The sequence below is a fragment of the Equus przewalskii genome, chromosome 8 (assembly GCF_037783145.1).
Source record: "Equus przewalskii isolate Varuska chromosome 8, EquPr2, whole genome shotgun sequence".
Classification (NCBI taxonomy): domain Eukaryota; kingdom Metazoa; phylum Chordata; class Mammalia; order Perissodactyla; family Equidae; genus Equus; species Equus przewalskii.
In genome coordinates this window covers 41,190,521-41,334,699 of record NC_091838.1, presented here as the reverse complement: position 1 = coordinate 41,334,699, position 144,179 = coordinate 41,190,521, and the positions used below count along the sequence as shown (strand labels likewise).

The following is a 144,179-nucleotide window of genomic DNA, read 5'->3' as shown; positions in this document are numbered from 1 at the left end:
GGATCCATGTTGTATCCACGTTTTGCAACCTACCATGTCAGGGTCCCACCTCTTGTCCTGTTGTTGGAACTTTAGTCTCTCCTCCTGGACTGTCTAGATCTCTTTCCAAATATTCTCTTCTCCCTGTTATAGGGCCCCCAACTCTTCTTCCTATTTGATGAAGAAGACTCCAAATTCTTTTAACTTTATTATGTAGAATGTTTGTTTTCCTTTATTGACATTTTTTCCCCTTCCAATTATGTTCATACCGAAAATGTCCCTCAGTATTCTGGCTAAAGGAAACTGGTGGTTCTCAACTTGCCTTGGCCTCAGGGTCACCTGCAAACCTTCAAAAACTTACTTATGCCTGGGTCCCGGCCCCAGGTCTGGGTAGGTTTTGCATATTGGTATTTTTTAAAAGCTCCCCAGGTGATCCTAAAGGGTAGTTAGGGTTGAAAACCACTGGAATAAACAAAAGCACCATGTGCTGAGCTGAATTGTCTTCTTCTTTAAAATATGGATGTCTTAGAAGCTGTTTGTTTTTAATGAGCAAATTTGCTCTTCATATTACATCTGTCAAGTGTTCAGTGCATTGCAGGTACTCACTAAATATAAGCTATTGTCACTGTTGCTATTGCTGTCATGGGCAAGACAGTGCAGTGGGGAGGAACATGGGCTCTGAAGTCAGACCACTTTACCTCTCTCTGCATCAGTTTCTCCATCTGTAAAATGAGGATAATTAAAATTCTTACTTCATAAATATCAACCTACCTCATAGGATTGTTGTGGGGATTAAATATCTAAACGATTGTACTTAGACACAAAGTAACCGTTCAATAAGTGGGAGATAGTATGTAATTATTGTTTTATTCCTTCAGCACCCCATAGTTTCCTAAGCTCACCTCAGTTTGCTTTCTCTTTGGTCCAGTTTCCAAAGCAAATATGATAACAGTGACTGGAGAGAGGCAGTGGTGCAGTTACCCTGGGGCACGCTGGCGTTGGAAGAATGCAGAAGAACGACATTTCTATTGCTTAGGGGAGCCCTTGGCTCTACTCACTGTACATTATTAAGAAAATTCTCTGGCAAACTTGAGTATCTTCTTTCTTTTCCAAGTTGAGATTTCTTCAGCCCAAACATTCATTTTAATGGAGGCAGCCTCAAACTTGTGCAATTACGTGAGTAGTGAATAATTGGGACATTTAGCCCAGTTCAGATGTCCTGGAGGTAATAGATGTGAGTGAGGATGCAAAAACCTGCTGGCAGGAGTCTGGGCCAGTCCAAGTGCCAGCCTATGCAGCAGTCAGCAGCACACTGAGGGGGCCTGGCAGGTACAGAGGGCGTCTTGGAATCACAGAGAGTCAGAGTCGTCAGCAGGATCCTTTGACATCTGGACCCACAAACAAGGAAACAGAATCCTGGAAGAATGAAGCATATCCAAAGTCACTGATCTGGTGATTGGTAGAGCTCAGACCAGGGGGAATCATGGGGATTTTAACTGCCATTGCATCCTTCCTTGTGCCAGGCTTGTGCGAGGTCTTTATCTTTACTACCTTACTTATATTGCACAACTCCAAGAAGTAGAAATTATTGGCTTCATTTTGCAGTTGAGAGAACTGAGGCTTCAAGAAATTATGACGTCACAGCAACTAAGTGAAGAGTTAGGTGACAGCACAGTCCCTGACACCATGAGACTGTTTAAGGCATTGGAATGACATTAGAAAAAACTTCTATAAAATTTCTCCTCACCTCGAAACAGATTGCTCACCTACCTGCACATGCCAAACGAGATTACCCCCAGGGTATGATTTTAGGAAGGCCTCGAGTAAAAGAAACCAAAAAAACCATAACAAAAAACTTTTCCAAAAAATGAAAATCAGAAAACCCAAATCTCACTCTCACCTTACTCATATTGATATGTGAAAATAAATTAGAGCTTAATTTAAGGTTTTGATTTCTGATAAAATGGAATCATTCTTGAAAGAGGCTGAAAATGTGACTCGACAGAAACAACATAGTACAGGGGAATGAGCACTGAGTAAGAATCTGCTGTGTAGCCTTAGTTTAAATAACCAGTTTGGGTTAAAACTTGGCCAGCCCAGTAAAAGTCAAATATTTAGAAAATTATGGAGGAAGAGCATGGATGAGATCTTATTGGTAGGAAAAAAAATCTAAATTATAAAATATTTAGAAAACAGTTTTATTATGGTCTCTATTATAAACCAATGTATGTGATATTGTTATGCAAAATAAGACAGGCATATAAAAATGGTAAATCTCAACTGCCCTAATAACGTCTCATGAGCATAAAAAAATTACACAATTAGAATGCAATGTAGTAGAGTGGTGGAGGTTTTAGATTTGAGAGTCAAACTTCCTGATTTCAGATCTTGGTAGTACCACTTTAATAGTTGTGCTGCTTTGTACAAGTTTGCTTAAGTTTTCTGGGCCTGTTTCCTTTGGTAGAAAATAGCGATAGAATGTTACGGGCCACATAGCGTCATTTTGAGATCTGAGTGAGTTAATATATTATCTTCTTCCTGGTGCAGGATTCTCTTTACAGGAATCCTCTCCAGGATATTGTCTTATTGCTAGTAATATGTTTTTTGAATTAAGGCAATCACTTTCCTGGTTTCTGGTCATTGTCTTTGCATTGGACTGCCTTGAGAAACCTCTCGTAGACTAAAATGTACTACTTGTACGTGGCTGCCTTAGTTTAGATGGGCTGCTCTTGCATTGTTTTTCACATTAGCCATGATTTTCAGAGCTTTGATAAATGTGCACTGGTTCACTGTTTGCAGCAAGAGGCACTATGGAGGCGAACCCAGGTCCTCCTGTGTCACTCTCACCAGAGGAGAGCCATGGCAGATCCAGCTTGTTCTGGATGTGCCCATTGGGTAACACCCCATGGCCTGGTGTGTGATTTTCATGCCTGCATCCAGCATGCCTGTGGCTCTGCCAAGCACTCCTCTTCTTACTCACTCCCCAGGCCCCTTGTCCTCCTGGAGATCAGGCACTGAACTAAAGCAGGAACAGGGCTCTCTGTGGGCCTGGGGAGGAGAAACAGATAGATTGCTTTTCCAGCCCAAATACCAATACAAATTTTAAAAGCAGACAGCACAAGTGATTCTCTTGCAATCACCTTCTTATGTATCTCCAACTCAGCGTTTCTACCTCCAGAACACCCAGCCATAAACAAGGCTGGTTCTGAGCATGAGCCAAAGACGTGGTTTCCCAAGGGGAGCCCTGGAATGTTCACCAGGGTGATAGAAGAGCCTAGCTAGAGATTAAAGAGCAGCCTTGCCACTGGCTGCCTGCCTCTCAGTGCTCTTTGGAACAGTTGTGCCACAAACTGTGAAACACCGTTAGTCTATGTTTGGGTGTAGCAGAGATAAGAGACCAGGCAGATAGCCCAGGTGAGAGCCTTTCCAAGGCCTCATGAAGAATCTGCGATAAGCGATGGTTGTTAAGGGGGTGAGATAGATTGGGAAACATGGGCATGTCTTACTACCAAAAGCATCCTGAAATATCTTTAGAAGAGGAGGTGCATGAAATCATGGAACAGCACGTAATACTATGCACTTACCATCACAGATTTCTTTGGTTATAGGCGTTTTTCTGAGCTTCTTGTTTCCCTTACCTCTGGGGCAGCATGAAGAGAAATCCCAAGTGATATGGAATTCAAGTACCTGTGTTCAAATTTAGATTCTTCTATCTATTAGCTGATGGATGCTGGGGCAAGTCACTTAACCAAAAAGAATTTCTTCCTCTTTAAAATGGAGGTATAACAATATTTAACTCAGATGTTTCAAAAAATATCATCTTAGATAAATAATGCGTGTTTTCTGAATCAACAGATTATTTTTCTCCTTAAAGAAGAAGAAATAAAATCGTACCTTGGAATTGATGCAGTGATGCTCTCATCAGGCATGTGGCCTCTTTGGAGGGGTCCATGATAGCCCTTGTGCTTGGCATCACCACCTAGGGGATTCCTTCCTCACTTTGTGATGAACTTTGCTCAAGAGTGGATGTATAAGAGAGAGAGATTGTGACGTTTAATTTTATGTGTCAACTTGGCTGGGCCATGGTGCCCAGATATGTGGTCAAACATTATTCTGGATGTTTCTGTGAGAGTGTTTTTGGATGATATTAACATTTAAATTGATGGACTTGAGTAAAGTAGATTGCCCTCCCTAATGTGGATAAGCTGCATTCAGTCATCTGAAGGCCTGAACAGAACAAAAGACTGACTTCTCCAGATCAAGAGTGAATTCTGCCAGCAGTTGGCCTTTGGATTTGAACTACAACATTGCCTCTTCCTGGCTCTCCAGTCTGCAGCCCATCCTGCAGATTTTGAACTTGCCAGCTTCCATAATTGTGTGAGCCAATTCCTTAAAAGAAATCCTTTTCTGTATAGATACATGCCCTATTGGTTCTGATTCTCTGGAGAACCCTGACTAATACAGGGATTGAGAGACAATGAGCCCATCAGAATTCTCTGCTGCCTTGTATCAGCTGAGGGACTTCACTTGACAACTCTGCTCACAGCACTTTATCCACGAAGATTTTGCATTTTAGAAATAGTCTTTTTTTGTTTCATGCTTCTCATTTATTTGCTTATTTGGGATAAATTAAAAGCATAAAAGGGAGTAGGATGGTGCTTATTAGATTGCACTATGTTTAAGTGAATCTTAACTCAACCTAAGATCAAAGAAACTCACCCACTCCTCTTCTGAAGACAAAATCAAAGACAACATAAGCCAATTTCCACCAAAATAGTTCTATTATAAAGGCCTACAAGGCAAGGATCATGAAGTTAATAACTATGACAATAAGAACAACAATAGCTGCCACTTAGGAGCCCCTGCCAAGTATTGGGCACATATAGGCCCTTTACATATATTATTTCCTTAAATAGAACAATAGATTTAAGAGGCCTCCCCAAATGTACCGGGGAATCACCGTACATTGTAGTGCTTAATTTCTTCCTAGAAATATTACATTTTGAAAGAACTGTCTCCATGTCATTTTCTACCATATTCTTTCCAGTTCAGTTATAAGTCTACCTTCTCCAAAATCTTGATGTGATAGAGTAAATATGTGTGACGGAGGTCACGTTTATCTAGATCCAATGGCAGAAAAGCCAGCGTGGCCAGAGAATGTGTTATTCTGGGTAATCAATTGTTCTGATTATGTGGATTTCACATAACCGTAAGTAGCTGAAGAGTTGTTAGGTAAATTTAATTCAATAAGATATACTTAATGCTCTGCCTCTCTGGACTCCAGTTGCATTTTGATGAGTCATAAACCTCTTTAGGGTATCTTGTTGCCTTTGGGTCTTTACAGCCATCAATACTTACCGTATCGTATCTTTGCTTTCTAATCAATATGATGATAAATAAATGAGCTCTTATTGCATTACTTGCCACAGGGGAAAAGGGGCTGCATTTGTTTATAAAAACATCATTCATGATCTATTTAAGCGATATTTAAGGGAAAAAGGAGCTGTGAAATACACTTTATCCTTACACATTGCCACCAACACCTGCCAGGCTTTCTGAATGCTTCTGTCCTAGATTTGCTGCCCTGCCCAGATAAATGACTGAGGCATGAGTTGTCTTCAGAACTCACTTGCTTTTGTAACAAGGTATTTGTCCTTTCTTGGATGGTGCTATTGCCTTTACATCAAGGGTTAGCATTTTCACCCAGGAAATACTCTGTGTACGACGCCTGCAGTGACATCAACCATTGGTGTCCACAAAGTGCTGCCCTGTGGCCTGTCAAACTCAGACAGGGGAGAAAGGGTTTTGTAGGCAGACTGCTCTAGGTTAGAGGACAAACTCATTTATCAGCTGCATGACTCTGAGAAAGTTACTCGATCTCTCTGAACTTCCTTTTTCTTCTCTGTCAAATTGCGACGATACTACCTGTGTCATGCGGGAGGGGGAAGGTTGTGAAGATTCAATGAAGTAATTAATATAAAATGCTTAGTACATTGTCTGGAGTGGTCATTCACAGATGACATTCTTTATATATTATGGAAATTAACCCTTTGTCGGATATATGATTTGCACATATTGTTTTCCCAGTTGGGTTGTCTTTTCATTTCAAACCTGTTTTCCCTTGGCTTGTAGAAGCTCTTTAGTCTGATGAAGTCCCACTTGTTTGTTCTTTCTATTGTTTTCCTTGTCTGAGAAGACACAATGTCTGAAAAGATCCTTTTAAGACCCATGTCAAAGAGTGTACTGCCTAGATTCCTTCTAGAAGGCTTACAGTTGCAGGTCTTACCTTCAAGTCTTTGATCCATTTTGAGTTTATTTTTGTGAATGGCATAAGAGAATGGTCTACTTTCATTCTTTTACGCGTGGCTGTCCAGGTTTCCCAACACCTTTTGTTGAAGAGACTTTCCTTTAGCCATTGTATGTTCTTAGCTCCTTTGTTGAAGATTAGCTGTCCATAGATGTGTGGTTTTATTTCTGGGCTTTCAGTTCTGTTCCATTGATCTGTGTGTCTGTTTTTATACCAGTACCATGCTCTTTTGATTGCTATAGCTTTGTAGTATATTTTGAAGTCAGGGATTATGATGCCTCCAGCTTTGTTCTTTTTTCTCAGGATTGCTTTAGCAATTCGGGGTCTTTGGTTGCCCCATATGAATTTTAGGATTCTTTGTTCTATTTCTATGAGGAATGTCATTGGGATTCTGATTGGGATTACATTGAATCTGTAGACTGCTTTAGGTAATATGGACATTTTAACTATGTTTATTCTTCCAATCCATGTGCATGGAATGTCTTTCCATCTCTTTATGTCATCATCAATTTCTTTCAGGAAAGTCTTGCAGTTTTCATTGTATAGGTCTTTCAATTCCTTGGTTAAATTTATTCCTAGATATTTTATTCTTTTTGTTGCGATTGTGAATGGGATTGTGTTCTTAAGTTCTCTTTCTGTTAGTTCATTATTAGAGTACAGAAATGCAACTGATTTATGTAAGTTGATTTTGTACCCTGCAACTTTGTGTAATTGTTGATTATTTCTAGTAGCTTTCTGGTGGAGTTTTTAGGGTTTGCAAACAGCAAGAGTTTCACTTCTTCACTTCTTCACTGGGTGTTTAGATTCCTCTTATTTCTTTTTCTTTTTCTTGCCCAATTGCTCTGGCCAAAACCTCCAGTACTATGTTGAATAAGAGTGGTGATAGTGGGCCCCCTTGCCTTATTCCTCTTCTCAGAAGGATGGCGTTCAGTTTTTCCCCATTGAGTATGATGTTGCCTGTGGGTTTGTCATATATGGTCTTTATTATGTTGAGACCCTTTCCTTCAATACCCATTTTGTTGAGTGTTTTTATATAAATGGATGTTAGATCTTGTCAAATGCTTTCTCTGTGTCTACTGAGATGATCATGTGGTTTTTGTTCCTCATTTTGTTACTGTGGTGTATCACATTGATTGACTTGAAGATGTTGAACCATCCTTCTGTCCCTGGTATAAACCCCACTTGATCAGGGTGTATGATCTTTGTAATGTATCGCTGTATTCAGTTTGCCAATATTTTGTTGAGGATATTTGCATCTATGTTCCTCGGTGATATTGGCCTGTAATTTTCCTTCTTTGTGTTGTCCTAGTTAGGTTTTGGTGTCAGGGTGACGTTGGCCTCATAGAATGTGTTAGGAAGTGCTCCATTTTCCTCAATTTTCTGGAATAGTTTGAGAAGAGTAGGTATTGAATCTTTGAATGTTTGGTAGAATTCTCCAGAGAAGCCATCTGGTCCTGGACTTTTATTTTTGGGGAGATTTTTGATTACTATTTCAATCTCTTTCCTTGTGATTGGTCTGTTCAGATTCTCTATTTCTTCTTTATTTAGTTTTGGGGGATTGTAAGAGTCTAAGAATTTATCCATTTCTTCCAGGTTGCCCAATTTGTTGGCAGATAGTTTGTCATAGTATTCTCTTATCATTTTTTGTATTTCTGTGGTATCTGTTTTAATTTCTCCTCTTTCATTTCTAATTTTATTTATTTGAGTCTTCTCTCTTTTTTTATTAGTGAGCCTGTCTAAGGGTTTGTCAGTTGTGTTTATTTTCTCAAAGAACCAGCTCTTTGTTTCACTGATTCTTTCTACTGTCTTTTTTGTTTCAATATCATTTATTTGTGCTCTAATTTTTATTATTTCCCTCCTTCTACTGACTTTGGGCTTTGTTTGTTCTTCTTTTTCTAAATTCTGTTAGGTGTAGTTTGGGATTGCTTATTTGAGATTTTTCTTGTTTATTGAGGTGAGCCTGTATTGCAATGAATTTCCCTCTTAGGACTGCTTTTGCTGCATACCAAATGAGTTGGTATGGTGTGTTTTCATTTTCATTTGTCTCCAGATAATATTTGATTTCCTCTTTGATTTCTTCAATAGTCCATTGCTCGTTCAGTAGCATGTTGTTTAATCTCTACATCTTTGCCCCTTTCCCAGTTTTTTTCTTGTAGCTTATTTCTAGTTTCACAGCATTATGGTTGGAAAAGATGTCTGATATTATTTCAATCCTCCTAAATTTATTGAGGCTTGCTTTTTTTCCCGACATATGGTCTGTCCTTGTGAATGTTCCACGCGTACTTGAGAAGAATGTGTAACCTGCTGTTTTTGGATGGAGTGTTCTGTATATATCTGTTAAGTCTGTCTGGTCTAGTTTTTCGTTAAATTCTGCAATTTCCTTGTTGACTTTCTGTCTTGATGATCTATCTGTTGATGTAAGTGGGGTGTTAAGGTCCTCTACTATTATTGTATTGTTGTTGATATCTCCTTTTAGTTTTGTTAATAGTTACTTTATGTACTTTGGTGCTCCTGTGTTGGGTGCATATATATTTATAAGAGTTATGTCTTCTTGGTGGACTGTCCCTTTGATCATTATATACTGCCCCTCCTTGTCTCTCTTTACCTGTTTTGTCTTGAAGTCTACTTTGTCTGATATTAGTATTGGTGACACCTGCTTTCTTATGTTTGCTATTAGCTTGGAGTATTATCTTCCATCCCTTCACTCTGAGTCTGTGTTTGTTTGGGGCTGAGGTGTGTTTCCTGGAGGCAGCATATTGTTGGGTCTTTTTTTTTAATCCATCCTGCCACTCTGTGTCTTTTGACTGGAGAATTCAATTCGTTTACATTTAGAGTGATTATTGAAATGTGGGGGCCTAATGCTGCCATTTTATTGCTCATTTTCTGGTTCTCCTGCATTTCCTTTGTTTCTTGTCCCATGTATTTTGGACTACCAATTCAGTTAGATAGTTTTCTATGCTGGTTTTCTTAGTTTTCTCCTTACTTGTAATTTGTGTCTGTGTCTAATTATTTGTTTAGTGGTTACCATGTGGTTTGTATAAAACATCTCATAGATGAGATAGTCCATTTTCTGATAGCCTTTTATTTCCTTAGACTAAGCCAGTTCCATCCCTTTCCACTTCCCCTTCTAAGTTGTTATTGTTACATCTTTTTTCTTCTTGTGTTGTGAGTTTGTGGTTAAAATGACAAGCTTTTATTTATTTTTGGTGTTTTCCTTCCCTTTATCTTTAATGTTATAATTGAACATTTGCTAACCTGTTCTGATGGAGAGCTGTAATTTTCTGATTTGTCTGTCTACTTATCTCCTTGCTCAGGGTTTTGCAACACTTTTCCTTTTTTTTTTTTTTTTTTTTTTCAGGTATGAGGGCCTTCCCGTGGATTTCTTGTTGGGGGGAGCTTGTTGTGGCGATGAACTCCTAACTTTTGTTTATCTGGGAAAGTTTTTATTTCTCTATCATACTTAAAGGATATTTTCGCTGGATAGAGTATTCTTGGCTGAAAGCTTTTGCCTTTCAGTATTCTGAATGTATCATTTCACTCTCTCCCAGCCTGTAAGCTTTCTGTTGAGAAATCTGCTGACAGATTTATAGGGGCTCCTTTGTAGGTTATTTTCTTCTGCCTTGCTGCCCTTAATATTTTCCGTTTGTCATTTATTTTTGCCAGTGTAGGAGAGGAAGACATTTCCTCTATGTGCTCTGTGTTCTTCTGGCCAGATAATGAGTTAAATTCACATGAGACAGAATAACAGGAGAAAATTAAACAAAGCTTTATAACACATATACGTGGGAGAGGCTCAGGCAACCTGAGCAACTCACCAAAATGGCTGAAGCCACCACCTTAAATATCATCTTCAGCTAAAGGCAAAGGAGGATGTTGGGGGTGGGAAGAGTCAGTTATGGGAGATTACCAGACAAGTACAGTAAACAGGGGTAAGGTTACTATGCAGATTTAAATCCTTGCCTTCCACATTGATAAGAGTTTCTAGAGATAAGGTCATCCTTCCTTCCTGGTGCAGAGAGGGGGACACCTTTACAGGTGGAGATTTCCTTTACAATGTAAATGTCTCTTAACAAAGGGTAAGTAAATTCTACTTTTCAGAGTTTCTTTCCTGTCTTCAGTTTTTTAAAAGTAACCAGCCCGAAATAATCCTCATGCCAAAGAGACATATCTTGGGGTGGCCAATTCCAGTCCCTCACACCAGCTTTACTTCTATATGCCTTGGAGTTGGTCTTTTTACATTGATAAATGTTGGAGATCTATTGGCTTCTGTCACTTATTCTCCCTTCCCAGGTTTGAGAAGTTCTCAGCTATTATTTGTTTGAACAAGCTTTTGTTACATTCTCCTTCTGTTCTCCCTCTAGGATACCTATAATCCTTATGCTGCATTTCCTAATTGAGTCGGATGTTTCCCAGAGAGTTTCTTTATTTCTTTTTAGTCTTAGTTTTCTCTCCACCTCTATCTGAAGCATTTCTATGTTCCTGTCCTCCAGACTGCTAATTCTGTCCTCCATATTATCAGCCCTACTGTTCAGGGAGTCCAGATTTTTCTTAATCTCGCCCATTCCATTTTTCATCTCCAACATTTCTGATTCATTCTTCTTTATAGTTTCAAGCTCTTTTGTGATGTAGCCCCTGAATTCTTTGAGTTGTCTATCTGTATTCTCTTTTTTAATGATAATTATTTTGAATTCCTTGTTATTTAGGTTATGGATTTCTATGTCTTCAGGATTGTTTTCTGGGTACTTGTCATTTTCCTTCAGTTCTGGAGATTTAATATATTTTTCATACTGCTTGATGGCATGGATTTGTGCCTCTGCAGAGAGATAGAGTATGGTTACTGCTTCTACTTGCTGCCACTGGGGAAAGGGTGCAGGAGCTGTGTAATCTGAGCTCACCAGGATCCCCATCAGCTGTTCCTGACCAAGTGTGGGCCACTCCTTGGGAGTGCAGTGGCCGCCTAGACCTGCCTAGACATGCTTCCTTCTTAGGGACTGCAGTGGTGTTATGGGCTTTTCAGGCAGCCAGGAGCTTATTTGCCAAGACTTGCAGCTCTGCCACTGTCTGGTCTCACTGGGTCTCACTTGACCCGTTGGGGCTGAAGCAGAGCTATGGGCGTTTAAGGCAGCTGGTGGTTTGCTTGCCCAGCCATGCTGCATCTCCTCTTAGGTTGCACCAGCCTTTGTGCTAGGCAGGCAGGGCCTCCCTACTGAGTCTGAGCCTGAGTCATACCCTGGGGCCTCAATGGGACTGTGGATTTTCCTCCTGGTCCAACAAGCAATTGGGGGGCTTAGGGCTGTAGTCACCTGTTTCCACAGTCATGTTGATGTGCACGCTGACCCATGGGGCCACAGCAGTGCTATAAGCACGTCAGCTGGGAGAGAGTCGCTCACAGGTACTGGGCTGTCTGAGGGCCAGAGACTTTTCACCTATCTCCACCTCCTCCCTGGGGGTAGTCCATCCACCTTCTGATGTATAGTAGTACAGGTCTCTCAGATGTCCTGAGGTGCTGTGTGAGTATCCTCCATTGACCGATGAATGTCCATCTAGTTGTAGTTCAAAGGGGGAGAGACAAAGAGAACTGCTCACCCCACCATGTTGCTGACGTCACTCCCATATTTTGGTACTTTGACCTTCAAATTTACTCCCTAATTCTCTTCATTTATATTTTCTGAAAGGCCAGATCCAGAATGTGAAATAAGGATTCAGCACATGGTATTATGATTGAGTAGTCTCTTCTCAGGCAGCTTTCCAATTAGAATGTGCTCATGTTTCTGTCTTTAAAGAAGCAAATGTCTTGATTGTTTAAACAACAACAACAAAATCACCACACACCTGTTATTGACCCAGATCCTCTGTTCAGAAACAAAACAAGAAGGTAGGGAAAGTCAGGATGTGTGTGTATATGTGTGTGTGTGACTTGAATGTTCTCCTTTGAACATTTTCTAATAGAAAATTTCAAATGTAAACAAAAGTTGAGAGAATAACATAATGAATTCCCATGTACCATGACCCAGCCCAGTCTTGTGTCATCTACGCTCCTCCCGTGCCACACTACCCACCTCAAAAGCCCAAATGGATTCTTTTGAAGCAAATCCAAGACAGCAAACCACTTCTTCCATAACTCCTTCTGTATGTATCTTTAAATGAGAAGGATTCTTTAAACACTGAAACCATGTAACCGCTATCACACCTAAAATTGGAAAACACTGGAATTTCCCTAGATGTATCATTTTTTCTTTTTCTTTTTTAAAGAATTGGTTTAAATCAGGTCTGAATAAGGTCCAAACAGTCTCATAAATTTGTTTTAATTTTAGTCTCTCTCTTTTTCTCTCCTTTTCAATTTATAGATGGAAGAGACATGTGTCCTCTAATTTCTCATATTTTGTAATTTGAAACTCTGAGACATCACTTCATCCATAGCCTGATCTTCTGACCAGCATTTCCTGTAAACCAGTTGTTAGACGTATGCTCTAGAATTGGAGGTTTGATCTGATTCAGGTACAATTTTTTCATCAAGAATCCTTCATAAATGGTATTGCATACTTCTCTAAGGAGGCACATGGTGATCAGTTGTCTATTTGTTACAGTTCATCATCTTTACCTAGATCCATTATTTCAGTAGGGGTTGCAAAATATATATTTGGTGATAGAGTTGCTTTATTTTTATGTGTCAGGGGTCTCTGATTAGCACAGATGCTTGAAAATATGTGCCTCCTCTGTTTGCTTTTTTTTTTTGGTGAGGAAGATTGGCCCTGAGCTAACATCTGTTGCCAATCTTCCTCTGCTTTGTACGTGGGATGCCTCCACAGCATGGCTTGATAAGCAGTGTATAGGTCCACCCAGGATCCAAATCTGTGACTCAAGGGCTGCCAAAGTGGAGCACCTGAAATTAACCACTTCACCACTGGGCTGGCCCCACAAAATGGTAATATTCTATCAGTCCTCCATTTATTAGCTAGAAGACTTCTATAAAGAGAAACTCTTCCTTAAAAACGATTTGGTGGGGCCATCCTGGTGGCATAGTGTTTAAGTTCTCACACTCCAGCAGCCCAGAGTTCACAGATACTGATCCTTGGTGCCAACCTAGCACCATTCATCAAGCCACACCGTGGTGGAATCCCACATAAAATAGAGGAAGATTGGCACAGATGTTAACTGGGCAAAATCTTCCTCAAGCAAAAGGAGGAAGATTGGCAACAGATATTAGCTCAGGGCCAATCTTCCTCACAAAAAACAAACAAATGATTTCGTTACCCTCAGATACAGTTTGCATAGCAAGGGGAGGTTCTTATCTGGTATTTACATATTCTTGGAATTATAAAGTGGTTCCCTAGCATCCTCCAAAGATTATCAATGAGTTTTTGTTGTTGAGTATAACTATGACCTCATGGATTTTAACATATTTGATGTGCTTCAGTTCATTGCAGTCATAATTCTTATTTGTTCTCAAAATTTTCCGTCTTTGGCTTGTGAGAGCCTCTTCCTGTTGGCTTCTGAATCCTTTGATACAACCCCAGTAGTTTTGACAATTTCATTGCTGTCCTGATTGACAAATATTCTAGGCACATTTTGTACATTTCCTGCTCCAGACCTAGAATCAGCAATTTCTCCAAGGAGAATTAGTTCCTTCAGTGAAAAATGATATTTAAAGATCACAAGCTGGCTTTAGGGCTACCCATTGCTTACAAGTTGATCATTATTTCTAGACTGTTTCGGTGGACAGAAGGATAAAAAATATTCAGGAGAAAATACATCATGTGTTCCTGCTAATATTTTGAACTGGAATTTAGTATTGCAGGGTTTTTTATTTAACTCCCTTGATTTTGTATTTGCAATTTTTCTGTCTTCTGCCTAGAATCTTGGTCCCAAACAATATTAACAATTACTTTTTGCTTTGCTATTTATGTTTCAGAATATTGATATCAATATTATTGCTAAGAGTATGATTTCTGAAAACAGTTTAAGATTTTTTAAAGTTATTTTTGCCCTTAGGATATATCCCACTAGAGACACACAAATTACTGTTTTAAAATTACTTGGATTAATATCTCTCAGTGGTTATGCTGCCAACTCAATACACAGTGATGTTCATTTGTTTCATTTACTTTCAATTTTTAGGAACTGCTGTTTTTTCATTTTGATTTAATGTTGTTTTATAATTATGTAAAGAATTTACATGATTCCAATGTCAAATCTATATAATCAGTTACATTCAGAGAAGTTCTTCTCTCTACTTTGATCCCTCTCTTTCCCTATGGTAACTATTAAACAAACGTAGTTTATCCTTCTATTTTCTAAAGTATAAGCAAATGCATGCATATATGTGTTTACACATGCACATAATTTTATATACATACAAATATGTATATTTGTATCTTCCCCTTCTTAGATATTAGATAAATTGTAGCATACTATATACACTTTTTTCTATCTTGCTTTTTTCACTTAACACTACATCCTAGAGAATGCTCCATAATGGCATATAGAAATCATTTTCATTCCTTTTAACAGCTGCAAACTGTTCTTTGAGTGGATGTACCACATTTTATTCAATCAGAACCTTATTGCTGGATATTTTCGTTACTTCCAATTTTTTTGTTTTTTGTTTTTTGTTTTTTTTTCTGGTAATAACTAGTGCTGCGAGGTTCTCGTCAAGATGGCACTGTGAGCAGATGTTGAACTCACCTCCTCCCATGAACACAACCAGGTGCAACAATTTTGGGAAGAATCACCCTGGATTGAAAACTGAAAACTGGATAAAAAGAATCCCCCCAACAAGGGACAGTCCTGACGAAGGCAGAAGAAGCAGTAACTCCGGCCAGAGAGGAAAAGAGCCACCTTTGGGAGCAGTGGAGCTTCTCAGCTGGCCAGGCAGGAGCCACCCAAAGGTACCAGCCCTCCCTGGAGAAGCGAGGTCCGGAGCAGTGGCAATACTGCTATAAGCATCCTTCAGACTCAGCCCAACTGAGATGGGGGTCTTACTGTCTGGCTTTGCTGGCTATTAACTGCAGGGAGGACACCCCCGGAAAAGCTATTGGCCAAAAGCCTAAAAGACCCAAGTCTTAAAGGGCCCACGCACAAACTCACTCATCGCAGCAACCTAAAATCAGCAGAGAGAAGGCTGGTTGAACTTTGGTGAAACGAGACTTACCTGGTGGGCTCTGGGGGCATCTTGGTGAGAGGAGGGTCCTCTCCAGAGACTGAGACATTGGTGGGGGCCATTGTTCTGAGCTGGTCCAGGTGTGCTGATATGGACACCTGTGGGGGCCATTGAGGTGCATCCCTTAGGCTGTTAGCCCAGGGGTCTGCCACACCCACTAGAGCACAGATTTAATTCAGTTCAGCCAGGGCAGGCAACCTGCCCTAGGGACTGGCCTCACCTAACAGTAAGCCCTCAGGCTACTCTTCAGCCTGCATTGACTGAGTGCCTTGATCCTCTACAGGCAGGCAAGGGTGTCTGCCTCTGTGGGGCAGGGCCTGGGTGAGGACCAGGTGAAATGTGGGGGGCATTGGTGGAGAGATGGGGGCCTCTGCAGTGTGGCATTGGGGTACGCTCCAGGGGTTTGAGAAGTGTGCACGGACCAGGACTGTGTTGACAGTGCATGTGTTCCAGTAGGGAGTGAGGCTTATCAGTGGCAGAAGACTTGTGCTTTACAAATAGCCATAGAAAGGATCAGCCCTACCTTCCAAAGCCTGAAACAATTGAGTGCCCCCATGCCAAGGGCTAGCCCCACTCAGCTGCACTCCTAAGAGATCTGACAACAGCCTTGTTGCCCTCAGGCCTATCACAACTGTATGGCCCTGAGCCTGGCAACCAGCTGCACTGGGTACCAACTCAATTAAGAGGACAATTGCAATAAGAGTGTGCTGATAGACTTTGTAGCCAACAGTGCTGAGGCCCCCCCTAAACCGGATTTACAAACAGCTGGCCAGGGAAGGAAAGATCAGACTCTCTGGGTACCTGCAGTGGGACCAACCCTGCCACAGCAGAAGAACACAAGTAGCCCACAAAGGGGTCACTCCTGGTTCTTACGGGCTGGTGACAAGAGGGAAGCACACTGTTGGGCCTCATAAGCCATCTCATACATAAGGCCACTTCTCCAAGATCAGGAGACATAGCCGACTCACCTAGTACAAAGAAAATAGCACAGAGAAAGAGGCATAATGAGGAGGCAAAGGAATACTTTCCAAGCAAGGGAACAGTACAAAACCCCAGAAAGAGAACTAAGTGAAACAAAAACTAGCGACCTACTTGACAAAGAATTCAAATATAATGAGGATGCTCAAAGATATGCGGAGAAGAATGGATGAACACAGTGAGCACATCAGCAAAGAACTGGAAGATATAAAAAAAAAATCAGAAATGAAGAATACAATACTTGAAATGAGAAATTCACTAGAGGGACTCAATAGCAGAGTAGAGGAAGCAGAAGAACGGATCAGCGAGCTAGATGAAAGACTAGTGGAAATCACCCAAGCAGAACAAAAAAGAGAAAAAAGAATTACACAGAATGAGAACAGTCTAAGGGAACTCTGGGACAATATCAAGTGTGCTAACATTTGGATTATAGGGGTCCCAGAAGGAGAAGAGAGAGACAAAGGGGCAGAAAATTTATTTCTCGAAATAATAGAGGAAAATTTTCCTCACCTGAGGAAGGAAACAGACATCCAAGTTCAGGAAGCACAGAGAGCTCCAAACAACAGAAGCCCAAAGCGGCCCACACCAAGACATATTATAATCAAAATGGCTAAAATTAGAGACAAAGAGAGAATCCTAAAAGCAGCAAGAGAAAGGCCACAAGTGACGTATAAAGGGAAGCCCATCAGGCTATCAGTGGACCTCTCAGTCAAGACCCTACAGGCAAGAAGAGAATGGCACGACATATTTAAAGTGCTGAAAGGAAAAAACCTACAACCAAGAATACTCTATCCATCAAGGTTGTCATTCAGAATGGAAGGAGAGATAAAGAGCTTCCCAGACAAGCAAAAATTAAAGGAGTTTATCACCAAGAAACTAGTTCTGCAAGAAATGCTGAAGGGACTTATTTAAGTGGGAAAGCAATGACCATAAATAGAGAGAAAAAAAAATTAGCAAAAAAATCCAAAACAACAACAACAACGAAAAAACAGGCAATAAAATCACTTGTAAGGTAAAAGTATAGTAAAGGCAGCCAGATCAACTACCTGTGAAGATAATATGAAGGTTAAAAGACAAATGTACTAAAATCACCTATTTCAATGATAAAGGGGTAATGGATAGGCACACAATAAACAAAAGACTACATATGATGTGAAAAACATATAATGTGGGAGGAGGGGAGAGAGAAAAAGTAGAGCTTTTAGAAAGAGGTCAAGCTAAAGAGTCTATCTACTCAATATAGTCTGTTATATGCATAGTATATTAAATAGGAGGCTCATGGTAACCACAAACCAGAAACCTATAACAAGCAGGAAAAAAGTAAGACAAAAGAAATCAAACATATTACTAGAGATAGCTGTCAAACCACAAGGGAAGAGAGCAAGAGAAAAAGAAAGGAACTGAGAAGAACTATTAAAACACCCCCAAAAAAAGAAAAAGTGACAAAATGGCAATAAATACATATTTATCAATAGTTACTTTAAATGTCAATGGACTAAATGCTCCAATCAAATGCCATAGGGTGGCCAACTGGATAAAAAAACAAGATCCATGTGTATGCTGCATATAAGAGACACACTTCAGACCTAAAGATGCTCACAAACTGAAAGTGAAAGGATGGAAAAAGATATTCCATGCAAATGGCAAAGAAAAGAAAGCGGGGGTAGCAATACTTATATCAGACAAAATAGACTTTAAATCAAAAACTGTAATAAGAGACAAGGATGGGCGCTACATAATGATAAAGGGAACAGTCCAACAAGAAAATATAACACTTGTAAATATCTATGCACCCAACATAGGACCACCTAAATATATAAAGCAGTTATTAACAGTCATAAGAGGAGAAATAGACAGTAACACAATAATAGTAGGGGACTTTAACTCTCCACTTACACCAGTGGATAGATATCCAAACAGAAGATCAATAAGGAAACTCTCGCCTTAAAGGACACATTAGACCAGATGGACTTAGTAGATATATACAGAACATTCCATCCAAAAACCACAGAATACACATTCTTTTCAAATGCCGATGGAACATTCTCCAGGATTGATCACATATTAGGCCACAAAACAAGTCTGAATAAATTTAAGAAGATTGAAATAACATCATGCATCTTTTCTGACCACAGAGGTATGAAACTGGAAATCAAACACAGAAAGAAAACCAGAAAAGCCACAAAAATGTGGAGATTGAACAAAATGCTACTGAACAATGATTGGGTCAATGAAGAAATCAATGAAGAAATCAAAAAATTCCTGGAGACAAATGAAAATGAAAACACGACATGCCAAAATTTGTGGGATACAGCAAAAGTGGTTTTACAAGGGAAGTTTATAGCAATTCAGGCCTACCTCAACAAACAAGAAAAATCCCAAATAGACAATCTAAAAGTGCACCTACAGGTACTGGAAAAAGAACAACAAACAAAGCCCAAACTCAGCAGAAGGAAGGAAATAATAAAAATCAGAGCAGAAATAAACGAAATAGAGACTAAAAAAACAATAGAAAAAATTAATGAAACCAAGAGCTGGTTCTTTGAAAAGATAAACAAAATTGACAAACCCTTAGCTAGACTCACCAAGAAAAAGAGAGAGAAGGCTCAAATAAATAAAATCAGAAATGAAAGAAGAGAGATTACAACGGACACCTCAGAAATACAAAAGATAATAAGAGAATACTATGAAAAGCTATACGCCAACAAATTGAATAATCTAGAAGAAATGGATAAATTCTTAGAAACATACAACCTTCCAAAACTGGACCAAGAAGATGTAGAAAATTTGAATAGACCCATCACCAGTAAGGAGATTGAAACAGCGATCAAAAACCTCCCGAAAAATAAAAGTCCAGGACCAGATTGCTTCCCTGGTGAATTCTACCAAACATTCAAAGAAGACAACACCTATCCTTCTCAAACTCTCCAAAAAATTGAAGAGGAGGGGAGGCTTCCTATCTCCTTCTACGAAGCAAACATTATCCTGATACCAAAACCAGACAAGGATAAAAGAAAAAAAAGAAAATTAGAGGTCAATATCACTGGTGAACATTGATGCAAAAATTCTCAACAAAATACTAGCAAATTGAATACAACAATACATTAAAAAGATCATACATCATGATCAAGTGAGTTTCACTCCGGGGATGCAGGGATGGTTCAACATCCACAAATCTATCAACGTGATACAGCACATTAACAAAATGAAGAATGAAAATCACACGATCATCTCAATAGATGCAGAGAAAGCATTTGACAAGATACAGCATCCATTTATGATAAAAACTCTAAATAAAATGGACATAGAAGGAAAATACCTCAACATAATAAAGGCCATATGAGACACACCCACAGCAAATATCATACTCAATGGAGAAAAACTGAAAGCTATCCCCCTTAGAACAGGAACCAGACAAGGATGCTCACCGTCACCACTCTTATTTAACATAGTATTGGAAGTCCTAGCCAGAGCAATCAGGCAAGTTAAAGAAATATAGGGATCCACATTGGAAAAGAAGAAGTGAAACTGTCACTCTTTACAGATGACATGATTTTATATATAGAAAACCCTAAAGAGTCCACTAAAAAACTTTTAGAAATAATAAAGGAATACAGTCAAGTTGCAGGATACAAAATCACTGTAAAAAATCGGTTGCATTTCTATACACTAACAATGAAGTAGCAGAAAGAGAAATTAAGAATACAATCTCATTTACAATTGCAAGAAAAAGAATAAAATACCTAGGAATAAACTTACCCAAAGAGGTGAAAGATCTGTACACCAAAAACTATAAAACATTGTTGAAAGAAATTGAAGAAGACACAAAGAAATGGAACGATATTCTGTGCTCTTGGATTGGAAGAATTAACATTGTTAAAATGTCCATACTTCCTAAAGCAATCTACAGATTCAACGCAATCCCTATCAAAGTTCCAACAACATTTTTTACAGAAATAGAACAAAGAATCCTAAAATTTATATGGAACAACAAAAGACCCCGAATAGCCAAGGGATTCCTGAGACAAAAGAGCAAAGCTGGAGGTATCACACTCCCTGATTTCAAATTATACTATAAAGCCGTAGTAACCAAAACAGCATGGTACTGGCACAAAAACAGACACACAGATCAATGGAACAAAATTGAGAGCCCAGAACTAAACCCACACGTTTATGGACAGCTAATATTCGACAAGGGAGCCAAGAGCATACGATGGAGAAAAGAGAGCCTCTTCAATAAACGGTGTTGGGAAAACTGGACAGCCACATGCAAAAGAATGAAAGTAGACCATTCCCTTACACCATGCACAAAAACAAACTCAAAATGGATTAAAGACTTGAATGTAAGACCCGAAACCATGAGAATTCTAGAAGAAAACATAGGCAGTATGCTCTTTGACATTGGTCTTAGCAGCATATTTTCAAGTACTGTGTCTGACCAGGCAAGGGAAACAAAAGAAAAAATGAACAAATGGGACTACATCAAACTAAAAAGCTTCTGCCCAGCAAAGGAAACCATCAACAAAACGAAAAGACAACCTAACAATTGGGAGAAGATATTTGCAAACCATGTATCAGATAAGGGGTTAATATCCAAAATATACAGAGAACTCATACAGCTCAACAACAGAAAAACCAACAATCCAATCAGAAAATGGGCAAAAGATCTGAACAGAGATTTCTCCAGAGAAGATATACAGATAGCCAACAGGCATATGAAAAGATGGTCAACATCATTAGCTATCAGGGAAATGCAAATCAAAACTACAATGAGGTATCACCTCAGTCCGGTCAGAATGGCTATAATTAACACGACGGGAAACAACAAATGTTGGAGAGGGTGTGGAGAGAAGGGAACCCTTGTTCACTGCTGGTGGCAGTGCAGACTGGTGCAGCCACTATGGAAAGCAGTATGGAGTTTACTCAGAAAATTAAGGATAGATCTACCATATGATCCAGCTATTCCACTGCTGGGTATTTATCCAAAGAACTTGAAAACGCAAAGGCATAAAGATACTTGCACCCCTATGTTCATTGAAACATTATACACAATAGCCAAGACATGGAAGCAACATAGGTGCCCATCAAGGGATGAATGGGTAAAGAAGGTGTGGTATTTATACACGATGGACTACTACTCAGCCATAAGAAATGACAAAATCTGGCCATTTATGACAACATGGATGGAACTTGAGGGTATTATGCTGAGTGAAGTAAGTCGGAGGGAGAAAGTCAAATACCATATGATCTCACTCATAAGTAGAAGATAAAAACGACACACAAAAAAACACACATAGCAAGGGAGATTGGACTGGTGGTTACCATTGGGGAAGAGGGGAGTGGGGAGGGCAAAAGGGGTGATTAGGCTCACATGTGAGGGGATGGACTATAATTAGTGTTCGGGTGGCGAACATGATGTAATGTATACAGAAATCGAAATACGATGTACATCTGAAAAAAAAAAAAAGATACTTATTTACTTCAATCTAAGTTTTACAGTTGAAAACAAAATTCTATAAACCTTAGAAGGAAGAGCTGAAACGTTTGCCAGACCACAACATGGGCATATTTCCCTGGTCTTGACTAACGCAAATTTGGAGTCATAGAACAGTTGTGTCATTGCTGATTTCAGCCTAATTCCTCAGTGACTTACATGGTTACTATTCTTTCTGATGGACAGTATTAGTGACTTTTTAACAGATTTTGAGAGACTAGAAGTACTTTCTTTATGGATTCATGTTTCTAGAGCCTTCTATGTGCCAGGCTCTGTGTTGTGGTCTGGGAATGCAACACTGGACAGAACTGAATCCCAGTCCTGAAGAAACTCACATGCCTGCACCTCAGAGGGCAGAACTGGGGTCTCATTCACATTGATGCTCCCTCCTGGACCCAACACCTGACCATCAGTGTGCAGCAGCATCCCTAACTCACTCTCCCGGAGCCCCTAAGACTATGATGATGACGGCAGGACAGGTGAGGAGGCTGGATAGCAGCCTGCAGAGCAAGTGCTGGCACTAAACTCCACGGCGCCAGAGCCTTGGCTTCCTCCCCTGATCTGGGCACGGCCACACACGGTCACAGTCTAGAAGGCTCTCTATCTGGGTGCCACTGTGTGAATTCTAGAACACCATCAACAGCTCCAACTTAGCTATGCTCTGGGTTAACGAAACTATATCCAGCAGCCTAAACCAGAAGCTAATTTTGTGAAAGATTATTAGCCAGTTCATATGAAAAGCAACTGTAAATGGTCTGATCAAAAATAGGAAAACTGCACATATCGCCCACCCCCCTCTTGTCCTTGGTAAATAGTGTGGCAATTCAGTTATTGAAATTAGCGACTTCTGAGGTCATTCAGGGCATTCCAACCTGGGTGGATTATTCATTATTTGTGAAAAGTGTTTAGAAGCTCTTATACACTAAATATGTCAACCCTTTCACTGTTATACGTTGTATTTATTTTTTCCTAGTTTATCATTTCTTTTTACTTTGCTCTTGGTGTTCGTTTCCAGGCAAAATTAAAAAAAAATTCATATTATTAAGTTTATCAGTCTTTTCACTGTTGCTTCTGGATTTTGAGGTAGGGAAGTTTTTCCACTTCCCGGTTGTAAAGGAATTCACCCATGTTTTCTTCTAATACTATATGTTTCCTTTAAAACACAGACACATACACATTTAGATTTCTGATCTACTTGAAATTTATCCAGGTGTGTGGTGTGAGAAATGGATCCCTCTCTTATTCATTCAGGTTTTGGACCAGAATTGGGTAGCAGCAGCCAGGCAAAGTCTCAGCCATTTGGTTAGAGACTGGAAGGTGGTTATTCTGAGTTGTTGATTGAAGGTGTCAGCAGTCTTCTCAACCCATGAACTTTTGTGGTTCACACTCAAAACTCATGAACCTCTGGATTGAGTCAAAACTCCCCAACTTCTGTGGTTAAGAGAGCAAAAGTGCCTCAATGTTGTCTACCACAAACAGGTGATGTTAAAAGTAACCTGCATGGCGCCTCTTCAGACTTGAGCACAAATAGACTTGGACCTAGCCTCCAAGAACCCAACCTCTTCATAAGTAGAAGAGCTTCTGGACTTTGGATACCAGTCAGGCAGAGAGCAAAGCTGACATGATTTTATGAATGGACAAGCCTGGCCTGCGTTCCAGGGGAGGGAGGACCATTCTATCTCTGGCAGAATTGACCAGAGGGTTGCTTCTGGACAAGACCACCATTTTTTTCCCTAAGAAGCTCTGGGGTGGGAGACAATATTCAAGGGAATGCAGCTCAAGTGAAGCATAGATGAAACAAGATTGGACATGAGTTGATAATTGCTGAAGCTGGGTGATTGTACATTATATTATTCACTCTACTTCTGTTTGTGTTTGAAATTTTCTTTTTTTTCCAGATGTACATCATAATATATTTCGAGTTCTGTGTAGATTACATCATATTCCCCACCCAAAAACTAGTTATAGTCCATCACCTCACATGTGAGCTTAATCACCCCTTTTACCCTCCCCATCCCTTCCACTATGGTAACCACCAATCCAATCTCCCTTGCTATGTGTTTGTTTGTCGTTGTTTTTATCTTCTACTTATGAGTGAGATCACATGGTATTTGACTTTCTCCCTCCGACTTATTTCACCCAGCATAATACCCTCAAGGACCATCCATGTTGTCACAAATGGCCGGATTTCATCATTTCTTATGGCTGAATAGTATTCCATTATGTATATATACCACATCTTCTTTATCCATTTGTCCCTTGATGGGCACCTACGTAGCTTCCAAGTCTTGGCTATTGTGTATAATGCTGCAATGAACATAGGGGTGCAAGTATCTTTATGGCTTTGCGTTTTCAAGTTCTTTGGATAAACACCCAGCAGTGGGACAGCTGGATCATATGGTAGGTCTATCCTGAATTTTCTGAGTAAACTCCATACTGCTTTCCATAATGGCTGCACCAGTTTGCACTCCCACCAGCAGGGTACAAGGGTTCCCTTCCTCCACATCCTCTCCAACTTTTGTTTCCTATCTTGTTGATTATAGCCATTCTGACCGGAGTGAGGTGATACCTCATTGTAGTTTTGATTTGCATTTTCCTGATAGCTAATATGTTGAGCATCTTTTCATATGCCTGTTGGCCATCTGTATATCTTCTTTGGTGAAATCTCTGTTCAGATCTTTTGCCCATTTTTTAATTGGGTTGTTCGTTTTTTTGTTGTTGAGATGTATGAGTTCTTTGTATATTTTGGATATTAACCCTTGTCTGATACATGGTTTGCAAATATCTTCTCCCAATTGTTAGGTTGTCTTTTCGTTTTGTTGATGGTTTCCTTTGCTGGGCAAAAGCTTTTTAGTTTGATGTAGTCCCATTTGTTCATTTTTTCTTTTGTTTCCCTTGCCTGGTCAGACACAGTACTTGAAAATATGCTGCTAAGACCAATGTCAAAGAGCATACTGCCTATGTTTTCTTCTAGAATTCTCATGGTTTCGGGTCTTACATTCAAGTCTTTAATCCATTTTGAGTTGATTTTTGTGAATGGTATAGGGTAATGGTCTACTTTCATTCTTGCATGTGGCTGTCCAGTTTTCCCAACACCATTTACTGAAGAGACTCTCCTTTCTCCATCATGTGCTCTTGGCTCCCTTGTCGAACATTTGCTGTCCATATATTTGTGGGTTTATTTCTGGGCTCTCGATTCTGTTCCATTGATCTGTGTGTCTGTTTTTGTGCCATTACTGCGCTGATTTTACTATGGCTTTGAAGTATATTTTGAAATCAGGGAGTGTGATACCTCCAGCTTTGTTCTTTTGTCTCAGGAATCCTTTGGCTATTCAGGGTCTTTTGTTGTTCCATATAAATTTTAGGATTCTTTGTTCTATTTCTGTGAAAAATGTTCTTGGAACTTTGATAGGGATTGCGTTGAATCTGTAGATTGCTTTAGGAAGTATGGACATTTTAACGATGTTAATTCTTCCAATCCAAGAGCATGGAATATCTTTCCATTTCTTTGTGTCTTCTTCAATTTCTTTCAACAATGTTTTATAATTTTCAGTGTACAGATCTTTTACCTCATTGGCTAAGTTTATTCCTAGGTATTTTATTCTTTTTGTTGCAATTGTAAATGGGATTGTATTCTTAATTTCTCTTTCTGCTACTTCATTGTTAGTGTATAGAAATGCAACTGATTTTTTAATGTTGATTTTGTATCCCGTGACTTGACTGTATTCATTTATTATTTCTCAAAGTTTTCTAGTGGATTCATTAGGGTTTTCTATATATAAAATCATGTCATTGGCAAAGAGTGACAGTTTCACTTCTTCTTTTCCAACGTGGATCCCTTTTATTTCTTTTTCTTGCCTGATTGCTCTGGCTAGGACTTCCAATACTATGTTAAATAAGAGAGGTGATAGTGGGCAACCTTGTCTGGTTCCTGTTCTTAGAGGGATAGCTTTCAGTTTTTCTCCATTGAGTATGATATTTGCTGTGGGTTTGTCATATATGATCTTGATATTATGTTGAGGTATTTTCCTTCTATGCCCATTTTATTTAGAGTTTTTATCATAAATGGATGCTGTATCTTGTCAAATGCTTTCTCTGCATCTATTGAGATGATCGTGTGATTTTCATTCTTCATTTTGTTAATGTGCTGTATCACGTTGATAGATTTGTGGATGTTGAACCATCCCTGCATCCCCGGAGTGGAACTCACTTGATCATGATGTATGATCTTTTCAATGTATTTTTGTATTCCTTTTGCTAGTATTTTGTTGAGGATTTTTGCATCAATGTTCATCAGTGATGTTGGCCTGTAATTTCCTTTTTTTGTGTTGTCCTTGACTGGTTTTGGTATCAGGATAAAGTTGGCTTCGTAGAATGAGTTAGGAAGCCTCCCCTCCTCTTCAATTTTTTGGAAGAGTTTGAGAAGGATAGGTATTAAGTCTTCTTTGAATGTTTGGTAGAATTCACCAGGGAAGCAATCTGGTCCTGGACTTTTATTTTTCGGGAGGTTTTTGATTGCTGTTTCAATCTCCTTATTGGTGATGGGTCTATTTAAATTCTCTACTTCTTCTTGGTCCAGTTTTGGAAGGTTGTATGTTACTAAGAATTTATCCATTTTTTCTAGATTATTCAATTTGTTGGTGTATAGCCTTTCATAGTATTCTCTTATTATCTTTTGTATTTGTGAGGTGTCTGTTGTAATTTCTCCTCTTTCATTTCTGATTTTATTTATTTGAGCCTTCTCTCTCTTTTTCTTGGTGAGTCTAGCTAAGAGTTTGTAAATTTTGTTTATCTTTTCAAAGAACCAGCCCTTGGTTTCATTAACTTTTTCTATTGTTTTTTTAGTCTCTATTTCGTTTATTTCTGCTCTGATTTTTATTATTTCCTTCCTTCTGCTGAGTTTGAGCTTTGTTTGTTGTTCTTTTTCCAGTACCTGTAGGTGCACTTTTAGATTGTCTATTTGGGATTTTTCTTGTTTGTTGAGGTAGGCCTGAATTGCTATAAACTTCCCTTTTAGAACCGCTTTTGCTGAATTGCACACATTTTGGCATGTCGTATTTTCATCTTCGTTTGTCTCCAGGAACTTTTTGATTTCTCTTTCGATGTCTTCATTGACTCAATCATTGTTCAGTAGCATTTTGTTTAATCTCCACATTTTTGTGGCTTTTCTGGTTTTCTTTCTGTACTTGATTTCTAGTTTCATACCTTTGCGGTCAGAAAAGATGCATTGTGTTATTTCGATCTTAAATTTATTGAGACTTGTTTTGTGGCCTAATATGTGATCAGTCCCGGAGAATATTCCATGTGCATTTAAAAAGAACGTGTATTCTGTGGTCTTTGGGTGGAATGTTCTATATATATCTACTAAGTCCATCTGGTCTAATGTGTCCTTTAAGGCGAGAGTTTCCTTATTGATCTTCTGTTTGGATATCTATCCACTGGTGTAAGTGGAGAGTTAAAGTCCCCTACTATTATTGTGTTACTGTCTATTTCTCCTCTTATGACTGTTAATAACTGCTTTATATATTTAGGTGGTCCTATGTTGGGTGCATAGATATTTACAAGTGTTATATTTTCTTGTTGGACTGTTCCCTTTATCATTAGGTAGTGCCCGTCTTTGTCTCTTGTTATAATTTTTTTTTTCCCCAAAGAAGATTAGACCTGAGCTAACATCTGCCAATCTTCCCCTTTTTTCTGAGGAAGACTGGCCCTGAGCTAACATTTGTGCCCATGTTCCTGTATTTTATATGTGGGATGCCTACCACAGCATGGCTTGCCAAGCAGTGCCATGTCCGCACCTGGGATCCAAACCGGCAAACCCTGGGCTGCCAAAGCGGAACGTGTGCACTGAACCGCTGCGCCACCAGGCCGGCCATACAGTTTTTGTTTTAAAGTCTATTTTGTCTGATATAAGTATTGCTACCCCCACTTTCTTTTATTTACCATTGGCATGGAATATCTTTTTCCATCCTTTCACTTTCAGTTTGTGAGTGTCTTTAGGTCTGAAGTGTGTCTCTTGTATGCAGCATATACATGGGTCTTGTTTTTTCATCCAATTGGCCACCCTATGCCTTTTGATTGGAGCATTTAGTCCATTGACATTTAAAGTAGCTATTGATAAATATGTATTTATTGTCATTTTGTTACTTTTTTTTCTGGGTGATTTAGTAGTTGTTCTCTGTTCCTTTCTTTTTCTCTTGCTGTCTTCCCTTGTGGTTTGATGGCTTTCTTTAGTAGTCTGTTAGATTTCTTTTGTCTTACTTATTTGCTTACTTATTACAGGGTTCTGATTTGTGATTACCCTGAGGATCTTATATAATATTCAATGTATATAACAGTCTATATTGAGTTGATAGACTCTTTAGCTTGACCTCTTTCTAAAAGCTGTACTTTTTCACTCCCTTCCTCCCACATTTTATGTTTTTGAAATCATATATAATCTCTTGCTTAGTGTGTGTCAATCCATTACCATCTTATCATTGAAATAGGTAATTTTATTACATTTGTCTTTTAACCTTCATATTATCTTCACAGGTAGTTGATCTGCTACCTTTACTATATTTTTACCTTTACCAGTGATTTTATTGCCTGTTTTTTGGTTTTTTTTTCTGATAATTTTTTTATCCCTGTTTGTCATCATGACTTTCCCACTTAAATAAGTCCCTTCAGCATTTCTTATAGAACTGGTTTCTTGGTGATAAACTCCTTTAATTTTTGCTTGTCTGGGAAGCTTTTTATCTCTCCTTCCATTCTAAATGACAGCCTTGATGGATAGAGTATTCTTGGCTGCAAGTTTTTTCCTTTTTAGCTCTTTAAATACGTCATGCCATTCTCTTCTCACCTGTAGGGTTTTAGCTGAGAAGTCCACTGATAGCTTTAACCTCTTTCCTTTGTATGTCACTTGTTGCCTTTCTCTTGTTGCTTTTAGGATTCTCTCTTTGTCTTTAATTTTGGACATTTTAATTATAATGTGTCTTGGTGTGGGACTCTTTGGGCTTATCTTGTTTGGAGCTCTCTGTGCTTCCTGTACTTGAATGTTTGTTTCCTTCCTTAGATTAGGAAAATTTTCATCTATTATTTCTTCAAATAAATTTTCTGCCCCTTTGTCTCTCTCTTTTCCTTCTGGGACACCTATAATATGAATGTTAGTGTGCTTGATATTGTCCCAGAGTTCCCTTAGACTGTTCTCATTCTGTCTAATTCTTTTTTCCTTTTTCTGTTCAGCTTGGGTGATTTCCTCTAGTCTTTCATCTAGCTTGCTGATCCATTCTTCTGTATCCTCTACTCTGCTATTGAGTCCCTCTAGTGCACTTTTCATTTCCAGTATTGTATTCTTCATTTATGATTGGTTCTTTTTTATATTTTCCAGTTCTTTGCTGATGAGTTCACTGTGTACATCCAGTCTTCTCCCAATATCTGTGAGCTTCCTTATGAGATTTTGTTTGAACTCTTTGTCAGGTAGGTCACTTATTTTTGTTTCATTTAGTCCTTTCTCTGGGGTTTTGTCTTGTTCCCTTGCTTGGAAAGTATTCCTTTGTCTCCTCATTATACCTCTTTCTCTGTGCTTATTTCTATGTATTAGGTGAGTCGGCTATGTCTCCTGATCTTGGAGAAGTGGCCTTATGTAAGAGATGGCTTATGAGGCCCAGCAGTGTGCTTCCCTCTTGTCACTAGTCCAAGTGATCCAGGAGTGACCCCTTTGTGGGCTCCTTGTGTCCTTCTGCTGTGGCAGGGTTGCTCTTAATGCAGGTACTCAGGGAGTCTAGTCTTTCCTTCCCTGGCCAGCAGTTTTTAAATCCATTTTGGGGAGCCTTAGCACCGTTGGCTACAAGGTCTAACAGCACACTCCTATTGCAATTTTCCTGTTAGTTGGGTAGGTACCCAGTGTAGCTGGTTGCTAGGCTCAGGGGCTTACAATTGCTATAGGCCTCAGGCCTACAAGGCTGTTGTCAGTTCTCTTAAGTGTGCAGCTGAGTGGGGCTGACCTTAGGCATGTGAACAGTCAATTGTTTCAGGCTTTGGAAGGTGGGGCTGATCCTCTTCATGGCTATTTGTGAAGTGCAGGTCTTTTGCCGATGATAAGCCCTACCCCCCCAAAGGACCACACACACTGTCAACACAGTCCTGGTCTGTGCACACTTCTCAACCCCCTGGAACATACCCCGACACCACACTGCAGAGGTCCCCACCTCTCCAGCAATGTCCCCCCACAGTTCATCTGATCCTCACACAGGCACTGCCCCACAGAGGTGGACACACTCGCCTGCCAGTAGAGGATGAAGGGATCCAGTCAATGCAGGCTGAAAAGTAGCCTGAGGGCTTGCTGTTGGGTGGGGCCAGTGTCTATGGTGGGCTGCCTACCCTGGCTGAACTGGATTAAATCTGTGCTCTAGTGGGTATGGCAGACTCCTGGGCTAACAGGCCAAGGGAAGAACCTCAATGGTGTCCACCGGTTCTGTGACACAGACACTGGCCCTACCCAACAGCAAGCCCTCAGGCTAAGGTCTTTTCTGGTTGGTGGCAGTAAAGCCACTGCAAGGCCAAGTGATGAGAGAAAGGGTGTGGCCATGGTGTCCAGGGAGGAAGCTGTGACTAGGTCATTCCTATAAATCAGGAGCAGTGTACATAGTGACAGAGATCTCAAAGCAGCATATTTGAATTAAAATCATTGCTCTATAACCCATCAGCTATGTGACCTTGAGCAAGATATTTGACTTTTCTAAGCCTCAGTTTCCACAATTGTAAATGGGGCTTGGAGAGTGTGACCTACCTTTCAGACTTGTGCACATTAGAGATAACATAAGATGAGCACTTTTCCCAGTGCCTGGCAAGAATAGACATTTGCTAAATAGAGATCATCAAAATAACTATTTAATTATCAGAGTAAACAGTTAAGCAAGAATTGGGACCCATTCCTAAATCCAGTAGATAAACACTTCAGGGAGCAAAATAGCTTCTGGAGCAATCAGATAGGCTACACTTGAAAATTGCACAAGTTTCCTGCTAGGAAGAGGTGTAGGTACAACAAAATATGACAATATCACTACAGGGCTGTAAAGTCAGGGCAACTATCTAGTCAGCTACCAGTAGATATCAGAGTTCCCACTACAATTCCAGAAGTCATTTGGTGAGAAATGATATGTCCAAATTGTGTTGACTATGATGTATAATGGTTCATCTCAGGCTTTCTTGCTGATATTTGCTATATCTTAGCCTTTTAAATAGAAACCTATATGAGGATTTGAACTTAACTTTCTGTGGTTCCCTTTGTATTTGGTTTGGTGTGTTAATGACACCAGGTTTTAATTTTAGTTTTCTTGCAGCCTTTGTAATAGATAGGATGATCAGCTTCCTAGTTGCTGAGGCTTGTGATAGCTGAGGCTAATTGCTGTTGGTTTCTGGTCTGAGTGTGGTTGGGAGGCAGATGGGAAAATACTCTTAAGGCAGGTAGAGAGAATTGAAAATCTCTTTAGAAAAGTAATTAATGGAAAATGTTGGGATCTCCTCTTTCTACCTTCAATATATACTTAAACATCTTGGTACCATTTGTAGACAGAGTTCAGAGCTCCCTAACAAAGATGTTTTCCACCTGTTTTTTACCCCTGTGATTGGGCCATTGCAGTTATGAGCATGAAGAGTAGGGGGTGTGATATTCAAGGTCTAGTCTAAGATTTCCAAATCCATGTTGGTGAAAGATAGAGAAAAAGTTGAAGAATGGTGTTGGAATTGGGATTCAGATCCCAATTTGCCAACCTCTGAAGTCTGTGGTCTTAAATATTCGTCCTTAAAGAATAGTAGATGAATTTATTAGGGAGTTGAATGATGATGGGGGAAATGAGTTCTTACTTGTCTGTATCAGGCTCATGAAATGTGCCACTGACACTGAGACCCCTGAGACTGGATCCCTTCTCTCTACATTCTCCCTACATTCCTTTGCATCATGACTAAAAAAGAAAAGAACCAAAGACCCCTATATTCCAGAGATAGAAGAAAATTAATTTTCAAAGCCCATGGTCCATGTAGACTCAAGTTAAATTCCATAACGAAGGCCAGCAAGTCAGCATTGTTGCATTGGGACCCATATGATATCCCAGTAATGGTGAGAATGTCCAGTCATTGAAGGGAGGGTATATTTTTGAAAGCCCACTGAGTCGGATAATTCAGTTACTGCTGGGGGCAAGTTACAGCTGGCATTATGCATAACTCTTTGAGCAATATTGGTCACTAGGCCTGGCTTGTCTGAGCTGAGCTACAGTAAAGCTAACCACTTCCTTATTAGCTCTGGTAGAGGGTGATCTTCCTCCAGACCAGCTGCAAGAGAGCGAGTAGATGCAAGTCAGCCAGGTGATGCTATTGTTTCATGACAAGGGAGGTCAGGAGGAAAGGTAAGCTATCAGCTGGAGAAGAGGTTTGGCTAGAAAACGCTCTGGGGGAAGAAATGGTGGGGGTTATCAGTTAACGGAAATGACATCTGAGTGGATTTCTCAGGTGGGACAGGATTCCCCGAGATGTAACTCTCAGACAAGGTGGAGTGGGAGGGCCAGCTGGTGGGAACATTATTGGGGTGGAAGTATTGATGTTTTGGCCGTGAATCTGTGAGCTGATCAATCTGCTTAGCAGAACTGAGCCACCCCTGTCTCATTGCTGTTCCCTGCAGGTGAGTAGAGTGCTGCAGAAGTGTGTTTGGTGGACAGTTACTGGAGCTTGCCTGAGGGTAGATAAGTGTTTTGATTTTTTTTTTTTTAAATTCAGACCTGGATTCAAACCCTGGAGAATCTATTTTTATCTTCTTTGTTCCTCAGTTTCCTTATTTGTAAAGTAATAATAACAACTACCTCACAGAGTTATTGTGAAGGTTAAATGAGATAATATAGAGAGCAGTTAGAAAAGTGCCTGGTGAAGGGGCGACATTAAACTGGTAGTTCTCAACCTCGGCTGTGCATTGGCACTGAGGAGAACTTTAAAGACAACTGCTGTCAGGTTTCAACAAAGACCAAGCAAATCCGAATCCCTATGATTCTATGCAGCTAGGGTTGAGAAGCCCTGTATGAAATATTTATTATTTGCATTCAGAAAATTCTTTCACGGGATAGAAAAGACCAGTGGATTTTGGTTAACTTTTAGTCAAGTCCTCTGTTGTTAACTGCTATTGGTTTTCTTTTACATAAAATGGTAACTTAGAGAAGGTACAGCCACCTTTGTCTTGTAAATCTGCTTGGATATAATCCTGGTTCTGGGCAATTCTCTTTGTTTCTCCTGCTTAGAGAGTGGAACTGGGAAAATCTGAGAGTAAAAATGAGTCCCTGTGGAGCCCTGCCTTTGTGAGACACTGGTCAGTCTAATCAGGTTCAAACCAGCGACAGGTGGGGTGAGGGAGAGCCCAGCAGTTTAATTAAGGATGCTTTGCTGGGCGTCCTCCAGCCGTGTTCTGAGGGAGATCTGGCATTGCCTGAGCGCTATTGATAAGCCCAGAGACTCTCCCTGAGTAGATTCCATCCCTCCCTCCTCCTGTGCTCTGTGCTCTGCTGCTGTGGACCAGCGTAGGCAGGGGTATTAAGTGGATCAGTTGTGAGATTTCAGTTCCTGTGTTTTTTCATATAGCAACCGGAAAATTCCAGGCTTAAGATAACAGGAATTATCCAGAAATTCTCTTCTCCAGAAATTTCTGTCTTCCAGAAATTCTCCTGGGTTGTTACTGGGACTAGACTTAATATTATCCTGAGTTGGAAGACCTAAGGGAGAAAAATTTGGCCTCTGTCTCGAGTTCCTAGGTTTAGTCACATAGAAAGAAAATAGTCTTCCCTTTGAGGCGGGCAGTGAGGTCAAAGGGTTCATCTAGTGTTGAACTGCCCGTGCTGAAGCACTCAGAGAGGTGCTGAAGCACTCAGAGAGAGACTGAAGGGCCTTGTGCTCACATTGTCATTTTCTCCTTCCTTCTTTGCTCAGGGAAAAAATAATCTTTATGTACTTACTCACATTTTAAATGTAATATTCTTTTTCGCATTTGAAATGAAATGTCCTTATTCACAATTTAAAAAGTAAAACGAAAGGGGAGATCAAATAATAAGTAAAATAAGTAAAAAACAAAGATTTTAAGTGAAAATATAATTATTAAAAACTCCTGAAACATCTATGATAGAACACAAATGATCTATTCTGAAGTGATGGATTGAGGTAACTGAAAATGTTTAGCCTGTTTGTATATTCTTATCAGGGTAGGTTTGGTTACTGGGAATATTTTTTCTTTTTTGGTAACAGCTTTTCTTTTTTTGTGATAAAATTCACATACCATAAATTTCACCCATTTAAAATGAATTCAATAGTTTTTAGTATATTCACAGAGTTGTGCAATCATCACTGCAATCAACTTTAGAACATTTTCATTACCCCAAAAAGAAAACCCATATCCTTTAGCCATCATCCCCCAACCCCACTTGCTGACCTCAGGTAGCCATTATCTACTTTCTTTCTCTATGAATTTGCCTATTCTGGATATTTCATATGAATAGCATATAGTATTTGGCCTTTTGTGTCTGGTTTCTTTTACTTAGCATAATGTTTTGAATGTTCATCCATGTTGTAGCATATGTCAGTACTTCATTCCTTTTTATGGCTTAATAATATGCCATCATATGGATGCTATATTTTACCCATTCATCAGTTGATGGACATTTGGATTCTTTTCACTTTTTGGCTATTATGAATAATGCTGCCATAAACACTTATGTACAAGTTTTTTGTGTGGACATATGTTTTCATTTCTCTTGGATATATACTTAGGAGTGAAACTGCTGGGTAACTCTATGTTAAGTTTTTAAGGAAACTTCCCGACTGTTTTCCAAAGTAGCTTCATCACTTTATGTTCCCTCTAGAAGTGTATGAGGATTCTGATTTCTCTACATTCTGTCCAATACTTGCTATACTCTGTCTTTTGAAATTATAGCTATTCTTTTTTTCTTTTTTCTAAGGAAGATTAGCCCTGAGCTAACTGCTGCCAATCCTCCTCTTTTTGCTGAGGAAGACTGGCCCTGAGTTAACGTCCGTGCCCATCTTCCTCTACTTTATACGTGGGATGCCTACCATAGCATGGTTTGCCAAGCGGTGCCATGTCCACACCCGGGATCTGAACTGGTGAACCCCGGGCCACCAAAGTGGAACATGCGTGCTTAACTGCTGTGCCACTGGGCTGGCCCTAAATTATAGCTATTCTAATGGGTGTGAAGTAGTATCTTATTGTGGTTTTGTTTGCATTTTGCTATGCCTAATGATATTGAGTACCTTTTCATGTACTTCTTGGTTACTTATATGCCTTCTTTAAAAAAATACCTATTCAGATCCTTTTTCCATTTTTTATTGGATTTTTGTCTATTTATTATTGAATTGTAAGAGTTCTTTATATAGTCTAGATATAATTCTCTTCTCAGATATGCGATTTACTATATTTTCTTCCATTCTGTGGGTTGTCTTTTCACCTTCTTAATAGTGTTCTCTGAAGTCCAGAAGTTCTTAATTTTGTGTAAGTCCAATTTGTTTATTGTCTATTGTTGTTTGTACTTTTGATGTTGAATCTGAGAAACCGTTTCCAAATCCAAGGTCATGAAGATTTACTGTTTCTGAGTTTTTCAGGTTTAGCTCTTAAATTTAGGTCTTTGATCCATTTTAAGTTAATTTTTCTGAATGGAATGAGGTAGGAGTCCAACGTCATTCTTTTGCACATGGGCATCCAGTTGTTTCATCACTATTTGTTGAAAAGACTATTTTTTTCCCCAGAAAATACTGCTTAAGGACAAAAATTTCAGAGGCAAACCTAAAGTTTTGGTGTCTAGTGACAGACCCACAAGCAGAGAAGGGAAACTGATGTTTATTGAGCCCCTGGTGTTCAAGTCATGGTTCTAGGCAAGATGGAAGAATCCCAGACATATGTATTGCTACTCTTCTCTCTGTTCCCATGACAGGAATAACTAATCAATCACAGCACACTTTCTGGCTAAGTTTTGATGACTGCTGGGGCTAACATGCAGGGGTGGTGATCCAGGAGGATCAATTTGGGAGGAATTAAAACAGTAAGGTTAATTGTAGATATACTGAGTTTGTTATGGGACACATAGCTGTGGCAATGGGTGGTTGGTTTAAAAGAGTGGAGCCCAAACCAAGGGAGAGACCTGGGCTGGAAAGAGAGAATTGAGACTTTGGCACGTACATAGGAGCAGATCTGACTTCCTAGAGTGAGTGACAAGGCAAGAAAACCTAGAATTGACCCAAGGAGTCTGATGAGCCTACAAAAGGATCTGCAAAGGACTTCCTTGAGATGTAGAAGACAAACCAGGAGAGAGTATTGGTGAGGAAACCAAGGGTAAAGGGAGATTCAGCAAGAGCTATTGACAGTATCAAACGTTGTGAGAAGTCGGGTAAAGTGCAGACTGGAGAGTCTCTGATTATCACGAGGAAGTTGTCAGGCACCTTGGCAAATGCACCTTTAGTGGGATAGCGGAGGTGGAAGCTGGATGCTGTGGTCTGAGCAGTGAACTGGATGTGAGCAAAGACTCATCTTGGTGAAATCTGATAAGAGAGACAGAAATAGGTCTCAGAGAACCAACAAGTTTATTATAATTTCTTGGAATTTAAAGAAAATCTGAGGTCAAATAAAAAGTTCAATAGACTGTGAGAAAAATGTCTAAAGGAAGATGATCATGTTTGTGTCTGCCAGTTCCAGGCTACATGTACAACTGCATTGTTGCTGAGACATGCCTGAAGAAATGGGTTCCAAATAGTGTGGGGGAAAATTAATCTCAAGTAAAGGCCTTGCTAAAGAAGAGTTCCTGGCAGATAAAGCACAGAATCCCTAAGCTAGTGTTTCTCATAGAAGGGTCCATGTGATCACCTGGATCAGAAACACAGAGTGCTTTAGAAATGTCGATCCCAGGGATTCATCCCAGATCTACTGAACCAGGATCTCATGGTGTAAGGCCCAGGTTTAACAAACTCTCCAGGTTTAGAAAGCTCTAGAGGGAATTTGTCCAATGTACGGCTGATGATGTAGATATTTACTAATCATTCTGTTCATAGTATTCTCCAGCAGTTTCATGAAACAGGTAACAAGAACCAGATTAAGGACCTTGCCTACTGTGCAGTTGCCTGGAGCAACTTGTATAGATGGAGTTAAAATATTTCTGGAAGAAACAACTGCAAACTGGGTCTACTTCTGTCAAAATAGATAGTAAGAAAAAAACCCCCACCTTTATTAGCCTCAAACTGTCTTTTTTGAATAGTTTTAGGAAGAGCACAAGGTGGCTGGCAGCTAAGATTTTGCAACAGTATTATATATGGTTCAGTCTTTCTTATTGGAACGAGTGATTAATTTTGTTCTAAGTCTTAAATTATTTATTGATTCCTTAAAGTGTTCTGGTTTGGAAAATTGCCCCCAAAAAACCCAAAACAACAAAAAAACCGAAACTCAAATAAATCCAGAGACAAATAAAAGAGCTCCATAAAAGTGGAAGCTGTTCTGCTTAGACTTATCAGAAAATGAACACTGTCCTGGCAGTGAAAAAAATTAGGGAAAGTTCTGCTTCAGCCTAAAACATTCATTAGTAGAAAATTAGTTTCACCTCATTCCACTAAATACATGCGCAACAAAAGATGTAAAATATCGGTTTGAGAGGGTGCAAAAATCATTCAGTTGTCTGGGCTCCCATCAGTCCTGATTGAGTCTGCATGTGATCCTGACTAATGGAATTATTGAATTTACTAACTGCAAAGAGCTCTGTTCTAAAAGTATTTACTAAGTGCCAATGGAAGATGACATTTCTGCCATCATTAAGTTAACGAGTGCAAGACAGATATTAAAATAAGTAATTCAAAAATATTATTATAAACTTCTGTTAGGTGAGGCTTGTGTGTTGATAGATTCATGATAAAATGTCCTCAAAATACATGATATGTAACAAAGTGCATATTAAAATGCAGGTGCAAAAGCTTAGCATTCATAGACTTTATTTACTTTGAATTTTAAAGAATAAAAATATTAGAAATGGAACATATTTTGAATTTTAAGAATAATTCTAAATTTTCATAAAGTTTTTGCATGGGAGGCTATCCAAACTTTATTCCTTGCTAACTAGCATTGTCCATAAATTAAACAATACAAATATATTTTCTAGGGCTAATGTAGGAGGAATGGTTAAAACATTATTATGGAAAAAAGCACCAAAATGCGTTTAACACTGTAGAGCTGCTAGTCAGAAGTATTTGCCCAAATCCTTTCAATTGTTCACTTGTTTCCATCATGTAAATCATTTATATCTCCTTTGCTCTGATAAAGGGAATCAGTAATCTTTATCAATGAAATTTTCCTTATTATTCCTATTATTACTGAGTCAGTATTAAACTATTGAACTACCAGTCTTATTTTTGCATGAAAATTGACTCTTAAAATGCAGTGGTGTTCACTCTGAAACACAGGGCAGAACATACATGCTCTCAGTCTTTGGATTTAAATCTGGAGGAATGTGCAAATGATGAAATAGACAGCTCTCAGAGCCATGGTAACCTGTTATTCTGCAGACCACAGGAAACGCCTTTATAATTCAGAGATGCAATCACCTGTTGATTTCTCTGATGGGTGGTTTTGGCCTTTTTAGGGCTGAATTAATCTCATTCTCTGACTCGAAAGCTAGAGGCTAGAAGTAGCGTAAAATGTACAGGGAAGCCCAATTTAGGTACTTGGCCATCTCCCATTAGGAATGGGCTTATATAGACGGACTTCTTCCTATGGACTTTTTGTTATTCACATGGAGCTGAAAGGAAAATAATCCAGCAGATTCTGTAGTTATGATGAATAAGCTGGACTTCGAATGAGACAACCAGGGTTGGAGTCCTGATTCTGTAATTACAGGCTATGTGACTCAGGCAAGAGGTAAACCTCTCTGTGCCTCCATTTTCTGTCTATAAGATGGAATCTACTTCATAAATATGTTGTAAAGCTTAAAGGAGAAGACATATTTTTTAACTGGCACATCCAATATGCCAAGAACATAGTTATATAATATTACTGAAAAATAATATTGACTAAAAGTGATATATGTAAATACTTCCTTTTAAAAAATATTTCTAGATTTAAAAGCACTTTTTACCTACATTATTAAAAAGTTCCCAGTGAAGAAGTAAACTTCTTTCAGAGGAATGCTGTGAGATGTTTGTCATTGAGTCCAGGAAGTGAAACACACAAGCAGAAGCTATTTGATTTTGTAGAACAAGATCGTTTTATTCAGCTAATGGGAGGGCAGAGGTGTTAAGAATTTGAGAATTGCTTAGCCTTACTGATTTCTTTTCCCTAAACATAGTTATGTTGGCTGTGAGACAAAGGAACAAGACCTTTCCTGGACCTGCTGGTCCAACAAGTATGCTAAGAACTGGCATGCGACTAGACGGTTTCACTTTCAGGGCCTCCAAGATAAATGAGGCTTACAGCAATCATGAAATCTTCTCAAGGGATCTGGGAAGGAGGAAGCCCATCTAGACAGTAGGCTGTGTTCTTCTGTTTTGACCGTGCTAGATGCACACCTAGAGACGAATGGAAAACACGACACAGCTCAGGGGAAGCACAGAAAGGAATGTCAGGAGGTCAGCAGAAACAGGGTAAAGTGTGACATATTTGACACAAAAATGACACTGATTCTCATTTTCAGGGTGGGTTCCCAGAGTGACTGAGGTGTGGGAATCAGGAATCAGTTGCCAACAGGTCTTGACTTAAGAAATCTGGGTCTATTGGCTTTTATTGTTTAATTGGAAATCTCATTTTGACTGGAAAAGATAACTTAAGTAAATCCATTCTCAGAATTGTGGGGGGAAAAAAGGACTTGGCTTGTGTTTGGGGGGAAGCTATTTACTGCTGGTTGTTTCGTGTAGACTTGGAAGAGAACGTTGAATTTCAGGAGCAGGCACAGCCAGATTGTATCTCTGGTGGCACCTTCTGAGTCATTTCCTGTCTCTTGTGGCTGGTTATCGATGAACTGTGTCATTGCTCAAACCTGGTGACTGTGTTCTGTCTTTTGTGTTAGACATGAAATTTACACAAATATTCGTTAGTCGAGTCTTCTGTACAGATGCTACGCTAAGTGTTGGGGGTATAGAATATGGATGAAACTGCCTTTGATGTCAGGGAGCTCACACTCCAGAGATAGTTGAATACATGGAAAGTTTTTTCTCTTTGGCTTCTCTTTGTTTTCTAATTTACTTATCTGCATTCAAAAATTCAGAAACCTGTTTTGAGATGTATTAGATGTGAATCAACTTCTTTTGGTACAAACCCATTTCTTTCCTGGAGTGAATACAATAATACCTTTTATGACATCTGTTGGTTCCTGAAAATCAATAAAACCAGTCAATGGTTAACGTTTGACTGAAGGTGAAGGGAGAGGCTGGGGAAGCAGAGCGGTGCAGAGGGAGTGTCCTCCTGGGAGACACTCAAGTCTCAGAACGAGTCTCAACAGCTGGATGGAAGAAAATAACTTTTGACAACCGTTTTGTTATTTACTTACGAAAAGGTAAGGGTTGATATGTCTTAACTATGTCGATAATGTTTTTCTTCAAGACTGATGAAATAGGTGATGGAGGGGGGTACCTGAGAGGTTGTTGGACAAATTTATTCCCTGAGGGCTGCTCTGCAGCATTGCTGGGAAGGGAAGTTTATTCCTGGTGTGAAAAGTTTGGCTTACAGTGCATAATTTCTTAAGCGATTTCCTTTCATCAGTCTATCTTTTCTAAATTCATTTGATGAAGTGGCTTCAGTTGAATCAAGCTTGTTAGTGGAATTAAGGAAAGATTGAGTTTTCGGATGTTTAAATGAGTATTACACATATTCTTTGTGATTAAAATATAAAAGTGCCTAGCCTTAAGATGCTCTGGAGCTCTCGTATTTTAGAAATTGGGATTAGAATCTCATTCTCACAACATGTCCTCTCGCAGATGTGGTCTTCAAAACTGAGCATTCTATCTACTTCTCAGAGAACAAGATTCAAGTTAGGATTCTTAAGACTGTCTGGGACACAGCAAGGGAGAGGAAATGCATGGGAGAAAAGAAGCCCTTTCTTAAAAGTACTAGAATAAGAATTGAAAACAGAGAGACAGATTTGCCTTCATAATCGGGAAAGCAAAGCCTGATGTGCATGTTGGTCAGCTCCTGGTGCTTCTTTCAAATGGATGGACCCTCTGCTAATGAGTAATTATTCTGACGTGTCAAGTCATGAATAGCTTACTGGTGTCTTCAAAGATCCAGTGCCTGCTTCTGTCTTGGTTATTCCTTTATTATGCATGACTTTCTGGGGAGGGATGTCCTCTGTGATGGGGCATGCCAAGCAGGAGATTGGAAGGGCAGTGCATTCTCTGGTATTTTCTTGTCTTTATTTTCTTCAAAATATAGATAGCAAATAAGGAATTGTTCGAAAGAAAAAGAAAGCACATGCTTAGATGACAAGGAAAATGGACGACATTCAGCTCTCATGAGGAAACGAAATGAATCTTTTACTGAGTGTACTGAGTGTGGATTTATTGTGGATTACAGGGTATATAGTTTATGAGTCTTCAGGGTTGGGCAGATTGGTTAGGCCAGTTTCATCATTTACCAGCCAGCGGGCACTGAGCAGATTGCTTAAGCTCCTCAAACCTTAATTTTCTCATCTATAAAATGAAAATACTTGCCTAACCGAGTAGTTGTGAGTAAATTAGATAAGTATGTAAGGAACTCGGTATATTGCTTGGCACATGGTAGACGTTCAATGAACAGTTAGCTCTCCTTTCCGTGAGAAATTTCAAGTAGATGACTCAGGTCGAACTGAGGAGTTGCCATTTCACTCTCCAGGAAGAAAACCCAGTAATGCTGCAAGGATTACACCTTCCATTGTGCAAGAAAGCAATAAATTCTATGCTAAGAAATGTGGTCCGACAAAGAAAAAGCATGATAAAATAATTGAGTTTTGCTTTTTTTTATGAGGCATTTAAAAGCCCCTCTGATGTTTCAAACATAAGCCTTACAGTGAGGTGTGGGGGTGGCATTCTTTGAAACTTGCTAACATGTCCCCTGGGAAAAGCCATTTTGTTCAAGGTGAAGGTTGCATTTCCAGTACCTCCTCCCTTCATTTATAAAAGGCAAAATGTATCCTGGCAGCAACTCAGCTTCCTGTTTGATTGTCAAAGGAACTCTCTGGAAAGGAGAGTGTGCCCCTACTTTTCTACCATGTCAAGAGAGGTGACTCTGAGAAGGAAAGCTGAGCATTGTCATGCTTTTTCCCCAAAGGCCCACAAATAAGTGCCTTAATGGGTGTTAGTTCACATGAGTAGAAACATGTAGATTTATTCATTGGCATAAAATTCTATTAATTCAGAAGTCCATGGTGCCAAATTTACCATGGAGCTAGTTGTTTGGTGGCCTACTCATCGATTAAACAGGGAAAGAGGTACCTAAGTTTGTTAGGGGAATATCTATCTACCTACCTATTTGTTACTTGTGAAGACAAACAGGAATGTTTACTTAGGTACAAGAAATATTAACCTAATAAAAGCAGGTATTAACCCTGTGGTTGAGATATTAATTACGCTAAAGTTGACTTTTCACTTAAGCATATGTTACAGACCAACCTATCCTTGGTTATTGTGTATGTGGCACAAACAAAATCTAATTTCTCTTAAAATATTTTGTAAGACTGACATGTTGAATTCTCTCATCTATGATATACTGGATCAGTAATTTCTTAACATATTTTAACTATTTTAAAACATTAGGACTTGCATTCATTAGAGACAAAGAGAAATCAAAATCGTAGATTTATGCTTTTAAAGAATGTTTAAACTAAAGTAGAACCCTTCCTCACGTGGAGGGTTCTGTGCTCGGTCTCTGGGGTCAGATCCACACCCCTTCCTCAGCCTCTCTGAGCTTAGCTTCCTGCCTTGTAGAATAACGACAGGACCCATCTTATAGGACTGTTGTGATATTTAAATGAAAGAAGTTGACCAAAGTGCTTAACTTAGTAAATGCTCACAAAATGCTAGCTCTTTTTATTTTTTCAAGTTTCAATTATAAAACACTAGCTCTCAAGTGAGATTTCATAGTGGTATGTTACCCTTTACTAAGCTAGAATTAAATTCACTTTCCCTTACTCTCTTGCCCATCCCAGTTGTCAGTTATGATTTAATTACAGAAATAAAAAAATTAACCTGCTATACTTGAGCATGACGGCACATGTTTGTCATTAGAATCCTTGCCTCAGTGTCTCCTTATAAATGAACTAGTATTAGTGAAAGTGTTTTTGTTTGTTTATTTGTTTTTAAATCTCAGTGTTTAAATCCTATGGAATGGGATCTAATTTAGACTTACCTCATACTGAATTTCTAAGAGCAGAATGAGTGGTTTTCTTATCTTGACAAAATGCTCAGCAAAATGCTTGACAAAATGTACATTTTATAATACACAAGGAAATGTTGTATAATACACGAAGAAACATTTTGTCAAAAATAATTAAGCCAGCTTTTATGAGAAATAGTGATTCCTATTCTCTGTAGGCCAAGGAAGACCTTTGTGACGCTCTGCTGGCTATGGAGGAAAGAAAGTCCTGCCTCTGCCTCCCTCCTAGGTTTCTGAGGTGTAAATCTGCACACCTCAGGGAATTCAACCCTGACATCCTCACTGCCAACCTGCCTAAGACATCAGGGGAGCACCAGGGTGGAATAGCTGTCTGTTCCCGTGTGGCACCTCCCTTCCCTTTGCCCTGGGCTAGACAACCCTTCCTTTCAGGGCTGGGGCATCCTGTGGGGCTTGGAGGAGAGGGCTCCTCACCCCAGCCACCCCTCCCTGCTCACTATGGGGGAGTGCCAGGTGGAAAGAAAGCTGGCCAGGAAAAAGCATGAGCACGCTTCTCAAAATATGCCTCAGAAGTCATTAGTCTTTCCTTTAATAAGAATAATTATGGGACTAATTTGTATTTAAATCAGTCAGATAAATTTAAAACACTTTAAGTCCTCTAGGGGAACCATCTATCCTCCCATGAGCCCATTTGCCTGACCATGAATCTATTGCTAATGTAAGTAATCACCCCCAATTTTGCATACGTGTAAATCCAGATTTTCGTATATTGAAAGATTGGCATATCTATATTGCAAGGTTTAGTGAGAGAAAAATCTATATGTATATATGTGTGTGATGGGGCATCCATCCTTTCTCTTCTTCCTTCCTTCCTTTCTCCTAATCAGTCTGAAGTACAAGGCAGCGGCCCTGATTTTTTGTCTGCCTGTTTATGTCTAGCTTACTAATGGCCACTTTAATTGGGTCCCTACTTCGTCAAGAGTGCAATTGGTCAGATACTCCTGTGATTTTTCTAAACCTTAAGTGATGTAATTGGTGACAGAGATTCCTGAGTGGGACCAAAAAGATGGGCATGATTGATCTGAACATTACTTGACGAACAATGGTGTGAGTGAGCTTTCAATCTGATCTTTATTCATATCTGGCCTTGCTTTAAAATTTCTGCTGCTCTTAGCAATATGCAATGCAGAGATGAAATAAATGGCACAGAATATTTGGCACTGTTTGGTCCTAGTGGTGTTATGAATTCCAATCACAACCTTTCCTGCCCACATTGCCTATGATGTTTGAAAACAAATTTTGTAGTCCTCTCCTTCTGCACCTTCTTTGTTCTTTGGAAATGTATGGTTCAACCCTAGAACAGGGTGAATTATTTTAATTCAAAGCACTTCATGCTTTTCTTTTTACACAAAAAGGATGAGAGGTGATTGACTGTATTTAAGGTTTGCCTGCCGTTAGCTTTTTGTAAGGGGAAATCAATGCTTCTGTATTGAGTTACTTGCAGGTTTTAGGACCTAGGACCTAGAAATTCCCTGACTTTACTCAATAAACGCAGAAACAACAGGAGTCTAAAAATGCCTCTTGGAGGCATTAGAGCCCAGCAGGAGAATCAATGAAGCTGTGAGTGGACCCCCTGGGATGCCGTGGGCACTGCATGTATAATACCTTAATAAAATCCTGTCTGAGGCCACCTCTACCCTGAACTGGCAGTGCCCTTCTCAGTCAAAACCAGAGTTCCTGGGTGTGTTAGTATGCTGGAGCTGCCATAACGGAGTAGCACAGATGGGTGGCTTCAACAATAGAAATGTAGCATCTCACAGTTTTGGAGGCTGGAAGTCCAAAATCAAGGTGTCACGGGGTGACTCCTGAGGCCAATAAGAATCTGTTTCAGGACTCTCCCCTCGGCTTGTAGGTGGCTGTCTTCCCCCTCTGTTTCTTCACGTAGTCTTCCCTCTATACGTGTCTCTCTGCCCAAATTTCCCCTTTATATGAGGATACCAGTCATATTGGATAAGGACCCACCCTAATGACCTCATTTTAACTTCATTACCTCTGTAAAGACCCTCTCTCCATATAGAATCACATTCTGAGGTACTGGGGAGTTGGGATTCCAACAGATGAATTTTTGGTGGGAAACTATAATCAATCCATAGCACTTGGCTGGATTAAAAAATAGGAGACTGCTGAGGGCAAGGTGAGAGGGGAAATGAAAAGGAGACGCAGTACAACACATTAGTATATGTGTGATAGTATATGTATCAAAGGGGGGGTCATGTCAGTATCTGAAGAGGAAGAGCAGCCATGGAGTGAAAAAAAACAACTTTTTTTAATTTTTGGAAAGATATATAATGGGTGAAGTGATACTAGATGTTATTATGAGGACATGTGAGCTTTCAGAAGGAGAATAATATATGAATAAGGGTATAGATGTGGAATTAGCCAGGCAGTATGATCTTGGGCAAAACTCTTGAATTCTTTGACTCTCACCTTTTGATTTTTGATCTTTAAGAGGTAATTTTAATAGTCCCTACTTATAGGGTTCTTATGAGAAAGCAAGAAGATAATTCATACAGAAGTCTTAGCATGTGTGTGGCAAATTCTTCTCGTAAGTGTTAGCTCCCTTTGTGTTTTCCTGGCTGGACACAGCTGCAGGACACAGAGGGAATTCAGTGTTTTGTGGGCTGTGGTGAATTAAATGAAGGCATCGGCCCTAAGCAGTAAGGCCAGCAGCCTTGAATCCATATTTGTAAGTGGTCCATGGTTAAAGCAAGCGGTAGTGGTTTTTCAAAACTCCTTTATTCCCCCCCCCCTAAAACCTTTGACCTGTGTTGCTAAGGATATGCTTGGCCTCTCAGATAGTGGCCATAGAAACTGTCTGAATTTAGTCTTTGTACCTGAGGGAAATCCTGACAATTAGCAGAATTTCCATGCAGATTGTTGGATCAAATATTTTAGGTAGTTCAGATAAAATGTCACTCAATTATCTAGAAATCTACTCCAATCCTTTTCCAAGTAGTATTTGTGAGGAAATCTGTCAAGTGTGTATGGCTTGGTGGTTTTAGGCAATTTTAGTTGTGCACTATGTTTTCCCTCCAGCAATATCATGATCCAGGATGTGATATTCACTAGTGGAATTGTGTTCATGCAAAGAGGAAACGTAGGCAAGACTTGTTCGTGAGACTAAAGACCTCCTCTGGCGTAATCCTAGCATTGGTGTAGTTTGCCTTGAATCTGTGTCTCAGGGGAAAAGTTTAATTTCTGTGAAACGTGAAGCCACAAGGAAGAAAGGGAAAATAATATTGAAGAGAAGAGAATAAGGGCAGAGTTTGGATTCTCATTTGGTTGCTTTTGGAGTAACAAAAAGTACATTTTTTCCTTAGGTATATTGCATGGTTAACAGCTATGTTTAAAGACCAAAGAAATGGCTGGCAAGGTCTTTGAATGAAGGATTGTGAACATTGTTGGGTTCTTTCTGCTTAAGGAATCTCATATACTCACAGCTTCGAATTAGAACCACAAAAATTTTCGTGTCTAGTTATCCTGGCATTTGCCAAAACATATCTTCCCCAACCATATAATGAGTGAAAATTATACTTATTGCCTATCATTTAAGACCCTTAAATGAAGAAGATTATAATACAGTGAAGCAGTTAAAGAAATGGAGTTACCATGAGCTTGTTTCAGGATGTTGACTTGTGTGTTGCTATGGATGAGGTGTCATGAAGCTTCTGGAAACTGGGCTGTTGCATAGGGAGGAGAGGCTGGCCTTTAGGGATCCCTTTCTACTAGTTTTATAACTGGAAATCATCCAATGATCCTTCCTAGTTGGAAAGATATGATTTTAGCAGACTGGTAACTAATCACTTTTATCTCTGGTTTATTCACAGGAGTTTGAATAAAGAAAACCACAATCATGCAAGCCCAGCTGCACTGCTTCTATCTCCTCACACTTTATTTGGTAAGAGAAGAGGATGTTCTTTATTTATTTACTAGAATATTTTTTGCCATCCTTCTACCCCATACAAGGGAAACAATGGTTAGCATCACTTGAAAAAAAAAGTCTATCAAACTAAATCATTGTATATAAAGGACATGTAGTTTGCCCTGATGTGATATTTTTGATGAAATGGCGACAAGTCATATGTCTTTCCTTTAACCAGGGAGGTACTTTCTCCCCAGTTTTTAACAGCCAGTACTGCTTAATGGACAAGGTTTAAAATAAATCTGTCTACTCAGGTTTAGACCTTCATGTATAGTTCAGGGAATCCGGAAAGAAAAGTATACTGATACATGTATTAGTCTATGTCCCTTAATCTTGACACTTTTTTTTTCTTACTTTAACCATGAAAAATTACCACTGAAACATTATGAAAAGCATTTTCTCTATTTTCAAAACTGCTTTGCTCTGTACTTTTCTCCCCATATATGGTTTGGAATTTTCTGGTCAAATTTGTCTTTAGCTGTTTTTTGAGCTAACCCTATCAACTGACAGACTTCTAGAGGTTGGAGCTGGATGGAACCTGGAGACCCCAGCTCTTGACCTACGGTAGACAGTGGATTGCCATCTTCTTTTTACTTACGAGGCTCATAAAGGTCATACACTTGTCAAACAACTTGTTGTATTTGAAGCATTTGCTTTCTCCTTAAAAGGAAGCTACTAGATCCTCACACTTCAAATTGTGGTTCATTTCTTCTGGAACCCAAAAATAACATATGGAATTTCAAGTTCCAGAGAGCCCCCTAGAGCCCACACAGTTCAAAATATTTACAGAGTGAAATAGATCTAAACTCCTAAATCTACCAGAACCTTCCTCCTGGGGGGAAAAGCTTCAGTTCAAACTTTATGAGCAATGTGCATCCTCACAGACCAGAGGCTCAAAAGTTGTCAGTAGGACTGACTAAGGACTGGGTCAAACATCCCCGCCTGACTCCTCTCCTCTTCCTACTCTCTCATATGTCCTTTGCTACCTATGTTATCATAGGGTGGTAGTGAAGTCAGACCTAGGTCAAACTTGGCACTGCCACTTACCAATGATAGAAACTTGAGTGAGTTACTTAAGCTCTGAACCTCAGTTTTCTGCCTTGTGAAATGGGTCTAATAAGAGTACTTGCCTTATGGGATGTTGTGGCAATTAAATGAGATAAGGCATTTATAAGCCCTTGGATCAGCAACTGGCACAATCTAAGCTCTTGGTAAATACTGGCTGTTATTATTACTACAGCAATTTAAATATTCAGTGTCTACACTCATATGGACTCTGACCTCCATGGGGAAGACTGTGTTTTAGTCCTCTTTGTGGCCTCAGCACACAGCACAGTGCCAGGAGCAGGATAGAAATTAAGTACACAATTATGGAATTATATTGGGAACCAGCAATGAGATCTAAGAGAGAGAAGATTCTATCATGATAATTTGATATTATTGGGCCCATGTGCTTCTTGTCTGAGAAGGGGACATGCAGTTTTCTTCCTAGATAAAAGGTGAAAACAAGTTTTTCTTCTCTCTACTCTCATACCACTGGGATTTCTACATAGAGCAAGAAATCCTGCCTAAACCACTCCAGGCAGCAAGAGCCTTGCCCAGGAGACAGCCACATGCACAGCTGTCTGTGGATGAAGGAGGGTTGCTGTCTGTGCGGTGGGATTTCAGGGGCATTGGGATGGAGCTACTTCTCTCTCCTGCCTCCAGCCACCCCTACTCCCAAACTTTCTCCTATGAAGACTAGAAATTTAGTTGGAGCTTCTTTCCCTCAGCATAAGACTATTCAACAGAGGTAACAATTTAAAATGATTGCCAGTCGTTTATTCCATAGTGCAAGTCACTTTCTTATTCTTTTCCAAGTGCTGGTTTTCATAAAGGGGTTAGAAACACTGCATAAGTGTATTGCAAGGGCACTTAAAAGAGAGCAAGTAAGCAATCCAGGGTTTGGGAAAGAGTGCTGAATAGAGAGGCAGGGAAATCAAGAAGTCACCTATTTTAGAGTTTTGCCTGGGACTATGCTTCTTCCAGAAGGAAGAAGAGTTGGGCACAAATACAATATAATCAATGCAGAGAACTCTCGCTGGAAAGTACAATGAGGACAGCTACTAGGCAGGTGAGTCTGGCAATTGCATGTGTCTTTTGCTGGCCTGGAAGGCAGTGTAGCAGCATGGTTCCGAGTTGGGGCTTGGTGGTCCAACAGCTCCATCTGTGTCTCTGCTTTGAGACTTCTCTGGAGATACTTTCCTGATATTGTTGAGGATCAGAAGTAGTGATGTGTGTGGAGGGTCTAATTCCATAGCTGCCACACAGGAAACACTCAACAATGTCACTTCCGTTCTCTTCCTGTCCTTTTATCTCTTGTGCAAGGTGGTGGGTGTTATTCCCTTCAACTCCTGCATAAACCCTCTTGTCCTTTCACGAGTTTCTACTACGCCATTCTTTCCAGTTCTGGCAGTCTGGCTTGATGACTCATAGTGTGCACATGCATTTTGAAATCTTTATAGCCCAGACAGTCATCTTAATGGGCAGGGAGAGAGATTTATTGTTCTGATATAAGAACCCAACTTTGAACCTTGTAACTGGGACATATCCTCCTTTCCTGATAAGTGAGCCAGCTTGTCTATGTAGGAAAAATGCAGCCTTGTTTGTGACGTTTGCCTGACTAATGTAGTTTTCTCTGGATGCCATCACTGGTGTGATCAACTGAAAGACATCATTGCTGATGTGAGCAGTAAGTTGACCAAGGCAGCTTGCTGTTAATTAGGAGCCTCACAGAAAGCACGGCCCTTGTCTTGTACTAAGCATGGTGGTACCTGGACCTCTGCATCCCGTTCTTGTGCCCCATCTTCTAGGGGAGCTAATGGAGCTTCAGGAGATGTAGAAAAGGAGTGGAAAGGAGGAAGAGCCCCAGCAGAAGATAAACCTTGAAAGGAATTGTTGAGCTAGAAGTCTATAAAAAATTATTGCCAGTTAAGAATTCTTTTAGCTATAAGCAACAGGAAATTCAACTTTGGAGTGTCTCCAGTAAATAGGTGTTTGTTTTCCTCAGGTAAAAATAAGCTCGAAGTGAGCAGTGCAGGGCAGGGTTAGCAGTTCCATGATGTTATCAGAGACTTGGACTTCTTTCTCTTTGCTCCACCATTATTTAATTTGGTTTGTCCTCTCATGGTTTCATAGCGGCTGGCACAGGTACAGCCACAGGTCCATTGTCTGAGCAAGAACAACAGGGAAGGGGAAAGGGCAATGCCAGCCACATCTGTCCTTTTTCATCAGGAAAACAAAAGCTTCCCCAGAACCACCCCTAGCAGACTTCAACTTTTGTTTCATGAACCAGAGCTGGGTCACCTGGCCACCTTCCTAGCTGCAAGGGAATCTGGGAAAGAGACCATTTGGCTTTCCAAGGGAGAGAGGTCAGCAGTGGCTGGGAGCAGCTAATCCAAGGGCCTACCACAACTCTGAGGGAGAGGAAACCAAATTCCAAAGCCCTCCATGTTCTTGTTTTTTTTTGCCGGACAACTTGCATCAACTTAAGAATCAATGAACCAAGGTATATAGTGTAAGACCTTTTTTCCTGTCAGTTTCATCCTAATCGTTTTTGGGTTATTCCCAGCATTTCCACACCAACGGTGCACTTGTTCTCCATAAAGAAGTGGAAAACAAATTCTCTTCCCCCCAGTTCTTACTTTTTTGGTATTACCTGTTCAGCTCCAAAAATCATTAACTTTCCATGGCATACTTCTGATTTAACCTATCCCACTCCTGATTTCCACCACAAGGAGGAGACCTGAAGAACTACTCAGGAAGGAGGGGAGACCAGCGTCTTGTAGGCATGCTAAATCCCTTGTTCCAGGGGGCACCCCTCCGTGGGTGGGTTTACGGCTGGCTGTCCCTTCCTGCATGCCACCTGCTGCACTCTGCCTTGTGTTTCCCTTCAGAGGTGCACTGGTGGTGGGAGACGAAGGCATGGCAGGGGCTGCTGCTGAATGCTCCCTGTCCTCCTGTGTTGGAATGATGGGAGTCTTGCGTTCCTGCGCCTCCCAGACACTGCCTGCTCTCCTGCCACATTGCCTCAGCTGCTTTTGCTCCCTCTGGTGGGCGTAGTGCTGAAAGGGCTGGTTCCACAGTCACAGGTTTGAATCCTGCTTCCTGCCACTACCTGGGCAAATTACTGAAACTCTTTGCGTCTCAGTCCTATCACCTGTAAAATGGAGCTAACAATGATAATTTACTCCCATAGGGTTGTTGTCAGCATTAACTGTGCTTCGGACAGAGCTCAGCACATACTCGTTTAGCAAGTGCAAGCTCTTCTTCCTTTCCCAGTCGCCACTTGCTGTTATTCCAGCCTGGATTTGGGCATCCACAGAGGCTGCTTGCCTGTCAAGTTCAGGGTCTTTGGATTTTAGAAACATTGCCTGAAGTAGACATTTTGTGCTTTTATATTTTTCTAAATGAGTATAGATTGCTAATCAAATGTTAAAATATTAAGCTTTTCTTAAAGTTGTAGTTCAGATAAAAATTTGACTAAAATTTACCAGGTAACTATGTATCAAGCAAGCATTGTACTAAACATATCTACATATTTTTTTCCCTTTATAAATTCAATTGTCCTTGAGGTGACTGTGAATTCTGGAGTGCTAGGAATCTGCTGTGAATTTCCTTACGAAGTAATGGGGGGGAGGGAGGTGTTTGAGAAGCTGGTGTGAAGCCATGCAGAGTTTAGAAGGCCGAGTGGCATTGCGGGACGATCATGAGCTTTGTTCAGTCAGATGCCAGTGCGTGTGCTGTGTCAGCCACTTGTGGATTTTACTCTGGGCAAGTAGCTTAACTGCTGTGGGCCTCATTTATAACAGGGGAATGTTAATATTCTTGCCACAGGGCGATTGCTTAAATGGGTAAATGAGAAAAGCAGTGCAAGGCCCATAGTACACTGTCTCGATATAGGAGAGCCTCAACAAATATTAGATCTTTTCTGACTGTTTTGACTAGATTTCATGTTGTTTTGAGCCCAGTTAGAACCTTATGTTTTCTGTATCAGTCCTGAAAACCATAATAAAATCAACAGCTGACACATATACATTCATAATAGATAGTGATGCTAATTTTCTCTTTTTCTTTCTTTCTTTTAATAGACAACTGGATATGGCCAAGAGGGAATGTTTAGTGGACCCCTGAAACCCATGAAATTTTCTGTTTTTGAAGGTCAAGAACCAAGTCAAATCATATTCCAGGTAATGGGTACTCTTGATCATTGTCATCTTGATTTCACAGGCTCTCTAAGTGGACTTTTACTCCCTTATCAGCTGTATAGCAGGAAACAAAATAGAGGCATGTCAAGTCTCTTTATCAAAGCTATGTTAAACAGAGAGATGGGTGGCCTCAGTAATGTAGGGCGTTGTACCTGACATCCTAATTCAGACTTCTTCAACTGTGTCTGGGGCCAGCGCTCCCACCCTGGGGTGGGGAACTTGGGGCCTATAGGCTCTGCCTCTCCTCGAGGGTGGGAAGGGAAACAGTCTCTGGGGTGGGATGGCCATCTGACCATCTGTCTGTTCCATGAGCCTGCTGAGTGAAGCATTTGAAGATGCAGGTTCTTTGGAGTAGTGCTGGAATAGCCTGCTTTTCCTCACCGCCTTCTCTGAGCCCATCTCTGGGCCCTCACCTCTGGGTCAGCCAAGGCACGCTGGGAGGCAGTCATCTCCTTTAGTTAGAGAGCTGAGAAAAGCATTTAATTGCAGGATATCGTGCTGGTGGGGGTAAGAGATTTCAGCTATAAAGGGCACTGAAATTATCCTGGAAATGTAACGGAGAGGGAGAAAAGCATACTACTGAATTCACCAGAAATTCCCTGGGGAAGCCTGCTTGTCCTTGGAGGGGTTGGGGATTCTTTGATGAGTCTCTGGGGCGGGGGGATGCCCATGATCCCCCATGCAATGCACTGGGGGAGCAATGGAGGGTTGCTAAATTACCTTCTAAGGTGGATGCCTTCCATTAACTGCTGAGCAATTGTTTTATTGGACAGTTCCTGTCCACAGGGGAGAGACTGAAAGCTGCCTCACCCCCCCTTCTTTCATTTGATACCAGATTAGTGCAAAGGGGCCCAAGAGGATGAGATGGTGGGGGCGCACATGTATCTCTGTCCCCCCTGCCAAATAGGGTGTTATAGAGGCCTTGACATCTCCTTGACCTCTCATTGGGGAAGTCAGGCACTGAGGGAGCAGCAAATGCTTTCGAGCTGGAGGCTGATAGGAATTCCCTTAGTAAGGAAAGGAGAGAAGAGTTTTCTAGCAAAGGCACAGCATGGACATCTGCCCTGTGCTGGGGGAGGGCAGCGCGTGTACCAAGGACTGGCAGAAGGCCAGTGCATCTGGGAAGCAGAGCCTGGAGTGGAAGGTGGGAGAGGAGGATGCAGAGACAGGAAGAGCCCTCACTCCTAGGACTCTTATGTTTTCTCCTAAAAGCAATGGGCGTGAATCAAGTTTGCATTCAGGAAAGATTGCTCTGGCTACAAACTGGAGGGGGAAAAGGAGGATGCAGGGAACTGTTAGGAATCTATGGCAGCGGCTCACACAAGAGATGATCTTCTTGTTTACTTACTTTTTCTGCCTTGCCAGGGAGCACTTAGCTGTAGATCCTCTCTTGAATTTTTTTATTCCTTTCATCTATGTGTTTTTATGCTTTACAAGCTAGTGAGAACTTCGTGGGCCAGGCACACATTCATTTTCTTTTATTAACCATGTATGAAGCGCCTACTGTGTACAGGTGCTATGCTGGGTACCGGGGATATGAGATGGCCTCATCACCACCCCTGCCCCTAGTGAGCTCACAGGGCAGTGGAGGGAAATTAACAAGCAAGTAAACACATGCAATGAAGGGTTCTGATTGGAGTCTGGCGGGATGCAGAGGGGTCAAAGGGCAGGTGAAGATTTTAAATGAGGATGGTAGTGTGTGAACAGAAACAGTTTCATTGACCCCTAAATTGAATATTCAGAGATGAGCAGGCCCTCACAAATAGAAAGCAGGCCCTGAGTACAGCACAGGAAAAAGCAGGAGGGTGTGCATTTGGTAAGAAAATGAAAGATGGCAGGTGGTCTGGGGTTTAGCGTGGCAGACCATGTGTAGTCAAAGGTGAGGCTGCCGAGGTCAGTGGGAGCTGGACTGGCCCTTTAACCTGCGGTAGGCCGCAGGGTGCCTTTAGAGGGGTTAAGCAAGGAGTGCAGGAATTAGATTTGTGCTTCTACAGATCTGCTCTGTGGTCACTGTTAGTGTGGGTTGAGGGGGTGAGGCTAGACGTGGGAAGGCTCTTGGGAGACTGTTTGCCATAGACCAGCGGGAAGTGATGGAGACCTGGTTTAAGGAAGTACAAAGGGGAAATGAAGGGAGGGAGATGAGGAGCGGTGTGAGGAAGTCACACTTCCTGGAATTGGTTACTGGATGAGTGTGGTGAGAGGACAAAAGAGACACCGACTTGGGAGTCTTCGTTATACAGGTGCTGATTCAGTGCTTGGGTGTGACGTGAATGCCCAGCTGTAGCTAGTTATCTCGACTGCCCACAAGGGCCAGGCAAGTGATTAAGGAAGCTATCTGAGTATAAGAAAAACAATAGCAAAAAACAGATGAAAGAAAAAAACCCAACTGTGAAAATGTGAAATCAAAAGACTTCTGAAACTTGACTTCAGCATATGGGACACTACGGAGTACAGGGGACTGTGGCAAACTAAGAGTGTGTCAAAAGGGGAGAGACTTGTGTAAAATTTCCTGACAAGAATATTGGCACAGTTTTAAAAAAAATCATCACATAAGCTAAAAAAAAACATATTTGTGGGCTAGAGAGTCTGTGGTTATTTCTGCAACCTCTGTATGAGGAAAGTCAAGCGCAGAATAGAGTAGGTGTTCTGTGAGTAAAGGCCCACGTTCCACTGAGTGGAATTAGGACTGTACATTGAGACAATCCCCCATTTACAAGCTCGCCAACTTAAAAACAAACAGACCTAGGAACTCCTTGATAGGATCATTCCACAGTCTCTGAGGATCCCAGACAGTAAAACCATTTCTTGGGCTGTTTAACTTTTTGTGTCCTTTGTCCACTAGCCACACTACAAAACTTATCTCTTCTTGGCAGGAAATGATAGCCCAGTTGTCACGGATGAATGTTTCTTTTTTATGGGTGTTTGTGTGTGTTGGGGTGGAGGAGTAGGAGAGAAAGGAGATTTCCTCCCTAGCATCACAGAATCTTTGTGCTAGAAAAGATCTTAGAGACCTTTGATACTAACTTCTTGTTTTACAGATAGGGAAACTGAGGCTTAAGTTAATGGCAGAACTGAGACTAGAACACAGGTCTCCAGAATTCTAGTGGAGCAGACCATACTCTCCCTGTCTGTGTGTGTGGAGCTGATGCAGCAAACCCAGCCTTGATAAGATGTGCTTGGAGCTCTTATTACAATGGTGGGGAGGAGTTGTACCAATCCCCTCATCCGTACCACTTGAAATATTCTTACCTGGAGTGAGGGAGGCACAAAGTGAGCTCATTGCTCCATGAGGTTGATCCTTGGGTTATTAACATATCCTCCAAAAAAAAAAAAAAAAAAAAAGGAAAAAACAAGAGAACTAAACCACCACAAACTTCTTTCACTGAGGATTTTCAACTAGCCCCAGCTCAGGGGCTTCCAGGTCATAAGATAGTGTGATACAAATCTGACATAGGTCGTTTTCATCTTTTTTCTTTGTAATAAGCTATAACTCATATACTGTAAAGTCCACACTTTAAAAATGTATAATTCAGTGATTTTTAATGTATCAGGAAGATGCGCAATCAACACCACTATCTAATTCCAGAACATTTTCATCAGCCTCAAAAGAAATCTTATTCCCATTAGCAGTCACTCCCCATTCTCCTCTCCTCCCAGCCCCTGGCAAGCACTAATCTACTTTAAGTCTCTATAGATTTGCCTATTTAGACATTTCATATAAATGGAATCGTGCAATGTGTGGCCATTTTTGTATGGTTTCTTTTACTTAGCATAATATTTTCAAGGTTCACCCATGTTGTAGCATATATTAGTACTTCACTCCTTTTTTATGGCTGAATAATATTCTATTATATGGATATGCCATATTTTGAATATCCATTTATCAATTGATGGATGTTTATGGCTGTTACGAATAATCTATTATGGACATTCATGTACAGCTTTTTTTGAGGACATATGTTTTCAATTCTCTTGGATATATACCTAGGAGTGGAATTGCTGGGTCATAGTTAATCCAATGTTTAACCTTTTAGGGACTGTGAAACTGTTCTCCAAGGTGACTGAACCATTTTATATTCCTGCTAGCATTGTTTAAGAGTTCCAATTTCTCCACCTCCTTGCCAATGCTTGTTATTATCTGTGTTTTTTGTTATAACTATCCTAGTAGGTTTGAAGTGCTATTTCTTTGTGGTTTGGGCTTGCCTTTCCCTAATGGCTAATGATGTTGAGTATCTTTTCATGTGCCTATTGGTTATTGGTATATCTTCTTCGGAGAAATGTCTATTCAAATCTTTTGCCTATTTTTAAATTGGGTTATTTGTCTTTATTGTAAGAGTTCTTTATATTTTCTGCATACAGTTCCTTATTGGATAGATAATTTGCAAATATTTTCTCACACTCTATAAGTTATCTTTTCACTTTCTTGATAGCGCCATTTGAAGCGCAAAAGCTTTTAATGTTGATGAAGCCCAAATTATTACTTTTTGTTGAGTGTGCTTTTGAAGTCACATCTAAGAAGCTATTGCCTAACCAGAGTCATGAAGATTTATACCTGTGTTTTTTCTTAGAGTTTTATAGTTTTAGCTCTTACACTTAGACCTTTAATCTATTTTTAGTTAATTTTTGTGTGTGGCGTGAGAGAGGCGTCTAACTTCATTTCTTTGTATGTGGACATCCAGTGGCTTCAGCACCAATTGTTGAAAACATTATTCTTTCCCCATTGAATTATCTTAGCATTTCGTCAGAAATTAATCGACTATGAATGTAAAAGTTTGTTTTCTGACTCCTGATTTGATTCCGTTGATCTAAATGTCTGTTCTTCTGCCAGTGCCGTGCTCTCTTGAATACTGCAGCTTTGTAGTAAGTTTTGAAATCCTGCAGTGTTAAGTCCTCCGATTTTGTTCTTCTTCTTCGAGATTGTTTTGGCTGTTCTGGGTCTCTTACATTTCCACGTGAATTTTAGGATCAGCCTGTCAATCCTACGAACAGGACAACTGTAATTTTGATAGGAATTTTGTTGAATCAGTATTTTAACTTGGGAAATATTATCATCTCAACAATATTAAATTTTTCAGTCCTTGAACATGGGATATTTTTCCATTTATTTAGATTTTCTTTAATTTCTTTCAACAATGTTTTATAGTTTTCAGTTTACATATCTTTTATTTCTTTGGTTAAATTTACTCTGAAGTATGTTATTCTTTTCGATCCTATTATAAATGGAATTGTTTTCTTAATATCATTTTCAGATTGTTCTTTGTTAGTGTATAGAAATATAATTGATTTTGTATATTGATCTTTTATCCTACAACCTTAGTGGACTCATTTATTAACTGTAATAAAAGTTTCTTTTAGATTCCTTAGGATTTTCCATATATAAGTTCACGTCATCTGAGAGAATTTTACTTCTTTCTTTCTGATCTGGATGCCTTTTATTTCTTTTTCTTGACTAATTGTTCTTTATAGGACAATCAGTGCAATGTTATATGGAAGTGGCAAGATTGGACTTCCTTTTCTTATTCCCGATCTTAAGGGGAAAGCTTTCAGTTTTTCACCTTTAAGTATAACGTTAGCTGTGGGGTTTTCTTAGATGCCCTTTATCAGCTTGAGGAAGTTAGCTTCTATTCCTAGTTTGTGGAGTATTTTTTTTTTTTTTTATCATGAAAGGATGTTGGATTATGTCAAATGATTTTCTGGCTCTATTGAGATATTGGGTATTAAATTAATTGATTTTTATATGTTGAACCAGCCTTGTATTCTGGGATAAATTCCACTTGGTCATGGTATATAATCCTTTCCATGTGTTGCTGGATTCAGGCTGCTAGTATTTTGTTGAAGACTTTTGTGTCTATATTCATAAGAGATATTGGGCTGTATTTTTATTGTGCTGTGTTTTCTGGTTTGCATGTGAGGATGATGTTGGCCTCATAGAATGAGTTGGAAAGTGTTCCTTGCTCTTCTATTCTTTGGAAGGATTTGTGAAGGTTTGGTGTTAATTCTTCTTTACATGTTAGGTAGAATTTACCAGTGAAGTCATCTGGTCTTGGGCTTTCCTTAGCAGGAAACTTTTGATTACTGACTAAATCTCTTTAGTTGTTATAGTTCTATTCATATTTTCTGTTTATTCTTTGGTCAAGTTTGGCAGTTTTTGTATGTCTAAGAATTCATCCATTTCATCTAGGTTGTCTAATTTGTGGAAAAACAATTTCTTATAGTATTCTCTTTAATCCTTTTTAACCTCTGTAAGGTTGGTAGTGATGTCCCCTTGTACCTTCCTGATTATAGCTACCTGAATCCTGTCTCTTTTTTTCTCTTGGTAAGTCCAGCTGAAGATTTGTTAATTTTGTTGATCTTTTCAAAAAACCCACTTTTGGTTTTGTTAATTTTCTCCATTGCTTTTGTATTCTCTATTTCATTAAATTCCTCTCTAACCTTTACTTCTTTCTACTTGCTTTGGAGTTAGTTTATTCACCTTTTTATAGTTTCTAAAGGTGGAAGATTATTGATTTGAGACTTTTCTTTTAAAGGAATTTACAGCTATAGATTTCCTTCTAAGTACTGTTTAATGTGCATCCCATAAGGTTTGGTATCCTGTGTTTTCATTTTCACTCATCAAAAATTATTTTCTAATTTCTCTTTTAATTTCCTCTTTAACCTGTTGGTTATTAGAGTGTCTTGCTATTTCCTCATACTTGATTTTCCCAAATTTCCTGCTGTTATTGGTTTCTAATTTCATTGCATTGCGAAAAGAGAACATATTTTGTATGATTCCAGTTCTTTAAAATTTATTGAGACTTGTTTTATGGCCTAATATGATGTATCCTGGAAAATGTTCCACCTACATTTGAGAAGAATTAGGCTTTTGTTGGATGGAGTGTTCTTTAAATGTCTGTTAGCTTCTAGTTGGTTTATAGTGTTATTCAAGTCTTCTGTTCCCTTTTTGATTTTCTATTTGTTACATCTATTATTGAAATGAAGTTTTGAAGTCACCAACTATTCTTGTTGAATTGTCTATTTTTCCTTTGTCATTTTTTACTTCATGTATCTTGGGATCTGTTGTTAGGTGCATATATGTTTATAATTGCTATAGTCTCTTGATGGATTGACCCTTGTATCATTATACAATGTCCTTTTTTGTCTCTAGTAACAATTTGTCTTAAAGTCTGTGTTTTAAAATAGTAGTATATAGTCAGGGCTGGCCCTGTGGCTAAGTGGTTAAGTTCATGTGCTCCACTTCAGTGGCCTGGGGTTCACTGGTTCAGATCCTGGGTGTGGACCTACACACCTCTCACCAAGCCATGCTGTGGTGGCATCCCACATGGCAGAACTAGAATGACTTACAAGTAGGATGTACAACTGTGTGCTGGGGCTTTGGGGAGAAAGGAAATAGAGGAAAATAGGCAACAGATGTTAGCTCAGGGCCAATTTTCCTCACCAAAAAAAGAAGCGTACTTAAAATAGTAGTATAGTTTAATTTCACCCTCATTTTGAAGGATAGTTTTGTTAGATATACAATTCTTAGTTGTCAGTCTTTTTTTCCCCAGCACAGTGAAGACATCATTCCATTGCCTTCAGGCCTCTGTGAGAAACCAGCTGTTCATTTTATTGAGGATCCCTTGTATGTGATGAGTGTCTGCACTTTCAAGATTCTCTCTTTGAAAGACAAAGATTATGATTATGTTGTGTCTAAGTTTGGGTCTCTTTAAGTTTACCATATTTGGAGTTCATTGAACTTTGATGTGTAGATTAATGTTTTTCTCAAATATGGAAAGTTTTTAGTCATTCTTTCTTCAAATAATCTTTCTGCCCTTTTCTTTCCTTTCCTTTCCTTCTATGACTCCCATTATGGATGTGTTTGCTTGATGGTGTTCCATTGGTCTCTAGGGTTCTGTTAATCTTTCTTCATTCTTTTTTCTTTCTGTTCTTCAGAGTGGATATTCTCAATTGATCTATTATCATGTTCATTGATTCTTTCTTCTGTTAGCTCAGATCTACCGTTGAGCCCTTTCTAATGAATTTTTCATTTCAGTTATATTTATCAACTCCAGAATTCTTATTTGTTTTTTTAAAAAAACAATTTCTGTGTCTTTATGGATATTCTTTATTTGGTGAGACATTATTCTCATAGTTTGCATTAGTTCTTTAGAGATGGTTTCTGTAGTTTTTAAACCCATTTAAAATAGATAAAGTCCTTATCTATTAAGTCTAACTTCTGGGCTTCCTTGAGGACAATTTCTATTGATTGCTTTTTTTCCCGTATATGGACCTTACTTTCTTTTCATTTGCATGTCTCATAATCATTTCTTGAAAGCTGGGCATTTTAAATAATGTGATGTGGCAACTCTAGAAATGATATCCCTTCCTCTTCCCAGGGTTTGTTGTTGTTGCTGTTTGTTTGTTCGAAGATTTTCCCAAACTAATTCTATAAAGCCTGTATTCTTTGTCATGTGTGGCCATTGAAGTCTCTGCCCAGTTGGCTAATGACTGAACTGAGATTTCCTTAAAAGTCTTGAACCAATAAGTATTCCAGCATTTGCCAAGGGGCTCTGTGTGCATATTGGGGCACACCTTCAAGAATATGGTAGGCAGTCTACAACTCTGCCTTAGCCATCATTTCCTGCCTGTGCAGAGCCTCAAGGTCAGCCAGAGGCGAGAGATTAGGGCCTTTTCATATCTTTCCTGGGCATGTGCACAGCACTACTCATGAATGTGGCCTTCTATACTTCCAGGAAAATCTCCATATTAGAGATTTTCAGTTCCTCCTGGGGACATCTCGTTCCCAAGATTTACCTTTTAAGTTTTTTTATCATCTTCTTGTTTGCATCAACTGTTATCGCTGCCTCAGGCAGCTGCAATGTTAACCGATTTCTGATGATTATTTTCAACAAATTCCCCAGGAGAAAAATTGTTTGCAGTGAGTGAGCTCTGAGTTAGGTCAAATACGGACAAGCCCTGTGAGTAGGTATTTCCAGGGAACTTCCAGATAGGTCAGATAATAACAGTTCTCTTGGGATGGGGCCTTTGGGACACTGCAAACCCCTTCTGCCCCCTCCATAGTACTGTGATTGTGAGGTTGTTGGTTTTAAAGCTATTGAATTTCTTGAGAAAGGACAATGGAATTAGGGCAAGTCAAAGTAACCACAAAGCTTTGTTCTTACTGATAGTCAGTAGTTTTCTTAAGTAAACACTCCTTGGATTTTGCAAGCATTTGCCTAATTTCCAAGGTCCTGAAAAAGTTGATATTTGCAATTTTTCCAGTTTCTCATTGCTTTTATGGAGGGAAAGTTTTTTGCAGATGTTTACTCCCCCTTTCCCACTGATGTCCAGGACTTTAAAGTAAAACACAAAATGATGACACTTTATTCTATAAACAACACAATATCAACAAGAAAACACTCATAAAAAATTATCCACCTACAGTCCTACCTACTTAACGTATCAACTTTTTAAAAAATTCTATTTCTTGCCCACTGATGTGAATACCTTTGGTACTGTTACAATCATAGTCTGGATTCACTCTTGTATTCTTTTACATTCTTATATACTCCCATATTCTCCTTTTGTGACTTTGCATCATATCATTTTTTTAATGCTACTTCATATTTTATAGAATGAAGTTTTTTTTTGAAGATGTCACCTGAGCTAACATCTGTTGCCAATCTTTTTTTTCTTTTTCATCTCCCCAAAAGCCCCCCAATTACATAGTTGTATATTCTAGCTGTAGGTCCTTCTGGTTGTGCTATGTGGGACACCGCCACAGCATGGCTTGATGAGTGGTGCTAGGTCTGTGCCCAGAATCTGAACTGGTGAAACCCTGGGCCACCGAAGCAGAGCATACGAACTTAACCACTCGGCTGTGGGGCTGGCCCCCTAGAATGAACATTTTAATGATTAAAATTCTATCAAGTTTATGTGCTATAATAATTTCATCATCTTTCTTTTTTGACCATTTAGGAATTTTCAACTTTACCAGTTTTATAAGTAAGGCTGTTTATACTACAAGCATGTAGCTTACTATTTAAAAAATATTTCCTTGGGATAAATTCTGTGTAGTAATAGCTGCTATCAAAGGCTACAAACATTTTATGCCTCAAGTTATTTCCAAAAGAATTTTACTGATTTACATTTCCAGCAATAATATTTGTGTTTCTTTACATCCTTTACAACATTGATTGATTTTTAATTTGTTAACAAAAATATATTAAAAATGATTAATGAGCTGGAATAACTTTTATGTCTACTTAACTTTTTGTGAATTTTTTATACTTGTAGTCTTAAAAGTGCTGTAGCTATTCCATGAACAATCATTGATATTTTCTTCACTTCTGAAAAAATGATTAAGAGGTTGTCATATAGAACCTTATCAAGTTAAGGCCACTTTAAAACTTTTTCCCTTAATATTAAAATGTTGCAATTTTTGTCACCATTTTGGAAGTACTAAATTACATCTTTTTTATCTTAGCAATAAAGCTACCCTTTTTAATGTTTCTTAGAAGCTAGTAATGTTATAGCTTTTAGATATTCCCAGAAAAATCTAATCTAACTCCAGCTGCAATTTAAATAATCAATTGGCTTTTGTCAATGTATTGAATTATATCATATATTGTTTCTTGAGGGAAATGTATTTTGAATGTTAACTAGTTAATGTGCAAGCAAACTTTTAGAATATATTACTTTAAAAGCTAAGAATTTATTTAGTGGTTGTACAAAAGAAAATGTTGCCTGAAATTGGTAACTTTCTATAAATCCCACAACATTGTTTTTCTTTACAACCTAATCTGATTTTTGCTTTTTCTAGTTTAAGGCCAATCCTCCTGCTGTGACTTTCAAACTAACTGGGGAGACAGATGGCATATTTCATATACAACCAGATGGACTTCTATATCACAACGGAACCCTGGACAGGGAAACAAGAGCTGTTCACAAGCTTGAGGTGAATTGAGACCAGACAAAGGGTTCTAACTCAAACCTCTCTGAGCACCCTTGTCCTGGAATTATGACTGACATGTTCATCCTTTGCGTAGAATCCTGTAAAAGCTCTCCTGACATTAATGACATGCTTTCCAAACCTCATTTGTCCATTTTCACCAACTACAGAGGGGTACGGCAAAGATGCCTTCTTCCTTAGGATTTTTGACCAGAGTAACCCAATTTACATTGCCAGGCTTTCAGATGGCATTACTCATCAAGTATGGTTATACTCAGGCAACTGGATCAACGCCAAGCCAACACTTCTCTGATATTTTACTATTATCTCCCAATGGCTAGTGTTCAGGCTCTGGACCAACAAAGAAGGCAGCATAAGTGCTGGAATGGAACTCCTTTGGGCCTTCAAGAAGCAGAAGTAACCAGCAGTCAGAGGCAGACTAAAGATATCCTTCTGCCTCTCTTCTCTTAGTTTTCGTGATTGGTATCTGAATACCCAGGAATGGATGAGAGCTAATTGTGGGAAGAAAAGGGCAAGCCAGATGCTTTCTGTCTAGTACCTTCTGCTATTGGCTCTGCAGGTTGATCACTAAAGTGGCTCTGTAAGAGGACATGGCACTTCCATAACCTCAAGGATCAAAGTGTTCTTATTTCACTGACTTCCACTGTTTAGAAAAGAAGCATGTCCAGTGTCCAGCATACCCCACTGCTAGAAAAATGAAGTCATGATTAACCAGATTTAGCTGATAGGGCCCCTGTTTTAGCAGCTCCAAATCTGGGCATTTATGAGTGTTTTTCTCCCCTACAGTCACTAGCTTATTGGTTCTTTTGAACTCTAATTTCTTTCAAGTGACTTTTGGGTGTGTGGTATGAATTCCAGACTCACCAAGGTAGTTTCCCTTTCCTTTTGCCATCAGGTTTCAGCCTTGGATGCTCATGGAGCTACAGTGGATGGCCCCGTCCACATCACCGTAGAAGTGAAGGACATCAATGACAATCGACCCATGTTTCTCCAGTCAAAGTATGAAGGCTCTGTAAGGCAGAATTCTCGCCCAGGTAATAGGCAGGAGCCTGGAGATATTTTTGGAAAGATGGCGGAGTATCAGGCAGAAGGGGCAGATTTGTGTGGCTAACTGCTGCAGCTATCACTCATTAAGGACTTACTATCTTCCTTAAATTTCACAGCAATCTCTAGGAGTTGTTTTATTATCCCCATTGCTCTAGGGCATGGTTTCTCAACCTTGGCACTGTTGGCATCTGGGACATGATAACTCTTTCTTTGTCAGGGTCTGTTCTGTGCATCATAGGATGTTTAGCAGCATCCATGACATCTCACTAGATGCCAGTAGCAATACCTCCCCCCCAAGTTGTGACAAAAAAGATGTCTTCAGACACTGCTAAATGTCACCTGGGGGAAAAATCACTCCCGGTTGAGAGCCACTATTCTAGGATGAGCTTTAGAATACCTTAGAGCTCTAGAACTCTCTAGAATAGGCTGGAAAGGTGAGCTCATTCTCGTACGTTCTCCCAGAAATCTACATTCTCGTGGTCACTGCTGGCTCCTAGTTTGTTTTCTTCTCTTCTATCTCCTAGCTGTGGCTCATCACTGCACTATTCTTCTACCTTTCATTTCTACACAAGCCTCTCATCAAGACATAGGGGTGTGCTGCAAACTTTGCTGGAGATTTGGGGAGATGAAGGAGCATCACGTCATAACAGTGCACAAAATAAACATGACTATTAGACTTCCAAGTTCTCAGAAAGACTCTTGGCCATTTCCATTAATGCACTGTTAAGTTTCCCTCTATGTTACTTGATCTTCTCTACCTCTCATTCTTCAATGCCAACTTCCAGTAACTCAGGAAAAATATTTCTTTTGCTTTATTACGTGGAGCGATTTCACCAACTCTGTCACTAATAAACTCTGCTAAATAAGAATATTCCAGGTCTTACTTTTTCTCTCTTCACCAATAGGATCTTCTAGACCAGTGCTTCTCAAAGTTTTTGGTCTCAGGGCTATATTCTCTTAAAAATTTTAAAGACTCCAAAAAACTTTTGGATTTGTGGATTATATCCAGTGGTGTGCTGGTGAATGTTTAACAGCTGTCTCTCCAGAGGAAAAAGCCCTGATTTGTAGTATTTGCCAATTTCTGTGGTATAAATGCTCCTTCCATGGCCTATTTTAAGCTACCAGTGGTGTTAATAATTGGCTTACAAAATTTCTTGAAATTTAGCAATTGGCTCTCATGAGTCGGCCCTTGTACATCACAGGTTATATCCATCAATATTTATCATATTAGAAATTAAAACTGAGACATTAAAATATTTATTATTTCACTTTACATAATAATAAATATATTTTAATGAAAAATAGCTGTATTTTCAAAGACAAAAAGAGTTATTAAAAAGAATGGCATTGTTTTAATCTTTGCAAATGTCTTTAATGTTTGGATTAATTGAAAACAGTTGGATTCTCATGTCTGTTTCTGCATTTGTTCTGTTGTCATGTGCTCTTTTGGTTGAAGCGTATAAAGAAAAACTCGCCTCACACAGATATGTAGTTGGTAAGGGAAAGTGTTGTGATAGCATTTTCAGATAACTGTGGATATGCTTTGGTAGTATACCAAAACTCAACAAGTAGTGGTTTCTTAAAGGCTGGTTGCAATGTGAATCTGAAACCACGTCAATGCTTTCTTTGATACTCCTTCATGCTAAAATCCATTGAATTATCTTGTGCTTTGAGTGACTCTTTTACACACATATGAATTTTGACAGCATCAACCCTAAAAACAGTCTCAAAGACCGCTAGAGGTCCCTGAACCATACTTTGAGAAACCCCATCCTTGGGGAAGGGAGCATGATAAAGATTTATTTCCCCAGTGGTGTGAATTATGGCACCTTCCCCCATTCTATCTCTGCCTTTTAGAAGGCAAAAATGGCTATAGTTGATTTGGGTTTCAATTAATATCTTTTTCATTTTTTCTGGGTATGTTTTGTTAAACAGGAAAGCCCTTTATGTATGTCAATGCTACAGACCTGGATGATCCAGCCACTCCCAATGGCCAGCTGATTTATCAAATTGTCCTTCAGCTTCCCAAGATCAACAATGTCATGTACTTTCAGATCAACAACAAAACAGGGGGGATTTCACTTACCGTAGAAGGTAAGTCAAGTGATGCATTCGTAGGACTGTCTGAGTCAGAAAAAGGGACCTAGATCTGTGTCACCTTCAGAGACATTTCCTTTTCTCTTTTCTCCTACTTCCCATAGGATCTCGGGAATTGGATCCTGTTAAGAATCCTTCCTACAATTTGGTGGTCTCAGTGAAGGACATGGGAGGTCAGATTGAGAATTCCTTCAGTGACAGCACATCTGTGGATATTATGGTGAAGGAGAATATTTGGAAAGCGCCAGAGACTGTGGAGATTGTAGAAAACTCAACTGATCCTCACCCCATCAAAATCACTCAGGTAGTGTCCAAGGAGCGAATGTTTAGAGCTTACTACTAAAGATAAGTGGCCTCACTTTGTAGAGGCCCACCCTCATGGTCTTCACTGATAAATTTCTTAGGTCTGTTTTTGCATAGCATAATTATAAAGCAAACTAAATAGACAAAGTCTCTGGCCCTGTCTCTGGAGTTTACCATTATGGCTAAACTCTGGACTTTACCAACTTGGATTCATATGTATATTTGATCTTTAAAACAGAACTTCGCTCACCTTCACCGTCCAAGTAGATACCACTGACGTTTGTTGTTCCCCGTCAGGAGTCTGCGATGTGGTTGCAGAAGAGTGGGTTGTATATGGTGCATGCATCATGTACATGGACATGATTTGAATATGTTGTTGTAAACATTTTTAAAAGGCTGCTTCTTATTTTCCTGGGAAAAATCTCTCTTCAATAGATTCATCCTATCACAGCTAGGGACAGAGACAGGACTGGCAAAAGTGAGAGTCGAGTAGGCAACCTTGGCCCTCGGAGACCACCCTTCCCCCAACTCCATCTCCTGTGTGTACTTCTCCTCTCCATTCAAATGCTCCCACCTTCCCACCCCCATGGCTGGTGTTCTCACCCTGGGTCCCTTCCTTCTTAGCTCCTGGAAATCCACTCTGGACTCCACACAGGTCTGATCTATTCTGAAAGATCAGGAGGCTCCTTGACATGAAATCTGTGGGTTAGTGAGAGAGCACTGGATTTGGAAGCAGATAACCCAAACACCCTTGTTCTACTACTTTAATGAGTGATCACGAATATGTCATTTAACTATTCTGAGCCCCAACTTATCATCAATAAAATGGAGATAATAATACTTCTTTGAGTTGTGAAGATTAACTGAGAGGTAATGTCTGTGAAAGTAGATAAAAGGTAGTTCTATTATGAGAAAGTCTCAGTAGTTCCCCTAAGATTTTTTTTAAATGACACTGCTGTTGTTAAGGGGCCGTGGAGTGGACCATCCCATCATATCTATTGTCTAACCTAAAAGGATTTTTATTTATTGAATGCTGAGTTAATGAATGTCACTTTCAGGAAAAAAAAGAATAAAAGCAAGAGGTATTCTGCTGTACCTGCTAAGAAAGTGTGTTAGGGCTTACTACTGTGAGAATTTCAGACTTGGGGCCTTTACTGAAGTCTTATTTATTATTTAAGTTATCCCAAAAGGGACTTGTAAATGCTAAAAAGAATGCATATGCTTGTTGGCTCTCAGGGCTGTCAAAGAAAAGGAATTTTGGGGTGCGACACCCAATATCCAGGCCTAGGGAAAGTGCTTTGGGTGTCTTGAAACCCAGGAAAAAGAGTGGAGAGGGTTGGCTCAAGAGAGGAGAACTTGGACTGAATTTTTAGGGCACAAGGGGAGCTTGCTTACAACCCAGAGCGTGATCTTTGGCTCGGACAGAGTGTGGTGGTGCTAAAATAACTAAGTGGTGTACTTGAGACCCTTCCCAGGCTGGTCTGAGAGAGTAGGTTAGTGTGGAAGTTTCAAATAGCCTGAGGACCTTGGGCAAGTCCTTTAAACTTTCTGTGTCTTAGTTTCCTCATTTATAAAGTGGGGATAGCATAGTCTCTACCTCATGGGGCTGTTTGAGGATATAATGAGATGATACTTAAAAGTGTTTAGAATTTTATCTGGAGTATGGTAACCTCCAATAAGTGTTATTATTAGTATTGGAATGTCAGAGAGGCCAGGGTCTCTCTGTAGCAAGTAGACTGGTCTTACTATTGAGTTTATTTATTTATTTTTTGACAAGTTGTTTAAAAAACAATGCTAGGAGTTGGCAATTATTCTTATACCTGAAGTCTTTAAGGCTAAAGGGAGGAATGTGCCTTATTTGTGTATCATTTGTCTTGCTTAATAAGGGCATGAAGAAAAGTTTGAAGTCTCTCCTATTGCTGTTATCACCTTCATTGGTGAGTTTTAGGAGCTCATCAGACATCATGGCTTAGTCCTCAGGTAATGCCAGCTACAAAGTACATTTGTTTCTTAAGTTAATGTTTCATGGATATGATGGCTTCACAATCAGACTTCCAAAAGAACAACCCACAAACTCTTTAGAGAGTTTACAAAGAATTGCTTTGGAGAAGAAAAATACCCCTATGTGCTTTTATTGAACAGTAAAACTTGGTAAAAAAGAAAAAAAACTTATTTTAAGTTGAAAATGAAACATAATTTAGCAGTTGTAAGAAACCACAGATGTGCAAACAAGGTTGTCAGAAATTTCAAATGGAGAACGAGAAAATTGTTTATTTCCTTTCCAGTTCTTAGTCTAGATTTATCTTTCCTCACAACTCACTTTGGGCCCTGTAGGTGCGGTGGAATGAGCCAGGTGCACAATACTCCTTAGCTGACAAGGAGAAGCTGCCAAGATTCCCATTTTCAATTGACCAGGAAGGAGATATTTATGTGACTCACCCATTGGACCGAGAAGAAAAGGATTCAGTGAGTAAAACTGGGAGAAGTTTCACAGATGACAGGACAAAGTCCAAATGCCCATGGACAGCTAAGAGCAGAATTGATTTTACTTAAACAATGACGACCACAACCAAGTACCCTGAAACTGTGTTCTGCACCCTAGCAAATTATTGCTCTCAAAGACGTGATAATTTCCCCACAAATCATCCCACTTGATTTTTTCTCATTTCTCAGTTCTAAGTGAATTGAAAATAAGAGGGCAAATGAAACAGCTGTTTTGTTTGCCTTTTGAAGGGGATGATGAGAGTCGTATCTGACAAAAGGGATGATGAGGGATCGCATCTTAACTCTGATCTTCCTGTTGTAGTATGTTTTTTATGCGGTTGCAAAGGATGAACATGGAAAACCCCTTTCATACCCACTGCAAATTGATGTGAAAGTTAAAGACATTAATGATAATCCACCTATGTGTCCATCTCCAGTGACTGTGTTTGAGGTCCAGGAGAATGAAAAAATAGGTAAGAAATAAGACCTGTTCAAAGCCTTGTAACTGTCCTTCCTATGTTAGCTCTGTAATCCCTTTCTCTTCTCTGTCTAGTAAAAGGTGGGCAAGTAGACTTGATCGGGAATCAGTTATTCAGGTCTAGTTTGGCATAGAGCTGGAAGGCACCTCGGGACTCACATAGGTACAGTATTTCAGCTCAGACAATATCTGGTAGTGTTCTTAAACTGGAGCTTTTATGACTACCACTGCCACTACCACTACTATTACTGTTACTACCATTACTGTTACTACAACCATCCTTACCACTACCACTAACACCATAACCACGTACATCAGCATTCTGTATACAGATATAAGGTTGTCTCATTTGAAAGGTTTTCCCATAGATTATTTGCCCTCTAATAAACTCAGCAATAGATAAAATCTCATCAAATTTGCTGAATAATTTAAATAAACATTTATACCCAATGTCAGATACCCTGCAGTAAGCAAGCACTACAATTAGAAGACTTTTGATCTTTGATCCTCTCTCCCTAGGAAGCTGACAATAGTTCAGGGGACTGGTAGTTGAAGTTCAAGTCCTACCTGTTTTTGCCCATTTGTTCTTGACTTGCTTTGTTTCCTTTCACTGTGTCTCATAATAGCTTTAGTTTTGTATAGGGACAACTACTATGAGAACATTATGAATTCTGGGAGTTTTATGACTTCCCTGGATTTGGGACAACTCTTGTCTATTACTCCTTGATGTTGAGCCCATTGGCTGAGTGGGCTGGCATTTCTTGAAATGCTTTTGTCTGTAGTATTATGTAAGTTTCAGAGGCTTACAAGGTGAGCAACCTTTTATGACGGCCATTCCTAAGGCTTTGCTGCCCACAAAGGCAGATCTTCACGTGAGTTGTGGGCATTCTCTTCATTTTCTTTTGATCTCTCTACTCTTCCTGCCACACTTTTTTTTTTTTTCCTGAGGAAGATTAGCCCTGAGCTAACATCTGTGCCAATCTTCATCTACTTTATGTGTGAGTTGCCAGCACAGCATGGCTGACTAGTGGTGTAGGCCTGTGCCTGGGATCTGAACCTGCAAATCTGGGCTGCCGAAGCAAGCATGCCGAACTTAACCACTATGCCATGGGGCCAGCCCCTTGCCACACTTTTGACACAGTGGGTGCTCTCCTGGAGGCTTGGTGGACACTGCCTGCCTGGCTTGCTTGTTCAATGCTCTTTTTTTAATTTCTTGCTGTCAGGAGTCATATGCAGGCTGCCCACTGTCAGTGTGTTCTGCATAGGTCCTCTCTTTTTCATTTATTCCAATTCTTGCTGCAGCAAGAAGTGTTAAATGACAACTTGAAGGATTTTAGTTAATTATAAGGAAGAATCTTTTAACAGTGACAGTTGCCTAACAATGGAATGTGTGACAATAGCCAAGCAACACTTGTGGCATCATCGTTTTTGAAAATCTGGGATGGTCTGTGATGGAAATGAAGGCAAAAAACTTTGAAGACATTTCTAGATGCTACCTCAAGTCTCTTTGTATAGGGCCTAACATTTAATGTGTTAGTTATCTATTGCTACATAACAAACTGCCTCTAAACTTAGCAGCTTAAAGCAACAAACATTTATTATCTCGCAGTTTCTGTGAGTCAGGAATCTGAGTGCAGCTCAGCTGGGTACCTTTGATTCAGAGAGAGAGAGAGATTGAAAAATGGTGAGCACGATGGAAGTGAGTCTTTCTACAACATAATCTTGGAACTGACATCTCATCACTTTTGCCGTATTCTGTCGGAAGCAAGTCACTAGGCTCAGCCCACACTCCAAAGGATGGGGTTACACCAAGGCATCACTATCAGGAGGTGGGGGATTGTGGGAGCCATTTTAGAGGCTGCTTACATCATTTGGGAAGAGGACAGTACTAGTTTTCTGAGACTGGTTAGGAAGTCATTTTTGATAGGATAAATTGTTCAGGGGCTTAGTATGCTATTTGCCTCTCTAAAAGTGAGAATTTATTTTCTAACTATATTTTGCAAAGTCTTGAATGGTGGGCTTCATGGAGCAGGAATGGACCAGGAATTGTTATAAATCAACACAGGTTAATTGAGTCTGGTCCATAAAGGCAGCCTAAAAGAGGTGCAAAACAATGCCTCTAACCTTTGGGAGCTTATTATCCAGCTCAGTAAAATGCTAAATTATTTCTAAGTATGTTTATATTCTCCTATTTTGTGTCTTGTATTAACCAGAACCTTGTGGGACTTGTCCCCAAGTCTTAGCAATGTCAACATTAACTTTGAAATCCCACTTTCTACCAAGTCCTACAAGTTCATACAGGAAGTTTACCCTCTCATAAAACTCCCACAGCCCTAAAGTATTTCTGAGTGCCCCTAGAGTTCACGTATATACCCCTGAATCAATTTGGGCTGCCACTTGTTCCTAGCCTCCGTCACTCGGGAACATGGCATTCCTTTCACTTGTGGCTCATCCACAAAGTTCTCTGCTCCCACTGAGCGACATCCTCTACTGGAAATCCCCTGGTCATTGATGTTAACCATTCTTATGGTGCCTCTGACAGCTAACGTTTCCTATGGAATGAGAGAAGAAGTGTCTTCTTTGTTATGCTCACTTGCTAATGGGAAAGGTCCAAAGTAGGGCTGCTTAGACACCGAAGGATCACAGAATTTAGGAACACACTCTTTCATTCCAGCACACAAGTACTTTTCTTACAAAGACACATAGTGCCACAAAGGTGACTTGGTTGTGATGGATTAAGAAATAGCTCCTACTATACTAGATACATACTCTCCTCTGCCTTATTGCTCGTGATGCACCCCACCCCCCCAACCCATGAGACATATCCAACTTCAGTATAGACATAACGTAGGTACTTCCCTTCCACCCCTAGAAAAAACCTTCCAAATTCCCATGTAAGTCAGCAGATGCAAGTTGATTTGGGGGAGGGGTGACATCTAACTCCACAAATGGGTGTATTCAAGTTGTAGCCTCAAGATGGGATTCTTGCTGCATGTAGAGAAACCCACAGTTCCCATTTCACAGAGCAAGAGGATCCAGAACCTATCAGAACTCACCCAGACCTGAGTGGAGCACTGAGTGATAGCCTCTGACTTCTGGAACTCCCTGGACTGAAACATTCACAGGAATCAAACACTTAGGGGCATAAGCCACAGCAAGGCAGAAAGAATACATGCCTGTTCTTTGCCCTGTGTTCTTTTTGGGGTGAGTCAGTCTCTGCAATTGTTCTACAAAGTTGCTTAGAAGCAAACTACAGTTGTCTTATCCTTATTACTTATACCATAAGCCTTGTGTATTAGTGTCTGAGGATGGTCATAACAAATTACCACAAACTTAGTGGCTTAAAACAACAGAAATGTATTCTCTCACAGTTCTGGAGGCCAGAAGTCTAAAACCAAGGTGCCAGCTAGAGGAGAATTCTTCCTTGCCTCTTCTGACTTCTGGTGGCTCCTGGCATTCCTTGGCTGCATGTGGCAGCATCTCTCCAGTCTCTGCCTCCTACTTCACATGGCCTCCTTCTCTGTGTGTGTCTCTGTGTCTTCTCTTTTTCTTATAAGAGCACCAGTCACTGGATTTAGGGCCCACTCTAAATCCAGGATGATGTCATCTCAAGTTCCTTAACTGATTACATCTGCAAAGACCCTACTTCCAAACAAGGTCACATTTGGGGTTGCTGGTGGGCTTGAGTTTTTGTGGGACACTATTTGTTTTGGGCTAAATTGTTTTGGGCTATAATGTGTCCTCCCCAAATTCATATGGTGAAGTCGTAATCCCTGGTACCTCAAAGGTGACCATTATTTAGAGATAGGGTCTTTAAAGAAGTAATTAAATTAAAATGATGTCATTAGTGTGGGTCTTAATCCAATATGACTGGTGTCCTTCTAAGAATAGGAAATCTGGACACAGACCTGTACAGAGGAATGACCATGTGAAGACACATGGAGAAGACAGCCATCTACAACCCAAGGAGAAGGGTCTCAGAAGAAACCAACCCTGCCAACACCTTGATCTCAGACCTCAAGCCTCCAGAAACTGTGAGAAAATAAATGTCTATTGTTAAAGCTGCCCAGTCTATGGTACTTTGTTATGGTGGCCCCAACAAATACACTATTTGACACACTACACTGTGGAAAGGGTTAGAAGAACCACAAAACATCTAAGAACTTTAGTCTGCTACTCAGAGTTATTTATAGTGCTTTCTAAGAACCGCTTATCCAGTGAAACAATTTTTTAATAGATTAAATGGAACCTGTAATAGATGGATTTTCTTCTTTCCTTCTCCACAGGGAGCAGTATTGGGACTCTTGTTGCCCGTGATATGGATGAAGAAAATACTATGAACAGTGTTTTGGTATACAGAATTGTGGACCAGTCTCCCAAGTCTCCCACAGAAGGACTCTTTCTGGTTGAAAGGTACACAGGAATGTTCCAGTTAGCTAAGCAGTCATTGAAAAAGCAAGATGCTCCTCAGTACCACTTGACAGTAGAGGTATCTGACAAAGGTCAGTATCACATTTGCTGTCAAGAATGAAAATACTTGCTTTCCTTCTAGTTGCGATTTGTTAGGTTGCTCTAATGCCTGAGTGTTTTATAGAAGGATGCCGTTAAGAGTTCTTGCTTCCTGTGTAAAACACACATGCAGCACGGAGGCAGCTGCTCCAACATCGTAAAGGCCGGAGTTACAGCTCAGGTGAAATTACTGTGCTGGTTCCAGTCTTCTGAGAAGCAAATGCCAAGAGAGGATTAAACATACAAGGGTTTTAATAGAGGAAATGGCTGTGAGGAAAAAATGAGAAGGGGTACAGAGAAGGCTGGCAGAGCAATCAGACTTCAATAAAGCCTCACTCTGAGCAAAGGAGAGAGGGAAGGAAGGCTGGAGAGACCACTGAGCAGGCAAAGGAAGATTCAGCAAGGTCATTGGGGAGTCCAAAGTTGGCTGTTGATGGAGTCTGTGATCTCTAAGAATGGGCCTGCAATAGCCTGCCTGCCTTGCTCGTTTACTGGCTGGGGGCAGCCATGGGAAGCAAGGCCCTGGTGCAAATGTGGTGATGGATTTCAGAGCACAACAGCACATCGTCAATGAAGATCCCTGTTGGTGAAGGTCGGCAAGGCACATGCTTGCAGCCACCGTGATCACAAACAAGAAACTTAATTGTATTTCTCAATTCTCCCTTTCAGACTCAAAGGATTCTACTGTATGAAAATAGAAGAAAAATGCACCTTTTGGGAAGTTTTATCATCTCCTATCAGCTTCTAGTTGTCCATTTGACAGTATCAGGAGATATTCTTCTCTGCTCCTTATACAATTTCAAAGCAAGTGGTTCTTAATCTTAGTTGAGTCACAAGACCCTTTGAGAATCTGATGAAAACTGTGATTTCCTAAATTGCACACGTTTTCACACAAGTGTGCACGGACACGCAAACATACATGTACTCAGAGACAGACTTATTTTAGGGGAATGCACACTCCTAAGTTAAGAATATTTCTTTGAGTTAATTGGTAATGAATCCTAGATTACCAAAAAGTTCAGTAATTCTTATGCTAGGAGGCACAGATTATAGTCATGTGCCACATAATGACATTTCAGTCAATGAGAGACCACATATATGACAGTGGTCCCATAAGATTAGCATCATAGAGCCTAGGTGTGTGGTAGGCTATACGATGTGGGTTCGTGTAAGTATTCTCCATGATGTTCATACAACGACGAAATCACCTGACAATGCATTTCTCAGGATCCATTTCTGTCGTTAAGCGACACATGACTGTATATAGGTGTGGAGAAGAGAAGAGCATCATTTCATACTGTGCTTCACAGTTTTTTCCTTTACACAGATGTTGACATACTAAAGAGAACTGGGGTTTGCAGGTCCCCAATGCAAAATGTTTGAAACCTAGTAATTTGGCAAATATTGAGGGCCTAATGTTCAGCATTATGTTAAGAGGTACAACAGAAATGAGTATAATAAATCATCCCCATCCATGATGAATTAACAATTTCGCTCAACAGCCATCCATTCTATCAGCAGGTATTGAGCATTTATCTTGTTTGAGGCACCATTCAAGGAATTAGGGATACACAAATGAGTAAGACCCAGTGTCTGTCTTCAAGGAGTGCTCCTGGTAGAGGAGATGGACATGTAAATAAATAAATTACAAGAAACATGTACAAGGTAGCCCACGAAGGCAATGGATGACTCAGTGGAGACAGAGCGTAGGTAAGGTTTTCTGGAAGAGGTGTCATTGATCTGAGTTTTGAAGGATGAATAGGACAAATTACAAAATAGTGAAGGGCTTATGGAGGAGAAGAAATCCCATGTGCAAATGCACAGGGACCTGAAGTAGTTTGAATCTGTAAGAGCATAAAGTGAAAATCAGACTACAAATTGTCTATGTGCATGTGTACCTGTATAGAAAATATGGACCCGATTATAAAATATATTTATCCATAAATATATGTATGTATATGTGTTGATGGAATTAAACATTCAATTGTACACTACAGAAAATTAGAGACAAGGCTATAACTAATATAGTTTTACATAAATCAGGGAGGGCCTGTTAGCCAGGAGGCCCATCGCTGCCCCAATTGAGGTTTGTGCAGAACAGGAAGCCAGTGAGTTCAGGCCCCAGGACCCTCCAATCTTCAGCCATTTTTGTTGCCTACAATGTTCTGGGGACTGGCACCAGCTTTAATTAACATCCACTTAATTTATAATTTGATTATTATTAGATGATATGCCTTGCCTTGTGTCCAGTACATTGAGCACAAGCTCTGGAGTTAGACTGCCTGATTCTATTTGTCAGGGTTCCAGCAGGCAACAGATGGCACCCTCTAAGGGATAACCAAAAAGAGTTAAGAAGGGATTATTTATACAGGTTGTGTGCAGGGTTAGGAGAAACCAACAGAAGATATGAAACGCAGTAGGCAGCCTTTCCTACCCTAAGATGTGAAGGGGTGAAGGAAGGGAGCAAGACCTATGCCTGTGGCTATAGAAGAGGCTGCTGGCCATGGGGGACTATGCCCTGACCTCTTTCCTCCTGCCCTTCCTTCCACTGGTAGAACCCAGTTGATACCCACAGGGCCAGGGCCTACTGATGCAGTTCATGAAGTCAGCCTCCTGGGACACAAAGCAGGGTGAAGGGTGGAGAGTGGACAGAGAGGGCAAAGGAGCACATGGACTTGAATTCTGGCTCAACCACTAGTGGTTGTGTGACTTTGGTCAGGTTACCTAACTTTTCTATCCCTTGGCTTCCTCATTTGTGAACGAAATGAGAATGATAATAGTACCTATGTCATGAAGATAGAATGAGTATTGCAGGTAAAGCACTTAATACGGTGCCTGGTATGCAGAGATAACTAACAACTTGTATCATGATGAGAATCTGGTCCTGATGTTATCTACATTTTGTAGATAAACTGACTGAGACACAGAGACCTTGAGTGATGCACCAAGCTCTCACACATCTGCTAAGAGACAGAGCCAAAATTGGAACAATGGGATTCTAGAGCCCACAATCTTAACCATTATACAATACAATAAGCCATGGTTAGAATAATGGCAACCGCAACAAAGAACCTGCCATTTTGTTTCTCATTCAGGGTATCTCTCCAGACACCCTGCCCCACCCACACTCCATGCTCATCTTGGACCTGGGTGGAACATGCTGTCTCTGACAAGGTCTCTGAACAGTCAAACCCACCCATCAACCTGTGCCATTTCCCTAGGGTTCCATGAGCTACCTCTTCCCATGTAGGCTGGGCAGCCAGGTCCTTTGAAGGGGGCTAATTGTACCACGTCCTCCCTCACTTGGAAGCGAGGGCGCAGGTGCCCCTGCACCTTCCCACCATAGAGGGCAGAGGAGATGTAGAACGGTAAGTGCTGGAAGTGTTCGGAGAAGGAAAGACAGCTGTTCGGGATGCTCAAGGAAGGCTTTCTGGAAGGATAGCTTTACCCTGGGCTTTGATGTCTCTCCCTAAGTTTCACTAGTCAGAAAAGAGAGGCTGCTTTCCAGAAAAGGAACTATCTTGCTCAGGGACAAGCCTTACCTCAGACGGGGTAGGTGGAGGGCAGCAGGAAGCCCAGGGCAGCTTCTCTCAGGGCCTTTTTCAGCCTCCACTTTGTGTCCTGCTTGTGGGTGCAGGTGGGGGCAGAGAGTCCCCTTGCCATATAAATTGCATATCAATAGGGAAATTGTGACCATGGCTGTTACTTCACTTGCCAATTTTTTTTCTTGCAGATTGCCGATTTTAATGCATGATTTTCAGTAAAAATTTTTGTGATATGACTTTGATTTTCAGATTTCAAGACTCTCTGTCATGTGCAAATCAACGTTGTTGATATCAATGACCAGATCCCCATCTTTGAAAAATCAGATGTGAGTAGATGTCACTGTTTTGCCTCTAGTTTGTTCATATCACTTGACTTCTACTCCTGAAATAAAGACACAAATGGTAGTTAGGAAGAATGCCAGACTTAATGTCTCAGTCAGTGCACTGGTAACAAACCCAGATGTCGTCTTCAGTGGAAATCTTCAGGGAACAATAACATCCACTGTTACAGTATCTGGGAACATCTGTTTATAAACTTCTGCCAGTGACATTTATTCCCAGGGCCGCTTAAAAGCTACAACCGCAATCTTTGTCAAATTGGAGAAGTTGAATGGCTACTTGTAGTTCATCATTATATATGTTGTGTGTAGTAGGACAATAAAAAGATTACTGCTAGGTCTCAAACAAGCATTTTTAGTCAAAAATTAAAATTTGGAATATTGGTAATTTAAACTCATTTTGCAGTAATTGGGTAAGAGAAAAGGAAAAGAAAAAAACTAACCTTTGGCTTACGCCAAAGAAAAACACGCTCAAGACATTTGCAAGAATTAGGAGAATTCAGCAGAAAGAGCAGGAGAAAAAAGATCAATTGAGAATATCAAGAAAAATGTTTACTTACTGTTGGTGTGGGCTTTAGACTTGGGGGTGGTTTTTATCACTGCTTCCCTTAAAAGGATGTCTCTAGTTATTCTGGAGCAGAGAGAAGTCCATTTGACTAGATTGTCGTGTCATGTTTGAAGTCAGTTATGAGGCAGCCCAGAGCCCTGTGATGATATTAAATCAAAATATTGACAGGCTGTGACAAAGAAAGGGAATTCATTTATGAGGGTTTGGGGCAGTAAGAGGTGTGACTGAAGTGACTTGTGTAACAGGCACTGAGGCTAAGCAAGTGTGAGATAAAGAGCCTGTTTCTTCTCAGCCTCGTGATGCTTTGCTTGTGTAGCGATTTCCTTGGGTTATATCTAGACAGTGGTTCTAGATTAAGGACGAGGACTCCACTTTGGGAGTCTCAGACTTGGAAAAGCAAGTCTAAGCTCTAGAGAGAGCGAGTCTGCTTTTTTCATTGGTGTGGCCCTCTCCTGGACCCTGCCTGTTACCATCTTTAAGATCATGATACTAAGAGACATGATCTGGGGGATTTTGAGTGGAGGAGTAGGAGACGGTCTAGGCCAGTGATGAAGAGCACTGGCTTTGGAGTTGGACAAGCAGGACTTTGAATCCCAATTCTGAGACTTACTAACTGTGTGGTCTTGGGTGAGTTTTGCCTCTCCAATCCTTTGTCCTCTGTCAAGTGGAGACGATAATATAGCTACTCAGTAGGGTGTCTTGTTGCTTGTCTTTTCTGAGCACTTACTATCTCTAGGTATTCAGGGGCTTTATATGCATTCTTTTTCTTAATTCCCACAGCAGACATGAAGAAGGTTCTATTATTATTATCTCCACTAGACAGATGATGAAAAAGTGAGACTTAAAGAAATCAAGTATATAACTTCAAGTCTCCTGGCTAATAAGTGGCAAGCCTAGGATTCAGACACAGGCTGTTTGCCTCCAAAGTTCAGATAGTTAACTACCATTCCTTGGTTTAAGAATTAATTAAAATAATGTATATAAAGTACCTGCCACATTGTAGGTACTCAATACATAGTAGCTGTTTATTTATATCATTACTACTATAATAATAATTATAGTTATTAAACATATTGCGTGTGGGAGGGGGAATCTGTTTTAGAATCCTACCAGTAGCTCTCTGAGAAGTTGTGTTTCTTTGTACAATGGATATCAGTCTATGAGAATGACTGATGTCAAAATCAACTGCAGCATATTCGTCAATAAGATAAACATGCTTGGTAAGTATTGATACAAACCGCGATTTGTGTCCATTCTGAAACCAAAGAGACCAGTTTGCCCTTTGACAATTATGCTTATGACAATGGACATTCTCATTGTTTCCTTTTCCTGTTTCCTTCTTAGTATGGAAACCTAACTCTCGCTGAAGACATAGCTGTTGGGTCCATCATCTTAACCATCCAGGCCACAGATGCTGATGAGCCATTTACTGGCAGTTCTAAAATCCTGTATCGTATTACAGAGGGAGACAGTGAGGGACGACTGGGGATTGACACAGATCCCCAAACTAATGCTGGATATGTCATGGTTAAAAAGGTAAATCGTCCCTTTACGGAATTTGTCTTTCTCATAGCTTGATTTACTTATGACCACATGAGGACCTATAGGCAGACGTGATGTGTTAGTAGTGACCTCTCAGGCATGGCGATGGACTCCTGGGCACTCTCAGTCATTCCTGTCCTGAAAGATAAAAAGCCAGGTTTCTAGTTCTGGGTCTGTAACTAACTGACCAAGTAACTTTTGGGGAGGGAGGTAGGGTTGCCATATAAAATACAAGATAAACAATTTTTTGTATAAGTATGTCCCATGCAATATTTGGGATATACTCAAACTAAAAAATTGTTTGTTGTTTATCTGAAATTCAAATTTAGGTGTTCTATATTTTTATTTGATAAATAGGGGAAGGTGGTACTCAGGGCTTTACTTCTCCCTTTGTGAATATGGGGTTGGTGGACTGGTTGAGTGGTACGAGCTTTAGGCTATAGACCCTTTATTCTAATACGCCAGCCACAGACTTATCTTTAATAATGACTGGTATCTTGGTAGATCTCTTTTCAAGGTTTAATAGACAAGTTTATCCTTTCATCCCTTCCTCCCTTCCCACCTCTTACTTTCATCTTTTATGGTATTGCTAAGCCCACTGGCCCTTGCTTTGTCTCTCCCTCTGTAAGGACTGGGTAGTCTGGAGCCAAAGTCTCCATTACTGTAGTACCCGTTTCTTTGTACAGGATCTTCCCATCCCTCCATCAATCTACTCTCATCCCCTACTGTGTCCACCTAAATCTTGACCCTTTTCTATGTGGCTGTCTCATCCATGCTTTAGAGCTTGTAAATGGTTTACCAGATGCCTCAATAAGAAGCAGCACTCAATATATTTAGCATCCAATATATTTAAAATTAAAAGGTCAGACTTACAGCAATAGAGACTCTGCAAGTGTGATTGAATGCTGAAGGTTTGCAGTACAGTGTGCTGGAGGCTGCAAAAGAAGGTTGTGGAGGAGAGTTTTGAACCTGAATAAAGGGAAGCTGAAGTAGAGGCTAAAAATGAAGATAAAATAGAATAACTTCGCAGAAAATGGATAGAAGGACAGGAAGAAAAGTGCTGGTGCTGAAGCAAGCCCTGGGGCAGAGTGTGGGAATTCCGATCCCATTATTACCATATACTCCACCTCTGACAAATGTCCTCACCTGGTTTTAGCACCGAGGTTTGTGTGTGGACCAACTTAAACTATCAGCATGCTGTGTGATCTGACATTTGGAAAAGGTGCCCTTACAACTTCCTCCTGTTTGTAACTGTCTACACGGAGAGAAAGAACCCCAGAAGGAAACGATGAAGGAAAGGGCAGTTTTCAGAGTTCCCAGTGGATGGTCCAGGCAGCATCCTTGATCCTTTTGCAGGAGGTGGGGGCAGGCATCTCCCATCCTTCCCCAGGACCAGAATCTCTAGGGATCTAAGGGAAGAGAGACACCTGTCCATCTCAGTATGAATGATTCTCACATGTCAACACTTTTTTGTGGTGGCTTATTGTGAACCAACTTAAGTTAATTTGACAATTTGTGGCTAATGGGCACCTTTATGGAGATGTTGGTAACCCTGATAACTAGAGGTAGGTGAGAGTTGTAAGTATCCGCCACACAATGTTGACAGGAGGAGATAGGTTGCAACAGAGCAGGCCTCTGACCAAAAGCTTTTTCACATCCTTATTTTGTTTGTGGTTGCATTCCAAGTGTCGAGAATATTGCCTGGCACATAGTAGAGGTTTGATAAATATTGATTGACTGAATAAATAATTGAATTCTGTCCCATATTCAGTTATTAACGACTAGGTACAATAAATGCTCATCTAACTTGTGCTTTAGGTCTGTGAATTCCCAGCTGTCTCTCCCTCAGGCACTGTGATAACAGTACTCTAGTGAAAAGATTCATCTGACAGTCCATGGAAAGGTGATCCTAAACAGAATGGAACTGGAGTTCTGGAACTTGGAAGAGTATAAGCTGCTGGACTAGCCAGATGCTTACACTCTTGTCCATGTGATGACTGAGAGATATATTTTAATCAAACTGCATGTCTTAAATACCACTAATGTCACAAAATCTCTTTGTAAGATCTCTTTGCTAATTAACAAACCTAGTGCTGCTTGAGATAGCGCTAGCTCAAGGCCTTTAGCAACTGCCTCTGGAGTGTGGATCTCCGATTAGGATCTCTCAAATGCTAAGCAACAACCAACCTGAGGTGTAGATTCTTGATTAAGATACAGCACATGTTAGCCAACTGCCCTCGAATGTATTTATTTACAATGACAGATATATGTGTTTCTACTCTTATTAGTATTGTAAGTAAATTAGACTCTATAATGTGATTTTCTGTGTATGGCTTAGTCTTACTTCTAATTGCTTACCCATTAAGCCATCAGGGGACAATGATTGCTTCAGATTGTGTTAATCATTTTAAGTCTTTAAACTAAATTTTTAAAAAAGCTATGGTAAAAAACGCATAACATGAAACCTACCCTCTTAAATTTATAGTGTGCAGTGCAGCACCGTTAACCGTATGCACATTGCTGTACAGCTGATCTCTAGAATGTTTTTATCTTGCACGAGTGAAACTTTATACCCTTTGAACAACAACTCCTCAGTGCCGCCTCCCTCCAGCCCCTGGCAACCACCGTTCTATTTTTCGTTTCTACCTTTTACTACTCTAGGTGCTTGTGTAAGTGGAATCATACAACATTTGTCCTCTGTGACTGGCATATTTCACTTTGCATAATATCCTCAAGGTTCTTCCATGCCGTAGCATATGACAGGATTTCATTCCTTTTTTTTAAAGGCTGCATTATTTTCCATTGTATGTATATACCACATTTTCTTTATCCATATATCTCTCAATGGACATTTTAGTTGTGTCCACCTCTTGGCTGTTGTCAATAATGCTGCAATGAACATGGGAATGAAAATATTCTGTTTTCAATTCTTTTGGATGGATACCCAGCAGTGAGATTGCTGGATCATATGGTAGTTCTAGTTTTACTTTTTGAAGAACCTCCATGCTGTTTTCCAGTTGCACCATCTTACATTCCCATCAACAGAGCACAAGAGTTCCAATTTCTCCTTGTCCTCACCAACACTTGTTATTTTCCTTTTTTTAAAAAAAATTTATAATAGCTACCCTAACAGGTATGGTTTTGATTTGCATTTTCCTGGTGATTAGTGATGTTGAGCATCTTTTAATATGCCTGTTGGCTAGCTGTATGTCTTCTTTGGAGAAATGTCTATTCAAACCCTTTGCCCATTTTAAAATCAGATTATTTGGGGTTTTTTTTGCTATTGAATTGTAGGAATTTTTAATATATTTTGCATATAAACCCCTTACTAGATAGATGGTTTGAAAATATTTTCTCCCATTCTGTAGGTTGCCTTTTTACACTGCTGATTATTTCCTTTGCTGTGCAGAAGCTTTTTAGTTTGAGGTAGTCCTGCTGGTGTATTTTTGATTTTGTTGCCTGTGCTTTTCGTATCACATCCAGAAATTGTTTCTTAATTACCATTCTGTCAGCAACTGTTTGTCTGAATCACAAAATGTGCTAATTGCAGGTAAAATTCACCGAGGAGCCCATCCTCTACAACTCACGGTAGTCTGTTTCACTTTCTGAAGCACTGCCACGTACACTCTCTTTTGCTTCTTACCCTGACTCTAAGGGAGAGGAAAGAAGCCCCACTGTACACATGAGATTCAGGCCAACAGCAAGATTTGCTCAGGTCCTCCACTGACGGCAGAGCTGGGAATGTGACCCCAGGCTTCTGGCTCCTCTCAGAAAATGATTTCTGTTGCTGTTACTTACTAGCTCCGTGACCTTGACCTCTCATGCTTCAGTTTCCTGATCTGTAAAAATGGGTAAAATGATAGCACGTTCATTATAAGGATATTGGAGGATTAAACGCGAGAATACATATATAGCTCTTAACGTAGCACCCAGCAGATAGTAAACTTAATAAATGTCTGGCATTATCTTAATTCTGATTATTTAGAGCTAGGGCGGAAGCCAGGATTCTGCCTGTGGGCAGATGTGCTTTCATCTCTTGCCAAGAGAGTCAAACTTGCCTAATCCAAGAGTCAAATGGTGCATACGGGGGACTGCTGACTCTGTCTCTCCAGGGGAGAAGCCAGTAATTTTAACAAGTGCCCTGTGAAGGGGAGGAACACTCCTATTTTTCGGCTTTGCTCTCATACTACTACCACACTTCACTTCTGACACCAGAGATGTGGTTGTCCACACATAAAGCAATTCTCCAACACCAGCCTGATGTCCTACAATTTAGCTCAATTCTGACACTATCTACCTGAACACAGCATCAGATCCCACAGGTTAAGGACTCAGTCCCACAAGACTGCCCCCCAAACTTCAGATGCCAATGGCAAGTCCAGGTTGTCACCTGTGCTTCTGACCGACTGGCTATAAATTGGAGGTTCCCATGATTCCTTCCTCAGATCACTTGCTAGACAGCTCACAGAACTCAGAGAAACACTTACATTTGCTAGTTTATTATATAAGGATAGGATGAAGGATACAGGAGAACAGCCAGATGAAGAGATACATGGGGTGAGGTCCGGAAGGGTCCTGAGTTCAGGAGCTTCTGTCCCCATGGAACTGGGGTGCCCTACTCTCCTAGCACATGGATGTGTTCACCAACCCAGAAGCTTTCCCAACTCTGTTCTTGTGGGATTTTTACGGAGGCTTCATCACACAGGCAAGGTTGATCATTAACTCAATCTCCAGCTTCTCTCCCCTTCCTAGGGAGGAGTGGGGAAGACAGAGTTGAGGGGGTGGAGGGAGGCACTGAAAGTTCCAAACTTCTTATCATGCTTTGGTCTTTCTGGTGACCAGTCCCCATCCTGAAGCAATCCAGTAGATCACCCAGAGTTGCCTCATTAGAACTAAAGGCACACCATAACCAACAATAAAATAGAACAACTATAAGAATATGCTATAATAAAACAATATACTATAATTAACGTTACTATAGATCTTAAAAAACAAACAAACAAAAGAACAAAAGACAGTCTTATCTCCCAGGAAATTACAAGGTTTCAGGAGCACTGTGTCAGGAACCAGGGGCAGAGACCAATATATATATTTTCTATTATTTCACATGCCCCAAGTCCTGCTTAGGATTAAACAAGTTTTAGAAATACTGTCCTACGCAATATTTACTGCCACCCAAAGCTCTGGCCTGTCGTGTTGTAGATCATGATAATCTTGGGGCCAAGCGAGTGTCAGGAGCGGGAAGGTTATTCTTTTGAGCCCTGCCTGATTCATCAATAACTCTCTTGGGACCCCCTTTCTTGAGGATCAGAGTTTTGTTTTAGCTTTAATTTTCTAAAAATGCAAATTTTATCGCTTCTCCATTATGACTGGTCCTTTCAAATTCTTGGTACATGACCTATTTTTAACCAGCCCAAGTGTCATCTGGAAGATGAATGCACACACTTTTTGCTCATCCCTGATCCTTGGTGAAAATGTTAAATAACAACCCCTCTCCCTCAGCACTTTTATCTCTGCCTCCAGGTTCAATCTAAATCACTGGGTTTGACCCTTTAAGCAGTTGTGTGCAGAAGAGGAACTGTGGCATGAACATATTTTCTCAGCTGTCTTGATGAAGGCGTCTCCCTAGACTGGAACTGAGGCCAGCCCAAGAGGCCAGGATGGGTCTCTTGACGTGGCTTTGCAGGCACATCCCCCTGTTATGAAAGGTGATACAAATGATTTAACAAGGCTTGGCTTTGATTAAGCTCCACTGATTATCATTTGCTAATTTAGTATCTTTTATTTCTATTTTTTTCTGGATTTGGTTCAGTGTTTTTCTGATGTCAAGGTTAAGCAGACTGCTCCTTTTCTCATTGTTCTTCCATTTAGTAATGTTTAAGAAGCACTGACATCCTCTCCTAACTGGTCTGCCTGTCCGGATCTGGATCAACTCAGCTCCATCCCACATGTGGCTGCTCCCAGAGTTACCTTTCTACAACACAAATCCTACCTTGTCAGTCTTGTGCTTAACACCTCTTTCTGCTCCTCAAGGATAAAGTTCCAGCTCCTTAGCTTGACATACACAGTCTTCTCTGCCATCTCTCCTCCTAGATTCATAGGTTCTGTTCTGGTAACACAGGCTGTTTCTCATTTGCAGACATACCATCTCATTTCTTTACCCCTCACCTCTGGGGGCCACATAAAGAGATGGGAAAGCAAGGGAGGGGACTTAGGACCTGTTTGGTGGTGAGGATGGGATGTGCCTCCTCTGCCTGAGCACACAGACGGCTGTGCTACCTGCCTGAGCCTGGGCTTGGTTAGACCAGCAAGGAACAGAGACTGAGGCCTTTGTCCACCTTGCAGACTTGCTCTGGGGGCTGCTGTCTTTCTGCTCCATCTACCAGCCTGTCTCAGTTGACGCCCTCACCTTCATCTCCTGAGATGAGGAGTGGGTCCCTGGAGTCAGGAGCTCCAGCTTGCACCCGCCCCATCCTGCCCCAGGTGAGGAGCACTATCAGACTACATAGTAGTGATCAAGAGATCATCTCGATCACTGGGGCCATGTCCTGCAGACAGTGGGTACTTATCTCTGTGGACAACCTCTCTTTTTACTTCTTAGCTGGCTTATAAAATTTTATATCCTGTATATTGTATCCTGTCAGTTTCTTCTTATTTTCTATCTCAAATGATCTTGAGTCTTCACATGTAATTCTTTCTCTTCCATATGAGCAATCTTTCTGTTGTACTCTCTGTAGAATTAAAAAATGGGTTATGATGTTGTGTATGCATGGAGGAGAGGAGTTTCTAGAGAGTGGAGATTTTCTTTGGAACCTCTTTGCCACTGGAGCCCTCAAGGACTCAAGAAGGACCAAGGCTTTCTCATCTTTATATTTCCTGACTGATACACTATAAGTTCTGTGTGTCAAGGAAGAGATGAGAAGCAAAAGTGAATATAACACAATTTTTCCTCTCAGAGATGTTATGGTCAGTAAAGATCTAAAATAAATATCTAAAATAAATAACCAAAGAGTTAGCATCCTGGGTCAGGTACAATGAGATTATAGAGGATATGCAGCTCGTCCATTTGGGAATAGAGAGTGGTGATCAGGGAAGAAAATATGGAAAGGACAGCACTGAGCCAATTGTTGACAAGGGAGGGCATTTTTTCAGATGTTAGAGAAGGGCAGGATGAGCTAGTACAACCATACGTCAAACCCTCCTTGAGGTTGTCTCTTCACAACAGATATTAGCTTTTCTGTGTAACCAATGAGAAACTGATATAAACTAAAGTGAAAGGACTGACAGCTCACCATCAGGTCCTGTGTCCTCCAGACCTGGAAGAGTGAATAAAATAGTGCAGTTTCCATAATCCATAAGGTATCTTGTGGGTTTTGCTTTGGTTCCTTCAACTTTTTGAGGTCCTGGGTACCATTGAGACTCTGACAAAAGCTATACATTTTCTTCCTAGAAAAAAATTCACACGTGCACATATATATAATATTCAGATTTTGGTTTCTAGGTATTCACAGATCTCTGGAAGCCTTTTAATCCCAGTCAAGAAGCCTGACTTTAGGGCTGTTCCACTCTTCAGCAGGTCTCTATGTTTAGAAAATTTTTCCCTGTAGAATCATGGACTCTATGTTACTGCACGAAAGCACGATCAGCTCTGTGAAACAAAGCCAATCATCAAGAGGCAAGATGGCGGCAGAGAAAGGGCATTTTATTACAGCTTGCTAGCAAGAGGGAAGATGGCTGACTAATGTCCAAAAGAACTATCTTAAGGGGGCACAGAATCTTGAAGCAGTTATATAGGCCAGTGGGTTATAGGGAGGAGGTTAGGAATGTCGACCCTCTGGTGTTACAGACTGGGAGTCACCACACCAGATCTTTCAGTTTCCACTGATGATGGCTATCAGCACAGACTCTCTGTTTGGGGCGGCAGGGGTCATCACATTCCTAAGGAACTCAAAATAATGAAGTTATCATCTTATCGCAGCTGGGATATGCACTAGCAGGGGTCATAAAATCTACAGAATGGGTGGATCTCCTAGAGGGTGCAAATCCAGCTGGGTTGTTAGTCAGAAGTCATTCAAAGTCACGACATGGTCTCTTTTGTACAATATGGCTTCCTTTATGTCAACCTTGTGTTGAGCCAGTTTCATCTATGCCTTGAGAGGGAACTTAAAAGTCACATACAACTAATTGCTTAAATGATGATATTTAAGTCCTTTCTATGCTAACCTCTCACATGTTATTTAAGCCTACTCTTGGAAGCTTCCAGAGATGGGAACTTAACTGTTTTTTGAAGCAGTTCTTTCTGTCTTAGGTAGCCCTAATTGTTAAATCTTCCACTAAAGCAAAATTGGTTTCTTTGTTATTCATTCCTGGTCTTGTCCACATAGCCTAGAACAAGAGGTGATATCTCTCTTTCAATCATCTCTACGAACCTCTCCCACCCTCCATGAGTTTAAAGTCCTTTTTTTTGAGGTTCGGCTCCTGAGATGCCTGGGAAGTCATCTCCATACAATGTGGAAATTGCTATATAACATTTTCCAAGATGTCTTCTGCGAACTCTCTTGAGAGAATCAGTAAGTTTCTGTTATGAATGAAGTATCTCAGGGTTAAATAAACTTGAGGAGTACTGCCTTGATTTCCTCTTCTAGGAAAGTCACAATGCATATTAGCCTATTATAAGGTCTGATAAGTCCTGCAGGAAAGACTGTTTCATGGCTCTATTATTATTCTGAGAAGTAAGTTTTTGCTGACTTCAATTCAGAGCTGCTGTCTGTAAGAGAGTTTTTAAAGGAGTGTAGAGAATGAATCTTTTAAGAGATCTCATCATCCAAAATTAATTTTCCTTCTTTTTTTCCCTATACAGCCTCTTGATTTTGAAACAGCAGCTGTTCACAACATTGTGTTCCACGCGGAAAATCCTGAGCCTTTGGTTCCTGGTGTAAAATGCAACTCTAGCTCTTCTGCCAAATTCACACTTATTGTGACAGATGTGAATGAAGCACCCCAATTTTCCCAACAAGTATTCCAAGCAAAAGTCAGTGAAGATGTGGCTATAGGCACTAAAGTGGGCAATGTGACTGCCAAGGATCCGGAAGGTCTGGACATAAGGTAGAGGAGAGCAGTGCTTGGCAAGCTTGGCTGTGCTGTGACCAAGACCAGTGGGGAGGAGGAAAGGCTGGGAGGGGCAGAGAAGCTGGCCTGACTCCAGCTTCTCCTCTAAGGGAGCAGCCAGCAATCTGAAGCCATATCCCAGTGCATGTGTTCACCTTAACCTTAGTTCCAGCAGGCATCAGTTCCCTTGGGGTCATCAATGAAAATCTAGGCTCAGGCAAGTGTGAAGCATGTCAGGTTCCATCCCAGCCCATGCGCCACAGGTCCCAGCTAACAGCCGGTGAGTTCAAGAAATGGGAATCCAGAGACTGGGCTGCCCAAAGCTGGGCCCTGTGTCTGAACCAGTCATGGGGGCCAGGGTTTGGGGAAGAGTTCTAGCCCAGCCCCTAAGGTGTACTGGAGTTCTAGACCAAAAGAATGGAGCAAATCCCAACTGGACAGACTCAGCCACCTGACAGGGTTAAGGGAATCTTCTGGATGGAGAGTGCATAGGTTCCTTGGCTCTCCAGAGAGGAGGTCTGGGGCAACAAGATTCATTCCAGAGCTCACCCTGGAAAGGCTAGTGCTCAGGCTGAGGCGGTTAAACAAAACGTGTAAATCTTACCACCCTAGCAATTAATTTTTCAGTATGCATTTTTAAGGCACACAGATTTGCCTTAAAAATGTACAATGCTAATTTGCCCAAGATATATATGTATGTGTATGTATCCATATCTGTATCAATATCTATAGCCATTTTAAGATCATGTAGTTAATAAGCACATAGATAGGACTTGAACCCTTTTGCTTCTATTGTATAACATTAGTTCTGCTGTCTAGGGCATGACAAATATTTCAGCATGACTTAAACCAATACATGTGGTTATGAATGACAATTCCTTAAGTTTCTCTAAACATTTGGGTGGAGTCTTGCCTCTCTGTAAGCTGTCATTTAGGCACTTGGAATCACTTCTAAGACCTTTTTCTGATTGTCTGTCAAGGAGTAAAGGTCCTACCCACTGTTTACGCTCCACCCCCTTCTCTAGATTCACAAAGACACACATAACAGAGGAGCAAACAGTGCGGGTCATACTGTATGGCTTAGTGTAGGTAGTACTCTATACATCAGAGCCACAGATTATGATGGGGCACAAAAGGTTTACCATTTTACAACCATTTATTGTTTAACAAATCCGTCTGCTTCCTTCATGAGAATGCTAAAAATCATTAAAGACAAGTGAATAAAAATTTCAGTTTATGAGTGGAGATAACAAAGTCATTTAAGAAAATGTCTCAATGGATCAAAGAAAGATATAGTGTATATGCTATTAAGTTGAGATCAGAAAGATGAGGAAGAAGACTGAGAAGGAGAGTGCCCTTTAAGAGACAGGCCTGGAAGACAAATGAAGTCTTTCAAGAATGAGGAATAATCAATAGTTCAGATGCTAGTAATGAGCCAGTTAAGAATTTAAGGATGACTCCAAAGTTTTTGGCCTGAGCAAGTTAATTCTTCTCTTTCTCTCAGCTCCACAAACTTAGAATCCATCAGCACCCAAGGAATCCTAATCCAATCCACCAACAAATATTAGAGATTCTTTTCAATGAAATATATCCAGAATCTAATTGCTTCCCACCACTTCCACCACAGTCCAGGTCACCATCGTCTCTTTTCTGGCTCTATCCTTGCCCCTGCCACTCCTCCACCCTATCCTGAGTCTATGCGCTGCAATCAGAGTGGTTCTTTGAAAAAGTAAATTAGGTCATGTGACTCTTCTGCAAACCCTCCAAAGGGTTCCCATCTCCCTCAGGATGAAATCCTGAGGACATAGGATTTCTTGCTCATCACCTTTACACACAGCCTAACACAGTGCTTAGCATATAGAATATATTAACATTGGGAAACAAATTAATTTGATGAACTAACACATCATAACTTTTCAATCACCCTTTTATTCTTGGACGTGGAGGTTGTTTCCAGTATTTTTTTACTGTAGAAAATTTTTCGAATTTATATATATGCATATAATTCTTTTTTAACTTCTATTAAACTGTTTTTTACTTGGGGAAAATTTCCGGAAGTGGGATTCTTTGGTCTAAAGATTTGGACATCCTTATGAGTATGATGTGCTGCTTCTCAAAGGGCTGTGCTAGTTGATTTTCCTGTGGTTCCAGTCTTTTCTCTCTCAAATTCATCTTTCACACAGCTACCAATGAGTTCCATTGAAAACATAAATATGACTAGGTCACCTTCCTGCTTAACACCATTCCAAGGCTGCCCATTGCTTCCCAGGATCTGGCTCTTTCTAGTCTCCCTGGCTTCATCTTTTGCAATCCACTGCTTCCCATTTTTATCCCAACACTGCTGGAATGTCTGACTCCCCCACACCCACCAAGCTATTCCTTGGCTTCTTTGTGTTAGCTCATGCAATCCCTTCTACTTGAAGCATCCTCCTTTTTCTTGCCTTAGTTAAATTAACATCTACTCCTTCAGAAAGACTTCTGTGATTCCCACGAACTCCTCTGGGATTCCATAGGGCCCCTTCCATTGTATTTACCTCACTTTATTAGAATTCTTTATTTCTGCATCTATCTCCTCCACTGGCCTAAGAGCCCCTTTTTGTAATCTCCTCTCTTGGTCCACTGCCTGATATTTGCTAAGCACTCAATGGATGTTTGTTGAATGAGGGAATTCACTGTGCCACCAGCAGCCTGAGTATCCACCCATTTAACTGGAATTCTTTGATTGTCAGAAAAGTTTAAATTTTTTTCCGCTAGAGTTTGTGACTATACCTTTTCTAATAAAACAAGTACAACTACCACTTTGTAAGGATGAGTAAATCTTCCTTTTGAAGATAGATGGTATACAAATAAAGCACTAATAATATTAGATAATGATTCTTTAAATATGTTGTAAATAATACGCAAGGGATAGTGCTGTTATGGTAGCATACTGATGCATAATCTATCCTCACATTTTCACACACAGTGATGTGGGCTTTCTTTTGCTCTTTCACTTTATGAAGTTATTCACTGAGAGGCGACACGAGAGGTTGGCTGAAAATTAACCACGTCACTGGTGAGATCTTTAGTGCGGCTCGGCTGGACAGGGAAGCTGCAAGTCTGTATCGGGTACAAGTGTTGGCAACTGAAGTAGGTGAGCAAAAAGACAAAAAGTAACAAATTATTAGAGGATACATGAATGGAAATTGGAGAGAAGGTGAGGTAGATGGGGAACTCTACTGGGTCAAATTGTGAGAATATCTCACAGTGGAAGGACGAGAAGGATACCAAAGTGCATGAAAATGCTCATGTCTTCCTGGACTTGTTCAAGATGAGAACCACCTGCGACCCTGAGCAGGGCTCTTGCAGGCGGGGTTGTACCTGGATGCTGGCTCGGCTTCAGGGGTGCTGCTCACTCTGTGGTTTCCTGCAGGGGCTCCGGCTTCTAGGAAGTTTCCTGTGTCCCTGCTGAACTACCCCTGTTCCTCTAGAGTGGTTGTGGGTTTCTCCTGGGAGCAAGGGCAGACCACTGCCCTGTTGGCCTAGACCATTACTTGCTTTTTCAGCCTTAAATTCCAGTGACTCAGGTCATATCCTTTTTGAGACAGAAAATGTTTCATGCAATGCTGTTAACTTTGGTATGTGCCAGATCACCAGGAAGCTTGTTCAATATAGATACTGGGAGTTCACTCCCGGAGTTTCTGAGTCAGCAGGTTTGGGTGGCCCTGGGTATCTGTGTTTTGATGAAATAGTGTGAACTTTTGAAAGGAAAGACTTATTATATAGATAAGCCAAGGAGGTTTGAGTCGTCCTTATATAATCTTTGCATCCCATTTAATTCGGTTATGGTGCTATATATTGCCCACTGGTTCTGAATGTGGAATTCCAGGGAATTAAAAAAATAAAAATAAAAATAAACTCACAGGAATAGTATGCTTACCAGTGATAAAGCTGGCAATTAAAACAGTCAGTTTCTTTGTGTAAATGGAATTTTCCAACTTAGAGTAGAAATTCTGTAGATCTTATACTGATCAGAGCCTCTAATTCGATGGTAAGTATATCTGCCTGGATTAGCAAAAGAGAGAATTGAACAAATTACGACTAAATAAATCTCATTTTAGACCAAAAATAAACTTTCAAAATGTGAGGCCCAGGGTTGGAAGTTGGAATGGGGAACATTCCAGTAGATAGGAATCATAAAAATGGTCCCTGCATGTGAAAAGATGAAGAAAAACAAAAGTACTGCAGTCAAGTTAAACCAACGGGGGTAGAAACGCAGAAATGTGTGCTCAATGTGGAATGGTTGCTTGAGGGCCGGGCCGTGCTGGCGCCGGTCAGGGTCCAGCTCTGTCTGCCTTGCTTGCTGTTAGTTAAGCACACTCTGCTATCATATTGTATCCATTTAACTGTTGATTTGAAAGCTCCTGAGGAATCAGCAGAAAGTTTCTGCCTGAGCTTTGTGCTGTGCACTCTCCTGCGACATACCGTGGGGATCAACGCTTCACTTTGGTTGTGTCCTCAAGGCCTCTCACGTTTTAGAAACTTCACGGATCAAAACCAGTGTCCAAAGCCTGGCTCCATTTGCAGTTGTTGGCCCTGAAATGACGCAGATACATGAAATGACTTCAAGAGCACAGTGGCTTTTCCTCCTTGGGTTAAGTGTAGTCAGGGGAATAGAAGAAAGTGAGAAGAAAATGAGTTTACTGGAGTCCGGGCAGGTCAGAGTGAGAACCTGTGGAAGCAGGACCTGCGGTTGATGTCAGGGAGAATGAGAACAGTCAGTGTTGACGTGGTGCTGACAGCCCTGTTTTAAGCACTCAGTGTAATAACTTACTCCTCATGTGACACTATGGGGTAGCTACTATTATTGACCACAGTTTATGGCTGAGGAAACCAAGGCACTGGTAAGTTAAGTATCTTGCCAATCATCACACAGCTACCAACCAGCAGGCTCCAGAGTCCAAATTTTTCACTCCTACACTGTAGTGAATAATGTTTGTGCACCCCTGTACTATTTTCTGACAACACTACTGTGGGATCCTCACAAAGCCACATGTTTTACAGCTCAAGAAATGAGGCTTAGAAAACTTAAAGAACACGTCCAACTCAGTGCTGAGCAGCAGTTGAGGGTGTGGGCTCTTCAGTAAGACTGGCTGGGTTGGAAGCCTCTCTACTGCTGTGCAACCTTGGGCAAGTCACACAACTTCTCTGAGCCTCAGTCTTCTCATCTGTAAATGTACAGCAGAGCTGTTTTGAAGTAATGTATATAAACTATTAGTATGTAAATCTTAGTTATTGTTATTATCATTAAGACTTTTTAACCAGAGTGAAACCAGGTCTGATTCTAAAAACCTGTTTTCTTTCCACTACCTCTACTGCCTTTCTATTACCTTCCTTTCTACTACCAATTGTTTCAACTGTAATTGCTTCATTTTTGAAAGAAAAGGAAATACCCCTTTTTATTAAGAGGAAAATGAGAGAGTTGATACCATGTTTCAACCACTCACTCTTTAGGTGGATCCTCCTTGAGCTCCACAGCGAATTTCCACCTGACCCTTACGGATGTGAATGACAACCCTCCGCGGCTGGTCAAGGAATACACAGGCTTATTCTTCTGCTATCCCCTCAAAGCCCCTGGAAGTCTCATTTTTGAGGCTACTGATGATGATCAGCAGTCATTTCGAGGTCCACAGTTTACATTTTCCCTTGGCAGTGAAAGCTTACAAAATGACTGGGAAGTTTCCAAAATCAACGGTGAGTTGTCAAAAGTACATTGAGAAAAACACCAATGGGTGACGAAGTTGGTTTTTGTTTGCCTTGGTATGCGCACAGCACTCAACACAGAGCTTTCTTCCATGCTCCAGGAAGGAAGTTCACGCTTTGGAAACTTGCTCAGGGAAGCTCTCCAGAGGGGAATCATTTTATAGAAGGGACTTGAGCATCCACAGGTTTTGGTGTCCCCGGGGGCTCTGGAACCAATCCCCTGCAGACACTAAGGGCTGACTGTACTTCATTCCTTTTCATTGTAGAGCGATATTCACAATGTGTTATTCATTCACTTATTGATTGTCATTTAGGTTGCTTCCAACTTTTGATATTACAAATAAAGCTGCTATGAAAATTTGTGAACAAGTATTTTGTAGGAGCAGATGCTTTCATTTTCTTAGTTAAATACCCAGAAGTGGAATGGCTGAGTCATGTGGTAGCTGTATGGTTGAGTTTTTAAGAAAACGTCAAATTGTTTCTCAATAGTTTGTACCATTTTACATTCCCACCAGTATAAGAGAGTTCTAGTTGCTCAACATTCTCCTCAATAGTTGCTATGCTTGGTCTTTTTAATTTTAGCTATTCTAGTGGGAATGTGATAGTATTTCATTATGGTTTTAAATTGTATTTCCCTAATGACTAATGGTGTTGGGCATCTTTTCATGTGCTTTTTTTGCCATCCATTTATGTTCATTAGTGAAGTGTCTGGTCAAATATTGTGCCCATTTAAAAAATTTGGCTATTTGGCTGTGTGGCTTCTCTCGTTGAGTCATAGCATTCTTTACATAGTCTAGATACAAGTTCTTTGTCAGGTGTATGTTTACAAATATCTTCTCCCAGGCTGTGGCTTGCATTTTCATTTTGTAACAGTGTCTTTTGAAGGGCAAATTTAAAGTTTTTGATGATGTCTGACTTATTGATCTTTTTTCTTGTATAATTTGTGTGACTTTTTAGGGGATGATGTTTAAGAAATTTTTGCCAAACCCAAGGTCACTAAAATTGTCTATTTTTTCCCCAAAAGTTTTATAGTTTTAGCTTTTATGTTTAACTCAGTCCATTTCAAGTTAATTTTTGTATATGGTGCATGGTAAAGGTCAAGGTTCATTGCTTTTAATGTATCTGTCTAATTGTTCTAACTCTATTTGTTGAAAATATCCTTTTCACATTGAATTGTCTTGGCAGCTTTGTCAAAAATCAAGTGACCACATGTATATGGACCTATTTCTGGACTTTCTTTTCTGTGTTCTTGATCTGTTTGTGTATGTTTTACACCAAAGCTATACTGTTTTGGCTACTGTAGTTCTATGATAAGACTTGAAGTCAGGTAGTATAAGTTTTCCAACTTTGTTCTTTTTCGAGGTTATTTTGTCTATTCTAGGTCTTTTGCATTTCAATATACATTTTAGAATTTAGCTTGTACATTTCTACCAAAAACGTCTCTGGAGATTATGATTGGGATCGTGTGACTCTATAGCTGAAATTGGGGGATGGAACAAACTTACGTCTTCCAATTCATGAACACGATATACGTCTCCATTCATTTAGGTCTTCCTTAATTTCTCTGAGCTGTGTGTTTTAATTTTCAGGGTATAATTCTTGCAAAATTTCCCCTAAGCATTTCATATTTTTGGTGCTATTTAAAAATTTTTAATTTTTAAGTAATTCCAGGATAGGGGAATATAATTAATTTTTATGTCTTGCTCTTATATCCTGTAACATTGTTGACCTCGCTTATTGGTTCCCTCTCTCTTTTTTCCTGAGATTCCATAGATTTTCTACATAGACAATCATATTGTCTGTGAATAATAAGAGTTTTATTTCCTTTCCAATCTGGATGCCTTTTATTTCTTTATCTTGCTTTATCTCTGGCTAATGCCTTCAGGACAATGGTGAATGAAAGCAGTAAGAGAAGAAAGCACTTGGCTTGTTCTTGATCCTAGGGAGAAAGCATTCAGTCTTTCACCATTAAATGTGATGGTAGTTTTAGTTTTTATATAGATGCCTTTAGCAGATTAAGGACTTTATCTTTTGTTCCTAACTTTCTGAGAGTTGGTTTTTTTTTTTAAGAATGGATACTAGAATTTTCAAGTGCTTTTTCTGTATCTACTGAGATGCCTAAATGGTCGATTTTTTTTGGTATGTTAATTGGTTATTGATCAACTTTTGGACCTAAAACCAGTCTTCTGTTCCTGGGATAAAGCCTACTTGGTAGTGAGATATTAGCATTTTTATATATTGTTGCATATGATTTGCTAAAATTTTAAGGATTTTTCCATCTATATTCATGAAGGATATTGGTGGTATTTTTCTTTTATTGTAGGGTTTTTGTCTGGTTTTGGTATTAGAGTAATGCTGGCCTCATAGAACAAGATAGGAAATGTTCTACTTTTTCAATTATCTGGAAGAGTTTGTGTAAAATTGTTTTTTATTTCTTCATTAAAATTTAACAGAATTCACCAGTGAAGCCATCTGTGTCCGGAGTTTTCTTTGTAGGAAGTTTTAACTACAAATTAAATTTCTTTAACAGATATAGGGCTATGCAAATTACACTCTTCTTGGTTGACCTTGTTATTTTGTATCTTTCAAGTAATCTGTTGATTTCATTTGATTTGTCTAATTTATTGGCACAAAGTTATTCATGATATTATTTTATTATTCTCTTCATATCTGCCGACCATGTAGTGATATCACCTTATTCTGATGTTGGAAAATTATGTCTCTTTTTTTGCTGATTAATCTGGCTAGAGGTTGTTAATTTTATTCATATTCTCAAAAAACCAGCTTTTGGTTTCATTGATTTTTCTCTTTTTTTCTGTTGTGTATTTCATTGCTCAGATCTTTATTATTTGTTTTCTTCTTCTTATGTTGTATTTAATTTGTTGTTCTTGTTCTATTTTTATTACTGCAGAAGCTGAGGCAATTCTTGAGAACTTTTTTCTTTGTTAATATAGGTGTTTGGTGTTATAAATTTATCTTTGTGTCACTTTAGCTGCCTTCCACACAGGATGATGTATTGTGTTTTCATATTCATTTAGTTCAAAATATTTTCTAATTTCTCTTTATATTTCTTCTGTGGCTCATGGGTTATTTAGAAGCATGTTATTTCATTTCCAAATGTTTGAGAATTTCCTGCATCTTTCTGATTACTGATTTTGAACTTAATTCCATAGTCACCCAGAGAAATTTGACTGGAATACTTTTAAATGTATTGAGACTTTTCTTTCAGTCCTTTGAGGATATTTCTCCACTGTGTTCTGGATTGCTTTGTCTCTTTGTTCCCTTGAATGTAATGTGTCCTTTTTTCTGTGGATGCTTTTAAAATTTTCTCTTGATCACTAGTTTTAAGTAATTTGATTATTATGTGCCATAGTTTTGTTTCTTTTTCTTTTTCCTGAGATTTGCTGACCTTCTTGGATCTGAGGATTTAGTTTTCATCAAATTTGGAAAAAAAATTACCAATTATTTCTTCAAGTATTTTTTCTCTTTCTAATTCAGTGTGTGCGGCAACTTGATAGAATATAACTACAGGGAATGATGATAACTGACTGGATTTAGTATTCATTTCTACAGAGAAATCATGGATTGAGAACTTAAAGGACACTTTAGCCTTTTTGACATTATGGTAGGCGCATGTGGAGTGGTGATATTTTGGTAGTTTGACCCATACTTACATCGAGCCATTTCCCAGTCCACAAAGATGAGCCTTATTGTTGCTGACCCAGGGGTCTGAAGTTGTGTTTTCATGTCATTCATTTTTTTCCCTATTCTGACAGGAACGCATGCCAGACTCTCCACCAAGCACACGGACTTTGAGGAGGAAATTTACAACATCCCAATCCTCATCAATGATGGTGGTCGGCCACCCTTGGAAGGGGCTGTCTCTTTACCAGGTGTGTATTTTGCTGCAGGAAACTTAGGGTAATGTCTGTCACCATGGGTAGTTTGAGGGAATTCTTGTCTTTGATTTGGGATTCTGCAACTGTTTGCTTGAAAATTTGTCCCACCAAATACTGTTCTGCTTTTCAGTTACTTTCTGCACGTGTGTGGAAGGAAGGTGTTTCCGGCCAGCAGGTCAGCAGGCTGGGATACCCACTGTGGGCATGGCAGTTGGTGTACTCCTGACTACCATTTTGGTCATTGGTGAGTATGATTTCTCAGATCCAAGGGTTTCTGTCCTGGGCCTCAGAAATATGAGCTCACCTCAAGGTCTGTCTTCATGGGCTAGTCTGGTGGCTGCTCAGATGGCAACCTAGACAACACCCAAGAATATGGATCACCTGTCAACTATATCAAACTTTCCTGGTTGGGAGACACTGCCTTAGGACCACCCTCTACCTGTCATTGCCTTGTTGGTTATTTTGGGAAATATAACATGAGAGGTTTTAAAGCACAAATTGTTATATTTTGCGCTGTTTACCAAACTTTTATAATGAAAGAGAAAGAAATGCAAGAGCATTTCTGTGCCCTAGGCTCTGTGTTTGATGTGGGGGATACAGTGATGGGTAAGACATACACAGATGCTGCACTCCCGGAGCCTTATGGTCTAGTCTGCTATTATTGGAATAGGTAGAAGTTAGCCTTCCAGTGGAGATGCTGACATACCTGAAATTTTGCAGAACTTTCCTCTGTATATTTGTGTGACTGTGGACCCTGATTCTTTATTGCCCCAGAATAATTCCACTCTGGCTTGGCCTGTGGCCTGGCTGGACAGCAGAGTCCCCTATTCTAGCTGTCTTCATTTTTGTGAACAGCTCAGTGCCTCTATACGATAACCCTCTTTCAATTCTTGTCCTCATCACAAGTTAAGTGTTAGAAATAGATTCTTCATCAATTCATGTGCACCTGAGTGAAGGCGTTTACACATTTCACATCCTTTCTCTTTCAAAAGAAGGACTGGGATTATTCTAAGTATTCTTAATTGTTCTCTCAGCATCTGGTCTTTTCTGCCATGACCCAATCTGTCACATTGGACTCTAATTCACAGCTCTAAAAGGGATTTCATTTCCTTATACCCTTCCGTCCAAATTGATCATTATTATGACATGCAAGGGCCTTTATGATGTGGCCATTACCCATCCTAACATATGCATGGTGACCATCATTTCTACCTGAGGACTGCAGTCTGGTGCACACCTTTCATATTAATTAAGCTGGCTTTTTGAGGTCCACTCACCAAGATCCCCACTACCTCTATGCCTTTTCTTATTCTATGTGCCCTCCCATCTTGTAAGGATTTTTGAGTTTATGCATCAAATATCAATTTTCTAACATGACCATTTAATCGCATAATTTTACCACAATTTAGGGATTGGATGAGTTTGGGGATATCTAGAGATAGAAGTAATAGGATCTTACAGTTTCATATTCTTACATTTTTCAAAATAAGGTTGAGATTATTGCAAGATTCTTAATGGGTCTCTGAACATCCAGTCTTTCTGTGATGATTCCTCCTGTAAACTTACTGCCAGGTTAATTTCCTTAAACAACTCCCTTTCCCATATTGGTCTCTGATGAATAGTACATGTTTAGTGTTAGAATGCACAACGTAATTTTGTAGGAGTTCAGAGATGGGAGAAACCAGAAAGATTAGGTAGTCTACTCAAGCTGGAGCCATGTGGAAAAAGCCAAAGAAAATGCGATATTTGGCATGGACACAGTGAAAGTAAGCTTTAGGTAGGTGAGCAGGTCAAAGAACAGCTTTCTGGTTGTTCTGATTGGACTTTTTCCCCTAGGGAAGGGGAAGAAGGACTAGCATCAGCATTTATTGAATATATGCAAAGCTCAGGAACTCTATCAGATGCTTATTCACTTAGTTTTCAGAGCAGTGCAGGCATTAGGTCCTATATTCCTTGATAGAGACCCAGCAATAGGCACCAGCTCAGAAATGATTTGGGACTTGATTCATACTTATTAACAACAAGATAAGCGATAAACTTACTTATCCAAGAAAGCCAGTGTCTAGAATCCCTTATTCACTAGGACAATGAAACTTTGTTGACCCACAAACAAAAATGAAGTTACATGAGTCATTTTTTCCTACCAGGATCCTACTTTCTAAATGAATGTGACAGTTCATTTTAAGATTCCATCCATTTGACCCTGGGTTTTCTCTTTTAGGTATAATTTTAGCAGTGGTGTTTATCCGAATGAAGAATAAAGGCAAAGACAATGTCGAAAGTGCTCAGGCATCTGAAGTCAAACCTCTGAGAAAGTGAATTTGAAAAGGAATGTTTGAGTTTATGTACCAAGTGCTGTTTCAGTAACACAACCATTTAATCCCATAATTTTACATTTCATCCAACATGTGCACTGTAATTTTTTTTACAGATACCCTTTTGCTCTTTAATATTTTATTACTCTTAGTTATTTTGTGTGCTATAGACATTAGAGATATTTTCCATTTTCCCATGACTCTTTTCCCCTCTGTAAAAGCCTTAGCTATTTATCCAAAAACAAAATGTAAGTGTTTTGCCCCTCTAGGGAAATATGGGCTGATGAAATATTCTGCTCCTTTTTCTTCATCAAGGAACTTTATCAGTTGTCCAACACAGCACTTCCTGGATTCCATTTATGCTTTATCTGATTCCATTCCATGTCTCTTTGCTCATGTCTCCTTTGGTATTTTACTAATTTTAAAACATTTGCTGGAGAAACGAACAAAGTGAAGTCTCAAGGAAAAAATAAAAGCAGACTTGTCCCTTAGTTTGAACAGAAACTCTTCAGTGTTATGAGCCTTCTTTAGTCCCGTGTGGCTTATGTTGCTCTTCATTTAAGGTTTTTCCACTTTGGAATGGCACAAGGCCACAGGCCACACAGAGGCCTACTTCATAAACCTTGGTGCAGAAACCAACCGTGGACCGGGTTTACTCACGACCTACCACGCTTACATGCTGCGCATGTGTATATTAATAAAGTTTTGGTTATTGTATATTTAACATGTGGAGGAAAATAAGGAAGCATGAAAGAAGTAGTGTCAAAGATCAAGAATAAACGTTGGCTGTGGTTGTTTTTGTTTTCCAAATCTCTTTGGTGCCGCTTCCTGGTTCTTTGCATTTGTTGAGGGAAGGACTGGATAACAATGGTTACCTATCATCTATCAAAATTGTCTCCCATGTAGAATTAGCTGGAAAGGAGGTGTCTACAATGAAATAAAAATTCACTCCTCTCATGACTGTGGCTTGAGGGGTTCAAGGCAGATACGCCAGGAATTTTAAAAATTTAAACAAGAGAACTTTAGAGATTTGAAAGCATTTCTAGGCCCATGGTTGTTGTTTGGCTCCTGATTTGAGCTTTGAAAGCATTCAACATTACACAACCTCTTCGAATTTTCAAGAATTTTCTGGAAAATAACTCAAGTCCAAAAAGGTGCTCTTACAATGATGGCTAAAGCAGGCCACAGAGTTGTGCTTTTCATAAATAATCCTCTTTGTGGGCTTCTATTATATTTTTTAAAGTCAAAAAAGTAAAACAAAAAAAATCCAAACTGTTTCTAAGACCTCAGAATTGCTTTCTCTTATATTATCCTGTGCTTCAAACTCTTTTTACCTCTTTCTTCACACACGGTTCATTGGAAGTCTCCTAATGAGTAAGGTTCTCTCCTATCTCACCACACTTTAAAAGATACATCAAAAGAAAACAAAAATCCAAGAGTGGCAAAAGCAAATTTACTTTACAAATTATCCCCCAACCTAAGGAAGAGTCTAAATTTCTCAGCAGCTTGTTTAGGTACTTTACTTGCGTATTTTTGAGAGTTTGCAACACGACATTTAAGTTATTTAAAATTTTATTATTGCTTGACCTCCTTATTTTCAAAAAATCTTATCGTTACTGAAGACTGAGGCAGTCCCGAAACAGGTCTGCTGAGGTGAGCGCAGGCGTCTCTCTTGTCTCAATTCGGTGTTATCCTCTTTGGACCAACTTGTATCACCTAATAGTAGGCAGATTATACAGCAATTCTTCTCATCTGAGATCATTGATTCGTATTCATACTTCTTGTGTTGATTTTTCCCTGGGTGGGCCCTCCCTCTCAACCTTCTCTATCTTCCACGACCAGATCTCACCCTTTCTTAAGGGCTTAAAGATCAGTTTAAATACTGTTGCCTCTGGGAAGTCTTCTCTGATTTCCTACAGAAGACCAGGCCGCTGCCTCATCTAAACTTCTACACTGCAATGAGAAAAATTGTCTGGCCAGGATCCATTCCCTCTTCTGGTAAGAGCAGCTCCATTTCCCATGGGAAACATCTCCCTCAACCCCAATCAGTCTATATAGTTTGGGTAGAGCCAACCCTCTGTTTATCCCCATACCCCAGCTCTAGAGATGGGCACTTTATCTCAGTGAGACTCATTTCTAGAATTTTACAGAAACTTTAGGAAAAGAGCTCTCTTTATATGAATTTGCTAAAGCAGTAGGAAGTAATTTTAGAGCATTCCAGTCACCACAAGAGGTGAGCCTGCCCCAGAATAAGGACCACAGAGTCAAGAGATGAGAGGAGAAAATTGGGGGAATATTGAGTACCTGGATCCAGCTGTGTCTGAAGCCAAATTTGCCCTGAACTTTTCCATCCTGTGAGCCAGGTCATTGCTTTTTCACTTAAAGCTCAATGGATTTCTGCTCCTTGCAACCAAAAGAGTGGATATTTGCACCTCGCTTACGGCCTTTCTCATGCTCTACAATTAGTGCCCGTTTATCTCCCCAATTAGTCTGGGACTTCTCAGAATCCTCTCCACGCCACTATGACAAGTTTTGGCTCATAGTGGCTCCCTAATAATTTTTTGAAGAATGAATAAATGAAATAGTGAATTTGTTTTGGCTATTTATGCTGTTGTCATTTAAGTGCCACCTGTTTGACAAAATTAGTACTAACTCATTCTTTATGTTCACTTAAAGTATCCTCAAAGACTCCTTAAACTCCCACTTCACCACATTCCTTTCTCCTACATACAAAACCTGATACTCCACTCAAACATCTTCAGAGCTGGCTATAGTGGTAAATGAGGCATGTGAGTGACAAAGATCCCTAAGAATTTCTGACTGGTTAAGAAACAACTGTGAGACTGAGAAGGTCTCAGGGGTGGGTGTGGGAGGTATAGGTGGCAACTCTTGTGGATGGCTATGTAGCAAGTCTCAGGGGTTTCTGGGAGCGGTAAATTGAGTGGAGGTCTCAGGGTGTCAGTCTATGGTCTAGCTAACCCTCAGGCGAGAAGCTGAGATTACCTTGGAAGTACCTAATGCAAGAAGGAAACGATTTGCTTCCAGGATTCTGTACAATGCTATGTGCACCATGGGAGCTTGTTAACCTTAAAAGTTACCCGAAAAGATACAATATCTTACAATTCAACTTAAAAAAAATCATTTTAAGTGTATAGGTCAGTGGATTTAAATACGTTTGCGTTGTTGTACAATCATCACCACTATCCATTTCCAGAACTTTCTCATCTTCCTAAACGGAACTCTGACCACTAAACAACAACTCCCCTTACCAATCCTTTCCCCAGTCCCTGGCAGCCACTATTCTAATTTTTCTGTCTCTAGAAATTTGACTATTCTAGGTATCTCCTATAAATGGAATCATCCGATATTTGTCCATAATATCAATGTTTTAAAACAAGTTTTAAAATAATAACTGAGAGAAAAACAGAAAGTAGCATTCAAACCTAGAAGTTACCTCATGAGGAGACTATCTCAAGGCTAATGCTATTCTTTATTTTGTCTGAATTCATGTGAGTCACACACACAAATGTACATTTTTACACACATGCAAAGATAACTACACAACGTATACACAATGCATATGAGTTTCCTGTGGTGAGGAAACCAAGACACTTGCATTGCTCCCACTTTTCTCCTGACAAAAGCCTGTCTCATTCTGGCTGAGTCCCAAGAAGTGCGATCAGCCGTTGGATGACCAGCTGTCTACTACAGGGGTTCCCAATGGATGCATGTTGGAATCACCTGGGGGAGTGTTTCAAAAATACTCATTCCAGGGTGTCATCCCAAACTGAATTAGCATCTCTGGGCAGGGGGCCCTCACTTTAGCATTTTAAAAAAGCTCCCCAAGTGATTCTAATGTGCAACCACAGCTGAGAACCCTCATCCCAAACAATCCCTGTAGGATCAAGTTAGTACCAGGCTGGTGTGGAATACGATTCTTTTCAGGTTCTGAATCAGTGTCCTTCTTCAGAACAACATCAGCTCCCTAATTCTCTCAACTTTCTGGGCACCCTTAACCCAAACCAGTCCTTCCCAGACCCTTGCCCAGAAGCAAACACGGACCATGAGTGATCCAGACCTCAGGGAAGGTAGCAGGGGCTACTGGCAAGAGGCCATACAGAGATCCTTCAGACAGCAGCCTGGTGGGGCCAGACCCAGGTCTCTCTGCCGTCACGTTGGAACCTGCGAGCTCCAACTATGAAGCCAAGAAGAAAGCAGCTGGTTTCACCTGCAGGAGAGCAGCCCCTTTGTAGGTCAGAGCTGAGCAATGAGCAGCAATGCTTCCCTCTTCACCATAGATGCATCTCTCAAAAATTATTCTAAAAGTACGGGTTTGTATAAGGTGACTCACTTGTGCTTGGAGAGTTAGCTGTTTAAAGAAATATTATGGACAATGTAAAAAACAAAGCCTACTTTTTTATAACACAATTACTTCCCATTTTATTGGCTTTCCATTTTTACATACTAGCGTGATACTCCATTTGACATTTCAAAATGATTTCCTGAGTATGTGCTATGTGTTAGTCATTTGTAAGCCATCTGGACCCTTAAGACAAGGAGGATAGTTTCCTGAGATGGTAGATAACTCTAAAAGGTAAGGGGCTGCCTGGAATCCAGGTCTAATAATGCTGATGGCTAAACCTCAAGTCACACTTGAGGCCTCCATGAACTATTTGTCTCCAATAGTCAATGGTTTCTTTGGACAGAAACCAAAGCCCCCCTTTCTCATGTGATCCTGACCCTGGGAGAGCCAGCTGAGTGGGCAGTGAGACAGGAAGGACAGGCGGAGAAGGGGCAGGTATAAGAAACAAGCGATCATCTGATTGAGAGAAACTATTTTCATTTTTCCCATTGCAACAGTTGGGCTGTTGTGTAAGTCCAGGATTTGAAAGGCTACATTTGGAAGAGAAGAGGGTGTGCACATGGGAGGTGGGAATAAAAATAGCACATGTGTTTACCTAGCAATTTTAGTTACTTTCTTGAATTAAGCACAGGACTGGGAGGAAATGAATGTCTTTTTGAAAACAGAAGATAAAACTGGGCCTCTTTGACTCCTGGCCAAGAAAAGATCCCAAAGGCAGAATTTCCTGTGGTTCTGTTCAGGCTTAATCAAAGCCAGGCATGGCCATGGTTGGTAGCAGACACAAACAACCAGGGAAAGTTTCTTAAAGTTGCCAGGTTGGCTTTGGGGCAGGACAGGAGAGACCCTGGCTGAGGTTTCCTGCTGAGTTTTGCCTTTCAAAGTGGGATCTCAGACAGCCTTCCTGGGGCCTACAAGGGGGAGTGATTTCCCTTTGTAAGCAAATGTGGCCTGGTGCATGCTTGCCGAAGTCCTGCCATAGTTTGTGCCAAATGTTGGCATTGGGGTAAGACTTCCACAGGGTTTGACTTCTTCCTGGGCTATTCTCCATCCTCTCAACTTAGCTTCTCCTGGCAGTACCACACTTGTCCAGGCAGGGAACTTGCTTGGGTCCAGGTAGGTACCAGTGTGTTCTCAAGGAGGGGCCTCCAATAAGCTGAGGCCAAGATAGAATTAGACAAGGAAAAGATTTATGGGAGGAAAGGCCTGTAAGGGATAAAGAGGAGGAACAGGAGAAGGCAAAGGGAGCCCCGAACCATGATGGAAATTTGATAGCTGTCAAAGAAGCAAGGAAGGCAGATTGTTAGAACAGTCTCAGGCCATCACACAACTCTGAGAAAATCTGGTCTGGGAAGATGCCAAGGGCCCAAACAGAGATTTGGATGAAACCCGCCAGCTTAATACCCCTATGGTGCCCAGTCGCTGATTGGTGGTGTGATCCTGAGGGTGGGAGTGGCGATCAGCTAGTTCCTGCAGCAGGGCCCTTGAAGGAAGATCTGAGCCTGTGCTCTCATGGCTGTCAGTTGCTCTTTTGCTGTTTTACTTATTTGTCAAACATTTATCGACTCCCACTATGGCCAGATACTGAGTTGGTCACTGGGAATACAGATCACAGTAATCAATTCTACAAGGTTTACAATGTGTCAGGCATTATTCTAAATGCCTTACAACATATTGTCATTGACTCCTTGCAACAACTGTATGAGGGAGATGCAATTATTATGCCTATTTTACAGATCAGAAACTGTGATAAAGGTTAAGTAACTTGCTCAAGGTCACATACGGAATAAGTGACCCCAGCAACCTTACTTTAAGGCCCAGGCCCAAATCTACAATATTTCATCTAATCTAAGGTGCCATCAATTGTAAGATGCATTGTAATCTTATGTGATGCTAAGAAAGAACATAGCACTGTCAATTAACTTTGCCATGCCATTGTTAGTAAGGTGCATCCTTACTTTCAGAGATGTTAAAATGTGAATTCTAGAGTCAAGAGTTGTTACACAAAGGCACTGTCTCTGTTCTCTAGGACTTCACAATTGCACAAGGAAGACAGACCTAAACAATTGTCATGCAAAGCAGAGAGTAGCAAGCATCACCAGATGGAGCACTCGAATTGCTACAGTGGCAGAGAGAGGAGCACTCATCATTTCGGCCTGAGGTCCTCTGTGAACCCCTCATAGAATGGGCGGCACCCAGTGCGCCTTAGGGATTCTCCAAATAGAACAAGGAAGGGTGGAATTGGGAAATTTTGGATATTTAAGGGCCATGGCTGATAATACTAATAATATTGTAACAATAGCTAATCATTTATTAAATGCTCGCCATGTGTCAAGTGCTATGTTAAAGGCTTTTCATGCATCATCCCATTTAATCCTCACAGAAACCCTATGAGAAAGCATTCTTATTAGGCCCATTTTACAGGAAAGGAACCTGAGGCTCAGGAGGTGAACTGATTTACCCTGCAGTGCACAGCTAGTGGACAGAGGCAGGATAAGAATCTCTGGCAGCCCAGCTCCCAAATTTCAGTTTTAACCACATTGCTGGACCACCTCTCAGAAGTGAGTTAATTTGATAACACTGTAGTATATAATTGAAATTTGCTGGGGGAGTAAAACTTAAATGTTCTCACCAAAAAAAAAAGTAAATACGTGAGGTGATGGATGGGTTAATTAACTCCATAGGGAGAGTCCTTTCACAGTGTCTACGTATATCAAATCATCACATACTATGCTTTAAATATCTTGCCGTTTTACTTGTCAATTATACCTCAATAAAGTTGAAAAAAAGAGAAGCAAATTAGTGATGAGATGCACTCACGAAAGTCATTCTTATTCACTGAGCTCTCCATTTCCTTAGGGAAGCATGAATTAGGGTTGGACATTGTCAAACACAAGGACCGAAGAGAGACCTTTGGGAGTCCAGACTGACATTGGGCAGATGATGATTGATGGGCAGGAGATTCTGGAAGTGTTGGTGCAAAACTAGGACCTCTCAGCTATTTCAACTGTTGAGTATTTGCTCAGAGTCTGAGCAAAGGTCTGTGCTGTGCATCGAGGGGACAATTGAAGGAAGTCCTGAGCTGAGCACCAAATGTTGAATGAATGAATGAATGCCCACTGCTGACACCATCTCCTGCCTCCTGCCCATTGCTCACCATGCTTTAGTCACACTGACCATCTGCCACTTCCTTGAGGAGGTCGAACCCCTTCCACTTCTCTTCCTTTACACGTGCCTCTGCCTGGAACATTCTTCTACCCCAGCCCCTGTCGTGTGGCTGTCCTTTTCTCTTGCTTTATGTCCCAATATAAAAGTTACCTCCTCTGAGATGCCCTGCCTGTTATTTTACAACACAGGGCCTATTAATTTCCTTGCTAGCACTTTTCATAGTGTGTAATTCTGTCCTTTGTTAGTTTGTATCTTTAGGGGAGAGAACTTGTTCACCATTGTGTCCCAACACTGAGCATGGTGCCCAGCATATAGCAGATGTTCCATATTTGAACGGACAAATGGCTTATCTTAGAATCTAATTATGGAGCCAAGATGTACATCTGTGACACAGAAAATACTTAGCTGCTGAACTGCTCAAAGAATGGTGAGGTTGATGTGTGCAGAAACTGTCAAGGAGACGTAAGCATTGAACCAGGTGGGCAGAATTCAGAGACTTAGGGATGGACAGGGAGGAAAAACCAGCTGGGGAAGAAAATGCAGTCTGTGAGAGGACAAAAAATAGCTTTCTCTTCCATGCAGGTTTGAAGCATCTTCCTTTTCAGTATCTGGAATCATCCCAGTTTTCCTCACCTCCAGAGTTCCCCTTGTACTTATTGGACAATGGCCTAAGGCCATGATGGCCAGTTGTCCAGCCTTCTTTTCCTAAGGTGCTTTGGTGGGCTCGCTTGGGGGACTGGACACAATAATGAGACTGAACTCTCATACAGCTCCTCAGCCTAGGAATGAGGATGTTTTGGGGAAACCATTATGGATGCTGTCCTCATTTTCACTGGGTGTCATGGACAAAGCAATTCCCAATGTCCAGAAAGGACCTCAGATGGCCAAATTTTAGAATCCCCTCAAAGATTTTAGAAGTAGACATAGATCTCACCAGTTATAGTGTCTTCAGTCAGCTGTTCCTTTTTTTGTTTGGTTTTTTTAGGACGATTAGTCCTGAGCTAACATCTGCCCCAAATCCTCCTCGTTTTGCTGAGGAAGACTGGCCCTGAGTGAACATCCATGCCCATCTTCCTCTACTTTATATGTGGGATGCCTGCCCCAGGATGGCTTGACAGGCAGTGCAGAGGTTCACACCCGGGATCCGAACCAGTGAACCCTGGGCTGCCAAAGCAGAAAGTGCGCGAACTTAACTGCTATGCCACCGGGTCGGCCCCCTTTCTTTTTTTAACCACACAGAAATATAATAGAACAGATCATTTGATTCACTCACTGAATTATGTACTTGCACAACTTTGAATTTCATAAATTTCCATACTATACATTTTGAAAGTCAAGACTTGTTACCATTTTATATGTGTTCTGCCTGATATTCAATATGCATTTATCTATTTTACTTGTCTAGAAGGACATCTCTCTATAGAGTATCAAGTCTTGTTTTTGTTATTTATTCATGTGTTTGCCTCCTCCCACCCCATCCCCATCAAGAACACACAACGAGCTCCTTGAGGGCAGGAAACCATGTCTTATTATTATTGTAAATCTGTCGCCAGCAAAGAATCTTCAATAAAACAGCTTCTTGGTAAATGTTGAATTAAATTGAAGCATTCCAAGACTTTCTACAAGTTCAGTTCTCTGCTCTTTTTAGCAGAGCAAGTTGCCTCAATTCACCTGAGCCCAAATTTGTTGCCTGTTAATCATATAAACCGAAATCCAAGTCCTCCTTGTCAAAGACTATTAAAGAGCAGAAATCTCGTTTTAGCCTTAACTGATCTGTGACTTAATTTGGGAAGCCTCTCCTTACCCTAGATTAGACATTGTTGAACAAGAATATGGAAGAATGAACTAAAAATAATTCTCTGCTATAATGGAACAACAATTCAAAAATCTAAGCAAATGTCTTTGCCACAAACCTCAATCCTTTAAGAAGTTTCTGGCTATTTCAAAATTTGAAGGGAATATTAATTGCCACATTTCAGCCAAGGACAACACCATGCAATGGAGTTAGGAATGAAATCATTTGGGTATGTGTTTTCTGGAATCCTGCCCTGAATAGTTTTCTTGACATATGCCCAGCTCTTTAATACAGCTTAACATTAGTAATGCTCACTGCCTTTTTATTAAATCATCTTTAGAATATAAAGAAAGCATGGAAAAATGCTCACAGTGAAGGAAAGGAGAGAGAAGTAAGGAATAAAGCATTTGTTGAGGGTGAGGAGTATTCACCCTGAAGGTGTAGGGCGAGGCCTGCTCTGTCAGTGAGAGCCTTATCTGGAGTCAGCTCAATAGCTGACTTGATATCTGCTCCCTGGATCAGGACACTGAATTTAGCTAAGGTCATCTTCTTTGGATTCATGCTTTATTTACTTAATCCACAAATTACTATTTATTGCTTTTTTATTCCTAAGAAGCAGGCAGAAAGTAGTGGTAACAACCACTTTGTTCATCCAAATTCCTTTCCTTTTTCATGCAGATTAATTGTCTCACTCAACAGAACCCTGTCAGGTCTTCAGAAGGAATTTTGAATTTTCCCAGACTCCAGCTTCAGGGACTCTTCCACCAAAAGATTATTAAGTAAAAGTTTACAATGCTTTTTACCCACCTTGGATCATTTTGTCTCTGGTATTTCACCATGATTAGAGCCTGATCCTAAGATCAACTGGAAAATATTTTAAGGAAACGAAAGGTATGAAAACCTTTTTGTGAGACCAGAACCGTGGAGTCACAAAGAGACTTGGTAAAGGCTCCCCAACAGCTGGGGACAGTCAGCCAGAGAGTGATGCAGGATTCACAAACTATGCTAAAAGTTTTGGCACCCTGGCGAAGGCTCTGAAATGTTCCAGTCATTAAATTACTCAACAGAAATCACTTTCAGATGAGCGAATTCAGGACAAACATCGCCAACTTTTTAAGCCACGTAGTATGTTCCAAAGCAAAATGGAAAACAATAAAGAAGGATGGTCTGTTCTTACCATGCTGCTTGTGCAGGTGATTTCAGATTTAACACAAGGAAAGTGGAGTTAAAAGAAATCTCCAGTACGTCTGCCCTCAGAGCCAATCAGGTGAATATAGAAACCTTGGACCACTGATTGATTCAAAGGAGTTTAATATTTAAATGGTTCTGCCAATTGGTAGTTAATGTCAGGACACCTAATACATGGCAGATGCTCACTAAATGTTCCTTTCATTGATACATAAATACATGGATAAATGACATTTGATGACAAGAATAAGGTGAAAACTCTTAAAGTTTGGCAGAGTAAGATGGCCCTAAAAGAGAGAATAAAAACAGTGGCCAAAAAAAGTAAGACAAAAACTTCAGACTAAAATGTTGACAAAAATTAGAGAAGAAAGTTGTAAAAAAAGAGCGAGTGGCTGACAAGGTCAAATGAAATAAGATGCGTGGAAAACAGGACTGATAAGTGTCAAGTGGATTTAACAACAAAGTGGTAAGCTGGATGATAATAGTTGCAATATGCATACGAGATTAATTCAGTAGGCAGCCTTTAAAATTGCCCCCAACTCCTGGCATTCACACCCTTATATAATTCCCTACCATGAGTACGGGCTGCATTGAGTATCTGGCATAAGTGATGGACATCACTTCTGATATGAGGTAACAAAAAGTCTGTGGCTTCTCTCTTGGGCTCTGGCTCACTCTGGCTCTCTCATTTACTTTTTTTTGGAGGAAGCCAGCTGCCACGTTGTGAGCTGCCCTAAGGACAGAGTCACATGACAAAAAACCCTGACATTTCTTGCCAATAGCCAGCATGGACCCGAGGCCTCCAGCAGTCATGCGTATACAAGCACATTCCCGCAATCATTTGCTGTGTTAGGAATATGTATTACTACATAGAGATTTCTTTCATTTACCTCAGGAAATACTGCTATGTCATTGCTCAAGATCGCATTGTAGTCATTTTCTCACCTAGCAGAAAAGAGTGTTGGCCCTATGGACTTATGGATGGACACAGAAGACATCCTTCCTAAATGACTAGGCTGAGAAGGTGGATGTTTTCTCACACTCCATTTACTCTTTGGTCTCCTAATTCATGACTTCTATTGCTTCAAGATCTATTTAGAAAATTTCAATCTGATTTGACTAAAGGTGTGAAATAGATGACTAAGTGCCAAAACAAAATATTCCAGAAATTGTGATCTTTTAAAATGGGAATTGTTTTCTTTGTTTTTGAGGAAGATTAGCCCTGAGCTAACATCTGTGCCCATCTTCCTCTACTTTATATGTGGGATGCCTACCAAGCATGGCTTGTCAACCAGTGCCATGTCCGCACTGGGGATCCGAAACAGTGAACCCTAGGTCGCTGAAGTGGAACATGTGCGCTTAACTACTGCGCCACAAGGCTGGCCCCGAGAATTATTTTAAAGTCACTTTCTCTTTTAACGAAAGATACCTGAAGAAAAACGTTCAACAAGATTGACTAACACAGCCACTTGGATGTGGTTTTTGATATAGGAAATATTTTGAGGTAACCATTTTGACCTCAGTGTTCTGATGCTTCATCAAAATGAAAAATTTCTGTTTCTTTTTTTAAATTACCAAATGATGTACCCAACAGATTAGTGGATCTCTCTTTTCTGATCCTCTACTATCCTAGACCCTGTGGATCTTAATTTTCAGGTAGGAGTTGATGATGGAATGAAATTTCAGGATGGGGTAAGGATGACAACTTCACTGTATTGCAGAATGATGTTTAAAAATTTTAGTGGGATAATTTTGGGGGGGCCGTTAAAATAATCTGATTATCAATATGGCCATTTCAAAATATCAAGGCATACTATTTTTCCTAATATCCTTTTGTCTTTGTGATCATTACTAAATGAGCAGTGTCCACTAACATACCTCTACTCAAATGTGGTTTTCCAGCTTTAAATGTGGATGGGCAGTGGTTCTGTAATCTATGTGCCATCAAATGAGCTCCCTGGAATGCATTATATTATAGTGTTTAAGAGTACAAGACCTGGTTTAGAATGCAATAGTCCCCCCTTCTCCATGGTGGGTATGTTCCAAGACTCCCACTGTCTTTCCTGAAATTGTGCGTAGTACCAAATCCTATATATAACGTTTTTTCTTATAATAAGTACCTATGATAAAGTTTATTTTATAAGTTAGGCATAGTAAGAAATTAACAATAACTAACAATAAAATAGAACATTTATAACAATATATAGTAATAATCCCACAACTAGAAGGACCTGCAACTAAGATATACAACTATGTATGCGGGGGGTGGGTTTGGGGAGATAAAAAAGCAGAAAAAAAAAAAAGAAGATTGGCAGCAGTTGTTAGCCCAGGTGCCAATCTTTAAAAAAAAAACATATATATATATATATATATATATATATATATGTATATATATATAGTAATAAAGCTTACTGTAGATGTTAGCAATCTCAGCTTATGATTTTTTCTTTTTTTTCTTAAGTCAAGAACTTTCACCTTTTCATTTAAAGGAAGCACTTTACAGCTCCTCTTTGGTATATCCAAATTGCCAGTGTAGGGGAGGAAGACATTTCCTCTACCCACTGTGTGTTCTTCTGGCTGGAGAACGAATTAAATTCACATGAGACAGAATAACAGGAGAAAATTAAACAAGGCTTTATAACATGTATACATGGGAGAGGCTCAGGCAAGCTGAGCAACTCACCAAAATGTCTGAAGCCACCACCTTAAATATCCTCTTCAGCTAAAGACAAAGGAGGATGTTGGCGGTGGGGGAAGTCAGTTACAGGAGGTTATCAGACAAGTACAGAAAAAAAGATGCAGATTTAAGTCCTTGCCTTTGGCATTGATAAGAGTTGCTAGAGAGAAGGTCATCCCCCCTTCTTCCTGGTACAGAGAGGGAGACACCTTTACAGATCGAGATTTCCCTTACAATGTAAATGTCTCCCAATAAAGGGCAAGCAAATTCCACCCCTCAGAGTTGCCTTCCTGTCTGCAGTTTCTTAAAAGCAACCAGCCCCAAACAATCCTCATGCCAAAGAGACATATCTGGGAGTGGCCAATTCCAGGCACCCACAGCAGCATCACTACTCTTGTGCTTTAGGGCCAGTAAAATAAGGGTTACTTGAACACAAGCACTGTGATACCACAATAGTAGATCTCATAGCTACTAAATGACTAAGGGGGGGTGGGTAGCAGGTAGTGTATGCAACATGGATACACTGGATAAAGGGGTGATTCACATCCTGGGCAGGATGGAGTGGGACAGCACAAGATTTCATCACACTATTCAGAATGGTGCACAATTTAAAACTTATGAATTATTTATTTCTGTAATTTTCCATTTAATATTTTTTGACTGGGGTTGACTGGGGGTAACTGAAACTGTGGAAAGTGAAACTGTGGATAAGGGGAGACTACTGTACCATTGACTAGCAATATAACACAGGGAAAACTATTAATATCTTTGAATGTCAGGCTTTTCTTTTGGAGAATGGGTTTAATAATAGTATTTATATAGATTAAATGAATTGATGTAAATGAAACCCTTAGCAGGCTGCTTGGTACAGTATATTATGTATTGTTAGTAATGTTATCAGAAATAGATATTTTTAAATTGGACCTAGTGATTCTGTTAATAACATCATAATGTTGATAAAATATAGATAAGAATTATGTCAGATTTATTAATATCAGTGGTTCCCAACCATGGCTACATATTAAAAATCATCTGGAGAAACTTCACCTTCCTGTGAAGATGGAGCAAGATGTCTGGACTTAACTTCAGACTGTAAACATCTGGAAAATTGGACAAAGTAGATGAAATAATTGTTTTTGTGCATTGGAGAACAGGCAGCACATGACTGTGATTCTTGAGAGAAGGGAAAGAGACAAAGAGAGCCCTGTGAATCTTGTGAATGCCCCAGGCTTCTGCCCAAAGGCAATTTATGGACCACTGACACAGCAAGGGGGAATCCAAAGAGAGTGTGGCAGACTTCCTGAATTGAAGGGTGAAGATAAGAGTTTGGGGAGGCTGAGGCAGCTGAACTTGTGAGAAAGAGTTCCAGAAAGGAGAGAGTAACAGAGAAAAAGAACTAGAAAAAATTGTGTAGCTCTTCCCTCGAGTCTTTGCTGAGTACTATGGTGTGTGTGCACAGAGTCTGAAATTCCACAAGGCTGGGCACTGAAGGACCACAGAGTTATAAGCTGAATAATTCCCAAAGCTTACACAGGGAAGGGAGAGATTTGAGCTCCGACCAACCAGATTGGTGAATCCCCTTTGATCACCCACGACATTCAGTGGAGAACCCAGAGGAGTCACATCATAATAATAGGGCCCTACCATTTTTGGAGTGAAAAATACTCTAGGCCCACCCTAGCAAAGCTTAAAAACTGGCTTTGAAGAGGTAAACAAATAAGTTAACTGGTTGCAATGTAAAACCTAACACTCTTTAAAAAAATACAATAAAATCCAGGCACTCAACAAAGTAACATTCACAAATATCCAACATCCAATAAAAATTTACTAGACGTAATAAGAAGGAGAAAAATGTGGTGCATGAGTAGGAGTCAATAGAAACAGATCTGGAAATGACATTGATAAAGAAACTAGCAGACAAGGATGTTAAAACAGCTATTATAACTATATTCAAGTATTTAAAGGAAAAAATATAGTGAGGAGATCAATAGAAAATATAAATAAGAACCCAAGCAGAAACTCTAGAGATGAAAACATAATATGTGAAATTTTTAAAAGTTCATTGGACAGTATTAATAGCCAATTAGCCATTATAGAAGAAAAGATGAGTGAACTTGAAGACATAACAATAGAATTTATCAAAACTGAAGCACAGAGAAAAAAACTTCAAAAAATGAGCAGCTCAAGAAAATAAAAAGACAAGTCACAGACTAGGAAAAAATATTTACAAAAGATATAACTGATAAGGGATTGTTTTACAAAATACATAAAGAATTCATAAAATTTAACAATAAGAAAATGACAAACTGATTAAAAAACAGGAAAAGATCTGAACAGACACCCCACCAAAGAAGATATATGGAAGACAAATAAGCATATGAAAACGTGCTTAACACCATATGTCATCAGCAAATTCCAAATTAAAACAGCAATGAGACACTACTACAAAAAAGAAACAAAATGTTTTGAATTAAATGGAAATTAAAATACAACATATTAAAATGTGTGAGATGTAGCCAAGGCAGTTCTTACAGGACATTTTATAATTTTACATGTTTATATTAGACAAGAGCAGGGCCTAAAATCAATGATCTAAACTTTAACCTTAAAAAACAAGAAGAGTAAATTAAACCCAAAGTAAATGGAAAAAAAAGAGAGAGAAGACACAAATTTCCAGTATCAGAAATGAAAGAAGGGATATCACTACAGAGCTTACAGACATTAAAATGACAATAAGGTAATATGACGGACAACTTTATACTAACAAATTAAAAAATTTAGATGAAATGGAAAACCTCTTTGAAAGTCTCAAATTACCAAAACTGTCTCAGGAATAAACAGGTGATTCATATGCAGTCAACATAGCTGAGCCACTGTGTCCTATTGAAAACCATTGATTTGGATCAGATTTTACCTAAATATATCAGTGGACCAAAATTACAGAAGATTTGAGCTGGATTAGACTGTCCAAATAAAGCCAAACAACCCACTGAACAATAAAATATACAATTGCAGTTGATGGCTACATCACCAAGCAAATCTCCAAATATTTTTTCATTGACTTGATTAAACGACTTGAGTCAGTTATATAAGAGTTTTATAAACATAGCCTTCAAGACTCAGATGTGAAGGCACTGTGGGTTGGCTTACCCAACACCCAACATCCATTCCCAGTGCCCTTCTCTCTTGCTTATTTTCTAAGCCTCCCTTGCAGCTAGATTAGGGTGGCCATAGGCCACCATTCCGGTAAACGATTTATAAGCAGGTGTCTGCTAAGGGTGGGGGAAACACCTTGATAAAAGGAGACAAATGTTCAGCAGCCATTCTGCAAATGAGACAGTAGTCCTAGCATTATTGAACTGTTGAATCAGTAATGCCCTCTGTTGATTGTTATGTGAGAAAAATTCCTATTTATTTAAACATTTGAGGTTGAGTTTTTATTTACTTTTGAGCAAACGTGATCGTAACAGAAGAAGTCTAGGACACATTTATATACTTCCATAACCAAGGCAGCAACTAAGACAAAAAGAGAGGGGCCAGCCCACAGGCCGAGTGGTTAAGTTCGGCGTCCCAGGGTTTCCCCGGTTCGGGCCCTGGGTGCAGACATGGCACCACTCGTCAGGCCATGCTGAGGTGGCATCCCACATGCCACAACTCGGAGGACCCACAACTAAAATACACAACTGTATACTGGGGGGATTTGGAGAGAAAAAGCAGAAAAAAAAAAAGACAAAAAGAGAGATGTTGATTCAGCTCTTCCCTCCACTGGCTATAAAATCCTAGAACCATTCCTCAGCATCAGTGAACCTGAGTTTTGACATCAATAGATTAATAATAATAATAACAATAATAGCTATCTAGTGAAGACTCAGAGGAGGAACAAATAACAGGCTTCAGAATCCATTTTGGCCACTGGAAAGAAAGACAGCATGCCAATACAGGAATTCTTACACATCAGGATGGTTAAATCTAGGCTGTGATTCTCCATGCGTCATAATAAAACTTTGTTAAGCACCAGTTTTAGCACGAATTAAGGAGTCTTGAAACATTTTAGAGTTATATAGACTGAGAAGGTGTCAACTCCTAAGAGGACAAGGAAAAGTAAATTAAGCACATTCAATATTTCTCCAACAGAAGACTGTGGCAGTATTTCACATGAAGGAATCTTTGCTTCTGTGATTTACTTTGAAATTCCCATGACCCGTGTTTCTTTCCACATGACAAACCACCAGAGTTCCCCAGAAGAACTCCTTGTTTAGCAGATATTTGTGGTCAAGGTTCAGAGAAATTTTTTCCCATAAATGGCTTGTGCTCTAACCATTTGGAAGAAAGGGAGCTCACAGAATTTCACAAGACAACTGAAGCCCAGGCAAAACCATGCAAACCAGCTGGGCATGTATGCAAATGAAGTAAGACAGAGTCATATGCCACTTCCAGTTGAAAAAGAGGGGCATTGAGGTTAGAACCCACACAACCATGATGGCTTTCCTTTCTTTCTAGAAAAATGGAGCTCTATTAGCTCACTATTCTAACTGGTTTCTTGTATACAAAGAAGGGCTTTGGCATCACCCAGTTCCACCACTTACCAGCTGGCTGTGTTGACATTGGGGAAATAACTTAAACAAGAGTGCCTCAATTTCCTCATATGTAAAATAAAGATAATAATGGCTCCTCCTTAATAATAATAATAACAATAGTAAACATTTATTGAGACCTTACTGCATACGGAACACTATTTTAAGCACATTAAATATGTTAAACTCATTTAACTCTCACAACTTTATGACATAGATTCTATTATTATGATTGCATTTTAAGATGCAGAAATTGAAGAAAGAGTAAGAGCCTTTCCTGAGGTTACACAGCTGATAAATGGCAGAGATTATATAGAGGCTGACTGCTAGGATTGAATGCCATAATGTATGTATCTAAAACCCTACCTGGCACATAGTAGGTATGTTCCATAATAAATGCTAGTTGTTATTTCTAGGTCATCTTCTGCCCATGATGTCACCTTAGTAACAATTACAGAAATCTATTGGAGGTCACGAGTTGGGCAAGCAGCACAAATAAAAACACTGAATCTTTCTATCGAAAATCAAACTAGCGGGATAGTAACATGCCAGGGCAAGGCAGTTATAGGCGTTTTCTGGGAAGCCATTGAGGAGAGGTAGCTGGCACAAGTCAGATATGGAGCTAGTGTCAATGGAGAACTAAAATCAAGCTCAGGAGAGGAACAATGCTGACTTCTCGCAATGGCAGAGGCAGTTATGAGAGAATGGAAAGGCAGTGGCCCTGCAACAGACACTTTCCCACTCCTTTCCAAAACAACCTACAGCAGTCTAATCCTCTTGTTTTCTGTTTCATAACAAGGGAGTCATTGGCTATCTTTCTGCTCCACAGATAACCCCACTCTATTAATATAGACTCTTGGAACATTTTTTCCATTCTCCATGATATACTTAATGCTAATCCCATTCTTGATTTCATCTTTAGCCAAGCTGAATTTTATGCATCTTTACTTGTATTGCCTCCAACTCTGTTTGAAACTTTTCATTGAGTTCCTATTTTCTCAAAGATGTTTCCTACAATCAAAAAGATTTATTCTTTGATTGAACCTCCATGGAAATAATTTTAAGGTTTTTTTTTTTTTTTTTTACAACTCTCCAGCACAGCTTTCTCTCTGATGTTGTTTAGAAATCGGACCTGTGGGGATTGCCTTATGAGTTTTGACATCCTCAGAGAGACGACTCCTTCCTTTCACAGCACCTTTCCTCCTCTGACCAAGGTTAACCCCCTACTCATATCGCTGGCTCCATCCTCTCCTTCTTCCCCCTTGAGTTTTCTTTTCCACCGTCATCCACCTCTCCCTCTCTTACGTCCCTTTTTCCTACAGTCTCACTGACTCTCTGTCTCTTCTAGTTTGCTAGTCCCTCCAACTGTCTTCCTATTTCCTTCCCACAGTGGTCAATTCTCTCCAACAAGTGCTGTTTCTTGTAGTTTCAGCTTTGCCACTGCCTCAGTCATATTACCCTCTAAAAATACCCTCTCCTCAGTGACCTATGACCTCCTATTTGTCAAAGTCAATAACCTTTCCCTGGTTTTGTCCTCCGTACTGTCTGGGTAGCATTTGGTGCTGTTGAGCCATCTCACCCTTCCTGAAATTTCTCTCCTCTGGCTCCTCTTCCTGGAAGAGGTGCTTCCTCCAGGCAGCTATCTCTGATTTCCCCCAAATAAGATGTGACTTCCTCCTCCCTGCAGTTGCACATGTCTATGTCATAGCTGTCCTCCTACATTATAAATTCCTTGAGGGCAGTGACCTTATTTTTACACCTCTCCACACACACATATATATATGTACAACCTGGGGTAAATATAGTGCCGTGCTCAAAGCAAGTATTTAGCAAACATTGAGTACAGATATAAACATAAGCTCAAAATGGCAGAATGTGGCCTGAAGATGAATTTAATTTGGCTCACTTAGTGATTTAAAAAGATTTGAGTTAATGATCAGCATTTAAAAATTGGGATATTTCACATAAAAAATTCAGATGTCTTGGTCATTTTCTTTGACAAATCTGATTTAATCTGCTCTGGGTCCTTATTCCTACATGGCAACAGTTAGCAGGATCTGAACATCTACTGTCCCCTGGGTGAGTTTTGTGTCCCCAGTTTTCCGCTTCAATCATTGACATTTCCCTTATGGTCCCGCTAAGTACTTTTGTTTACGAACCTTGATAAATGAACCAAAACAATTGGATTAAGGAAGGATGGACTCTTCAGTTTGTCTACCAGCTTTCCTGTCAGCTCTGTCATCTAGCTACCTGTTAAGAATTTGGAGGAATGGAAAATTAGAAGTCTCTCCAAGCTCTTGGTAACTGGCCTGGATCTGGAGATAATGCTTCCTCCATGAAGCCTTCTGTGGTTGCTCCTCTAATACAGGACCCCCAACCCCAACACACACTAGTCACCTTGGGCTATATATATAGTTTAACTTTGGTTGTCTCCTGTCAGTGATCCCCCTACACACACCCTCAATGCCTTTATTCATATGTGTGTGAGCTTTTGGTTGGTGAGCAGTGAAGGAGGAGAAGCCTTGGTGGGGGCAGGGAGAAGAGGAGGAGGAGGAGGTTGGAAGGGATGATTTGGTGTCTGCTCCCCTAGTGGTGGCCTTATGGACTGAGTGTGCCCATGGTGAAGAGGGAGAGCCTAAAGCTGACACCGGTGTAGAGCTGCCCAGATGCTCCAGGAGACAGAGAGTGACCAGAGTTGCAAGAGAGTCAATTCTAGTCTTTCCAAAGAACTTCTGCACCTCCCTTCACCAGAAACCTAGAAGTTTGGAAGTGGGGGAGATGGTACTTGGCTTGGGTGGTGGCCTTCTCATGATGGGCCATGACTATGGCAAGGCTTGTCATAGTGAAGGTGTTGTGGATGGCCGGGAGCAGAAAAGGAGGAATGGAGCAAGTATGCACATATGTTAACAAACTGTGAAGCACTTGTTCACTCGGGAAGGTCCTTCTGGGGGCTCCCAGGAGTAAATGGGGGACATCTTGCTTGGGTGCTACCATTACACAGACAGGAGCTGCCAAGTTATTAGACATTGATTTATAGGTATTTATGTTCACATTTCTATTTATTGGGATGTAAAATTGGCCCCTTTAACAAAGAGACATAAATAACAGTTATTTAAATGAAAAGTTGATTTCTCTCTCAGGTAAAAATCCAGGGAGATGGTCCAGGGCTGCCATGTCAGCTCTATAATCATCAGGGCCCCCACTCTTCCTATGTTGCTGCTCTGCCATACTTAATATGTGGCTTCCACTTGATGGTTCTAGATGGTGCCTCCTGCTCCTGCCATCATGTCTGCGTTCCAAGCGGCAGGAAAGAAAAGAAGGAGAAAGGGTAAGGACATTGCTACTCTTTAAAGGCCCAAGAGAGAAGTTGCACAGATCACTTCTTCTTCTATCACATCTGCCAGAACTTTGTTGTAGGGCCACCCCAGCCACAAAGGAGGCTGGGAAATACATTGTTTGGCTTGGTAATCATGCACCCACTGAAAAATTGTCTCTCTCCAGAGGAAAAGGAGAATGAATATTGGATTTCAACCAGAAGTCTCTTCTACAACAGCAGTCTCCACTAGACTTGAAACTCATTGAAGACCTGGTCTTTGGCAACCCTGATTCCACCAAGTACTAGCAGAATATGTATGCAGAGTTGATGGCTCATAAACTAGAACTGCTTAGAAATCTGCTTTTGCCACCGTAATCACTATGGGCTAGTCACAGAATTAGGGCGTGTACCTGCAAAGGAAGCAGACCCTCACAGAATTGATGTCTTTTCTACCATTTTCTAGCTGTGCATCTTTGAGCAAGTCAACGTGGACCTGAGTCTCTTCATCTGCTCAGCGGGGATAATAATACCTGCTGTCACAGGGTTGTAAGGACTAAAGCTATATTTAGTGTCTGGTACTCAGTCCCTGCTCAATAAGTGTTTTATGAAACTAGAATCACAAGCAGACCATCCCAAGGCAATGTCAGGGAGGGGTGCCACAGAGAATCCCTCAGTGTACACAGCTGCTGGTGAGGACGGCAGAATATTCTGAGTGAGTGCGTGCTTGCTTGAGGAAACTCAATTTATAATCTTCTTTATAAACAACCAAAGAGAAACCTCAGCAAGTAACATTAGGAGACTAACAGCTTGAATTTCTCCACTGATTTATGGCACAGTTTTTCTCAGCGTGGCTCCTTTGCCAGGTACAAACAGAGATATTGGGAACGTCCTCCCTCATGACCTAAGGGTACTAGTGGGGAGCAAAGAGCTTTTCACTTAAAGGTCCATGCACTGCAGAATTCTAATCCTGTGGGAGGTTTGGCTAAGGGGCTCCTTGCCTGAGGCTTTCCAGCTTACCCTAAAAGGCTTCTCCTGTTTTCAGACAATAAGAATTCCTGGCTCCAGGGCTGAACTTTACTTGGAACCTCTCAAGGCAGTTGGCTCCTTTCTTCCCGTCTAGAAGGGTGGGAGTATAGACCTCCCTCTAAATCACTTAGTCATTGCATCACATGCAAGCTACCATTCCCCAAAGTGTTGCCAAATGTTTTTAAAAGACGTGGCCTCAAGCATGTCACCTGCAGGAACAAGAGTCATATTGACAAACACAGTGACATGGGAAGAGCATGGATTTAGAATCAGACAGACTTTGGTTCAAGCCTAAGTTCCACCACTTAATGAGAGACTTGGGGCAAGTCCTGTAACTTCACAGAGCCTCAGTTTCTTTCATGTCCATCTGTAAAATGGAGGTAAATGCATGCCTCAACAGGATACTTAAAAAATCAGATCAACTAAAACCATGTATCAGAAAAGCACCTTGGATACGGAAAAACTCTGTGAAAATGTTATTTTTACTATTGTGAAATTGGTCAAGTTGCTTTTAGTGCATCCAAAGGGACCTCCTGGGGCCTTTTCTATGCACACTCCTTGCCCCTCATCCAAAGGCCAGGATATTGTGCTGGCCTGGCTGCTTTGGAGACCTCTCTCACATCTGAGGAAGAACATTCAAAATTACACTAGCTTCCTTCTGTTGTTGCAGCCCCCACATGAGTCTGGATCATTGTTTCTGTGGCTCTCCCCCCTGCTATGTGTGGTCCATGATGCTGGGTTGGTGAGGTGAGGAGTCGAAAGAAAGATTTCTTGGACTCTCAAGGTCTGGCAGTAGTGCTCTTTTATTTAGAGAATAGTGTGGAATAGCATGGGGACAGGACCCACGGGCAGGAGGAGCTGCTGCCGCCACTGCTGCAAACATGGGTTCAGGATAGGGCTAAATTTGAGGCATAGATACTTGAGTTATCTCTTTATAAGACAAAAGAAAGAATGTTTTTAAAAAAGTTGTTAAAATGGTATCAGTGCCTGTAGGGTCTGGTTATTGGGTGGTCCTATAACTTTTAGATAAGAATCAAACCTGATTAAGTAAATGGCAGAAGCCACCGCTTAAATGTTATCTTCAGCTAAAGACAAAGGAGGATGTTGGGGGGGTCAGTTACATGAAGTTGCCAGACAGTAAACAACTTAAGTCCTTGCCTTCCCCATTAAGAGTTTCCAGAGATAAGGCCATCCCTCCTTCCTCCTGGTGCAGAGAGGGAGACACCCCCCCCCCCCACCATGGAGACTTCCTTCACAAATGCAAATGTCTCTCATTAAAGGGCAAGCAAATTCCACTCCTCAGAGCCTCCTTCTCATGTGCAGTTTTTAAAAGTAACCAGCCTAAAATCCTCATCAGTCCATTCTCAGACTGGTTTGCAGATCAGAGAGACCTTGCTTTGAATTCTGCTCTCCAACTCTTCAGTGAGTTACTTAGCTGTCTGACTTTTGATCTCCGTATGGGAAAAATAATAGCAGTGTATCAGTTAGAATCCTTTTGACTGTAAGTAGCAAAACAATCCAACTCAAGTTGCCTTAAGCAGTAAGGACATTGATTTTCTTACATAACAGGACGTCCAGAAGAATTCAAGTTTCAGGGCTGTTTGATTCAGTGGCTCAATTGTGCCATCAAGGAGTCTGGTCTTTCTCTCTCCTGGCTCTGCCATCTTCATTCTGGCTCTGCCCAAACTGTTAGCTATATGGCTGCAGCTGATCTAAGCATCAAAGATTAAGGAGCCTTTTCCAAGAAGTCCCCCAGGATCATTCTCATCACAACTCACTTTCTAGATGAGAGGTGCACCTGGCCATTTCTGAACCAACCACTGGGAAAGGGATGGGACTACCCTGAGATGAATCAGGCCCATCATTGGAGCGAGAGTGTATTTGGTTTTCCTGAAGCTGCACTGAGGAAGAACAAAACTGTGATTCAGTTAGAAGAAAGGGAAAAATGGATGCTGGGTGGGCAACCAAGAGTTTCCTCTGCCAGGACTCCATCAAGCTTATGAGAGGGTTAAAGGAAATAAGGTGATGAAAAGGACAACACTTATTCCCTTTACTCAGTATTCACCGAATACTTCTGTACTCCATGGGGGTGAGTGTGGGAGTGGTTTTCCCATATCAAGCAATTCTTCAGTTCTCAGCAGACACTGACAGGGGGCCCTACAAATTTAACTCAATTCCAACACTACGTACCTGGAGACAGAATCAGATCCAACAGGTTAAGGGCTCAGTCCCACAAGACTGCCCCTACCCCATTTCAGATGCCAATCTCAAGTCCAGGTTACCACCTATGCCACTGACTGATGGGCTATAAATCAGAGCTTCTCCTTGGGTTTGCTGAGTGGTTCACAGAAGTCAGGAAAAAGAGTTTACTTACTCAATTCTTGACTTATTATAAAAGGATACAACTCAGGAATAGCCATATGGAAGAGATGCCTAGGTTAAGGTATGAGGGAAGGGGTGTGGAGCTTCCATGCCCTCTCAGGGCTTACCACCCTTCCAGTCCCTTCATCTGCTTAGCAGCCTGTAAGCTCTCGGAACTCTGTCCTTTAGAGATTTTTATGGAGGCTTCATTACACAGGCATGCTTGATGAAATCATTGCCCATTGGTGATTGAACTCAATCTCCACCCTCCTTCCCCTACCAGAAAGTGGGGGTGTGGGGCCGAAAGTTTCAACGCTCTAATTGCATGATTGGTTTCCCTGGCAACCAGCCCCCATCCATAGGGCCTTTCCAAAAGTCACCTCATTAACGTAAACTCAGATGTGGTTAAAAGGAGCTTGTTATGAATAACAAAAGACATTACCTTAGCCTTTATAGCACTTATAACTTAGGAAATTAAAGGATGTTAGGAGCTTTGTGCCAGGAATGGAGACAAAGACCAAATATATATTTCTTATTATATCACAATATTACAGGTAGTGAGCGTTTAATAAATGGTACCCATTAGTATTATTGTTCTCTTTCTTCCTTCTCCTGTCAAACTCTTTCTATCCTGGATCTGGTTGCTTCAAGATCCAGATGTGTGATCATATAGACATTCCAAAAATGTGGCAGTTTCTGGTATCAAGGAGAAAGATGGGAACAAGTCTTTTAAGCAGAGGGGACAAAAAAATCCTTCAAATCCTAACTGTGCAGAATTCTCCTTAAGACCAACATTGGTCACAGGTGTCCTTGGAGCAGCCCTGTGGGCCTCTTGCTGTGATGGCTGTGTTTGGGGAGCAGAGGGCCTGGCACAAGTCCTCCGAGGTTAGTCTCTAGCTGTAAGAACTTGCCCCAGCAGCCACCAAGCTCTCTGTCTTCATCACGACCCCAAGGCCCTCATTCCTCTTCATTTGCTAATGCTCTCCAGCAAATGAGACCGTGTGCTGGTGATCCTCAATATCCTTTGGGCAGAGCTGTCCTAAACAAAACTGTGAGTGCAAAAGGGATAATATTTTGAAAATGATAATCTGATATAGTTTTCATTCGCCTGTAGTGCTTGAGTCATAAGTCTGAGCATTAGGCTTATTACTCAGAGAAAGAGGGCGATTGTTTCTAAAAATAGCAAAGATACTGTTTTTCATAGTCCATTCTTGGATATGGGTTTCCACATTAGAACATTCCAAAGCATGGAATGGGTTAGTTTTTAACAAAGCTATCTGGATCAAATGGCTTCTCTTAAGAAGATATATTCCTCATGTTTCCCAGTTGGGGGTAAAGGAAAAAAGTGTCACGTAATAACTCCCTGATGAGGGTCCATGTCTCCACCCACACTCGGTTCCTTCACTCTTTTCTCTCGTCTCATTGCTTTTGCACTATTCTTTCTACCAGCCTTAGCTTTCTCTTTGCCTACCATTTTTTTCACCCTTCAAGATGCAGCTCACAATTCATCTTCAGGAAAACTTTTCTTGAATAACCTTGGATTACACAGAATCATTTATGCATGTCTTCAGATTTAGGGGAAAGTTTGAAAGAAGATGTTAGTCTTATAGTTGTTTAGTTCTGCCATATGTATCTATTCTAAGGACAACAGTGTAGTAACTGTACCTGAGATAAGTAGAAAACAATGTAGGTGCAACCAACCTTATTAACTGGAAATTTCATTCTAATTAAATGGATATTATTCCAGAGAGTACAGAAATATCAAGCGATAGAGACAGAGGTGTTCAGAAATTTGTTGCTTCCTTTTGAAATATAGCAAAACACACCAACCAACCAATCAACCAACAGAAATTCCATTGAGATATGTTGCTTCCAATGATCCTCCTGTGGGCAGGTCACTCTGGCTTTTGAAGCTGATCAACATGGTAAAACCACATTCTCATCAGTGATCTAAACTTGTGTAACACTAGCAAGCAGACTGGTTGCAGAAGCAAGAATCCTCTTTCTTCATCTAACTCTATGGTTAAGAGCAAACCTTCACACCTGTGGAAAAAAAAAGGCAGTGTATTGTTGGCAAGGCAGCATCTAGGACCCATCTTTCTTGGTCCCAAAATTTCTTGTCACAAATTCATTAGCTTCCCCTTGGAGTGTCCACTTAGATGCAGTTAATGAACATTTGTTATTCAATAACTAATTTTATATATATTATATATACATAATTTAATTTATATTATATAAATATATGTTTTATATATAAATGTTTATATAAATATACAGATAATTATGTATATTATATATAATTATATATATATCCAAAATCTCCTAGCAATATTATCAAAAATATACAGAGATTTCACAAAATTAAAACAAGACATCACCCATTTCTAAAGCTGACGCCAGATATATATTATATTAAACTGGTTAATTCACAGGATTTACTCACCAAATCCAAAGAGGCAGAGGGGCACCTTAGAACAAGGGAGATTGTTAGATGCTGAAGTTATCAGATAATAGACTTTTGACTGAGGTTCAATAGTTCTTCCACCCCAGACATTAGTAATCAGACTGGCTTTTTTGGATTGGATCCCTTCTTTTAGACACATTTCATCTCATACCCAGAGGATTTTCCAAATCTCCCATCTGCTGGGACTTTCTACCTGATGTTTTAAGTTTCTTTTTCTCTTAGCCAAACCCTTTACAGGAATATGTCCTTCTCAAGTGTTAGCATTTTAGTTTCTTTTTCTGTATACCTTTTATGAGGAGGTATCTTTTTAAAATGTCAGTTCTGTAATGCTTTTCATTTCTTTACCTAAGCATTTAATGTAATTAATAATCAACAACTTCCTGTCATGTAAGTCAGTGACCATTTCATCCCCTCTGATGTGGACACTCCTGGAAGTAGTTAAGTCTTAAGATATTGCTCCATGAATAAATCAGTGGAACTTTGTTCTTTTGTTTAGTATAGATGAGCATGTTTAACAGGAGAATAATGCAAATCATTTCATCCGGTCTCCTTCAAAGGTCCACATATGGGCCTCAGTCAAGTGAGCTTTCCCTTTTATCCAACCTCTGCCCAAGGAGAGGAGATGGGCCAGTGGCAACTGGTGTAATACTCTTGTTTGCAAGTTTCTTAAACTTCCTGAAATGAAGTACTGACTCATTGTTAGAGAGATCGTGTATTTCAGATCCAGGGTTCCTTGAATCCCATAAACAGGCAGGGGTCAGTTGGATTTCAACAACCACCTAGTATGCCTGCAAATAACTGACACCATCTGAGATTGTGGTAGAGACCTCAGACAGAAATAGTAGCATTTGGAATTATTTGAAAAATAATTCCTCAATCCAAATTGTATTCTTCTGTTACTCTTTCTCAAAGTACACTATTCTTTCCTATCAGAGCATTTATAATAATTTTAATGATATGTTTGAGTCCTTATTTGTTAATATTCATCTCCCCTACCCATCAGGAAGCTCTAAGAGGCAGGAACCGCATCCTTTACTATATTGCTATCATTTTTGAGATATTACTCACCTATATAAAAATATACAAGTCATAAGTACACTGGTCGATAAACTTTTATCTGCATATACACCCACGTATCTACTCCCAGGTCAAGATATAGACCATTTTCACCACTCCAAAAAGTTATTTTATGTCACTTCCTAGTCAATATTCTGACTTATATCACAATAGATTAGTTTTGCCAGTTCTCGAACTTCATGTAAATGGAAATACAGTATGTATACTCTTTTATGTCTAGTTTTTTGATATATATGTTTTTGAGGTTCATCCTTATTTTTCTATGTCTCTAGCTTTTTTTCATACTAGTATATAATATTCTATTACATGAATATATCACAATTTATGTACCATTTTCCTGCTGATAAACATTTGAGTCATCTCTAGTTTTAGCCACAATGAATAAAGCTGCTATGAACATTCTTGTAGGAGTCTTTTTGTGACATACATATTCATTTCTTTGGGGTATATACCTAGCGTAGAATTGCTGGGTCATAAGCTAGGCATATGTTTAACTTTAGAGTATGCTGCTAAGCAGTTTTCCAAGCTAGCTGAAACATTATATATGCTTCTCCCAGTAGCAACTGAGAGTTCTAGTTGCTCCATGTTCTGCCACAAGCCCAGCTGGGCTACGGCGGCGGGATATCGTGCTGAGAGACCGAAGAAATGACCCGGAGACCGCAAATGAGACATATAGGTTTATTGGGTCTTACTTATGGGAGAGTGTCCAGTGGCGGCCTGCTGGATGGAAGTATGCGTATGCCTGCAACTGCCCCCTAAGAGAAGCTTGCTTAAGTAGGCAGAGGAACAAAGTCTCCATGCTTGCCAAAGGGCTGTCCTTGGGACGACCAGCGTTCCCAGGAACAGTAGCTCACATGGAGGGGCTCTGTGTCCTTGTAAGATGTGATGTTCTTCTCCTGGGGTAGGAGAGGATCCAGGCTGGCCAGGCCCAGATCTCTACAGATCCCTGTAGCTGGGCTGCCAGCCCAGAAGGGAGCCAGAGGGACACATGGTTGCGATGGGTCTGGGGGTTTCCACTGAGCAAGCAAGGCCCAGGCCCTACATTCCACCTCCTATGTGTCCTAATGGCCCTCACAATCTTATCGTGTCATTCTTCCACCAAGTCCCTTGAGCCAGACACATAGAGGAGCATTGTAACCAGATACCACAACAGCAACAGAGAGCACAGCAGGAGAATAAAGGAAATAATAAAAAGGCAATGACACCAAAGAAAATGTTGCCGGGTGGAGGGGGGGCATTGTATCCAAGCGGATACCGGGTCAGTGGACAGGTTGTCAATGACTATGTGAGCATATAACGAGCCATTGTGGAGGAAACATTGTGAGCATAATCAGGGATATATACACAACATTCTACTTTGATGAGGGCACAGGTCCCGCCTTGGGCTGCAGTAAGCATGTCCAAGGCCATTCTATTTTGTAACACTACTTGTCTCATCTGGGAGGTTTCTTCATTTAGTAGAGTTGTTTCATGTCTGGCATCATTGAGGGCTGTTGCCATATGTTGGGCTAAGGCAGACACTTGCCATTCTACATCCACAACTGTGCCTGTGGAGAAAAGATGGTGAGGGGGTGAAACCATCCAGCAGTACGTCACACACGATGGCGTGCACGGACTGCCTCCCAGTTAGAAGGAAGCTGTTGAAGAGAAGACAGGATGCATGCAGGGGTGTAGGGGTGCCCCACGTGCATTGCCAGTCCAATTATAGGGCAGATAGGGCCAACCAGCCATGGGCGCCACAAGCCCACAACCACCCCCGAGAAGAGGCATAGGCCCCTTTCGCGGTGTTGTTTTGTTTCCCCAGCACATATCAGCAGTAATGACAACTGTTTGGTTACACATTGCTTTAGGTATCCATCCCATACTTTTTGAAATACTTTCATTTGACGATGTGGAGTTATGGCGTTCAATGCACCAGGGAAGTAAACCCTTCAATTCTATTTGTACAGCAGTCAACCATCTTACCCCATCAAAAACAGAGTTCCCCACCCTCAGAGTTACATTAGTCTGCTCACGCAAAAGCTGAAAGGTATACTTTTGCGTGGCAGCATAAGAGAGTAAGGACAGGCTGCTTGACGCAAGGGAGGTGGGAGTGGGAAAGTGGGGGGCACTCTTCACTCTCGCAGGGCTCTCCAGTCAGAGGTGTTGACAGCTTGCAGATGGCATGGTAACGCCGTGGTTGAAGAGAGATGCAGCTCACCGCATACCCTGCAGTTGGGGTGATTATGTACATCAGCAACGGTGTGTGTCCAGGCAGTGAAAGGTTGGCAGACGTTGTCCTAAGGATGAAAAGTTAGTTGTTTAGAGGGGAGTAGAAAAGGGAGGTCATGACCATCCAGCAAGACGCATGCAGTTGCAGTGCCTTAAGTCAGTATGGTACCAGCTCATCGTTTCAAGCCAGGCTGGCAATACCATACCGCTTGTCCAGTTAGTGTGGGCACCCCAGGGGCAGTGGTGTTGGATAAGGGAGGAACAGCAACACACCAGAGGGAAAGGATAAATGTACCTTGAGGAATTGGAGGCCCTGGATTAGTAAGTTTGGAGGTTTGGGGTGGTCCCCCCACGATAAAAGGTGTCACTGTGAAACCCTGCTCCAAGCCTGTTCTCCAAGGAGCTAAGAGACCACACCAGCAGGGCCCCAACTGCCAGCCCCAGGGCCAAGTGACGACGTGAGTCCCAGTAGGGAGTTCTTGCGGCAGAGGCACAAGCAAGTTGTTCTGAGTGCCCAACTGTGGTTGTAGTTTCTCTCCTTGATTAGCTCTCGTCTGTACATGTACTGTTGTATCAGGTCCTTGTGTTAATGTCTGATATGCACTGGGTTGAGTGCATCTCTCATGTTCATTTAGTTGGCGTATTGCCATTGTCAGGAATTTTGTCCAGCGGGCCAGAGTCCCACCTTCTGTCCTTAGTTGTTTCAGCAGGCCATTCATTCGTTCCATCAGTCCCGTGGTCATGGGGTTGTATGGCAGGTGAAAATGCTACTGTATGTCCATTTGATCAGCTCACATCTGTACCTGGTGGCCAGTAAAATGCGTACCTCGGTTACTGTCAATGTCTGTGGGAACACTGTATGCAGCACAGAGGTGCTCCAGGCCTCTTATGGTGGTCTTCTGGGTAGCCTTCTTGCTGGGGTATGCCTGCAGCAGTCCTGTATATGTGTCCACACAAGTAAGGGCATACCAACAGCCATCAGAGAAAGGCAAGGGCCAGATGTAGTCCACCTGCCAGCATTGAGCAGGCTGGTTGCCTCTGGCTATTTGGTCTGTGTCCTGGGGAATGGCCCGGGGTATCTGCAAGGAGCAGGAAGGGCACTCCTGACAGACCTGCATCATGTCCACATAGTGCAGAGGGAGGCCCCAGGCCTTAGCAATAACTCAGAGGGTTCTTTGTCCTTTATGTTCAGTCTTCTCGTGTAGCCATTCTGCCACTCTCTCAGCTGTTGTTTCTTTTAGGAGGCGAATTTGAGCTAACTCATCTGCTTGTTGGTTTCCTGGTGGTGTTGTTACCTGATGTGCAGACACATGGTATACTGTTATCGTCATTCCCTGGACCCGTTGCCAGATAGCATCCCAGAGTTCTGCCCCCCATAATGGGCAACCATTAATAGTATACTTTTGTCATGCCCATTGGGCCATCCACAGGGTGAGCCCTTTATAGACTGCCCGTACATAGGCGTATTGGATCGGGCTCACGAGTCAACACCATCCAGGCAGCCTGCAATTTGGCCCGGTGACTACTGTACCCAGAGCCAGAGTCCAACTACATGCTGTCAGTGGAAGACTGGACGGCCACTGCTGTCCACTCGGGGGGGGGCGGGCAGTTTCCCCTTGTAGAGCCATCCGTATACCAGGCCTCCACTGGGGTTGGTCCTTTTCCTTCCCGTACATTTGTCAGGGTTTCAGGCACGGGTACCTCATCTAACGGGGTTGGTTCTTCTGTGGTATATGTTACTGGTCCTAGGAAGGCATGCAATTCTGCATTTAGGGGACTACTGGTGAAGGTCCCTCTTTGTTGTAAACATCCATGCCATTTGGCTAGTGTCTGTGTTTGGGCTGTTCTGTAGTGGGGCCTTTGGAAAGCATCCCGCAGGTACCCCGCAATGGGCAAATAAGTGAGGACCGTGACTGGCAGAGAGCGGGTCATGGGCTCCACCTGCTGAAGGGCCAGGTAAGCAGCACACAATTGTTGCTCCAAACATGTACCAGTTTTCAGCCCCTTTCCACAACTGGGACCAGAGCCAAGGGGCACTCGTTTATTGCCTTGTCTCTTCCAGAGACCCCACCTGAACCCCTCTGGGTAACTGGAAACGTCCAATTCACATGGTTGTCCTTGTATTAAAACACCCAAGGACTGGATTTGTTTCACTGTTATTTTGGCTTGGGTGATGGCCTCCTGCTCAGTGGTCCTCCAGTCCCAGATAATACACTTTGGCACCAATTTTTAAAGAGGCCACACAGCCTGTATCTTATCTATCACAGTAGCAGGAACAACTTTTGTATTACCTGACCAAATAACACCCACGTATTTGACAGACAACCCAGACCCTTGCACTTTGTTGTCGTTTACCACCCATCCTTGTTGGCATAGGTAGGCTTCTTGGAGGACTGGAAAAGACTCAGAGGTTAACATGACATTGTCAATATAACGAAACAAGGTAACATCAGGGGGTTTTGTCCATTGATGGTGTTATAGCAGCATTGCCGCAGGGTGGGGTGGAAAGTGATGGAAATCATTTTGCTCATTTCCACCCCTGACAGCAAAATGCTTTTTGCTCCTGTAGACCAATACATTATTTCCATGTGTAACCGGTTTCCAGTCACCCAATACCCAAGCCACCTGCATGGTGCTGCAGGGATGGGCCAAGGTCCTTTGGCCCTCCCCTAGTTGAAGGGGCTAGGGTGTTCCCAGGCTGTCGCTGGGGCTGAAGTGAAAGCCACCAGAACAGTGTTTGGCTGTTTATCATTTTTTTTTCCTTCCCAAGGGGTGCTTGCTGCTTCCCTGGGCTGCAGCTGTCAGTCGCTGTGCAGACTGCTTTCTCTGCGCCTTGCCTGGCCTCAGTCGTGCTGCACTGCAGAGAAGGGAGGGGCGGGGAGTTGCCGCTGCCTTTCATTTGTGCTGGTGCAGGTGGCTGGACCAGCATTCACTGTGTTCTCTCTGCCCCGGAGGCACTTTCTGCCTTAGCTGGGTACACTCTTGGCCTGTCCTTGCTCCTGTGCAGACATGGGAGCCAGTGGCTGTTTCTGTGACTGGCTTACTTTTAATATTGAAACTTGTTTATTTTAATCTCAGCCAACTTGACCGTACACAAAACTCACTGTTTTACTTTCACAAACCGTCAGTCACTTACTTTTGACAAATAGAAACGGCAAGCAATAGGATGTATTGGAGTATACGAGGAAACCATTTGGTGTAAACCTAATTTGGCCTTTGTTTTTCCAAAAGGGGCTGATGTGTCCATTGAGCATGCATTGTTTATTTGCTTTCAGCATTTCCTATGGCAGGAACAAATGCCCTTAAGATAAAGGCGCAACTTCCCCCAACATTGGCATTTCCTTAAGGATAAGCATCTTTCCTTAGGCTAGGAACTGATTGCTGCGCTCACCTTTGACCACCCAGCTTACCTGTGACCACCCAGCTGGAGACAACAGACTTGCCACCCTGCTGTGTCCACTGAGACAGCAGACCTACCTGCTGTTTCCATCAATCGCTGTGCTGACAGAGCAGTCTCGCGACTATTGTAAAAGGGACATTTCCATCATATGTGAAACATCGTCTTTGGAGGTGTATAACTACTCTGTACACTCTGCTTCTTTGGTGCCCTTCCTTCCTTCAGGAAGAAAGGCCCCAGGCCATGGTCCTCACATTTTAGCTCAGATAAACTCACCCAAATTTTCATTTATATATTGGTTATGGATTATTTTCATCGACACTTTTCACATTTAGAATTTGTCCCATGTTTTCCTTCTTTCTTTCTTTCTTTTTTTTTTTTTGAGGAAGATTAGCCCTGAGCTAACGGCTGCCAATCCTCTCCTTTTTGCTGAGGAAGAGTGGCCCTGAGCTAACATCCGTGCCCATCTTCCTCTACTTTATATATGGGATGCCTACCACAGCATGGCTTGCCAAGTGGTGCCATGTCCACACCCAGGATCTGAACCAGCAAACCCTGGACCACCGAGAAGCGTAATGTGGGAACTTAACCGTTGCGCCACTGCGCCTGCCCCACCATGTTTTCTTTCTTTTTTTCCTTCCTTGTACTTTAGGACAAATTTATCTTTTTTAACAAGACGAAGAAAAATATCTTTATTCTTTATACCTGCTTTATTGAAAACATACATTTTACTTTCCTTGTACAGAGACTTTCTAGAAATAGGTGTTTTCTCATAGAAAATTCCTCAGCATGTACAAAACATGTTTGTCAATAAACCCAAGCATCTTTTAGTTTCTTTGAGATAAGTAACTAAAGGCAGACAAATCTGTGTTTAGTAATCAATCTCTAATATTTTATCTTGTTTGGAAAATGGCCTAGATACTCAATGAAGTTTTATCATTAAACTTAATTTAGCAAAACTCTAAAGTTTCCAGTTACCAAAAAGATTTTGGAAGCTGTTTTTCAATCATTTATACCATAAAACATAATTATTGTTAAAAAGTCCTCTGCCCCCCAATTTTTCTCCTATTCCCGTCTATTTAGTTCACTTGTTCCCCCGCTCCAGCAGCTCTGCGCAGTCGACTGCCTCCTGGGGGAATGTGCCTGCGGAACAGGAGGAGGCAGGCGGTGGGACCCGCCCCTGCCAGTCGGGGCTGGTCAGAGCTCTGCCCTCTCCTCAGACTCCCATGGGCGTGTGGACAGAGCCTTGGTAGTTTTGATCTGAACCAGTGTGCTTCCCTTTCTAACTTTAACTCCTCTTGTAGCTGCCTCACCTTCGCCTTAGCTTCCATTTCAGCTTCTGTTGCTAAGCGAACAGTGACAAAGATATGCCACCGCACCACAGCAGCCATCGCCCGGGCTTCTACTTTCTGTTTTCCCACATCAACCATGCCCAGGACTTCCCCTAGGCTCTTTGGTGTTTTCAGGGCGTCCCCGTACTCACATGGTGGGCCCCATCCATAAAGGATGGTGGTGACTGGCCCCCACAGGGAGGACACCAGCCAACCCAGGATTTCCCCCTGCAGATCTCCCTTTCCCAATCCTCATAGTCTCAGTGCTCACAGGGGTTTCCTCGGCCTCCTGGCTGGCTTGCCAAGTGTTCCACCACAAGCCCAGCTGGGCTAAGGTGGCAGGATATCGTGCCAAGAGACTGAAGAAATGACCTGGAGACTGCAAACGAGACATATAGGTTTATTGGGCCCTACTTAGGGGAGAGTGTCCAGTGGCGGCCTGCTGGATGGAAGTATGCGTATATCCACAACTTCCCCCTGAGAGAAGCTTGCTTAAGTAGGCAGAGGAACAAAGTCTCCATGCTTCCAGCCGGTAGCTTTCAGCAGGCCAGGCCCAGCGTCCAGCTGCTGTGCCCAGGGGTGAGCATCCTCTGACCTTGGGGGAAGCTGGCAGTTCTCCAGAGCGGGGCTACCCACCTTCCTTTTGCGTGTGCTGGCTCTGACTGAGGACTTTCTATGGCAAGTGAGGACAGGTGGCTGGGAAGAGGGGACCTGGTCTGAAAGGACAGCATTGGATCCAAAGGGCAGAAGAATAGATGCCAGCCTTGCCCAGCTGGAGTTTGCACCGTGGTCTGGATCCCAAGCCTCAGCCACAGCACGACAGACAGCACCACCCCACCCCCTCCTTGAGCTGGTGGCTGGGAGCCCAGGATCTGCCCAGAGATGCTGCTGCTCGCCTAGAGTCCCAAGGTAGGCTGAAGAGTGACCTTGCCCCTCTCTGGGCAGACCTGAGCACCCTGGCCAGGGTTGCTTCTTGTGCCGACCACTTGGTGATGCCGAGTGCTGGGAGGGGTGTGGCACGGGATGCCCAGTTCTCCATGAGCCCCTGACTGTGACCACCCTGGACCTGGCACTTCTGGAGTCACTGTGGCTTACCCATCCCCACCCTTACCCAGTGGCCACCAGGTCCTGGCTGATGCCCCCGAAGCACCCACTCCCCACCTCTCTGTCTTTGCTCTGCCTGCCCTGGCGTGGCACTGGTCAGGTGTGAGCCTGGTGCCATTATCTGTCAAAATGTCCATCATTCTTAGACCAAAACAAAAAAAAGGACCTGGGACGACCAGCGTTCCCAGGAACAGTAGCTCACATGGAGGGGCTCTGTGTTCCTATAAGAGGCAATGTTCTTCTCGTGGGATAAGGGAAGATCCAGGCTGACCAGGCCCAGATTGTTACAAATCCTGGTAGCTGGGCTGCCTGCCCAGAAGGGAGCCAGAAGGACACACGGTTGCTACGGGCCTCGGGGTTTCCACTGAGCAAGCAAGCCCCAGGCCCTACACACCACATCCTTGTCAGTACTTGGTGTTGTCAGTCTTTTTGGTTTTAGCCATTCTCTTCAGTGTGTAACGGTATCTCACTGAGGTTTCAATTTGCATTTCCCTCATGAGTAATTATGTTGAATGAAAATCTCTCGCAGGATGAGCCTGTCTCTCCCACAATCTATAAGTAGAACTGTTTGTTGATTGAGTGGAAGTTAGTTTGACTAAATATAAATGTAGGAGTAATAGAGTTTACCCTTCCTATGTTCTGCTGGCCCAGATTATAAGAGTTCTTTGTTCACCCTAAAAGCATAAAATTGCTATTAGAATACCTTTAATTTCTGTGACATGTAGAGAAATAATCTCACTGGAAAAGATTTTCCTTGGGCTAATACATCTGAAAGTTCGGTTCCACAGAGAGATTTTGTAGGGTGGTTACTGAGTTGGATAGTGTTCCCACAAAGTTCATGTCCACCTGGAGCCTCAGAATGTGACCTTATTTGGAAACAGGGTCTTTGAAGGCATAATTAATTAAGTTATGATGAGGTCATACTGGATTAAGGTGGGCCCTAAATCCGATGATGGGTATGCTCATACAGCCATGTGAAAACACAGAGGCACAGACACAGGAGAAAGGAGGCCATGCAAAGATGGAGGCAGATTTTGGAGTGATGCAGCTACAAGTCAAGGAACACTAAAGATTCCTCGGAGCTATCAGAACTAGGAAGCGGCAAGAAAGGATTCTGCCCTAGAGCCTTCAGAAGGAGAATGGTCCTGCTGACTCCTCGATTTCAGACTTGTACCCTCCTGAACTGGGAGAGAATAAATTTCTGTCATCTTATGTCACTCAGTTTGTGGTAATTTATTATGGCAGCACTAGGAAACTAATACACATGGCTTTATGGAGACCTCCGCATCCAAGGTAATGGAGCAGGGGCAGCTAAGAATTCTTAAAAGCACCACAGTGTGGTGCATTGATGTAGAAGTTCTGCAGTGGAAACAGCAATGCTTCAGGTGTGATTTTCTTGTTTTGGTTAAACTGACTAATACGATGGTGCTAATGAGAAGTACATCCTTGATATTTCAAGATTCTCTGAACATCCAAGGATTAAGTCAAACAATATTTCTGGATTCCATGGGCTCTTAGGAGCCATCTCACTACTGTTGAAGACTTTCTGTTTCATTTGCCTCTAAGTAGAAAGTCTCTCAAGATAGAACACAGCACAACGTCTGGCATAAAGAAGGGTGTCAATAAATATTGCTCAATAAACTTTGTAGTAGATGGGTCTCTTTCAGTTGTCAAGCCGTAGAAACCAACTCAGGCTTACTTTTATGGGCTCTTATACCTGTGAAGACTGGGACACAGTTTGTTTCTGGCTGTGCTAGACCCAGGGGCTCATAAGATGCTCTCTGGGCACTGTCCATTTCTTACCTCCATGCTGGCTTTATGCTTGGGTAGCTTTCCCCCACCTCTCCTTGTAAAGGCTAAGAGAACCACCAGCAGCTCTAGGCTTGCATAATTCTCACAATTAATGGTCCTAATGAAATAAGAAAGGAGTGCTTCTTTCTTATAGTTCCAGAAAAAGCCCAGTGTAAGGTTCTGATTTAGCCTGCTTGGGTAACAATAACTGTGACCAGAGGGGTGGAGAACTCTGGACAGGCCCATATCACATGTATCTGAACCACAAGGATTGAGGATGCCGAGGGATGTTTCTCTCAAGAGACCTCAGCAAACAAAAAACATATCCATCATTTGCCTAAGCTGTCCTTTGGAGTAATTTTTGCAATGGATCACCATTGCTGGTAATTGCTTAGCATAGCCTCCCCTGGTTGTCTCTAGAAGTTTCATTCTTATATTAGTCAGCAGTCAGGAGAAAGCAGACCATAAGCAACAGTCCTTTTCTGGAGCAAATTTCCCTGGGCTAACCCATCCAAAATCCAGTAGGCTATACCTACAGGATCTCAAAAGGAATAAAGACACTAGGGGAAATTTAAACAAACAAAAGCATTAATCTTGACCTTCATTGGTTCCTGGCATACAAAAGACCCATTTTAAGATTGGGAGTCAGGAAGATTTGCAAGGACTCTCTAAACTTTTGAGCCCTGAACGAAATCCAGTAGGGTGATCAATTTGAAACAGAAAGGAATCTATGTCTGGGGAATCAAATTAAGTGTGACTGAGATGCTTAATCATCGTCTCTTTGATGATCGAGAGTTCTTTCTGTCTCCATAGCAAAAGAATTAATCAAACTAGCATTTTAACTATTCAAAATAAACAGGATTTGGAATATAAGGAATTTATTTTATGTTAAAAAAGAAAGAAAAATTGAGTTACAAGTTATTAGTAGTGTTGAAATAAATTTCCAGCCCCAAGATGCAGCCAGTCCTGTCTGGGGTACCACATCAGCAAAGCAAAACTTAGATAACTTGCAGGCCCCTTTAAACGCTCCACTTGACCAGAAATGCGGTCCATGCAGTCAGCTGGTACCTGAACGCCAAGCTAACACTGGGCTCTATGCTTATTTCCTTCTTCCTTATTCATTGTCTATTTTTCTCTTCCTTGTTCCTTCATTCTTTATCCTACAAAAGCTTCCTGCCTTCTGTCCCATTTTGCAACTCTCTAGACCCTTGGGAACAGAGACTGCCTGCTGCATAAAGTGTTAAAGAAAGTTTGTTTGCAGCACCTAAATTGTCTTCTTTAATCATTTTTTAAAAAAATTTTTATTGAGTTAATGATAGGTTACAATCTTATGAAATTTCAGTTGTACATTATTGTTTGTCGGTCATGTTGTAGGTGCACCCCTTCACCCCTTGTGCCCACCCCCCACCCCACATTTCCCCTGGTAGCCACTAATCTGTTCTCTTTGTCTACATTTTTAAATTCCTCATATGAGTGGAGTCATACAGAGATTGTCCTTCTCTATCTGGCTTATTTCACTTAATGTAATTCCCTGAAGGTCCATCCATGTTGTTGCAAATGGGACGATTTTGTTCTTTTTTGCAGCTGAGTAGTATTCCATTGTATATATATACCACATCTTTTTTATTCAGTCATCTGTTGATGGGCACTTAGGTTGCTTCCATGTCTTGGGTATTGTAAATAATGCTGCAGTGAACATTGGGGTGCATGGGACTTTTGGAATTGCTGACTTCAAGCTCTTTGGATAAATACCCAGTAGTGGGATGGCTGGATCGTATGGTAGTTCTATTTTTAATTTTTTGAGGAATCTCCAGGCTGTTTTCCATAGTGGCTGCACCAGTTTGCGTTCCCACCAACAGTGTATGAGGGTTCCTTTTTCTCCACAATCTCTCCAACATTTGCTACCTTTTGTTTTGGTTATTTTTGTCATTCTAATGGGTGTAAGGGGATATCTTAGTGTAGTTTTGATTTGCATTTCCCTGATGCACAGTGATGATGAGCATCTTTTCATGTGCCTATTGGCCATCCGTATATCTTCTTTGGAGAAATGTCTGTTCATGTCTCCTGCCCATGTTTTGATCTGGTTGTTTGATTTTTTGTTGTTGAGTTGTGTGAGTTCTTTATATATTATGGATATTAAGCCTTTGTCGGATGTATGACTTGCAAATATTTTTTCCCAGTTAGTGGGTTCTTTTTTTGTTTCAATCCTGTTTTCCTTTGCCTTGAAGAAGCTCTTTAGTCTGATGAAGTCCCATTTGTTTATTCTTTCTATTGTTTCCCTTTTCTGAGAAGACATGGTGTCTGAAAAGATCCTTTTAATACCGATGTCGAAGAGTGTACTGCACATTTTCTTCTAGAAGCCTTATGGTTTCAGGTCTCACCTTTAGGTCTTTGATCCATTTTGAGTTTATTTTGGTGAATGGTGAGAAAGAGTGGTCAATTTTCATTCTTTTACATGTGGCTGTCCAGTTTTCCCAGCACCATTTGTTGAAAAGACTTTCTTTTCTCCATTGTATGCCCTCAGCTCCTTTGTCGAAGGTTAGCTGTCCATAGATGTGTGGTTTTATTTCTGGGCTTTCAGTTCTGTTCCATTGATTTGTGCCCCTGTTTTTGTACCAGTACCATGCTGTTTTGATTACTGTAGCTTTGTAGTATGTTTTGAAGTCAGGGATTGTGATGCCTCCAGTTTTGTTCTTTTTTCTCGGGATTGCTTTAGCAATTCAGGGTCTTTTGTTGCCCCATATGAATTTTAGGATTCTTTGTTCTATTTCTGTAAAGAATGTCATTGGGATTCTGATTGGGATAGCGTTGAATCCGTAGATTGCTTTAGGTAGAGTGGACATTTTAACTATGTTTATTCTTCCAATCCATGTGCATGGAATGTCTTTCCATCTCTTTATGTCATCATCCATTTCTTTCAGAAAAGCCTTGTAATTTTCGTTGTATACGTCTTTCACTTCCTTAGTTAAAGTCACTCTGAGGTATTTTATTCTTTTTGTTGCGATTGTAAATGGTATTGTGTTCTTGAGTTCTTTTTCTGTTAGTTCGTTATTAGAGTATAGAAATGCTACTGATTTATGTAAATTGATTTTATACTCTGCAACTTTGCTATAGTTGTTGATTACTTCTAACAGTTTTCCAATGGATTCTTTGGGGTTTTCTATATATAAGATCATGCCTTCTGTAAACAGTGACAGTTTCACTTCTTCCCTCTCTACTTGGATTCCTTTTATTCCTTTTTCTTGCCTAATTGCTCTGGCCAAGACCTCCAGTACTATGTTAAATAAGAGTGGTGATAGAGGGCATCCTTGTCTCATTCCTGTTTTCAGGGGGACGGTGCTCAGTTTTTGCCCATTGAGTATGATGTTGGCTGTGGGTTTGTCATATATGGCCTTTATTATGTTGAGGTAGTTCCCTTCTATCCCCATTTTGTTCAGAGTTTTTATCATAAATGGCTGTTGGATCTTGTCAAGTGCTTTCTCTGCATCTATTGAGATGATCATGTGGTTTTTATTCCTCAGTTTGTTGACGTGGTGTCTCACGTTGATTGATTTGTGGATGTTGAACCATCCTGGTGTCCCTGGTATGAATCCCACTTGATCATGATGTATGATCCTTTTGATGAATTGCTGAATTCGGGTTGCCAAAATTTTGTTGAGAATTTTTGCATCTATGTTCATCAGCGATATTGGCCTGTAGTTCTCTTTTTTTGTGCTGTCCTTGTCAAGTTTTGGTATCAGTGTGATGTTGGCCTCGTAGAATCTGTTAGGAAGTGTTCCATCCTCCCTAATTTTTTGGAATAGCTTGAAAAGGATAGGTATTAAATCCTCTCTGAAAGTTTGGTAGAATTCCCCAGGAAGGTCATCTGGTCCGGGGGTTTTATTCGTTAGGATGCTTTTGATTGCTGTTTCAATCTCTTTCCTTGTGATTGGTCTGTTCAAATTGTCTGCTTCTTCTTGACTGAGCTTTGGGGATTGTAGGAGTCCAAGAATTTATCCATTTCGTCTAGGTTATCCATTTTGTTAGCACATAGTTTTTGTAGTATTCTCTTCTAATCCGATGTATTTCTGCGGAGTCTGTTGCTATTTCTCCTCTTTCATTTCTGATTTTGTTTATTGAGCTTTCTCTCTTTTTTTCTTTGTGAGTCTGGCTAGGGGTTTGTCAATTTTATTTATCTTCTCAAAGAACCAGCTCTTTGTTTCATTGATCTTTTCTACTGTCTTTTTTGTTTCCATAGCATTTATTTATGCTCTGATTTTTATTATTTTTCTCCTTCTGCTGACTTTGGGCTTTGTTTGTTCTTCTTTCTCTAATTTAGTTAGGCATAGTTTAAGATTGCTTATTTGGGATTTTTCTTGTTTGTTAAGATGTGCCTGTATTGTGATGAATTCCTCTTATTACAGCTTTTGCTGTATTTCATATGAGTTGATATGGCATGTTATCATTTTCATTTGTCTCCAGGTATTTTTTTATTTCTTCTTTAATTTCTTCAATGATCCATTGCTTGTTAAATAGCATATTGTTTAGTCTCCACCTCATTGTGTCTTTCTCAGATTTTTTCCTGTAATTAATTTCTAGCGTTATAGCATTATGATCAGAGAAGATGCTTGTTATTTCAATTTTTTAAAATTTGTAGAGATTTGTCTTGTTTCCCAACATATGGTCTATCCTTGAGAATGTTCCATGTGCACTTGAGAAGAATCTGTCTTCTGCTGTTTTTGGATGAAGTGTTCTATTTATGTCTGTTAAGTTCAACTGTTTTAGCTTTTCATTTAGCTCCACTGTTTCCTTGTTGATTTTCTGTCTGGATGATCTGTCCATTGATGTGAGTGGGGCTTGGAGGTCTCCTACTATTATTGTGTTATTATTGATATCTTCTTTTAGGTTTGTTAATAGCTGCTTTATGAACTTTCGT

At 40.7% G+C, this 144,179-nt stretch overlaps 1 protein-coding gene across 2 annotated transcripts; it reads left to right on the top strand.

Annotated features, from left to right (window-relative positions):
* Positions 1-39,352: 39,352 nt before the first annotated feature.
* Positions 39,353-102,221, top strand: CDH17 (cadherin 17). 2 transcript variants are annotated; one of them, XM_070630662.1, is made up of 18 exons: positions 39,353-39,555; positions 47,161-47,231; positions 52,385-52,483; positions 63,300-63,434; positions 64,345-64,483; positions 66,432-66,590; positions 66,698-66,897; positions 69,231-69,362; positions 69,703-69,853; positions 74,145-74,360; positions 78,162-78,238; positions 80,163-80,354; positions 89,221-89,465; positions 92,471-92,601; positions 94,962-95,201; positions 98,987-99,103; positions 99,240-99,353; positions 101,331-102,221. In XM_070630662.1, the coding sequence occupies exons 2-18, from the start codon at positions 47,187-47,189 to the stop codon at positions 101,426-101,428; spliced, it is 2,490 nt and encodes an 829-aa protein (XP_070486763.1). In that variant the 5' UTR covers positions 39,353-39,555; positions 47,161-47,186; the 3' UTR covers positions 101,429-102,221. The 2 variants fall into 2 exon arrangements, with proteins under 2 accessions (XP_070486763.1, XP_008536942.1); XM_008538720.2 differs by lacking the exon at positions 39,353-39,555 and adding an exon at positions 39,950-40,463.
* Positions 102,222-144,179: the final 41,958 nt, after the last annotated feature.

Coding starts and splice junctions, on each gene's coding strand:
- CDH17 (XM_070630662.1), top strand. CDS start 47,187: ATGCAAGCCCAGCTGCACTGCTTCTATCTCCTCACACTTTATTTG. Junction 80,355..89,220: donor GATATGTCATGGTTAAAAAG/GTAAATCGTCCC, acceptor TTCCCTATACAG/CCTCTTGATTTTGAAACAGC. Junction 92,602..94,961: donor AGTGTTGGCAACTGAAGTAG/GTGAGCAAAAAG, acceptor CTCACTCTTTAG/GTGGATCCTCCTTGAGCTCC.